This window comes from Bubalus kerabau, chromosome 21 (assembly GCF_029407905.1).
Source record: "Bubalus kerabau isolate K-KA32 ecotype Philippines breed swamp buffalo chromosome 21, PCC_UOA_SB_1v2, whole genome shotgun sequence".
NCBI lineage: Eukaryota > Metazoa > Chordata > Mammalia > Artiodactyla > Bovidae > Bubalus > Bubalus kerabau.
The window spans coordinates 53483944-53605839 of NC_073644.1; the positions used below are offsets into that span (position 1 = coordinate 53483944).

The 121896-nt window shown below is 40.6% G+C and overlaps 2 protein-coding genes across 4 annotated transcripts; both read left to right on the forward strand.

Moving 5' to 3' along the window:
* Positions 1–31750: 31750 nt before the first annotated feature.
* On the forward strand, positions 31751–91494 carry ME2 (malic enzyme 2). 2 transcript variants are annotated; one of them, XM_055558880.1, is made up of 16 exons: positions 31776–32247; positions 43334–43453; positions 50235–50368; positions 52954–53103; positions 55476–55551; positions 57183–57344; positions 57644–57747; positions 60312–60421; positions 60519–60616; positions 60913–61026; positions 63405–63519; positions 66070–66212; positions 76063–76165; positions 84827–84897; positions 85447–85545; positions 90652–91494. In XM_055558880.1, the coding sequence occupies exons 2-16, from the start codon at positions 43346–43348 to the stop codon at positions 90817–90819; spliced, it is 1755 nt and encodes a 584-aa protein (XP_055414855.1). In that variant the 5' UTR covers positions 31776–32247; positions 43334–43345; the 3' UTR covers positions 90820–91494. The 2 variants fall into 2 exon arrangements, with proteins under 2 accessions (XP_055414856.1, XP_055414855.1); XM_055558881.1 differs by lacking the exons at positions 84827–84897; positions 85447–85545; positions 90652–91494 and adding an exon at positions 77264–77403 and having other exon boundaries at positions 31751–32247.
* Positions 91495–102045: 10551 nt separating this feature from the next.
* On the forward strand, positions 102046–121502 carry ELAC1 (elaC ribonuclease Z 1). 2 transcript variants are annotated; one of them, XM_055558883.1, is made up of 4 exons: positions 102046–102163; positions 108764–108928; positions 114807–115274; positions 116898–121494. In XM_055558883.1, exons 2-4 carry the CDS (start codon positions 108772–108774, stop codon positions 117362–117364), a joined length of 1092 nt encoding a protein of 363 aa, XP_055414858.1. In that variant the 5' UTR covers positions 102046–102163; positions 108764–108771; the 3' UTR covers positions 117365–121494. The 2 variants fall into 2 exon arrangements, with proteins under 2 accessions (XP_055414858.1, XP_055414859.1); XM_055558884.1 differs by lacking the exon at positions 102046–102163 and adding an exon at positions 110218–110275 and having other exon boundaries at positions 108823–108928; positions 116898–121502.
* Positions 121503–121896: the final 394 nt, after the last annotated feature.

Below are 121896 nucleotides of genomic sequence, written 5' to 3' on the forward strand. Positions count from 1 at the left end.
TACAAAAGCACCTTTGAAAAACATGACATTGTCTTTTAGAGTAAAAAAAAAAATTTGTCACGCAGTCACTCAGTCATGTCCATCTCTTCATGACCCCATGGACTGTAGACAGCCAGGCTCCTCTGTCCATGGGATTTCCCAGGCAAGAATACTGGAGTGGGTTGCCATTTCCTTCTCCACTGTGATAGGTTTAAAGAGAGTAAACCTCTTTTACAGAGTAAACTCTGTAAAAATACTGAATCACTGTGCTCACACCTGAAACTAATATGATGTTATAAGTCAACAATGTTTCAATTAAAGAAAACAAGTAAGGTTAATTGGGCCCATCCATCCATCAGAGGGTGTTCGCATTTTTTCTGGTGCACCACCACCAGTTACCCTAACAGACAGTTGACAACTGGGCTGTTCTCGGATTCTCAAAGTGAGAATGGAACCATAACCACAGACAACCCTGAAAAATGCTTATTTACCATCAGCTTCCCTGTTACAGATCCCACATCTGCTTTCTGTGCTCTGAAAAGAGACCGAGAAACATAAACTTGGTTAAGTGTATGCATTCGGTCTAACACAGAGAGAGGCCCCATCTGCACACGCTTCAGTTCAGTTCAGTTCAGTACAGTCACCTAGTCGTGTCCAACTCTTTGTGACCCCATGGACTGCAGCACGCTAGGCTTCCCTGTCCATTGCCAACTCCTGGAGCATGCTCAAACTCATGTCCTTCGACTCGGTGATGCCATCCAGCCATCTCATCCTCTGTCGTCCCCTTCTCCTCATGCCCCCAATCCCTCCCAGCATCAGGGTCTTTTCAAATGAGTCAGGTCTTCGCATCAGGTGGCCAAAGTATTGGAGTTTCAGCTTCAGCATCAGTCCTTCCAATGAATATTCAGGACTGATTTCCTTTAGGATGGACTGGTTGGATCTCCTTGCTGTCCAAGAGACTCAAGATTCTTCTCCAACACCACAGTCTAAAAGCATCAATTCTTCAGCACTCAGCTTTCTTTATAGTGCAACTCTCACAACCATACATGACCACTGGAAAAACCATAGCTTTGATTAGATGGACCTTTGTCAGCAAAGTAATGTCTCTGCTTTTTAATATGCTGTCTAGGAATTATAAAAGACGCTTACTTCTTGGAAGAAAAGTTATGACCAACCTAGATAGCATATTCAAAAGCAGAGACATTACTTTGCCAACAAAGGTCCGTCTAGTCAAGGCTATGGTTTTTCCAGTGGTCATATATGGATGTGAGAGTTGGACTGTGAAGAAAGCTGAGCGGTGAAGAATTGATGCTTTTGAACTGTGGTGTTGGAGAAGACTCTTGAGAGTCCCTTGGACTGCAAGGAGATCCAACCAGTCCATTCTGAAGGAGATCAGCCCTGGCATTTCTTTGGAAGGAATAATGCTAAAGCTGAAACTCCAGTACTTTGGCCACCTCATGCGAAGAGTTGACTCATTGGAAAAGACTCTGATGCTGGGAGGGATTGGGGGCAGGAGGAGAAGGGGACGACAGAGGATGAGATGGCTGGTTGGCATCACTGACTCGATGGACATGAGTCTGAGTGAACTCCAGGAGTTGGTGATGGACAGGGAGGCCTGGTGTGCTGCGATTCATGGGGTTGCAAAGAGTCTGACACAACTGAGAGACTGAACTGAACTGACTGAGGATGGTCACAGCTTTTCATCCTAGGAGCAAATGTCTTTTAATTTCATGGCTGAAGTCACCATCTACAGTGATTTTGGAGCCCAAGAAAATAAAGTCTCTCACTGTTTGCATTGTTTCCCCATCTATTTTCCATGAAGTGATGGGACCAGATGCCATGATCTTCTTTTTTTGAATATTGAGTTTTAAGCCAGCTTTTTCACTCTCCTCTTTCACTTTCATCAAGACTCTTAGTTCCTCTTCACTTTCTGCCATAAGGGTGGTGTCATCTGTGTATCTGAGGTTATTGACATTTCTCCCAGCAGTCTTGATTCCAGCTTGCACTTCATCCAGCCTGGCATTTCGCATGATGTACTCTGCATATAAGTTAAATAAACAGGGTGATAATATACAGTTTTGCCCTACTCCTTTCTTGATTTGGAACCAGTCTGTTGTTCCATGACCAGTTCTAACTGTTGCTTCTTGACTGGCATACAGAATTCTCAGGAGGCAGATAAGGTGGTCTGGGATTCCCATCTCTTGAAGAATTTTCCATAGTTTGCTGTGATCTACACAGTACATGTTTCACTTGTCTCTAATTTTCAAGGCTTAATTCCAACGTCCTCCCCCTCCAGGAATTCTTCCCCACCCCTTCCAACCAGAAGCAATCTGCCCTTTTTTGAATTTCCTCAGTCTTGTTTCATACTATTTTATCTCACTTTTCAGTTTCTTCCAACTTTGTTTTTAGTATTATAGTGCTATGCTATGCAAGTTGCTCAGTTGTGTCCGATTCTGTGCGACCCCATGGACTGTAGCCCACCAGGCTCCTGTGTCCATGGAATTTTCCAGGCAAGAGTACTGGAGTGGGTTGCCATGCTCTCCTCCAGGGGACCTTCCCCATCCAGGGATCGAAACTGCATCTCTTAAGTCTCCTGCATTAGCAGGCAGGTTCTTTACCACTAGTGCTACCTGAATATTATAGTAAAAGATGTAAAAAAATCTTACTTGCTCTAGTCAATTGTAAAGTCCTTGGTGTTGAGAATAAAGTCTTTGGACTTCATGTGTAGTTAGGCACATGTAGCAGAAGATCCTACAGGAAATGGATTCTCAGTAAACTCAGGGAAGAATGAAGCAAGGGAAGAAGGAAAAAAACAAACAAACAACAACAATGAACAAACAAACCTTTAAGTCTGTAAGTTAAAGGAGAGGACTTTCTACCTGGAGAAGTCCTTTAAGGGAGTATTCAAGAGAAAGTGAAGAAGCAGAAAAGGAAAGAGAGTTGTGTTAAAAAGCCAACAGATGAGAGAAAGGGATTATGTCTAAACAAACAAGGGGCAGAGAAAGTGGGGGAGAGGGATGCAGCTGGGAACATTTTCTTTATGGAAGATACTTTGTTTCATGACCTTACCTTCTCTCCTCCTGCTTTTCCAGTCTGCTTGCTCAATGTGTTGACTTGCTACCAGAAAGAAGTTAGAGCTAGGCATGTATATGGGCTAACTGCAGACAGGCTTGCACTCTGAGAAGCCAAGTTAATTCCTTCCCTAGAATGTAAGGACTACTCCTCTGAGAGCAATCAACTGACTCACTCAGGAATTTTTCTCCATTGCCAATGAGCAGATTCATTCCTACAAGGAAATCACTGGAACATCTTGTTCAGCCAAATCATTTCTTCTTCAACAAAGTCCAAGCCAGTTTTCACAATGCCAGGCTGTCCCTTGCTCACCCGGGACTTTGTCTAGACAAATCATCTTAGCCTGGGTCAGCAGGGGGTAGGACAGAACCTTCTGTCTTAGATAGAGGCATATCACCCACATACTGCTGTGTGATCATCCTTGCCAACTCAGAGCTATATCCATTTGACACTAGCTTCATTTCAACCATTGAGCCCATCAGTTTAGGTCTGGTCTTAGAGCCAGCACCTCAGACTCAAGTGTCCAGAACAGAACCCTTCGCCTTTTCATGCATCGTTTGCTTTTCTTCCTGATTCCTCAAGCCTTGATTTAACATCACTCTCCCAAGTCAGGAAGCCTTCAGATCTATCTACTAACCAGCCCTAAAGGCTCTTTCTCTCTTGGGCCTAATAAGATATCAGGATCTCCACCCATCTCTGCTGTAAACTCCAGAGATGAAGCCAGAGTTCCCCTCCTTATGCAAAAGTTGCCACTTAAGCCAAAATTAAGTGAAAAAAAAAAGGAAAAATAAAAAAAAATCACACCTACCATATAGCACTGGGAGCTATACTCAGTGTCATATAATCTACAGTGGAAAAGTATCTGAGAAGGAATATATATATATATATATATACACACACATACATATTACCTGTCTATATATCTGAATCACTTTACTGTATACCTGAAACTAACACATTATAAATCAACTCAGTTTAGTCATTCAGTCATGTCCAACTCTTTTCAAACCCATGGACTGTAGCATACCATGCTTCCCTGTCCATCACTAACTCCCGGAGCTTGCTCAGACTCATGTCCATTGAGTCAGTGATGCCATCCAACCATCTCATCCTCTGTCGTCCCCTTCTCCTCCCACCTTCAATCTTTCCCAGCATCAGGGTCTTTTCTAAGGAGTCAGTTTTTCACATCAGGTGGCCAAAGTATTGGCGCTTCAACTTCAGCATCAATTCTACCTCAATAAAAAATTTTTTTAAAAAAGATAAGACTATTCACACCACACAAAACAAAACAAAGCTTAATCAGTTTTTCTAGGAAGAGTTTTATAGCCACTCCCTTCACAGGAACACTAGCTGTCTATAAATAAACAGTGCATAGTTTCAGTTCAGTTCAGTCGCTCAGTCATGTCCGACTCTTTGCGACCACATGAACTGCAGCATGCCAGGCCTCCCTGTCCATCACCATCTCGCGGAGTTCACTCAAACTCACGTCCATCGAGTCGGTGATGCCATCCAGCCATCTCACTCTCTGCCGTCCCCTTCTCCTCCTGCCCCCAATCCCTCCCAGCATCAGAGTCTTTTCCAATGAGTCAACTCTTCGCAGTGCACAGTTTACAGTGTTCAAAAGTCACAGCCTTAGGGAGCTCCCAGGCTCTGTTTCTAGAGGCAAAGCTCACCACCCAGCCCCTTTCTCTGGCTGGATCTTCACCCCAGGAGTCGACAGAGCTCACAGAATAGTTGAGCTGTCCTCTATCAATAAGTGGTTTGCATTTCTAAGACTCTCCTGTTCCATGTCTCTGACCAAAGAGTGATCACTTTCCATTTTCTTAGGTCTATTTTTTTTAGCTAACTAGTCTTAAAATTTAGAATCATTCCTCCATCTCCCGCAAAACTGCAAGCTCTATCCCCTATCTCTTCCTTTCCATTCCATCCCCATTGTCCTGGTTTAGGTTCTCTTAATATTAATAGGTTAACTAGTCTAGCTTATCCCTCTGCCCTCCTAACTGATCACTTGATTTCTGATATCATCCCAGAATGATATTTCTGAAGCATATTTTCATTATGTGACTACTTTCACTCCATCCAGGTATGACCTCTCCTAAAATGTTCAGCAACACCATTGCTTATAGAACAAAGACAAGATTACTGAGCAAGGCTTCCACATTTGAGCCCCAACCTGCCACTCTTACATTCTCATAGTTTACATTCTGGCTATTGGAATAAGATCTAAGATTTCAAATCTCTCTCTCTGTCTGGAATACATTTTTACTTATCAAGTCCTAGCAATCATTTACACAAAACCCTGCACATGGGTGTTCTATAGCAACTTTATTCATAACCAGGGAATCTTGGTTTGGGCCCTGGCTAGGGGGTCCTTTCTCTCCTACTAGTGGGGTTGTGAAATATTACTGGCTTTTAATCTGTTTTCCGTATATAATGAAACCTCTTCCCTCAAACTCATTATGACTCACAGCAGCTTGGTAAATTGTAACTTGGTAGGCAAAACTGAGACATTTATCTTTTCAGTGTACCCAATCCCTCCAGAAATTGGAAACTTAGGTTCCCAGCAGCCTTAAGGTGAATAAGAAAGGTCACCATCTGACAGCTGCAGGAATCTCAGGAGATTTGGGGGAAGCTGAAAAGAGATGGATTCACCCAAATCTACAGAACCTGGAGGCAAAGCCCTTGGCATGGCTTTTGAGAGGCCTTTTAAAAGTTCAGTCTGAGCAAACAAATTAATCTTAATTTGGCTATATTTGGCAAAAAATGAAGGCAATTTTAGAGAGAAAAAGATTATGTTTCAAAGGATATTAAATTCTAGTTTTCTTAGTTGGGGTCTGTATCTAAGACCCACCTCCCAGCTAATTCTTTGTTATGTTACACAATTGTAAAGTTTAATTGCATTATTAGAAGATAATTTGTTTCTGAAGCTTATCACAATGATCTATATTTGGATAAAAATCAGATGCCCCACAACCTGCAACCAGGAGATTATACATACTGGAAAGGGCATAATTTGAAGAACTGTCTCCATCCTAGCTAAAAGTACCCTTACTGGGAGAAGGAAATGGCAACCACTCCACTGTTTTTGCCTGGAGAAACCCATGGACAGAGAAGCCTGGCAGGCTACAGTCTATGGTGTCACAAAAGAGTCGGTCACGACTTAGCTACTCAACAACAACGACTGGGTACTCTTCACTAGCTTATTATGAATTCCCAGTAAGAAAGGGCCTCTGCCCTGGACTGGTCTATAGAAAGGACTGCTGACCTGAAATGACACCCGTATCAGTGGAAGAAGACAGCAGCGGTAGGGAGCTGAACCCGAAACCCAGACCAGGCCTGTAAGACCCATCCTCCCAACTCAGTTGAACTGTTTCCCAACTGTTTGTCTCCCTGTAACATTGAGTGGTATTGCTTTACTTCTAATCTTACTGTTGCCCCCAATGTTTAGGATAAAAAGAAAATTCTCTAGTCACAGAGTATGTACTACTCATGACATGAATCGCTGCTTGCTTTAAGTCCACTGCTAAAAGCCCATGTAAAATGTTTGTGTTATAATCAGGTACAATTGATAACATGCATAGCCTATAAATTAGCATACCTCTGAGCTTCTTCACAATGTCTGATTAGTTTTCCCCTAAAGTGGATAACTACACAAATGTGTAAACACACACACACACACAAAGAACCGAGCACCGAGGGACAGGATGGACACGGGAGAGGAAGTAATCACCCTGGGGTCAAGGGATAAATATTGAAAGATTTGCAAACAAAAGGGGAAATGATAGAAGAAATACTCACATTCTGAAGTATAGGGAAGTCCTTCTAATTTAACTTGAACTTAATAATGACCAGAGCAGCCTGTTTGGTGGCCCACTGATCATGCTTTGTACATCTGCTTTGGCTCTTGAGGCATTTGAAAGTCAAAATGGAGTGGCTATGGTTCAGGCATCCAAAGTGGGGCTGTGTGGCCACTGTGGGTAAGATTTTGGACACATTGTATTGCTGAGGACTTGAATTTTCTGAACGCTGTTGCACTTGGGCACACTACCAGTTGCTTTCAAGCAGTGTCCCCCGGCAGCTGGCAACTGAAATGAAACCTTATGGTCTCAAGGTCTCCTCGTATAATTATTAAATATTTTGCTTTAGATTAGATTTCAGCATAAAAATATGACATATGTGTAATGGCCATAGCTCCTGTTATGTGTATAATACCACTTCAGAAGTTAAAAGCTAGTTTAGATAAAATTAGGCAACAGACGACCTGGCTACAACAAAACTTCCCCAGAAACACCAGGTCCAGATTGAATTTCAGGCTTATTTTCCTGAATTCCTCAGGGAATGAGATCTGTTTCCCCAAGATTTATTGGAGTTTGGGTTGTCACTCTTCCTCCTAGTGTTCTTGCCTGGAGAATCCCAGGGACGGGGAAGCCTGGTGGGCTGCCGTCTCTGGGGTCGCACAGAGTCGGACACGACTGAAGCAACTTAGCAGCAGCAGCAGCAGCACTGCACCAGAATGGTTGACCAAGGTGCTCAGATCTTGACCACACATTCTGCCTGCTTGGCCTGCACAATAAACACTACTTTCCTTCACCACAACCTGGTGTCAGTCAGTTGGCTTTGCTGCACTGTGGGCAAGTGGATGCAAGTTCAATTCGGCAACAAAACTAACTGCATAACATCATAATCGTGGATACATGTTATCCATTTGCACAAACCCATAGAATGTACAACCACCAAGAGTGAGCCTTAATGTAGACTATGGACTTCAGGTGATAACGATGTACTGACTTTGGTTCATCAGTTGCAACAAATGGACCGCTCTGGGGTGGGGGATGTTGATCTTGTGTGTGCTGTGCAATGCTAGGGTCAGAACGTACGGAAACGTTGTATCCTCCTCTCTGCTTTGCTGTGAACTTGGAACTACTCTAAAATAAACAAAGTCTACTAAAAAAACAAACCTGAGCAATCCTTCAAGGCTCAGAAACAATGACGCTACTTCCCAAGCCTTCCTTGATTTTCACTACCTGAAAAGCTTTCTCCCTGCTCTGTGCTCACAGCACTTCCACACACCTTCTCCAGAGCACTCACCTGTTATTTATATCACAGTAACATGTTCACATCCTATTTCCTCTTCCAAACCACAAACTCCAAAGGCCCAAGAAAGTACTATTGATTTTTTTTTTATTTATTTGACTGCTCCAGGTCCCAGTTTCGGCAGATGGGATCCTCGTTGCCTTATGCAGGATCCTTAGTTGAGGATCAGGATCCAGGTTCCGGACCAGGGATCTAACCGGGACCCCTGCACTGGGAGCACGGAGTCCCAACTACTGGACCACCAGGGAAGTCCCTGATTTTTATGTCTTTCAACGTCTAACACATTTCCTTACATAAATTTCCTTAAACACTATTTGTTAAGTCCTTTAATACACCAATTTTGAGTTTCATCAATAACTTTGTGTGTCAATAAATAGCTTTCAGTTCAACCTACAAACACTGGGACTTTTGCCAGGAATTATGTTAATCATTTCTCATATAACTGTACTCTCAGTCCAAAGGTTAATCTATACAAAGATAAACTTAAATAATAATAAATCCAAGTATGTTCCTGATAACTGTATGCTTATCTGGCATTTTACATAAGAACTGGTTCTTTTGTATTCCCTGAGTCAGAGAAGGAAAGGAAACCAGACAGATAAGGAGCAATTTAAGGACCCAGCAAATGAAGGATGAGATTAGATTTAGAATTTTGCAGGGTTGAAGGAAAGGTTCTTGCTGAGCTCCCTGGTGTGCCAGCTGATGAAGCAGCTGACTGAAGGTGCTGATTGATAAACAAGGTGATTTGACCAGCATCTTGCACATAACGCTGAAGAAAGGTATCTGGCGGGCAGACGACTGTCCCAGCAGTGCGGTACGTTCTGGTGAGTTCCGGCCCGGCATTCAGAGGAGCTGGGTGTTAGCTGGTCCTCACCCACTGAAAGGGCTTCAGGGGACACATTTACTCACCTGTCTGAGTCTCACTGCATCTCCAGAGAATGATGATGGCAGACTGAGCATTGGATCGCTCTAATGCTGCGATCTGGAGCAATCCCTTCACTTGATCAGATATTCTGAGTGAGTGACTTTGTTGCATCTGTGGGAAGTATGAAGGGAGACTAAAACTAACACAGTTGAAAAAAATTAACAAAGTGGGGAATAGAATAGGGAAGAAACAGAATGAGCTCCACTCATGGAGAGTCTGAAGAGTTGGGCTATAAAATCTGACCTTGATAGAGGAAAGGGGAAGAGGGCAGAAAATACTGGACTTCAGACTTTTACAAAACCTCCCTTATCTCATCAGATCTTCGAAGTAAGTACCCTAAGAGTTGTGTGAGATAAAGGGACAGTAAGCAGGTTCATCTACAGGTGAATAAAGTTATTTCAGGACCCCACCCCAACAATAAAGTCCTGAACAAATCTTGACAAGCCCCCTTCTGCACCTTTGCTGCTGCTGCTGCTGGTAAGTCGCTTCAGTCGTGTCCGACTCTGTTCGACCCCATAGACGGTAGCCCACCAGGCTCCCCAGTCCCTGGGATTCTCTAGGCAAGAACACTGGAGTGGGTTGCCATTTCCTTCTCCAATGCATGAAAGTGAGAAGTGAAAGTGAAGTTGCTCAGTCGTGTCCAACTCTTAGCGACCCCACGGACTGCAGCCCACCAGGCTTCTCCATCCATGGGATTCTCCAGGCAAGAGTACTGGAGTGGGGTGCCTTAGGCTCCTGTAATTTGTACTGGCTTGTTGCTGCTGCCGGCTTTACTCTGTGACCGCCTAGATTCCAGAAAGATGAAGAATCTAAAAATAACAAATAAAATTTGCTAGACTTATGACTTGAAGTTGATTGTTTCTTCCCGCTACTCTGACATGGGGACATAATGTGACAAAAGTGTTATTTTTGAAAGATAAATTAGACAACCATTAGTGAGATGGAAGAGCTCCGGAAGAGAAGGGAGACAGAAATGTGACCAGGTAGGAGTTGTGGCAATTCCTGAAGGCTAGAGAAGGCAATATAAAGAGAAGGAATTGGGTCTTGGTGATAACTGGATTATAGGAGATGAAGGAAAAATATTCAGATTTGACTGTTATCTATTGAACATTGATTATATTTCTTGTTTTATAGTTGGGTAGGTGCTTTCACATGCCCATTTAATTTGCTCTTCAGAATGACCCTGCAGAAATAAGTTTTATAAGAGATATTGAGGAAATCACCATGGTCCATGGCTAGGAAAGGAGAGAATTTGAATCTAGATGTCTTAACTCCGAGTTCCATGTTCTTTTCAACACATTACGGATCTATGGGACTTGCCTGGTGGTCCAGTGGTCAGGCACCTGGCTGCCAGTGCAGAGGACATGGATTCTATCCCTGATCCCAGGAGATCCCACATGCCTCATGGCAACTAGGTCCGTGTGCCACAACTACGGAGCAATCTGGAGTCCACATGCCACAGCTGCTGAGCCTGTGTGCTGGGACCACTGAAACCCACACAACCTAGAGCCCATTCTCAGTAACATAAGGAGCCCACGCATCACAACTAGAGAAAGCCCTCACATGCACAGAAGAAAAGACTCAGTGCAGCCAAAAGTAAAAAACAAAAAACTTCTTATAAAAAGACATTATGGATCTAGAGAAGCAGGATTTACAGAAACAGCACAGCTGGAGGAGCGGCCCACAGAAGGGACACACACTGGGTTTGATTCTGGATCTATGAATGTGAGCCATGGTGGGACATCCTGGAGATGTTCTGTGCTGACCTGGCTCACAGCCTTGCTTTCCATCCCCATTCACTTAAACGCAGTCCCTCCCCAGAGCCCAGGCCTGCACTGCACCTCTTCCCCGGGTCACACTGGATTCAGCCATTTCAAGCAACTGCTCCACCCAGTTACCCTAGCTGCTGCCCATGACTGCCGAGCTTCCCAGGTTTGTGGTTTTCTCATTCCCATTCAGTTTAGTTCAGTTGCTCAGTCGTGTCCAACTCTTTGTGACCCCATGGACTGCAGCATGCCAGGCTTCCCTGTCCATCACCAACTCTGAGAGCTTGCTCAAACTCATGTCCATTGAGTCAGTGATGCCATCCAACCATCTCATCTTCTGTCATCCCCTTCTCCTCCTGCCCTCAATCTTTCCCAGCATTAGGATCTTTTTCTAAGGAGTCAGTTCTTTGCATCAGGTGGCCAAAGTATTGGAGTTTCAGCTTCAGCATCAGTCCTTCCAATGAATATTCAGGACTGATTTCCATTAGGATGGACTGGTTGGATCTCCTTGCAGTCCAAGGGATTCTCAAGAGTCTTCTCCAACATCACAGTTCAAAAGCATCAATTCTTTGGTGCTCAGCTTTCTTTATAGTCCAACTCTCACATCCATACATGACTACTGGAAAAACCATAGCTTTGACTAGATGGACCTTTGTCAGTAAAGTAATGTTCCATTACATATGCTTTGACTTTCTGGAAATGTTGGTACCTTGATCTTTCTAATTTATTTTTCTTTTACTTTTCTTGGTGCCTCCATCTCTTCAAATGGCCCCAGACTCCTTGGCTGATCATTTAGATCCTGCTCTTACCAGCACCTTTTATTCCCTTGCACCCTCTTCCTCTATAGCATCTCAAACAACACTTCAAGCCTGGCTCAGTGTTACAATCTGCTTTCCTGCTTACTTAATTACTAGAGAAAAATGTCTCAATCTTGCAGAGAACACTTAACAAATCCTCCAGCTTCAGCTGCACCCTCAGCAACCACCTCAATCCTTTCCCTGCCTGGTTTCCCTGTCAATTGTTGTTGTTATTTAGTCACTAAGTTGTTTCAAACTCTTTTGTGACCCATTGGACTGTAGCCCGCCAGGCTACTCTGTCCTTGGGATTTCCCAGGCAAGAATAACTGGAGTGGGTTGCGATTTCCTTCTCCAGGGGATCTTCCTGACCCAGAGATCGAACCCAAGTCTCCTGCATTGGCAGGTGGATTTTTCACCACTGAGTCACCGAGGAAGCCCCTCCTTCTCTCTTGCCTCCTGTGTTACAGAGAAAACCTTAAGAGCACCTTGCATGCTCTCCCTGTCACCCTCCCACCTAGAAATGTATCAACACCCACTCCCTTCCTTACTGCGTTTCCTCCCATGACAGAGAATGAACTGTCCCTTCTGCCCAAGGCCAGCCCCCAGCCTCCTCTGCTCCCTCACAAGCTACACGCCATCTCTCTTCCTCTGCCGGCTCCTTTCTTTCAGCTTCTAAACATGCTCCAGCTTCTCCTCCTAGACCTCCCCTGCCCTCAACATCCCCTTAGCTGTTGCCCAACTTCTCTGCTGCTCACCCAGACTGCTCGAGAGTCAGTCTCCACTTCCTCACCTCACACTTGCCCCTCACCCTGCTGCAGCCTGACTTTCACCTCCAGCCAGCTCATAAAACAACGTTCTGAACTGAGAGAGTTTTTATCTTCCTGGACCTCTCTGCTCTATTCTGTGTGTGTGTGTGGCAAAACACGCATAACATAAAAAGTACTGTCTTACCATCTTTAAGTGTAGTTCAGTAGTGTTAAGTATATGCACAGTATTGTGCAACCATCTTGTAAAACTGAAACTCTGTAACTGTGAAAAAACTCCCTATTCCCCTCAGCCTCTGGTAACCACCATTCCACTTTCTTTAAATCTGACAACTCTAGAGAACGTATATAAGTGTCTGTGTGTGTGTGTGTGTGACTTATTTCACTTAGCATAATGTTCTCAGAGTTCATCCATGCTATAGGGTGTCTCAGAATTTCCTTTCTATTTAAGGCTGAATATCATTTCATTGTGGGCTTCCCTGGTAGCTCAGACAGTAAAGAATCTGCCTGCAATCACAGGAGACCTGGGTTAAATCCCTGGGTTGGGAAGATCCCCTGGAGGAGGGCATGGCAACCCATTCCAGCATTCATGCCTGGAGAACCCCATGGACAGAGGAGCCTGGTGGGCTACAGTCCATGGGGTCGCAAAGACTTGGACATGACTGAGTGACTAAGCACAGCACAGCACACCATTTCATTGTATGAAGAGACCACATTTTCTTGATCCATTCATCTGTTGATGGACATTTCGGTTGCTTCCACCTTAGACTACTGTTTGCTGCAAACGCAGGTATGAAAATCTCTCTCTAAGACCCTGCTTTCCATTCTTTCGGATGCCCAGAGAAGCAGGGTTGCTAGATCAGATCATCTGCTCCGTGTTTAAAGCCCGTCCTTTCCTCCTTCCTAAAGCTCTCTGCTCCACTGTTTCTATGGACACCGTCCTTGTTGTCACATCCAGTTCTCTTTGTACCCCACTTTCTCCATTTCCTTTCTGGCTCTCCCTCTGCCTGCCCTCGGGGTCTGCACCCATCGGGGTCCATTCAGAAAAACAGAAACTGCCTTTCAAAGAGAGGGTCTTTGATGCAGAAAGTCGGTTATAGAATCAATGGAAAGTTGAGAGGATGTGAAGGGGGATGTCAAGGTAGCCCAGCTCAAAAGCCACAGGAAGCCACTCCCACTCCCAGAACTGGGGAACAAAGGAAGAGATGAGGTGAACCCTCATCATCATTGGGGCTCAGGGTAAGCCTCCCCAAAATTTGCCACCGTGGCATATTATTTTGAATTAAAATTACTTAAGAAACAGGCTATGGGGACGTCCCTGGAGCTCCAGTGGTTAAGATCCATGCTTCCACTGCTTGCAGGTTCTATCCCTGTTCGGGGTACTACAATCCTGCCTGTTCCAAGGTGAGGCCAAAACAAGAAAGGAACAGTCTGTAAGAAAAAGACACCCGGGCACTCCTCCCTAAAAGCAGGAAATGAATCTCCCCTGTGAAAGGTGCCCTCCTTGCACCTGGAAGAAGGACACCCTCATTGCCAGAGCTGGGAATTCAGGCAGACAGGTCTGTATCCACAAACCCTGTTACTTCTTTAATGTACTACCCCAAGCCCAAACTCTGTTTAGATTCTTCGCTAATTACATACCCAAAGTCTAGGTTTCTTTGTCCTGTCAATTCTTCACAAGTTTATCATTTATCTAAAAAGTATAAACGTGCTTTGACCATGTCTATAAGACCTCCATGCATAAATTGAACCTGTTTTGTTTTTTTTCCCCCCTCCTATTAAACTCTGTTATATCCGTTTTAATTATTGGGCCAGCCAAAAGTACACAAGAAGGGTAAGGGGGAAGTGTCCCCTCCCCCACATCCCCAAGGGGCGACTAGAAGTTCTCAGAAGGCCCCTTCCATGCAGTCCAGCTGGTACCTGGACGCTCACCCAGGGTGCTCAGTGCTGAGACTTGAGTAATAATGGTAACAATTAGAAGCAGGAAGAAACTCCATTCTGCCCCCTTCATGCTTCCCTGTCTCCCTTTAGTGGGTCTCACTGGCAGAAGCCAGCAGGAGTCCAGCTGGTAAGGGAGGCGGAGGCGGAGGCGGAGGCGGGAGCGGAACCGGAAGTCCCAGCTGCAGCCTCAGCTAGCACAGTCTAGAGGGCAGATGTGGAGCTGGAGACATTGCACAAGCGCTGAGCCTGGGCTTCTAGCCTGGGCCCACCATTCTCACTAAACACACTTGAGGGGAGGCTTTTCAATTTTCTAGGAGTAAACTCTTACGTGCTGCCATGCCAAGCTAAGTTGCTTCAGTCCTATCTGACTCTTTGCAACCCTATGAACCTGTAGCCTGCCAGGCTCCTCTGTCCATGGGATTCTCCAGGCAAGAACACTGGAGTGGGTTGCCATGCCCTCCTCCAGGGGCTCTTCCTGACCCAGGGATCGAACACGCATCTTTTAGTCTCCTGCATTGACAGGAGGGTTCTTTACCACCAGCACCACCTGGGAAGTCCCAGTAAACTCTTATGGTGACACCCAAACTTGTCTCTTTCTACTGAACTTCAGACATGTTTTTTCCTTCAATTGCCCGCTAGAAATCTCCAGTGCAGTGGCTCACAAATTGAACAGGCTACAAACTGGACTTGTCATCTTTCCTCCTCAGCCTGCTTCTAACCCTGTTCTTTGTCTCTACCAGGCCCCACCTAAGCCCATTAGCTCATCCAGAAGCCTGCAGTTTCCTCCTCTCAATAGCTTCTTTGCCTCTCAGATATCTCTTCAGATCCTCCCTCCCTTCTGCTCCATCTCTGCTCCATGGTCCAAGTTTGGGCCCCCATTCGGTTCCCCCTGGAGGATTCCATAACCTCCTCAATGTTCTGTTTCTTCTTGCCCCCCTTAAACTTACACAGTTGCCTACGTGGTCCATTCAAAACCCATGTCTCTCCCTTCCTTTAATAAACTCTTTGGGGCTTCCCTGGTGGCTCAGAGGTTAAAGCGTCTGCCTGCAATGCGGGAGACCTGGGTTCGATCCCTGGGTCGGGAAGATCCTGTGGAGAAGGAAATGGCAACACACTCCAGTATTCTTGCCTGGAGAATCTCATAGAGGGAGGAGCCTGGTAGGCTACAGTCCACAGGGTCGCAAAGAGCTGAGCTACTTCACTTTCTTTCTTTTCTTTCTTTCGGTGGGTCCCACTGTCCTTCCCTCATCTGGCCCTGCCTCTCCTCCCCAGCATCATCTCTTGCCCCTGCTCTCCTATCCTGTACTCTGCTCCGGCAATTCTGAATTGCCCAAGCTATGCTATTTCTTCGGAGAAGACAATGGCACCCCACTCCAGTACTCTTGCCTGGAAAATCCCATGGATGGAGGAGCCTGGTGGGCTACGGTCCATGGGGGTCGCTAAGAGTCGGACACAACTGAGCGACTTCACTTTCACTTTTCACTTTCATGCATTGGAGAAGGAAATGGCAACCCACTCCAGTATTCTTGCTTGGAGAATCCCAGGGACAGGGGAGCCTGGTGGGCAGCCGTCTATGGGGTCGCACAGAGTCAGACACGACTGAAGTGACTTAGCAGCAGCAGCAGCGGCATGCTATTTCTTGGGCTTCCCAGGTGGTGCTAGTGGTAAAGAACTGCATGCATGCGATTTCTCATCTTTTGTTTGCTCTGCCTGGAAAACCTTTCCTCCTCCATGGCCCCTTGGAGCTAATGCTGTGTGGCATTAGGGAGCTTAGTTTCCCAACCAGGGCCAGAACCTGTGCCCCCTGCATTGGGAGCACAGAGTCAACTGCTGGACCATTAGGGAAGTCCCTTCATGAATTTCTAAGCCAGTTTACCTCCCCATCTTAAACAATCTCTGGGACTTTGTGCTTCTCTCTTTGGAGAAAATATCTCAATTATAAAATTGTATGATTGTTTAATGTCTGTTTCTCCCACTTAGTAGCTGACAAGCTCCACAGAGGCAAGGACTAGGCTTGTCTTGGAGTCTTAGTGCCTGACTTGATAACCAGCACATAGTAGGTCCTTGCTATGGTTTGTTTCTTGCCATGGTTTGTTGAATGAATGTCAATTAATGTTTGAATTAAAATTAATGTTTTCCTTTAATTTAATCTCTATATGAGAGGATGGATGTTCATTAAACTTATTGTGGTAATCATTTCCTGATGTATGTAAGTCCAGTCCTTATGCTGAACACCTTGAGTTTACGCAATGCTGTGGGTCAATTATATCTCAGTAACACTGAAATAAAAAATAATATGACACAATTAAATGAAAGTAATGTTTCCTCACCCTTATCCCAGATGGGTTAGGTGTGTCCTCTCTGTGTCCCCATTATACATGGTTCTTGTTCAGTCGCTCAGTCATCTCCGACTCTTTGTGACCCCATGGACTGCAGCACACCAGGCTTCCGTGTCCTTCCCTGTCTCCCTTAGCTTGCTCAAACTTGTGTCCATTGAGTCTGTGATGCCATCCAACCATCTCATCCTCTGTTGTCCCTTTTTCCTCCTGCCCTCAATCTTTCCCAGCATCAGGATTTTTTCTAGTCCGTGGGATCACAGAGAGTCAGATGTGACTTAGTGACTGAACACACATGCAGGCACTCAAGAAAAATGTTTACTGAATGAATGGAGCCTCTTGAGGGGCAAAGAATAGGATCAAAAGTGGGAATTCATCGTAGGACCCAGATTTGTACATCATCTCAATGGGTTACATTTAAGATTGAACTTTTGGGGTCAACCTTCATTGAGGGGAAGGAGGGAGAGGAGATAGCAAAGGCAAGGCCAGAGATCCAGAGGGTTACTGTGCCAGGGACGTTAAAAAAAAAAAAAAAAAAAAGAGTTTCAAGAAGGAAGGACAAGTCTGCTGGGTCATACTTTGCTGAACGAATAAGGAAGTTGAGGACTCAAAAAAAAAAAAAGGGTTTAATTCCTCTAAAAAGAGGAAGTTCTGCACAGTTTTTAAAAACACTGTGGAAATGGAAGCCAGATTTTATGAAAAAGAAGAAGGGAATGGTTTCCCAGGAGAGAGCAGAGACGTGGACTGTTTCTTGAAAGGGCTTGGCAGCATGGAGGCGAGGCCAGCTCCCCTATTTGGATAAAGTAAAAGGAGCTCCAGAATACTCCCTCTCATGTTTTCTTCTCACTTCTCCTTTCTGTCCTTAGAAGTACAGAATGGGTTGAATTCATGACAGAGAGTTCAATTTCCCATTTCTTGCTGTTAGCATATTGTTTATTGAATACTATTTCCACTGCTGGCATAAAATAACATTCTCTTCCTTCCCCAAACTTACATAAGGACTCTGGTGACTTTTCATGTCTATTCAGAAATTGTGAATGAAATCTAAAAACATAGTCTTTTTTTTTTTTTCCACTAAAGGTGCTAACATACATTTTTCTACCAAGAAAAAAAAAATTGAAAATGCTTTTAAAAAATATCTTCATGGACTCTCTAAAAAACATATTCTAGAGTAATTTTACTCCAAGAGTAAGAATGTCGAGAATAAATTACTTTCTTAACATGTCTAACAGTATGTGCCTCTGGCAACAGGGAGAGACGTGAACAAATGCCTCTTAAGAAGGATCAGAAGATGACAAACAGGAGTTTTCTAAATTAAACACCTTGGAGGCTGGGAAATCTAGCCAAGTTTCAACCTGAAAGCAACCTCTGCAATGCTAGCCAGATAAATCTGCCTTTGAGTCATAAGGCTGAATCACCAGAGTGAGGGAAAGCCCAGGCAACACTGTCCCAAGCAACGCTCAACAGGTGACAATGGAGGGAAATTTACTGAAAGTCACGAAAGACCTTTTGACGGAGAATGTCTCAACGTAACTGTGAAATTGGAGCTCTGATGAAAGAAATTGCTACAGGAGGCTATTTTCCGGTAATGAGAGTTGAACTCGTAAATTGCCAACAGGTGGAACGAGGTTCCTAGCTGAACTCAGACAAAGACAGCCTTACTGGGAGTATGTGAACTCGGACTGAGAAAAGTTTATTCATTTTCAGTAAACTCTACCTGGAATTTAGCATTCTCTTCAATTATGGATGTAGGTAACAAACCACTAGGATTATAGAAACCATGAATTTTTGTACCGCCTTCCAGCTATCGCAGGAACTATGTAACATGATTTACACTCATCATTACTAGTTATTCAGCCTATCACTAGATTTTTATTTAATGCATTATAAAGTAGCATATGTATCATAATGCCAGAAATTTGAGGTTTAAAAATATTTTGTAGCTTTATTTCATTATAATTAGATCTTCAGTGACTCCATGTATTTCATTTTATGCATTAAAAAAAAAAATTCAGAGGAGTCTGTAAACTTCACCAGACTCTCAATGCTGACCATTACACACAAAAGATTAAGTACCCTGGTCTAGTACTTTATGAATAAAGCTTATGGTTCATCATTTCTAGTTTCAGACACAAAGATATGGACAAGATTTACACCATTTGGTGCCTTAATAAGTTAGAATCCAGATATAATTTTTGCAAGGTTGTGTTGTTTAGGACTGGTCATTTACTACATGTTGTTCTGTGCAACTTAATTTTGGTTCAAGTGTAATACAGGAAAGATGTTCTACCTCCCTTTGGATGCCTGTTAAAGCAGAATGCTCCCAGTTAATTGCTGGAACTGGTGTAGACCCTGACGTGAACCATCAGAATGGAATCAAATCTCCAGAGCGGTCCTGGGGTCCCCCAGACATTCCTAAGGCAATGAATGGCTATGGAAAGAACACCTAGAATGCCCAGGCCAGGAGTGCAGCTTGGTGCTGCACTCTTGGTGCTGGTGGTGATTCATTCTGGGAAGCATTTCAGAATGCTAGGAAGTCTAAGGTCAAAGAGCACTGGAGGAGAGGCACCTAGGTTTCCTTTGTGGTTAGACCACATCTTGTTGATGTTAAAAAAAAGGTGAAATATCCAACTTAACAATGTCAGAGCTGTTTTAGTTTTCTGATATTCCAGGTACCAAGCACTCACCATTTATTGCTCAGTAGGAAAACATATTGGATAATCAAACTGTTTATGAATTCAGGTTCTGTAGTTACCCTCTTGGCCAGAGAAATCTTCAACACTTTATAGAAATATGTCCCTGTACTGCCCCCAAGAGATAGAACCGCAGAGCTAGCTTTTCATCCCATGTAGTCAGAGAAACACGAAGCCTGTCTGGTCTATTAAGGACCTGTATACAGAATTATACTCACGGTACCAGGAACACTATTTGGATAATCAAGGCAAACATTCCTAAGATTTTGTTCCTAGACATCACTCAGACTTTGCATGCATCCTATTCCATGGAAACATTCCACCTGGTGCCTAGCTCATAATTACACATCTGGAGAATTAACAAAAAAATTGCACTGCTCATGATTTAAGCATTACAAATCCTCACTATGAGAAGGAAAGACTAATTGTGTTTTCCCTGGCTCAGGAAATATTTGAAGGTATACAAAGTAATACTGGCTTATTATTCTATACTTAGAAATAATAGAAAAGCTATGATAAACCTGGGCTTCCCAGGTGGCGCTAGAGTAAAGAACTCACCTGCCAATGAAGAAGATGTAATAGATGCCAGTTTGATCCCAGGTGGGGTAGATCCCCTGGAGGAGGGCATGCCAACCCACTCCAGTATACTTTGCCTGGAGAATCCCATGTTCAGAGGAGCCTGGTGGGCTACAGTCTATAGGGTCGCAAAGAGTCGACATGTCTGAAGCAACTTAGCTCGCATACATTCATGACAAACCTAGACAGTATATTAAAAAGCAGAGACATCTCTTTGCCAACAAAGATCCATATAGTCAAAGATATGGTTTTTCCAGTAGTCATGTATGGATGTGAGAGGTGGACCATAAAGAAAACTTAGCACCAAAGAATTGATGTTTTCAATTTGTGGTACTGGAGAAGAATCTTGAGAATCCCTTGTATTGCAACGAGATCAAATCAGTCAGTCCTAAAGGAAATCAACCCTGAATATTCATTTGGAAGGTCTGATGCTGGAGCTGAAGCTCCAATGCTTTGGTCACGTGATGCCAAGAGCCAACTCATCGGAAAAGCCCCTGATGATGGGAAAGATTGAAAGCAAAAGAAGAACGTGTTGGCAGAGGATGAGATGGTTAGATAGCATCACTGACTCAATGGAAGTGAATTTAAGCAAACTCCAGGCGATAGTGAAGGACAGAGGAGCCCAGCATACTACAGTCCATGAGATTACTAAGACCCCCCATTCACAGCAACATGAGTTCACAGAATCTAGGACTTCAGGAGTCTGCTGTGCTTCACAAGTGCCAATGTGCGTGGAGCCACCTGAACCTGTTCTAACAAGCTCCCAGGTGATACCAAAGTTGCTATTCCTGGAGCCCTCCCTTAAGGGTTTATAGACAATGATGGTGCCAGGACTAGGATTTAGAATAAGTAACACTTAGCAGCAGCAGCAGCAGCAACACCAAGCAGCCAGCTCAGGAAGATCTTAGGGGCAGCCTTAGCAAGACCGAATCACTTTGGATCACTTAGAAGGTATTTTCACAATGACAATGACAGTAGTAAATTTTTGCCTTACTCTTTCCAGGTTTCTTGAAAGTCCTAGAGAAAAGTCAATTGTGATGCAATATCAACCATAAGCATCAAAATGCTACTTTTCCTTGGGGGTAAAGTTTCTTCTATTATTAATAAGCCTATGATATTAACCTCTCTGTTCTTCACAAAGATTTCCAGAACTTTCCTTAAAATATTTTGGTAATGATGCTAAGTCACTTCAGTCGTGTCCAACTCTGTGCGACCCCATAAACGGCAGCCCACCAGGCTCCCCGTCCCTGGGATTCAAGACACTGCTTATTATGGTATTAGTTGACTCTTTCAGACGGTCTGCAAAGTTAGATTTATTTTAATTATGTAAGGAGTTGTTAGCACTTTTTTGGAGGTAATTATCATCATTAGCATGTCATTGTATTTTGGGAATAACAAAAACATTATTGTTTCTTAACGATAGTATTTACCTTCACCAAACGTTTTTATGTCTCACTCCCAGACTAGGCTAACAGGTTTGTTGCTACAGTGTCTAACACAAATATCTTTTGTGTTATACTGTTTACTTTCTCTTGTATTTTTAAACAGTTTGCATTTTTAATAACCCTGATTTATTGAAGGATAACTCCCAGTGCCACAGTCAGCATTCATTATTAATACTTCCTATTCTAAGGCAAATAGAGTTGTGTAAATCTAAATATAGTGATTAGGACAGTCTGTTTTTGCTATAGATAATGTGCCAACCTAAAACCAATGATGCTGCTCACATATATTCTCATTACAAAGAGACTGGCCTTCCATAATTCTCTGGAACCTCAATAATATGGATTTCCCTTATGGAAACATGGGCTTCCCTGGTGGCTCAGACAGTAAAGAATCTGCCTGCAATGAGGGAGACCCAGGCTCGATCCCTGGGTTGGGAAGGTCCCCTGGAGAAGGAAATGGTAACCCACTCTAGTACTCTTGCCTGGAGAATTCCGTGGACAGAGGAGCCTGAGAGGCTACAGTCCATGGGGTCGCAAAGAGTCAGATACGACTGAGCGACTGATACTAATGCTATGGAAACACACTGTAGTGCTGGGATGCAATCAAGCTGCTCCAGAGAACGCCCTGGCAGTCCAGGGCATTCAGTGCTGGGGCCGGGGTTCATCCCCGGTTGGGGAATAAGCCGCTTGGCATGGCCTAAAAATAAGGAAGTAAATCAAGCTGCTCTATTTCCATGGCATGTTTTTCCAAGCATTTTTCACTGATCTGGAGAAAGTGGGCAAATGTGTATCCATCTCAAGACAACTGGCTACACACCTCCTTAAACTCTGCCTTAGGAAGAGTTTTACAGCAAAGTCATGTAGCTAGGTGTACACCAGCAGCCTGCCCCTTTATAGCTCCTCCCACTTCACAGGTGAACCAGCCAAACCAAAGGCAAACCCAGAGATCCCAGCCTCTATTCCCAGCAGCACAGGACTCACACAACCATTCCCCACCCGTGTCCTTTTCTATTTGTTCTGCGATGTGGCCCAATTACCTATTTCCTCCTCCTTGTTTGCTGTTGATTTGGGCCTTGGCACCTTGTTTCACCTGATCATCTGCTTTGTGATTTATCCTTCCATGAAAAGCTTGAGCCTTCTTTCCAGGCTCAGCATCTCTTCTATTTTCTGCATGACTACTTTTTTTTTGGCTGCTCTGTAAATCTTGTGAGATCTCATTTCCCCTACCAGGGACTGAACCCAGGCCAAGGAAGTAAAAGCATGGAATCTTAACTGCTAGGCCACCAGGGAACTTCCCTGCATGGCTATTTTGACAATCCCACAAGGCCTGGTGAGCCACATTCTGGGCAGCCAAGAATGGTCCCTTCCTTTTTCTTAGTGTGTCTAGTGGAGGACAAGGAAGAAGCCTAGAAGAAAGGTATTAGATCCACAGAAGTTTCCACAGGGAATGTCTGCTCCAAAAGAAACAGCACGCATAATGCAAATAGTTTATTTTCTGATCCCCCAGAGAAGGGAATGGCTACCCACTCCAGTATTCTTGCCTGGAAAATTCCATGGACAGATGAGCCTGGTGGAATACAGTCTATGGGGTCACAAAGAGTCAGGCAGAACTGAAGGACTAACACTTTCACTTTCATTTTTTCAAACACATATTTGTTGGAGTGGATATAAAATTCGTGCAGTAAGGTGTATAAGTTATGTCATTGAAATCTGACAAATGTTTATACTTGTATACACTTGTGTAGCTCCTGTCCAGACTGTGATAAAGAATGTTCCCTTGTGTCTCTTTTCAGCCAACCCCCCTTAAACCTGTTTTACTGACTTCTATCATCAAAAATTTCTCCTTAAGGAATTCCCTGGAAGTCCAGTGGTTAGGACTCCACACTGTTCCCGCTATAGGCCCGGGTCTGATCCCCAGTTGGGGAACTAAGATCCCATAAGCTTCAAGGTGTGGCCAAAAAGATTAAAAAAAAAAATTCTCCTTAAAAGCTAATTTCTTTTTCACTCAGTCATTTCTGTACTCATAGCACCAAGTAAAGTGTCATGATTGTCTCTCACACACACTAAGTCTAGCTTTTTAAGTATTATAATAAGCAGTATTAAAGTAAAAAATTATTTGCTTAATCCCAGAAAAATCAAAATTAAGAAATACACACAGCCTTTCCCTAATTTCTTGTTCCATAAGAAGGACTGTACTTTGGGATGATACAAATGGATGAAGTGCTTGGAGCCAGCTGTGTTTCAGAATCTAGAAACTTTGGGATTTGGGAAAACATTCCAAGGAGCATACACTTTATGTTTTATAATGTCCTCAGTGGGATCTGAGGTAGCACCATAAAAATATTCATATTACTAAAGAGAAATATATGAATACTTACATCATGTTGGGGAAACAGAGACTATAGACAGATGTGACAGTTTCTTATTTGTCATCAAATAAACTCTGACACCAGCAAAGTAACACAATCCCCCCAGATGGGGAAAAAAACATTTTGGGTTCTACAATTATGGATAAGAGTTAGTGAACTTGTATGTAATATATTAAAAAACTTCTCTGCTTAAATCAAGATTCGCTCTTATGTTGCATCCTCCACCAAGCCTTCTAGGTAACATACGTTGAAGAAATAATTACTTATGGGAGTACCTCTCTGCCAGATGAGATGCTACTGGGATTCATGAATAAAGCCGATTAGATCTTCTAATTTACTGTTAAATTTTGTTTTTTTCTTAGCAGATTGGAGACAGTGATGGGCTCCAAAGTGAATTTCCAAAGGCCTTTGGAGACAAGCAAGGAGAAACATATGAACGGCACCCAAGAACTCTGAGTTCACTGTATTTTTCACCGTTTGTGAGAGCTGTTGAATGAAAACATATTTCCTAGTATAGAGGAAGCCGGGCAGCAGTGGGAGACAAGAGGCTGTGCGCAGGGTGCAATGGTTACCCTCAGAAGCTTCTCACACTAGCAGCCTCTCTCTCCCATCAAACTAAGTCAGCTCTGCATGCATGACCTCTGCCTGACCATACGGACACATGCAAGAGATCTCATGCTTGAAGATGCCTGCTCCAGAGCTTTATTGGGCTTCCCTAGTAGCTCAGAGAAGAGTCTTGAGAGTCCCTTGGACTGCAAGGAGATCCAGTCCATCCTAAAGGAGTTCAGTCCTGGGTGTTCATTGGAAGGACTCATGCTAAAGCTGAAACTCCAATACTTTGGCCACCTCATGCGAAGGGTTGACTCATTGGAAAAGACCCTGATGCTGGGAGGGATTGGGGGCAGGAGGAGAAGGGGACAACAGAGGATGAGATGGCTGAATGGCATCACTGACTCGATGGACATGAGTTTGAGTGAACTCCGGGAGATGGTGATGGACAGGGAGGCCTGGCGTACAGCGATGCATGGGGTCGCAAAGAGTTGTTCATGACTGAGCGACTGAACTGAACTGAGTAGCTCAGACAGTAAAGCATCTGCCTGCAATGCAGGAGACCAGGTTCAATCCTTGGTTCGGAAAGATTCCCTGGAGAAGGAAAGGCAACCCACTCCAGTCTTCTTGCCTGGAGAATTCCATGAACAGAGGAGTCTGGCAGGCTACAGTCCATGGGGTCGCAAAGAGTTGGACACAACTAAGCAACTAACACACACACATGCATGTGCACACACACACACACACACAGCTATATTACACAATTCCATCTAATCTGATTTAGGTGATACGATGGTAATGTTGATGAAAATAATCAATAAACAATCTATGAGAAGAACAAAAAAGAACTTCATCTGAGCCAAGCCGAAGACTATAGCCCAGAGACAGATTTGAGAGGCACTTGAGTTGTGTTCTGCCAGACTACAAAATGGGGGAGGCTTATAAAAGGCAAAGCCCACAAAACTGATTAGTTGTTTGTCAACAATTAGGATTGGAGCTGGCAAAAATTTAGTTTGCTTATTCAGCGAGGATTGGTTGGGGTTCAAAATGGTGACATAGTTATGGGGGAGGCATTGAGACCATAAAGTTGCAGCTGCTAGCAGCCATTGTTTTGAGAAAAGCTGGTGGTGTCCTTGAGTCTGATTACAGCTCCGAAAACTCAGGTTCTCAGTAACGCAGGAACGTGTCTTAAACCACATCCACAATGGCCATCAGACTTTGTTTTGAATGCCTGAACCACAGTTATCCCATTTTGAGTTTTCAAATGCATTGTTTTCTTTCATGGTTATAGCATATGTGCAATGCACGTTTAATAGGCCACAAAATAGGCTGTTCTAGGTAGCATAAGGTTTAAATTAAATCAAGTTTAAGACAAAATGACTTTCTCATACCTCAGTGTGAACATTTCTTCCATCAGTAACAAAAAGGAAATATTTTTTAAAAGCTTTTCACCGTGTTTAGATCGATGTGGAAGCACTTCTGTTTAAATTTATTATAAAAGTCTTCAGAAGGGAAGTCAAATTATAATTGCCATTGCAGAAACAAAGACTGCTGGGATTTTATATTTTGGAAAACCTAGAGAAGCAGGAAAAGAATTTTAAAATGTTCATTTTGAGTTAACATCTCAATATTTCAATTTATGAGGTCATAAATGCAATTAATGAAATAAAAGAAGTAATCACTTCTTCTGAACTACTACAATGCTTTGAGCTTATTTTTTACATGTTGCCTTTAAATTTTTTATAAGGAAATGTTGAATTATACACAAAAGTAGAGGATATAGTATAATAAGCCCCCTTAAAGACAGGACTCAGTCTTAACAAATGGTGACATTTTGCTAATCTTGTTTCAACTATCATCATTTTCCTCCCTAGAACAATGTAAAGGAAATTCATGACATCATGATTATGTCATTTCATCCATAAATACATACCTAACAACCAACTTCTCTTTGAATTCACCCATGTGAAAAAATTGTTTATCTCCATATCATAAGGTAGATTCCTTGAAGACAAGCAATTTATCTTTTTCATTCCTGTTTCCCAATTAGCTCATCTCAGAAGAAACTTTTTACATTTAATTAATTAATTTTATTTTTTGGCTGCACCAGGTCTTCACTGCTGCTCTCAGGCTTTCTCTAGTGGCAGCGAGCAGGGCCTAGTCTCTAGGTGCAGCGTGCAGGCTTCTCACTGCCGTGGCTTCTCTTGTTGCAGAGCACGGGCTCTAGAGCCTGCAGGCTTCAGTAGTCGAGATGCGCAGGTTTAGTCGCCTTGAGGCATGTGGGGTCTTCCTGGACCAGGGGTCAAACACATGTCCCCTGAACTGGCAGGTGGATTCCCAACCGCTGGACCAACAAGGAAGTCCTCACCAGAAACTTTGATATACACACAAAATAAACTACACTCTGAGGATTGCTTAATGAACACACGGCCTCAGACAGTGGTTCTTAAACTTGAGTATGTATCCAAATCAACAGAAGGACCTGGCAAAACACAGATTGCTGGTCTCCAACCATGGAGTTTCAGATTCAGTTGGGTCTAGGGTGGGGCTTGACTATCTGCATGTCTAACAAGTTCCCAGGTGATGTTATGACCATCCAGAACCACACTTTGAGAACTCTTTCATTAGAACAAAGAAGACGTCAATAGTCTAAACCCGCCCACTAATTATTCAAACATTAATCATATGTGAGGACTTAGGAGGAATACAGGGAGAAATGATTTTTATAAACCCCCACTTTCATGAAGCTTATATTGGATTAGAAGTACTTTAAAAAGAAATACATGCATGAGAACTATTAAGAAACACAGGAGCTGAAATCTCACATCAGAAGATTCTTATGTAATTGGTATAGTGACGGCAATGCATTGTTTTTAAGCTCGAAGGTAATTCCAATGTGTATTTACATACTATTACACCAGGGTTCGGGCTTCCCCGGTGACTTAGCAGTAAAAAAACCCCACCTGCAATGCAGGAGATGCAGGTTTGATCCCTGGTCGGGAAGATCCCCAGGAAGAGGGCATGGCAACCCAGTATTCTTGCCTGGAGAATCCCATGGACAGAGGAGCCTGGCGAGCTATGGTCCATAGGGTCACAGAGTCAGACACGACAGAAGAGACTGAACACGCATGCACGCACACACACCAGGACTCACTGAAGAGATCAGAATTTGAGTTATTAAAGAGATTTTAATAGTTTAAGTGAGGAGAGCCTTCCCATTTCCCAGGCTAGGGGTGGGGGTGCCATTAGTTCCAGATGTTCTTTCTGGTCTTTCCAAGACAGTGAACTGCACATAAAAATACTCAAAAGTATTCAGAGTGTACACAGCATAATTTGTTTCTCTCTTCCACTTATTAGTGGTACCCTTGGGCAAGTCAACCTGTAACTCCTTTTGTAAAATGGGGATAATAATTATACCTACATCGTAGTGTTAAGACAATTAAGTCATTTTAATATATACACAGGGAGACTCAGAGCCATGCTTAGCAGATAATAAGTGTTCATTGAATAATTATTTATTGAGCATCATCTACATGACTGGCAGAGAGCCTGAGTGAGAATGCTTCACTTGTATCTGTATTCCTTTAACTTTACAAAGCCCTTGCTTATTTTTTATCACATTTCCTCCTTTCAAGGGCCTTTGATACAGGAAGGGGGAGTTTAATTTGGTCCACCTGACAGGAAAAAGATGTTGGGTGATTTTTCAAGAGTGTGATAGATAGAATCGTGTATTCAAACCTCCCAAAGAGTACTCTTTCTTTTGCTATAAATAAGCAAACAAAACAAAACAAAAAAATTGAACTGAGGAATTTGTTCAACTCCTTTGCAGATATACCTTCCTATATACACATACATGTTCACAGGGATCTCGACTATCTTCTATTATTCCCAGATGATCTATAAATGGGATGTCTAACTATCGATAATCTATATTCTACTTGGAGTTGTATTTCTCATTCAGCTGTATTTTCAGTCAAGGACTGTCAGCTCCTAACTCCATTTTCTGAAGAGAATTCTACATTTCAGAGAGGTCCTTTCATTCTCTCAAGGAGATTCAGAAAGTGGAAAATGTAAAACAAGTTTGAGTAAGAAAGTCCTCTTCTGCAACATACCCATGCATACCGAAAGTTAATATAGCAACTAACATGTTCCTTTCATGTCACAGGTACTTGGAGATAGGTTACATAATGAAAGCATAGGAAAAAAGACAGATATAAGGAAAACATGAGTAAACATTAACAGAGACATAAAATCTAAAACCTTCCAAACTTTCTCTGATGGTTTCTATTAGCAAGGACCACCCCAAAAGACACAACTCCTGTAATACAGTGGTTGTTATTCTGTAATACACTGTAATACAGTGGTTGTTATTCTGCAACCAGTGGGGAATTTTCTGTATGATTGCAAACAAATATGTGGAAACTCATTCCAACACTTTAAACACAATTCTCTTAAGCTTTGAAAAACACTGTACTCTTTTGAATTTACCTTTTTAGCCTCTATCCAAAATTCTTGCTTGAATTGAGCTATTTCATCTGTAAGTGATGCTATTTTGATACAGTAATAATTAAAGTGAGACACCAAGATGTCTCAGTTCAAAGTTAAAAGGCTAAGTGCGATCACATACCACATCCCTAGGTCTCCAGAAATAATTTAAGCATACAAACAAATTTCAAGTATAGAATTATTTTTGAATGAATTTAAAGGGCCAGTATCTAATATAGTAGGTTAGTGGCACACAAAATCAAAGCAGTAATATTATCATTATTAATACAGTAATAAAATTTTAATATTAATACAGTAGTAAGTATTAATACAGTAGTAAAATAGCAACTTTAGATCTGGCATCCTTAATTTGACCTAATGGGAATTATGAGCTATCCTAAAGAAACAAGTATAAAATTAAAATAATATGACAAGATTTCTGTGCATTTTAACAGTAACTGTTAGATGTCATTGTTAGTCCAAACAACAGAAAATCTTATTTGAGGTGATTTATTCAAGCAGAGGTTTATTTCACAGAATAAGAAATATGGAATAAGAATCAAGGTGGAATGTGGCTCAGTAATACTATTGGGGATCCAGGTGCTTTGATCCTACCAATATACTTATAGGCCTTCATCTTCTTGATTTTCATCCTATGGGCCAATAATGGGTGCCAGGACTTCAAGCATTTCTGGTAAGAAGTAGGATGCGAAACAAAAGGTACATGCCAATTGAGTCTTTCTTAAAAAGCCTTTCCTTCTTTTAAAAAAGCCTTTTCCAAAGTTCCATCTAACAGCTTCCATATATGTGGAAGACTCCAACAGGGTCCTCTTAGACCAGCACTGTCCCACTGAAATATAACGTAAGCCACAAACTGGAGTTGTACATGCAATTTAAAATTTTATGATAGCCATGTTAAAGAAGTGAAAAGAAAGAGATAAAATTAATTTAAATAATATATTTCACTTAACCCAAAATATCTGAGATATTATTTTGACATGTGATCAATATTTTTAAAATTGACATATTTCACCTTTTTTTTTTTTGCACTGTTCTGGAACTCAGTGTGTATCTTAATTTAGAGTTGCCATATTTCAAATGCTCAATAGCCATATATCACTGTACTGGGAGGAAGCCTCAAACCATTCCCCAAAGTGACTAAGAAGTGAATTGGGATGGACCAGCAAAACAACACTGTCTGCCTCTTTGACATTAACAGATATTTCATTTACTAAGGAATGAGCTGATCTCAATTTAACCAAAAGAAATCCCATCCATGATAAGCTCTCTGCAACCCTTCAAGTTGGGATGATTCTACTATAGGATGGACTGTCTCTCAAAGACAAAATAATTTTACCTCTACTAATGAAGCATTTATAATGACACATAATTTTTAAATTTTCTGTTTTCAGCTTGAAGCATCTTGACAGTTTCTGGCAAGCAGGGTTATTTGAGGTCATGCTTATTTTTAAAATACTTTTATTTATGTATTTTTGGCTGTGCTGGATCTTCCTTGCTGTGTGCAGGCTTTCTCTAGTCGCAGAGCAGGAGCTACTCTGTTGCAGTGCACAGGCTTCTCACTGTGGTAGCTCCTCTTGTGGAACACAGGCCCTAAGCACTGGGGCTTTAGTAATTGCAGCAGGCAGGCTGAGTAGTTGTGGTCCGCAGGCTCTAGGCAATGGGCTCAGTAGCTGCGGCACACGGGCTTAGTTGCTCCAAGGCTTGTGAAATCTTCCCAGAGCAGGGACAGAACCCGTGTCCCCTGCATTGGCAGGTGGGTTCTTACCCACTGCACCAGCCAGGGAAGTCCCATGTTTTTTCTAGTCTCTCTGTTCCAGCAGTGGTTACTATAGCAGCCATAGTCACCATTTATCCTCTAACTACTAGGAAATGGCAACCCACTCCAATATTCTTGTCTGGAGAATCCCATGGACAGACAAGCCTGGCGGGCTACAGTCCAGGGGGTTGCAAAGAGTCAGACATGACTGAGCCGCTAAGCACACACTGTTTCCCCAACATGCCCCACCCTTGCATGCTCAGACAGGCACGGCTGCTCCAAATTTTACAGGATCGTCAGAGTTTAGAAGGTGAGAATCCACTTTTCTCTACTTCTGCTCAATCTTCTCTATCCTACATTTCCATCACTTCATGTTCTCATTTCATCTGCTTTGCCTCTTCTTCACCCTTTACATCTTTAAAATTTCTATTACTACACTTTAAAAGCACGCAAACTCCATTACAGCAAAGCATTTTCGGTGGCCACATTTTCTGAAATAAGGATGAAGAACTATCCTCCAATATCATAACCATGGGTGAATTACACATATATTAAGGTAGGGTCGCACTACTTCCACCATGTCCATTTAGGGTGCCAGTGCTTTTTTCTGAGAGAGAATATTCAAATAGCTACTTATGGGGATGGTGATGACAGTAAATTCCCTGCGGGTCAAAAGTTGTGTCAGCCCATGGTTGATTCATGTGAATGTATGGCAACACCCATTACAATATTGTAAAGTAATTAGCCTCCAATTAAAATAAATTAATTAATTTACAAGAAAAAAAAAAGTTGTGTCAGTAACCATGGAGAGCAGCAAAGAATTTGGCAGAAGAGCAACTCGAAGGCAGACAAAAATTGCTCAAAAACATAAAGTTGTTCCTCAAGGGCAGAAGCTTCACATTTCCCAGGCCCGCTTTCTTCTGCGTCTCCATTCTCCTGGTTGGCATCCTGGTCTTGAATCTCTGCTTTCCTCTCCCTGCCTCCACAGGCAGTCCAGGAGCGGCCCACACGCCCAGCCTTCGTCGCTTCCCGCGTTCGGGTCCTGGTACCCGCCGACAGATCCCACCCCGCCCCATCCCCGGCCTCGCCCGCGCCTGCGCAGAGCCTCTTCTCGCGCGAACGCGCGGCCATCTCCCCGGACCTACCCCACCGCCCGTCGCCGGGATGGGAGGTCTGCGGTTAGCCAGCCCCAGCTCTTTCCGTGGGGCGGCAGCTGTCCTCTGCGTGTCTGGACTCCTCCCACCCTACACGCCTGCGGGCTCACTCCTGGCGATCGGGCCCATAAGGGCACCCGCCAGGCCCCCAAACAGTTACCTCAGGCTACCAGGCAGAGGAAGGTCCTTGGAGGCTGGGACGCGGGCGCGCCGGCGGCGAAGCCCCTCCCCTTAGGGCTGGCTTCCTGCCTCCGCATTGGCCCCTGCGCCCGTCAGTCTCACCCCCTTCGTGGGGCCGCGGCGGCGGTTCTCCCCGGTCCGTCTCTTCACTGCGCGGGTGTACTGGCTGCTTCGGCTCGAGTCCAGCAGAGCCGGCTGGTCGGAGCCTGAGCTGGCGCCGGCTCCCTCCGGGAAACCTCGGGAAGGGGAGGGCCGCACTCGGCCCGAGCTGAGCATCGTCCGGGTGGCCTGCGGGGCCGCGGCCTCTCCGCCGGCAGCACCACCTGTCGCGGGGCGAGAAGCAGGGTAAGGGTTTCGCGCGGCGCGCGGCCGCGGGCCCCCGGGGCCGGGAGTTCCGGGATGCGAGCGGGCGCTGGCCTCCTCACCCCGGCGGGCGGAGCCGCGCGTTCGGCCCGCGAGGACCCGCTGGGCGGATGGGAGAGCCGGGTGGAGGGAAAGGAGCTCGCCGAGCCCGGGCTGAGAGCTCGGGGAGCGGCGACACCCTCTCTGACCGTAGACACCTCTTCCCTTGCGCACGGTTTAGGAACGCGACTTAACCGAGCGAGAATCGCTGGTCCAGGGCGCCCCCCTTCCCGACCCGGAGAAAGGCCCCGGTGGCCTCCGTAGCGCGAGCATCTTTTTTACCTTATATTCCTGCTCCCCTTAAAGACCGATTTTGTGGCTCTGTATCCCTTTGTCAAATAGTTCTCATTTTCTGCAGGGATGGATTAATGGCAGGAGTTAGACACTTGTGTGTGTGTGTATGTGTGTGTGTGTTTGGATCGTTTCCTCGCTTTAAAGGAAGTTTGTCGCAGGCTAGAAAGTTCCAAGATTGGAACGATTCTGACCATGTGAAATGACATCTGTGGACTAGCATTGGCAGGTGTTTCTTTGACGCAGGTGATATCCATTTTTGCCTGTGTGATGTTACACAGTGAGGTCCTGGATTTGACTTTCTTGATTCCGAAGATAATTCTAGAAAATTTACTTTGCCATTTGGTGAGAAGAAGCTTAATCCAAACAACGAATCTCAACAGAAGTGCTTCCTTACAGAACACGTTCTCTCGTATCTGTTTATCTTCTTAATGTTTATGGCAATCACTTCAAAACAAAGCAGTTGATAGCACTGTAATTTGTTTTAGTGTTGCAATCGATAACAATGGAAGCACGGATTAATGTGGCACCTCACTGCAGTGCTCTTGCCTGGAAAATCTCATGGACGGAGGAGCCTGGTGGGCTGCGGTCCATGGGGTCGCTAAGAGTCAGACACGACTGAGCGACTTCACTTTCACTTTTCACTTTCCTGCATTGGAGAAGGAAACGGCAACCCACTCCAGTGTTCTTGCCTGGAGAATCCCAGGGACGGGGAGCCTGGTGGGCTGACGTCCTTGGGGTCACACAGAGTCGGACACGACTGGAGCGACTTAGCAGCCTCAGCAGCAGAGGCCGGAGCGCTGTTTCCTGCAAGAATTATCTCAAAATAATGCCCTGAGATTGTTATTCTTTATTATCTCCGGTTTAGAAAGGAAGGGAAGCTGGTGGCTTAGTGGTAAAGAAGCTACATGCCGATGCAGGACCGCAGGAGACACAGGTGCCATCTCTGGGTCCAGAAGATTCCCTGGAGTAGGAAACGGTAACCCACTCCAGTATTTCTTCTTGGAGAATCCCATGGACAGAGGAGCCTGGTGGGCTCCTGTCCATGGGTCACAAAGAGTCCGACGCAACTGAACATGCATGCATTACAAAGGAGGATTAGGAAGGTTAAGTAACTTGCCCAAGATCCCAGGTTTTAAGTGGCAAAGCCTGGATTCAGATTCAGGTAGTCTAACTTAATAGCTTCAACCTCCTCTTAACCTTGTATGCTCCTTAAACATTGTTCATGTTGTAAAGCTAATTGCAGTGTTGTGCTCCTAAGTTTTGATCTTTAGTTGCCAAGCTTTCTGGATATTAAAGAAGAAACAGTCGTTTCCTTACCCCTCCCATAAACACACATATTGTAGTAGTTAAAATGCTAGGTAAATATATATTGTGTAACTACTGTAACAGTTAAGTTACATGTTACATTACATGGTTTGCAGAAATAAAGGGGAAAAGTTTAGCAGTTTTCTTCTAGTAGTGGACCTTTAAATAGTCAACTTTGAGCCCTGCTTTGTAACCTGTATCTGATTCTTTTATGGTAGCAATAAAGACTTGAAAGTTAAGCATAGAGGGAAGAAATACTGATATATCTTTAAGATATGTTAGAGAAAATGTTGGGCTGTGCTTTTGTAGAAGTTTTGCATTTTCCTGAGAATTAAAACTTCTTCCTCAATGGTAGTGGTTTAGTTGATAAGTCGTATTTGACTCTTGCAACCCTATGGATTGTAGCCTGCCAGGCTCCTTGGTCCTTGGGATTTCCCAAGCAAGAATACTGGAGTGGGTTGCCGTTTCCTTCTCCAGGAGATCTTCCCAACCCAGGGACTGAACACTGGTCTCCTACATTGCCGGAGAAGGCAATGGCACCTCACTCCAGTACTCTTGCCTGGAAAATCCCATGGGCAGAGGAGCCTGGTAGGCTGCCGTCCATGGGGTCACTGAGGGTCGGACATGACTGAGCCACTTCACTTTCACTTTTCACTTTCATGCATTGGAGAAGGAAATGGCAACCCACTCCAATGTTCTTGCCTGGAGAATCCCAGGGACGGGGGAGCCTGGTGGGCTGCCGTCTATGGGGTTGCACAGAGTCGAACACGACTGAAGCGACTTAGCAGCAGCAGTAGCAGCTCCTACATTGCAGGTGTATTCTCTACCACCTGAGCCACCAAAGAAGCCCAGTAGTTACTCTTGCTCAATGCTGCTGCTGCTACTGCTACTGCTAAGTCAATTCAGTTGTGTCCGACTCTGGGCAACCGCATGGACTGCAGCCTACCAGGCTCCTCCGCCCATGGGATTTTCCAGGCAAGAGTACTGGAGTGGGTTGCCATTGCCTTCTCTAATTCTTGCTCAATAGTTACGCCTAAAAAAGAATTGCTTATAGGTTTCACTTTTATAAGGTGTTTATGTATAATGTTTTTGTCTTTCAATATATTTGTTATGAAAACACTTTAAAATTCATAAAAGAAATTCCCATTTACCACTTGAGAATATCTTTTGTAAATTAACTCTTACTATGAAGCTGTTTGTGCATAAATTGTATTTAATTTCATATAAAAAAGTAAGCTATTTTAAACTGCATTACATTTTTATTAAAGTAAAATTATAATCTGTTTTGGTGAATTTCAGGCCAACTCAACAACCATATTTTAAAACATAAATAACACTAAAATGTGTAGTTGTTTACTAAGGATCAATATTGGAGAAAATTCATACTAAATATCAAAGTTACTCCACATTTGATTGAATGAAACGGTAATCATTTTATTAAAAGCTAACTAATTGAAAGTAACCATTTTAATTATTATACCTGCCTATTACACCTGCCCTGATCAATATATACAGATTTTTAAAGTTATGAAGAATATATTGATTATGTAGATATTGTTTAGGATAACATTTGATATTTACCTGGATCTGTATGCCATCCAGATTCTCATTCTTGACCTAATGATTTCATTTGAAATCATTTATATAAATGTTAGCCATGATTATCCTCATAGCCTCATGTTTTTAAAGTTATATAGGGGTTCTTTTTTTAGACAAATTTTTATTGAAATATCATTAATATACAAACTTTGTATGTTCTTAAAGTGGATTTCACTTTGGAAGATGATTCAGAAACAGCCTTTTAGAAGGCACCTTCTGACCTCCTTAGTTTATTACTACTAATAACAATAATACTTAAATAAAGAACATAGAGCACTTAGAGGGCACTGTGATAAGCATCTTACATGGATTATGTAATTTTAACCTTAAAATGGCCCTGTTTAATAGGTCCTGTTGTTTATCACCCCTGTTTGACTGCTACTCGAGGAGATTGAGGCTTAACTGTGGCCTAGTCAGGGTCTTGGAGCTAGTAGTGTCTCAGGGGCAAAGCTAGAATTTAAGTCCCGTGGTTTGATCATAGAGCTTACTTTCGACCACTCTTCCGGATTGCCTGGATGTGGATCTTATTGAATGAACCAAGTGAAGTAGTCAAGCTCTTTGTGATGATGATAAAGCTCTAAGGGGTTAATGCTGCCGCTGGTGTTTAGTCGCTCAGTTGTAGCTGACTCTTTGCGACCCCACGGACTGTAGCCTGCCAGGCTCCTCTGTCCATGGAGTTCTCCAGGCAAGAATACTGGAGTGGGTTGCCATTCCCTTCTCCAGGGGATCTTCCTGACCCAGGGATCGAACTTGGGTCTCCTGCACTGCAGTCAGATTCTTTACAGTCTGAGCCACCTGGGAAGCCTTGAGGACTTGATACTATATTTAAATATCATCATAACTGCACACAGCTGCTTAATAGGTTCCCTTCCCTTTCCTATTTTGTTGATGAGAAAAGTGAGACCTTCAAGTTAGGGGTTCCCAGACTTTTGGACTTCATCAGCAAGTTGAAAAAAAAAAGGAGGGGGTGTGTAGGTGGGCAATTGGGATCAGATGTAAGGTCCCCAACTTTTAATTCCGTTGACGTTAATGGACCTTTTTTAGAACTACTACAATCTACCATCCCCATCCTTTAAAAAAAAGTTGTTTTTTTTTTTTTAACCACCAAAAAGGGAGGAAGATGATAATTACAACATGAAAACAGACAATAAATTTAGTGTCGTGAAAAACTATATTGTCCTAGTTTTTCTTATTTGGTTATAGGTCAGTGAAAAATATGTTCCAGACTGATGCCAATTCAGAGACCATTTGGGAATGCTTGGGTGACACAATGATTCCAGACTGGTAATTAGCTGAGTCCAGATTCAGACTGCCGAGCTTATACTCATTGCACCTGGTCATGAGCAGGAGAGAGGGTATGCTCAATTGTGTCCACCTCTTTGCGACCGCTTGGGCCGTACCCGCCCAGGCTCCTCTGTCCGTGAAATTTTCCCGGCAAGAATACTGGAGCAGGTTGCCATTTCCTACTTAAGGGGATCTTCCTGACCCGGGGTCTCCAGCCTTGTCAAGCAAATTCTTGACCACTGCACCATGACTTCTCTCCAGTTGATGTCTCCATTTCATTGAACTTCTGCTTTCTACCCCTAGCTAGGGAGCTGGGGAGAGGAAACTTCAGCAGTCAGTGACCTAGCAGTTTCAGTCCCAGCTGGGTTTAGAAATACCACCCAGAGTGTGCACTCACTGCCCACCCCACCCCCGCCCCCTGCAAGGCAAGGTGAATGACACACCAGAGGAAGAAACCACAGGCATACCTCAACATCCAGGAAACTCGAGTAGTAAGCAGCTTGATTTTTTATATTTATTCAAAATGGGAAGCCCCACCTTCTTTTGTTTCCTGTTTTTACTTAACTCATTTTTACAGTTCTTTCATCCTGTCTTATAATATGAGGAGTTCAGGTGTGCGTTTTCCCCCTTTTATCTTGTTGCCTCCAGCTGGTATTAAGCCTGTCTGTCTGTCTGTCTCCTTAGTCCTTGGTTCTATTTTTGGCAGAAATGGTATTTTCTCCTTAAATTGTTTTTTTGACTGATGCCTACTTGTTTTAAAGACATTATTAAAGTTACTTTTATTTTTTATTTTACTCTCTATCACTTAGTAATAAAGTAATCATTTGAGTGCTATGACACCACTCTATAAGTCTTTAATACTTTTCTGCATCTGTTCTCTCGTTTGATCATTACAGTTACCTATGAGGTAGATTTGACAGGCAGTCTTTATTTTACAGAATAAATTCAGTATTTGATGGAAGCAAATTTATAGCCAGGAACTGGCTGGATGGCATCACTGACTCGATGGACTTGAGCCTGAGTGAACTCCGGGAGTTGGTGATGGACAGGGAGGCCTGGCGTGCTGTGATTCATGGGGTCGCAAAGAGTCAGACATGACTGAGCGACTGATCTGATCTGATCTGAAGATAGAAAATTTTATGTCAGAATGTTGATCTTGAGTACTGAAAGGAAAAACTTGTTTCTTCCTACTCGCAGGCTCAGTTCTTTTGGCCACCAAGTGTGTTTTTTCCCCACACCCAGTTCTCCCCTTCTAGGCAGACACTGCCTGGGTGTGCTTCAACTAAATTTTAACGCACTCTACCTGGAGATAGCTTCCAAGCCCACAAGTTAAGGACTCACTTCAGATGCCAATCAAAAGTCCCAGGTTTTGACCCATACTTCTGACCAACTGGCTGTAGATCAGGGCTTCCCACACCTGCCTCCTCAGGTTAGATAGTTTGCTCTCCTGGCTCACAGAACTCAGAGAGACACTTATTTGTAGTTACTGGTGTATTATGAAGGGATACATCACAGGAACAGATGGATGGAAAAGATACATAGGTCTGGGTATTGGGGCTGGATTCAGGAGGGCATGGCGCTTCTTTGTCCTCTGGGCTTGTCAACCCCCGATACCTAGATGTGTTCACCAACCTGAAAGCTCATCACCTCTCCTTGTTCAAAAGTCTTTATGGATCTTCATCTCTATTGGGCCCACCCCTTTTCCCTAGGGACCTGGAGTGGTACTGCAAAGTTTCCACTCTAATAATTACTTGATCTTTCTGGTGATCAGCTCTGTTCTGAGGTTATGCAGTGGGCTCATCCTAAGTGAGTTCAGTAGCATAAACTCAGGTATGGTCAAAAGGGTCTCCCTATGAATAGCAAAAGATACTTCTGTCATTTAAAATTTCAGTGGCTTTTAGGAGCTCTGTGCCAAGAACTGGAGACCAAGACCAAATATATTTTATTATATTTGTGGTATGACAAAATGCTGCTTTTTTTTTTTTTTCAGATAGTCTTTGATTTTAAAAAGTTTTTCAAACTCTATTTTAGATTTGCCTACATCACCACTAGACTACAATACTAATCTAGTCTTTTGGTACCAAAGTTTTAATTGTGATAAATAAAATGCTTTCTCTCCTGGAAAACCCATTCATTGAAACATGATCAGCACTACAGTTTCAATTTCTGTCTTTTCAAAATTTATTTTGAAATAATTTGAAAGACTTGGTTATATACATTATATTTCATTATACTTCATTAATTCTTCACTGTATTTTTAGAACAGGGATACCTCTAAATATGGTTATTGAACTCAGAAAGTTTTAAATTATACAATACTTATAAAGTTATAGTAGATTTTCCAGTTATGCCAGTTATCCCCAGTCATGTCTTTGATAGCATTTTTTGGGATCAGATTTTGCATTTAGGTGTCTTGTCTTTTTAGTCTTCTTTGAATTGCAGTTGTTACTTAGTGTTTTTCATGACATGAACATTTTTGAAGAAAACTCATCAGTTATTTTATGGTATGTCTCTTGTGATTTTTTAAATTACCTTTATTGAAATATATTTGACATAAAACACTGTGAAAGTTTAAGAGGTACAACATAGTAATCTGATACATTTATATATTGTAATTATTGCCATTGTACTGATAATTAGCACCTCTGCATGTTACTTAATTATAATTTATTTTTGGTGATTGGAATAATTAAGCTCTAGTCTCCTTGCAAGTTTGATTGTAATACAGTATTGTTGCCTGTGTTTACCAGGCATTAGATCTCTAGGACTTCTCTCTTACGACTCTTGTTGGAAGAGCCTGACGTTTGTACCTTTAAATAACATCTGTCCTCTCCCTTACCCTCATTCCCATCTCTCATGATTCTTGATCATTTAGATTGTTTGATTCTGCAGCCATATTTAGAGACCACATTTATATAAAATATCCAGAATAGGCAAACTCAACACAGAAGGCAGATTGGTGGTTGCAGGCACTGGGGTAGTGGGGCACACTACTTAATGGGTGTGGTGTTTCCTTCTGGGATGATAAAAATGTTTAGGAACTAGATAGAGGTGGTTGTGCAACATTATGGATTTTCTAAATCCCTCTGAATTGTTCATTTTATGTGATGTGAATTTCTGTTCCGTAAAAATTAACTGAAAATCCTAATGTAGATGATTTTGTTGCACCCCCATATACAGCCTGGATTTCTCCTCAAGTAGAAATTCCATTAAAAGCTGTTGCATGGAGGTTTCCCTGGTGGCTCAGTGATAAAGAATCCGCCTGCCAATGCAAGAGACACAGGTTTGATCCCTGGTCTGGGAAGATCCCACATGCCTCAGGGCAGCTCAGCCCACATGCCACAACTATTGAGCCTGTGCTGTAGAGCCCAGGAGCCGAAAGTGCGGAAGCTCGAACCCTCTAGAGCCTGTGCTTTGCAACAGGAGAAACCGCCTCAGAGAGAAAGAAGCCCGTGCACTGCAACTGGAGGGTAGCCCCTGCCCACCATAACCAGAGAGAAGTCTGTGCGGCAGTGAAGAGCAGCACAGCCAAATAAATAAAATCATGTTAAAAAGCTGTTGTATGATAATTACGATGGTTTGTGATGATTAAAGACATGAGCATTGTAAATTGATTTTTAGTGAAAGAATTAATACACAGAAGAATCCATTATATATTCTCATCAGTAAATATTTAAGATTTAATGTATTATGTAGTTTTCCATTTTGAAAAATTCCCATAATGTTTGTGATGAATGTGAAAGGACAAAAACATGTTTTCTAGCCAATTTGTGTGATTTTAAAATAGTAATAGGTTTTCTACAAACAAAAAACATGTTAGTACATTGAATGTAAATATTGACTTTATTGGTACCTTAAAATTTGAAGTCTAGATTAAGAATTGAATTCTTCCTCTGAATGTTTGTATTCCAGGCTTTTTTCTATTATTTACTTTTCTACTTTCAACCTAAACCCTCCCACACCTGTTTACATTGAAATCAGTTCAGTTCAATCGCTCAGTCATGTCCAACTCTTTGTGACCCCATGAATCACAGCACGCCAGGCCTCCCTGTCCATCACCAACTCCCGGGGTTCACTCAGACTCACATCCATCGAGTCAGTGATGCCATCCAGCCATCTCATCCTCTGTCATCCCCTTCTCCTCCTGCCCTCAATCTTTCTCAGCATCAGGGTTTTTTCCAGTGAGTCAACTCTTCTCATGAGGTGGCCAAAGTATTGGGAGTTTCAGCTTCAGCATCAGTCCTTCCAATGAACACCAGGACTGATCTCCTTTAGAGTGGACTGGTTGGATCTCGTTGCAGTCCAAGGGACCCTCAAGACTCTTCTCCAACACCACAGTTCAAAAGCATCAATTCTTCGGTGCTCAGCCCTCTTCACAGTCCAACTCTCACATCCATACATGACCACAGGAAAAACCATAGCCTTGACTAGACAGACCTTTGTTAGCAAAGTAATGTCTCTGCTTTTGAATATGCTATCTAGGTTGGTCATAACTTTCCTTCCAGGGAGTAAGTGTCTTTTAATTTCATGGCTGCAATCACCATCTGCAGTGATTTTGGAGCCCAAAAAAATAAAATCAGCCACTGTTTCCCCGTCTATTTGCCATGAAGTGATGGGACCAGATGCCATGATCCTAGTTTTCTGAATGTTGAGCTTTAAGCCAACTTTTTCACTCTCCACTTTCACTTTTATCAAGAGGCTTTTTAGTTCGTCTTCACTTTCTGCCATAAGGGTGGTGTCATCTGCATATCTGAGGTTATTTCTCCCGGCAATCTTGATTCGAGCTTGGGCTTCTTCCAGCCCAGCATTTCTCATAATGTACTCTGCATATAAGTTAAATAAGCAGGGTGACAATATACAGCCTTGACGTACTCCTTTCCATATTTGGAACCAGTCTGTTGTTCCTTGTCCGGTTCTAACTGTTGCTTTCTGACCTGCATATAGGTTTCTCAAGAGGCAGGTCAAGTGGTCTGGTATTCCCATCTCTTTCAGAATTTTCCACAGTTGATTGTGATCCACACAGTCAAAGGCTTTGGCATAGTCAATAAAGCAGAAATAGATGTTTTTCTGGAACTCTCGAGCTTTTTCCATGATCCAGTGGATGTTGGCAATTTGATCTCTGGTTCCTCTGCCTTTTCTAAAACCAGCTTGAACATCTGGAAGTTCACGGTTCATGTATTGCTGAAGCCTGGCTTGGAGAATTTTGAGCATCACTTTGCTAGCATGTGAGATGAGTGCAAGTGTGCGGTAGTTTGAGCATTCTTTGTCATTGCCTTTCTTTGGGATTGGAATGAAAACTGACCTTTTCCAGTCCTGTGGCCACTGCTGAGTTTTCCAAATTTGCTGGCATATTGAGTGCAGCATGTTCACAGCATCATCTTTCAGGATTTGGAATAGCTCAACTGGAATTCCACCACCTCCACTAGCTTTGTTCGTAGTGATGCTTTCTAAGGCCCACTTGACTTCACATTCCAGGATGTCTGGCTCTAGGTGAGTGATCAAGTGATCACACCATCGTGATTAACTTGGTCATGAAGATCTTTTTTGTACAGTTCTTCTGTGTATTCTTGCCACCTCTTCCTAATATCTTCTGCTTCTGTTAGGTCCATACCATTTCTGTCCCTTATCGAGCCCATCTTTGCATGAAATGTTCCCTTGGTATCTCTAATTTTCTTGAAGAGATCTCTAGTCTTTCCTATTCTGTTGTTTTCCTCTATTTCTTTGCATTAATCGCTGAGGAAGGATTTCTTATCTCTCCTTGCTATTCTTTGGAACTCTGCATTCAGATGCTTATATCTTTCCTTTTCTCCTTTGCTTTTCGCGTCTCTTCTTTTCACAGCTATTTGTAAGGCCTCCTCAGACAGCCATTTTGCTTTTTTGCATTTCTTTTCCATGGGGATGGTCTTGATCCCTGAACTTACTTCCATGTAAACATTCGCTGTTTAAATGTTTCATACCCTGCCACACTTGTGTGAATTACAGAAAGGGTAAATATTTGGCTAAGTGTAGTAGGTAATATCGGAGAAGGTGATGGCACCCCACTCCTGTACTCTTGCCTGGAGACTCCCATGGACAGAGGAGCCTGGTGGGCTGCAGTCCATGGAGTCGTGAAGAATCAGACACGACTGAGCAACTTCACTTTCACTTTTCACTTTCATGCATTGGAGAAGGAAATGGCAACCCACTCCAGTGTTCTTGCCCGGAGAATCCCAGGGACGGTGGGCTGCCGTCTGTGGGGTCGCGCAGAGTCAGACACGACTGAAGTGACTTAGCAGCAGCAGCAGCAGTAGGTAATATGTAAACAGTAGCAATGATTATTGTCATTGAAGGACTTCAACTGTTGTCAGAAAAAATAAATCTTTGCCTTCACACTGTTGCTTACTCTTTTATAATCCCTTCTATCTATAGAAACATAAATGTATTTTGAAAAACTTCTTCATTTGTGGAAAGTGAAGCTTTCTAAATCTGCTTTTGAAAACTTGACCCTGATATACTTACAGTTCTATGATAGGTTTCTCATTATCTTTATTTGCTTTGTTTTTCCCAGGTGAGAAAAAAGATGCTGTCCAGGTTTAAAATAGTCGCCACTCCTTGTACTCTGGCATGCCGCCATTTGCACACAAAAGAGAAAGGCAAGCCACTTATGCTGAACCCAAGAACAAACAAGGTTAGTAACATAAACACTATCATGTTTTCTCTCTTCCTGGTAAAGGTTTTATATATTTTAGACAGATATAGTATGAAAGATTTGTATTGTGTGGCTTTATACTAAAACTGTTCGGAAGTGGGTTTTTTTTTTTTTTTTTCCTGAATGAACTTTTCTCTTTTCAGGGTTGCTTTATACCTTCCAAATTTCACCATCTCAATTTCTACCACCCAGAAAGAGTTGACTTTATTTCCTAGTTCTAGCTTAAAAAAAAAATCCAAGAATAGCAGATTGGTCAAGAGTTTTGGCCAGATGCAGTAAATTTAGATTGACTTCATTTAGTCATTTTATTGCTTTTATAAATAAATGAATAAATGTTCTATAATTTCCTAATCACTGATGGATCATTCATTCACTGTACTTGGAGGGAAAGAAGTAGAAGAGGCCTTTTCTTTTCCCCCTACTATGCTTACCTGCACAATGAAGAGTCTGGTTAAGGGATTTTTATCAATATTGTGTCTGGAAGACAGAAAAGAGTAGAAGGGCAGGTGAGAGGAAGGTTGTTTCTGCTTTCAGGGCATCCGTTTTAGACTATGTCACAGTCACTTACTAACACCAGGCCAGCAAATTTAAGAATTTTATCAACTTTTATTATAAATGCTCAATACGTAAAATTATTTTTTTAATAATCATTTTGATTTCTCCTGCGCGTTATATATAAAATGGTTTTGAGTGTCCCTTAAATCTAGGGACAGATTTAAGGTAGGAGATAGGCAGTAAAACCTTGTGTGGCCAACTCATTTATCTTTAGCAATAGGATAAGCATTTTTAAATGAACTACACAGTTCATTTAAAACTACATAAAAACTCAGGGGTTTTAACCCCTTTACATTTCCCAGTCTTGAATAAAATCTTAGGAGGAGGAACATGACACACAAAAAATTTAGTGATTTGACTTTTTTTTTTTTTTTTTTCATTCTAAAGGTTCAACAATTTTATAAGGTCTTTTTCAAAGAACTAACTTTTGGTTTAATTTTTAATTTTTCAGTTATTTTTTTTCTGTTTTCTATTTATTTTCACTCTATTTATTATTTCCTTCCTTTTTGCTTCAGGTTTAGTTTGTTCTCCTCCCCCGCCACCCAGTTTCTTAAAGTGAAAGATTAAATAATTGATTTGAGATCATTCTGCTTCTTTCCGCTACATCTACAGCTACAAATTTCCCTCTTAAAATTATTTTCACTGTATCCTATAAGGTTTGGTGTGTGTGTTTTAATTCATCTTAAGGTATATTCTAATTTGCCTGTGCTTTCTTCTCTGCCCAGTTGGTTTTTTTTAGGACTGTATTAAGATTCCCCAAATATCCATTTATTTTTATTTATTTATTTTTTCCATTTATTTTTAATTTCTAATCTTGTTACATTGTGGTTGGAGATCATAATTCAGAAGACTTAAAACCTTTTAAATTTATTGAGACTTGTTGTATGGCCTGACAAAGGGTCTGTCCTGGAGAACATTCCTTGTACAGATGAAAAGAATGTATATCCTGCTTCTGATGATGGAGCATCTGCTGTGTCGAGTTGGTTTATGGTGCTCTTCTTTTTCCTTGTTAATTTTCTGTCTAGTTGTCTTCTCCATTATTGAAACTGAGATACTGACATTTTCAGCTTGTTGAATTATCTTTCTCCCTAATTCTGTCAGTTTTTGCTTCATGTATTTGGCCCTCTTTTGTTATCTAACAAAGTATGTTTATATACTTAATGGAGTGTATCTTCTTAACTGGAGTGACCCTGTCAGCAAAAGGTCCTCCTCTAGTAATGTTTGTTTCAAAGTCTGTCTTCTCTGTTACTAACGTACCTCTTCCAGCTCTGTTTTGGTTACTGTTGGCATCCTGAATCTTTTTCCATTCTTTTACTTTACACCTATTTGTATCTTTGAATCAACATGTGTCTCTTGTAGTCAGCATGTAATTGGATCATGTTATTTTATCAGTTCTGCCAGTCCTTTTAATTTTAGAATTTCATCCATCTACATTAATATAATGTCTAGTAGGGTATGATTTATGTCTGCTATTTTGCTATTTGTTTTAAAAGTCTTACGTGGTTTCTGTTCCATGTGTTAAATATTTTCCATTATACTATTTAAATTCCCTTGTCTTTTACTGCCTATTTCTGAGTTCTTTTCTCAGTGGTTTGCCCTGGGGACTACAGTTACCATCTTTATCACAGTCTAGTTCAGTTTGATACTAGTTTAATTAAATAGTTCACCAGAACTTTGCTCCTGTAGAGGTCTATCTCCTTTTGTGCTGCTTTTTCGTACAAATTATATTTTATACATTGCATGACCATCAACACAGATTTATAGTTATTATCTTATGTAATTGTCTTTTAAATTGAGTAAGAAGAAACCTACAAAAAATATATTTACACTGTTTTTTATGTTATGTAGTTATCTTACCCATGTTATTTATTTCTTTGCATGGATTTGAGTTACTGTCTCATGTCTTCCATTTAGGCCTGAAGGATCCCCTTCAGTATTTCTTGTGAGACAGGTCTGTTAACAATGGATTCTCTGTTTTTATTTATCTGGTAATGTCTTAATTTCTTCATTTTTGAAAGATAGTTTGTAGAATTGGGAAGTTCTTGGTTGACAGTTGATTTTTCCTTCAGCACTGCCTATGGCTTCCATGGTTTCTGATAAGAAATTAGCTGTTACTCTTTTTGAGAATCCCCTGTATGTGATGAGTCACTTCTCTTTGCTTTCAGATTTCTCCTTTTGTCTTTGGCTTTTGACAGTTTGAATAGGATGTGTCTGGGGTAGAGCTCTTTGTGTTTTTCTTGATTGGAGCTATTGGGCTTCTTGAATGTGTGGATTAATGCTTCTCATAAAATTTGGGAAATTTTTGGCCATTATTTTTTCAATTATTTTTTATCCTTTTCTCTCCTCACCTCTGGTACTCCTGTTATGTATGTGTTAGCACTCTTGATGGTGTCTTTCAGGTCTGTTCATATTTATTCCATATTTTTCCTTTCTCAGACTGGATTATCTCAGTTGACCCATGTTTAATGATTTTTTTTCTTCTACCACTCAAATCTGCTTGTTGAACCTCTTTAATGAAATTTTTATTTCAGTTGTATACCAATTCGAGAATTTGTTTGGTTCCTTTTTATAGCTTCTCTGCTTATCAATATTCTCTGGTTAGTGGGAGGTTATTCTCATTCTTCCCATAGTTTGTTAGACAACGGTGTTTTTTAGTTTTTTTGATGTATTTAGAGTAACTAACTTTTTTCTTTTTTTATTAGTTGAAGTATAATTGATTTACAGTGTTTCAGGTGTATAGCAAAGTAATTCATGTTATGCACACACATATATATATACTTTTTCAAACTCTTTTTCCTCATAGTTCACTGTGCTATACAGTATGTCCTTGTTGTTTATCTACTTTATATATAGTAGTGTGTTAATTCCAACTTATCCCTCCCCCAGAACAACTAATTAAAAATCTTTGTCTAGTAAGTACAATATTTGGACTTCCTCGGGGGCAATTTCAATTAACTGCCCTTTTTTCTTATATACGAGTCAGACTTCATGTGTTTTTTGTTTGTTTGCCTTTATGATTTTTTGTTGAAATAGTCATTCCTCCCAGGGTTTGTAGTGTTGCTGTTGTCTATTTTTTTTTTTTTTTTGGTCTATTTAGTATCATTTCTGAATTCTTTCTTCTTGTTATATTTGCCTACTGCAATCTCTGCTTTGTTAACTTAGTAATCAGCGAATGATTAAGCAGAAACTTAAATACCTGGAACCATTCTTTGCCAAGGAGCTCTGTGTATCTGTGCGGGTGTGCCTTTAATTTTCTTTCTTGCGTTCTCAGTTGTGTCCGACCCTCTGCGACCACATGGACTGTAGCCTTCCAGGCTTCTCTGTCTGTGGGACTTTATTAAGGCAAGGGGAGGGTACCCCAAGGAGACTCCTCCAGGGGATTTTCCCGACCCAGGGATGAAACCAGTGTCTCTTGCATCTCCTGCATTGGCAGACAGATTCTTTACCACTTGAGTGACCTGGGAAGCCTGGGGCGTGCCTTTAGTACTCAGCTAAGCAGTTACAGGGCTTCCCAGGTGGCACTGGTGGTAAAGAACTCACCTGCCAATGCAGGAGACAACCAGGTTCCATCCCTGGATTGGGAGGATCCCCTGGAAGAGGGCATGGCAACCCACTCCAATATTCTTGCCTGGAGAATCCCATGGACAGAGGAGCCTGGTGGGCTACAGTCCGTGGGGTCACAAAGAGTTGGATACCACTGAGGTGACTTCTCTGAACTGCGGTGTTGGAGAAGACTCTTGAGAGTCCCTTGGACTGCAAGGAGATCCAACCAGTCCATTCTAAAGGAGATCAGCCCTGGGTGTTCTTTGGAAGTAATGATGTTAAAGCTGAAACTCCAGTACTTTGGCCACCTCATGCGAAGAGTTGACTCATTGGAAAAGACTCTGATGCTGGGAGGGATTTGGGGGCAGGAGGAGAAGGGGACGACAGAGGATGAGATGGTTGGATGGCATCACCGACTCGATGGACATGAGTTTGAGTGAACTCCGGGAGATGGTGATGGACAGGGAGGCCTGGCGTGCTGCGATTCATGGGGTTGCAAAGAGTCGGACACAACTGAGCGATTGAACTGAACTGAACTGAACTGAGGTGACTTAGCACGGAACAGAAGCAGTTTACAACTATGTGTCAGCCTTCACTTCCTGTTTACACAGAGGCTCAAGGCTAGTCAGAGGTGTCTCAAGTCTTTCCTGAACATGCTTGCTGCTGCTGCTGCTAAGTCGCTTCAGTCGTGTCCGACTCTGTGCGACCCCATAGACGACAGCCCACCAGGCCCCGCCATCCCTAGGATTCTCCAGGCAAGAACACTGGAGTAGGTTGCCATTTCCTATGACCCTCTAGGTTCTTAAGAATATGTCTCAGCTTTTCAAAGTTCCCCCTGAACTTTTCAGTTTTCCTTTTCAGTTTTTTGGTTAACCTATTGTGTGCCCCATATGTTATCTACTGCCTTGGAGAGATGCGGTGTTAAATAATTACCTCTGATTGCTTACAACAAACTGTTCTGGGGCCTGGGGGAGAAGGCTGTTCACACTGCCTGAGCTGCAAGTCAGGTCAAATAAAGACAGCCTTGCAGATAGGGTCTTCAGGTCAAACAATGACAGTTACCTGGATCCTGGGCTTTAGAAGAATCTCTGACCCTTCCTGCCTTTCTCCAGTGACAGCCAAGCTCTAATTTTCAAAGTGACTGCTTCACAGTGTTTGCTTTTTCAAGGTTACTGTGGAGCTGGGGAGGGGAGAATAGGAAGAAGGAAAGTTAAAATGCCATGAAGCTTTCTGTTCTTACTGAAATTCAGTTTTTCTTGAATAAATGCTCTGCAATTGCTGAAACCTTTGGTTAGTTTCCAGAATTCTGAACTTTTGGCCAGGGTTCTTGTTGCTTTTATGGAGGAAAATATTTTTTTAGAAGTCACTGACATCTCTTTGATAACAAAAAATTTAACCCATAGCTGAATACCAGAAATGGAAAAAGAGTTTATTACATAGGTTAATTTTTCTTAAGTATCATTTCTTCTTCCCTCCTCCCTCTGTTCAACCTCATTCCTGTCTAGTCATGGTAGCGTCTTAGTTTGGTTTGTATTCTTTCAAACTGTTGCTTTCATTTTTAATGTGTACATGCATCTGTATATAACATGTAGTTTATGGGGGTTTTCTAAACATAATATTAGGGAGTTTGTTTTGATTTTCAAGTTAACTTTTTTTCCTAACTGTGTATCTGGCAGGTCTTTCCACTATACACTTAAAGGTATATGTTTAGCTGTATGGAAGTGTCTTAGGTTCATAATTCTTCCATAATTGATGGACTTTTAGTTTGTAATAGACAAGAGAACTAGAAACAGTGCTACAACTAATCTCTTCGTATGTACCTCTTTGTTTATGAATATTTCTCTAGAATAGGTAGAAGTAGAATTCTATATGTGCATTCAAGATAGGGAAGCAATCTCAGTGTCCATCAACAGATGAATGGATAAAGAAGATATACACACACACACACACACAATGGGATAGCACACAGCCATAAGAAAAGAATGAAATTCTGCCATTTGCAACAGTATGGATTGACCTAGAGTATTATGCTTAGTGAAGTAAGTCAGACAAAGACAAATGCTGTATGATATCACTTATGTGTGGAATCTAAACAATAAAACAAGTAAATGGATATAACAAAACAGAAACAGACTCACAGGTATTGAGGACAAATTAGTGGTTACCAGTAAGGAGAGGCAAAGGGAGAGGGACAAGGTAGGGATAGAGAATTAAGAGATATAACTACTTTGTATAAAATAAATGAGCTACAAGGATATATTGTACAGCACAGGGAAATATAGTCATTGTTTTATAATAATTTTAAATGGAGTTTAAAGAAATTGAATCACTATGTTGTATACGGGAAACTAACATATTGTAAGTCAATTATACTTCAGTTAAAAAAATAAAATATGTGCATTAAAAAAAAATCTAAGAATACTTTAAAATTGGCTTTCAAAAAGCCTAGAGCAATTTATATTCCCAGCAGTGGTATGAGAGTAATTCTTTTACTATATTCTCACCAGTACTAGATATGATCAATCTTACAAATTTTTGAAAGTCGGGGCTAAAATGTTATCTGGCTGATCTTTTTATGTTTAAATTACATTTGGTAGGTTACATTACGTTTGTTACCCCTGTAATTAATAATTTTTAATTCTTTTATCTTTTTCCTTTTTAGGGGATGGCGTTCACATTACAGGAAAGACAAATGCTTGGTCTTCAAGGACTTCTACCTCCCAAAATAGAGACACAAGATATTCAAGCCTTACGATTCCATAGAAACTTGAAAAAGTTGAATGGCCCTTTGGAAAAGTGAGAGTTGATTAGATGTTTAGTTTTTTTTAATTGATGTTTTGATCAAAAAAATTGGGAGTACTATTATGATGGCCTGAGAAATAAGTCTCATAATGAAACTTGTATTTTAGTTGATTTATTTTATAATGATTATATTTCCTTCACTTCAATGAATAATTCCCTTATTTTCACTGTAGTAAAGTTCAGCAGGAATCAGTTTTTTATAGTTAAAATCACAGAGCTTTAAGGTTTGAATTGAATGGTAGAAGCAGAGACACCCATTCTGTTCAGCTTTTATTGATCACCTACTTTGTGTGCTGTTGCCAGCCACTGAGGATATAAAGTGAGTAATAGACAGGGTGGCCATATAATATATCATCCAATCCAGGACACTTTGGGGAGTGAAAAAGAGGTAAATGAAACTGTCCCAGGCAAACTGCAATGTATGGCCACCCTGGTAACTCACAGCCTGCCTTCTAGGAGCTCATCCATACAGAGTTATGCTATGACCGTCATTGTAGCTGTACTGCAGTGTGCAGGACAGCAAGGAAGAGGGACGTGCAGAGTACATTCTGAAAGCATGAAGACGGATGCCTTCTGCAGCCTGGGAAAGCACTTCCTGGAGGAAGTGATGCTTTAGTTGAATTTGAAACAGTATGTTCCAGGGAGCAGGCAAAATGAGAAAGAAGGGCAGGGTATTTTGGGTAAAGGGATCAGTCTGACTATAGGACTGAAATATTCATTTGGTTTGTAAAGTATAGGGGATTATTGGATATTGGTGACAAGTGAGACTGGTTTCTTTGACATTATGGGGCATAATGTCAAATGAATGAGTGAGTGAGAGTGATGAGTGAGAGACTACACACATATACATACATACACACATGTGTGTGCTGTGCTTAGTCACTCAGTCATGTCCAATTCTTTGTGTGACCCCATGGACTGTAGCCCACCAGGCTCCTCTGTTCATAGGATTATCTAGGCAGGAATCCTGGAGTGGGTAGCCATTCCTTCTCCAGAGGAATCTTCCCAACCCCAGGCTCCTACATTACTGGAATCTTTACCATCCGAGCCACCGGAAAAGCGCATATACGTACGTACGTACATATGTACGTGTGTGTGTATAGTCTCTCACTCATCACAGAGGGGAAAGAAAGTCAAAAAGTGGTGTGAGGGTCACAGAGGGAGTAGGGTGTTATGGGACCTGAAAATCGGAAAATCTAAAATGTATGTATGTGTGGTGGGGGATGGGAATGACTGAAAAAGACAGCAGAGAGTGCGCCACCTCAGCTGCATTTGGAGAGCATGAGTAGAGAGGACTCTGCCTGGGTAGAGGGTGTTCCAGGCAGCAGGAGCATCGTCGTGTGCTTCAGTGCCAAGGTGAGAGTTCTGGTGCGTTTGAGAAACTGAAGCAAGTTCAGTACAAAGATGAGGCTGGAAAGTAGTCAGGGAAATCTCCTTAACTATTTTAAGAGCTTAAGGCTAATAAACTGGTGTTTGAAAGCCATTCAAGGAGAAGAGAACTGATCAGAGGTATGTTTTTAAGAGAATAGATTGGAGCAGGGGAAGTTGTTTGTATAGAGACTTGTTAGAAAGGGAGGAAACAACTGTGTGAAAGGTATTTAGCAGATACTCTCTGTAGGACCTGTGGATTTATTAGGTTGGGATTGGGGAGGGTGGGAGAGGAAGAATTCAGGAATGGACTCCAGATGGATTCCCATTTGATCAGATGGTAGCAGGAGGAGGAACAAATGAGAGGAAAAAACGAGTCTATTTTATATTTAATTCAAGGTGATAACTGATTTTTCAGCCCAACATCTCCCTATTTTCTAAACTTTATTCTTTAAAAGCTGTCATTTATAGGTTTATATGAATTAACCATTGCCTCCTTCATGCTACTTCTGTGCACTATAATAGACTTAAAATGCTTCTAAGTTTCCTGGATTATAAACTCCACGAGAATAGGGGCACTTCTTACATCTCTGGAGTTTACGATCGTGCCTGGCACATATTTAGTATTTAGTGAATATTTGAATGAATGCCACTTTATTTTGTTTTCTTGTTTACATGTCAATCACCTTGAAGATTAGCTCCTTAAGGGTGAGGTGGTGGTTTAATCGCTCAGTTGTGGCCGACTCTGCGATCCCTTAGACTGTAGCCCACCAGGCTCCTCTGTCCCTGGGATTCTCCAGGCAGGAATACTGGAGTGGGTTGCCATATCCTTCTCAAGGGGAATCTTCCCAACCCAGGGATTGAACCCAGGTCTCCTGCATTGCAGTCAGATTCTTTACCGGCTAAATTACAAGGGAAGCCCCTAAGGGTGGGGCCTCATGGTAATTTTTGCATTTCCAGTGCCTGGTTCAGAGCCTGACTCACAGTTAGGGCTCAATAAATGTTAGCTGTTGCTTCTGATTCTTTTCATCATCATCATCTACCATTTAAGTGCATTTTTATTTTTTAGTCCTGGGTATTACATAAGGATATATAGGGTTTTGTTTTCCAGGGGGAGGGGATCCTCAATTGTACATGTTTAAATTTCATTTCAAAGGCTAAAATCTTTAATGCTGTCTGATGTAGACATTATTTACTGTGCTCAATTTCAGATACATCTATATAATGGGAATACAAGAAAGAAATGAGAAATTGTTTTACAGAATACTGCAAGATGATATTGAAACTCTGATGCCAATTGTGTATACACCAACAGTTGGCCTTGCCTGCTCCCAGTATGGACACATCTTTAGAAGACCTAAGTAAGGCTTATTTTAAAAATATTTTTGCAAATTACTATTATATAGGAAAAAAATCAGCACCGATTACATTTCTATTTTTTGTGTTGCAGTCTTATCCAACCACAGTGCCCTTCCTTAAAAACTTTTCCCTTCCACAAAAACTTAATTTGGACAGAAAGGGATTCATAAAAATCTAATGTGTCATATTCTTCATTTTGTGGAAATAGCATCATTCATTCCTAACCTTCTTTAAGTTTTGATTGTTAGAGAAATTGTGCATTTTTGTACCGAAAAAAAAAGTATTCTCCATTTTGGTAGCATATTCTGCAGAATAATCATAAAACTTTTTGACAATCTGGCTGACTAACAGAGTAAATCTCATTTTTTATCAGCTTTATTTCTATTGCTTGTTCATTTTTATGATCTTACATAAATTTTAATTTCACGTAGTTCAAGCACTTCCAAATATTTTAAGTGGAAAGGATGCTGGGGTGAGCGTTGGCTCAAGCCTTTGAGTAAGTAAGTTACTTTATCCCTCTGAATCCATTTATCATAAAATAGGGATTTCAGTACCTTTAAAAGAGCTGCTGAGAAGGTCAGATGAGGAAACTGATGTGACAGTTCTTGATAAACTTTTAAGTGTTGTGTAAGTGCTATTTTTACTTAATTTGAGTTTTCTTGTCTTGTTCCTCTAACCTGTAGTCATTTCCCACCATCCTTATATCTTTCCAATGTCCTGCTTACATACTGATACAAATGTAGAAATTCAAACACCGTGTGACAGCATTTGTCCTCAGTCTCCTCTCCTCTAGTCTGGTGGCTCTCAAACTTGAACGTGCATATGGAAACATCTGTGGGACTTACTTAGTGTTGATCCTTGCCAACTTTTCCTTTCCTTCCTATTCCCAAGATTCTGATGAAACAGAGAAAGGTCTGGAGGTCCGGATTGTAATGAACACCGTCGGTGATGGTGTTGCAGGTATTCCTCGGAAGACACTTTGGAGAACACTGTCTGTTCTGTGCTATCAGTTAATGTGTCTAAACATTTCTGTGATATGGCCCAGCTCTTCAGCTCTTTTATCGTTTCATTTTCACTTAGAGTAGTAGTATTTCTCAGTTCAGACTAAAGATAAAGGGAAAACAAAAGGATCCTGATACCCTGCTCCCTTCCACCATACACACAGAGGTTCTGATTCCTTTAGTGTAGAGTTGGGCCCAGGTACTGCTGTTTCATTAAAGCTCCTGGTGTGATTTTGTTGTGCACCAGAATTAAGAACTCACATGAAACATAAAGAGCTTTTGGATGAGGGCAGATACTATGTATCATTTATACAGTGACAGTGGGTTTTTTTTTTTTTTTTACATAGGAGATGGTCGGTAAGTCTTGGTTGGTTAACTCCAGGCCAGTTAAATCAGAATCTTTGGGGTAGAACCCTGGAATTTTTAAAAAGCTCATCAGATGATTCTACTCTACTAGGTAGCTATGGTTGAGAAACTGTTTAAACTGCTTTGAGCTAGGATAGTAATGCCAGAGTTAAGATGTCAATGAGAAGAATGGATAAACAAGGTCCTACTGTATCGCCGAGGGAACTATATTTAGTATTCTGTGATAAGCCATAATGGAAAAGAATATCAAAAAGAATGTGTGTGTGTGTGTGTGTATATATATATATTTATATAACTGAATCACTGATGTACAGCAGAAATTAACACAACATTGTGAATCAGCTATACTTCAATAAAAAAAATTTTTTTAAAGATATCAATGAGAAAGTTAAATATAAGAACCTATTGGCCCTCATTTCTACTTGCCCTGTTGTCCAGAACCTATGTTTCTTTCTCTTTCCCTTCTCTCTTCCTTTTTTGAAACCTGGATTGATTATCTCAATTGGATAACAATATACTGTACAGAATAACTTTTTCCTTTTTCCTAATGCTTCAAGGATGTATTTTTTATTTGAAATTACTGTAGTTTTCTTCTCTCCCTTCCTGCTTCTTCAGATTTCAAACTCCAGTGACTTTTAACAGTAGTTTACTTAGTGGTTTCATGTTCTGTTGCATTGATGGGATGTCTTTATATTGATTTTTGGAGGTATTTTATGGAGGTATATTGAGTTTATTTGAGCAGGAGATATGGATACATTTCTTCTTGGGTAAAATGATTGCATCATTTAATAAGAATCTTTGTTGCAGCTACTGTGTGAACAATGCAATTACAGCTTCAAGTAGCTGAAAATATTTGAAAATAAACCAGTGTTACTTAGATCTGCTTGGAAACTACACTGTGTCTTGATGTTTTTATTAAAATATCTAAATATTCAAATTATGAACAAAAACTTAGAAAAAAAACAAAAACTGTCATGAAATGCAAAGGTGTTTTTGTTCTGTTGCAGGGGATTATTTATTTCAATCTCAGACAGAGGTCATGTTAGATCAATTGTGGATAACTGGCCAGAAAATCATGTTAAGGTACTAATAGCACAACCTTCCTTTCACAATGTTTTTTCTTTCTATGTAAGTTACCTCTCAATTTCCAAGAACAGTTTTTTTCATTGTTGCTCTGTTTTACTTTATACTTACATACATGCAGATTTAGTGCTCTGAGAAAATCATGATTGTCTTTACAAAAGGGGATGGTATAGAGTTTGCCGTGGGAAAGCAATTACAGTAAGGTGAGCCTGCTCACTTCAGTACCACTGGTACCTCCTGCCTTCAATTAATATTGTTCTAGGTAAAGAAAATACATTAAAATGCCCTAAAAACTTCTATTCTGGTGGGTGATGAGGAGGATTCATTATGTCTTTTTTCTTATAAATCCAAGGTAGATTTAGATCCTTAATCAATCTGGCTGTCTTTCACAAAACAAAAACTAAGGACTTATTTAAGATCTTTTGGTAGGCTTTCGTGTTTATTATAGGCAGTAATCTTGCTTGCCTTTGTTGCGTGTCTTCCTCACCAAAATAATCTTTGAATTATCATTTGTTCAAAGAGCCTAAAAAAAATTCAGTCAGATCATTAAGTTCATAGTATCATCTTAAAACTTTGTAGGTATATTTTTTATTTTACATTTTTTTCACCATTGCTGAGGTTTTTCTTGTTTGGCTTCAGTTGTTGTTTGGAGTAGCATGTGATTTCTAAACTCCAGATGGCAACGCACTCCAGTATTTTTGCCTGGAGAATCCCATGGACAGAGAAGCCTAGTGGGCTACAGTCTATCATAGAGTCACAAAGAGTCGGACACGACTGAGGACTTCACTTATTTTTCTCTTGGTATTAATCCTTATCAGAAATTTGTTCCTCCCTACCCTGTTTAGTCATTGTGAACATATTTAAGTTGATCCTCTAGTCAGGGGGCTTCCCTGGTGATTCAGACAATAAAGAATCTGCTTGCAATGCAGGATGTCCAGGTTCTTTCCTGGAGAAGGAAATGGCAAACCACTCCAGATTCTTGCCTGGAGAATTCCAAGGACAGAGGAGCCTGGTGGGCTATAGTCCATGGGGTCACATGGACACGACTGAGCGACTAATATTTAACACTTTCTAGTCAGAAGCATTCTACTCCTAAACCAAAGACAAGGAAATCAAATCTAGTTAATTCTCCTTTTTACATCTGGAGTCTAGAAATCCTAGAATTTTAAATATTCTTGGGTGGTTTATTTTGAAAGTTAGTTAAGAAACAATTTTATTTTTTAAAGTGAGAGTGAAAATATGTGAAGAAAATCTTTTTTTTAATTTCTTTTTTATTTTAATAGCTTTTCTGAGATACGATGCACAGACAATGTAATTCACCAGCTTAAAATGTAAATTCAGTAATTTGTAGTATATTTGGAGTTGTACAGCCATTATAAATTAGAAGACTTTCATCACAGTTCCCTCATCCCCACCCGCCAGAAAAGCCCTGTACCCATTAGTGGTCATTCCCTTCCCCCCAGCCCTAGACAACCACTAATGTACTTTCTTTCTCTGTAGATTTACGTATTCATGTGAATGGAATAATAGAATACGTGCTATTTTGTGATGAAGAGAGTCTTTTTTAAAAATGCTTTTGTTTAGTGCTCCATTTTGGAAAACTTTTAATTGGTATTTTTTTTGTGATTAAGGCTGTCGTGGTGACTGATGGAGAGAGAATTCTAGGTCTTGGAGATCTGGGTGTCTATGGAATGGGAATTCCAGTAGGAAAGCTTTGTTTGTATACAGCTTGTGCAGGAATACGGCCTGATAGATGTCTGCCTGTGTGTATTGACGTAGGAACTGATAATCCGGTGAGTAAAATTACTTTCCCTCTCTGATCCTTCTCCCACAGCTTTATTGCATCCCTCTTTTAAAGATAAGAAGAGAAAATTCTGTGATTAGATGTTAGCCTTTGTCTTAAACGTCTTTTAGTATCTATATGAATAACAATAGATTAATACTATTAAAAGTTTTTTAAGAAGAGCAATATAGTTATATTGTTATAATAATTACTAATTTTTTTATACTTTACAGTTTCTGTTTTACAGAATATGTTTACATTGGTTATGTAACAAAAAACTTTCACATTTATGTTTGTTCTGTTTTATAGGCCCTCTTAAAGGATCCATTTTATATGGGTTTATATCAGAAAAGAGATCGATCACAGCGTTACGATGACCTAATTGATGAGTTTATGAAGGCCATTACTGACAGGTATTTTTTCTAAAGTTTGAGTATATGAAAGCATCTTAAAAAAAAAAGAACCACTGTTTTGTTTTCCTTTATCTTTTGTGAAGATAGTGGAGATTAAACGTTTGAGAACTTTGGTTCTTTCCTGCCCAGTTTGATGTACTGATATGCGGTAGTAATGCTCTCTGCTTTGCTTTCCTCAGTTATCTGACATCCTGAGCACACTGAAATCTTGAAGTCTGCACTCACTGCTCCCAAGTAATACCTTCACTGTGCAGTTCTTTCAACCCTCAGCATCCAGGCTCACTTCACCATTCCAGTGAAATTCTTGTGCAGCTTTCATATTTTAAATTTTGGTCTTTTCTCTCCTCCTGTCTGCAGCATCTGACCAGGTTTTCCACCGCTACATCCTTGAAATTTTCTCTTCTCTTGAACTAAAAGACTTTCCTGACTTAATCTTTCTCCAGCCGTTTTTGTTTCCTTTGTCATCTCCACTGATTTTTTTCTTGTTCTCTTCTGGTAAATGCGGGTGAGTATATAGTTCTTTCCTCTTTTGAGTCATGTAGCCTGTGACTTTTATGCTTGTGACTCTCAGCCCATGAAAACCTCTCTCTGTAGTCCCACCTTCCTCTGAGGCTTGCATTTCCAATAGCTGGAATCCTCCCTCTAGAGGTTTTGTTGCTATCTCCTTCCCTTTCTAAATTGTCTGAAAGTGAAAGTGAAGTTGCTCAGTCATGTCGACTCTTTGCAACCCCATGGACAGTAGCCTACCGGGCTCTTCTGTCCATGGGATTTTCCAGGCAAGAGTACTGGACTGGGTTGCCATTTCCTTCTCCAGGGGATCTTCCCTACTCAGGGATCGAACCCAGGTCTCCCGCACTGCAGACAGACGCTTTACCTGTTGCCTATCTTTAATAAATCTAGCCTCTGTTAATAGCAGTAGCATGCACCCTCATCACCAAACCTTTGACCTTGTCTAATCTTTGACTCTTCCTTCTCTTCTGTCAAGCCCATATAGTGTCATTCAGTCCTCACATCCAGTTGGTACTACCCCGTATAAGCCTCAGAAATGCATCTTTTCTTTTCCATTGCCACAGCCTCTTTGCAGATCCTCATGTCACTTTTGGATTCTTCAGAATCTTCCTCTAGCTTCTCTCCTCTCCACCTTACCACCAGATTAGTCTTTTAAAAACATACTGTTTATTATGTCATTCTTTGGCTTAATTTCCTATTGCTGAAGGGTAAAGTCCAAACATTTTATGATCTAGCCCTGCGCTACCTTTTTTTTTTTTCCTGGCTGCCCCTGGTGGCATACAGGATCTTAGTGCCCCAGCCAGGGCTCAGACCTGTGCCCCTTGCAGTGGAAGCATGAAATCTTAAACACTGGACTGCCCAGGAAGCTTCCCTGCCCTACCTTTTTTACTGGTACATGGACAATCCTAAAAATTAACTCCTTTTCAGAGTCAAAGTTGTTGCCATATCTAAAACTAAACTTTTTATCATCCCAGACATTGCCACCTCTTCCCCTTCCCCTTTTTAGTCATCCAGGCTGCCTTGGCATTTCAGTTGCTTTTCACTCTTCCCAGGTGTGGTCCTCATCATCAAGTTCTGTTTGTTCATTCTGATGTCTCATAATTATCCCTTTCACTTCCTGTGGCTTCTGCTTCACGTCTTCTTGTTTTCGTGCCTCAGTACCTTCCTGATTATTTTCCCTTCTTTCTCATCTCTCTGTGCACTTGATATGTGCTACGCCTCACTGGCAGCTTTATCCTTCCTCCAGGGAGTCTTAGAGGAATTTTTCCCTTCTCAAGCCTTCAGTGATTCTATATCAGACACAGAAAAAAGTCCCCTTCCCCAGTTTTGCTTTCAGAATTCTCCCTTATCTGGCTCTAACCTCCCTTAACCAACTTCTCCCTTATACTTTTATATAAACTCTGAAATATGTAGCCAGATTTGAAAATTCAGGGACAGCAAAATAGACCTTGTATTTCTTCCTACCACTTTACTTTCTGTTCTTTTGGAACCCAAATAAAGTTCCACCTCCTTTCATGCCTCCCCATACTTTACCTCGCCAAGATGACTGATATCTTTTTTTGAAAGCCAGTGAACTCATACAGCAGTTTTTTTTAAACTGCTTATTTAATTTATACTTTACTGTGTTGCTGTTAACTGTGAACGTAATGAAAATTCACATATCAAATACATACTTTTTGAGACTCAGAGACAGAAATCTCTTCCTTTTTAGGAAGTTATTTGTGTATATATGTGCTGGGCACCCTCCTGAAAGTGAAAAGTGAAAGTAACTCAGTCGTGTCCAACTCTTTGCAACTGCATGGACTATACAGTCTTTGGCACTTGGGAATAGTTTGTACAGATTAGTATCCCTTTGGTCCATCATGGTGCTACATTCATTTTAACCATCCCATAAATTTTTCTGAATAATAGGTTTTTCTATATGTTGAGTCTAGTCTTTCACAGACTCTAAAAATTGTTAGTGTGGCCTTAAGTGAACTAACTTAGTATGTTATTTTAAAAATGTTTAAAAGTGGTATTTCATCACAACCATAACGGGCTTTGCTGTTTTTTAGATATGGACAGAACACACTTATTCAGTTTGAAGACTTTGGAAATCATAATGCATTCAGGTTCTTGAGAAAATACCGAGAAAAATACTGTACCTTCAATGATGATATTCAAGGTAAAGCAAAAACAAAAACTTAGGTTTTTTATTCCTGCTTAAACCTTTTTTGTAGTGTGCCCATTTTTCACTGTACCATGTTTTGCCCTTCTCACAGGGACGGCTGCGGTGGCTCTGGCCGGTCTGCTTGCCGCGCAAAAAGTCATTGGGAAACCGATCTCAGATCATAGAATCTTATTTCTTGGAGCAGGAGAAGTAAGTTTCTGTGAGCTTTTAAGTTTGAAAACCAACACTCTGCCTTAGACTGGAAAATGGGGCATAATGAACTTCTAATTTTGTTGAGATAGAGGGCATAAATTCAAGATCTCTGTTATGAAATAGGTAATTTAAAATCTTTGGAAGAATATCACAAAGAATCAAGTTTTGTGTGCTTCATAAGGGAAGAATAGACCCAGTATTTCTCATACCATATAATTCTCATATATAAAGTAACTTATAATATCGCATCACACTCTAATCTTTGTTTTTGAAATTTCTGTTTTGTTGGACAGGCTGCTCTTGGAATTGCAAATCTGATAGTTATGGCTATGGTTGAAAATGGCCTCTCAGAAGAAGAGGCACGAAAGAAAATTTGGATGGTTGACAAGTTTGGTTTATTATTTAAGGTAAGGTATTCTAAATCTTGGAGAAGCAAAAGTATGTTGTTATAATGATATTTTTAGAGTTTTCTTTTCATATTCAAATCATAATGTCTATGTTGGCACCAGATGTATTCTTTCTTGCTTTGTTTTCTGACTCCTGACTCTTTTAAACCTAGTGGCTTTTAATGGGAAGTCAGAAGTTCCTAATTAAATTGTTAACAGGACATCTGATAATTTGAACAGAAATCCTTTAACTCTTTGGAGATCACAATCTCTTGTAGCAATCTAATAGAAATTTATGGACCTTTTCCCCAGAAAAAGGCATGTATTCCTAAGGTGAAATGATGGATGATAGGTTTATCCCAGGTCAACTTGGTATCCTTTATTCTTGCCCACCTTCCTATCATTGATCGCCATTTCTAATAGCTCAAGAAATGCCTTGTATCTTATACTGTGTAACACATCAAAGAATAGGTAAACTGTTTCATAGTTGAGCTTATGCAGTACACAATGCTGTTATATTTTTGTGGTGTTTATTGATATTTATAAACTACTTGTCATTTACATCTTTGGAGCAAGCTTATATCATTTACTTTGCTCTAGTTCCTGAAATCTTTTCTTAATTAGTAACAGTATTCTATTAGTACAAAAAATGAAATAAAAAACTGAAGTATATGAATGAAAAATCTTGAATGTTTAAATTTTAAATAATTTTTTAAGTATTTAGAAAGTGTACCACACATTGTGATTAACTTATTTAACCTTTTTTTTTCCCAATCTCATTTGATCTTATCAAAAATTTTTTGAAATTTTACAAATGAGGGAAGAGGTTTAAAAAGGTCAGGTCATTTTTCCAAGCTTGTAAGTCATGGAGGTGGGATTCCACCCAAGTAGCCTGACTATGAATCCTATGCTGTTAGTCATTCAACTGTGCCTCCTCCCAAAGCTATAACTGCCATATTTACTTGTATGTCAGATGCAAGGATTATTGAGACCTTGTACCTGGAAGACCATTGGAGAGTGTATATATTTTTGCTAGTACACAATGAGTTTGGTGCTTTTGTTTGTGATGTTTGTTTTCATAAATGTTTTGGTTCTTTATCATGTTTGCAGTAATCAAGTCTAGGATGATATATGTGCATCTGCAAGTTCAGGGTATGTTTTTCCTTTAGCATGAGTTTTAGGCTTTGTATCTCTTCTTGGGACTCAAAACACTGCCCTCTCTTTTGAGACTTTGAGAGTTTCCGATTGAAGCCCTCATGGAAGAGATGTGGTCTTCTTGGGAACAAGCATGTGAAGCCACTGTTCTGAGAACTTGGATCTATTGAGGCTGTATTTCAGTCTTTTAGTTAATTCCCCAGCCAAGTGATGATGGAGTTTTGCTTTTCCAGGCCCCTGCTGGTCATCACAGACAAGCTGGGGCTTGTCTGGAACTCTGATGTAAAAAATCACCTTTGCCAAGGGAGGTCTTTTCTTTTGCTGAAATAAGGATATGAATTTGTCATCCTGGTTGGTTTTTGCGTTCAACATGTTTTTGTTTGCTTTAAACTATTGAGAAATTCATCACTGTTCTAACATGTCAGTGGTATATCTCCCACACTTGTGACACTACTAAGGAGTTTATTTTTAATGGGTTTTGACCTGGGATTTGGTGAGGAAAGCATATTACTTCATTCAGCTCTTTTAAACCAGAATTCCCCTTTCCTCTTGTTTCTGAACTCTTGGTAGTATAAGTCCATAATGTCTATCTAAAATTCTGAAGTCCGTGAGTTTTTCCTGAAATTCATTTGGTAATAAATCTGACAGACCTGAAATTACATACTAACTTTAGTAGCAAGACCAAAGATGATATTTCTAATTTTCACCTTTTGTACTTGATGTGACTATTCATAACTTCCATTCAGTTGTGGAGTGCCCACTGAGAGACTGTTTGTGATAAATTACACACCCTAGTATTCTTGCCTGGAGAATCCCATGGACAGAGGAGCTTGGTGGACTATAGTCCATGGGATCGCAGAGTCAGACATGACTGAGCAACTAGCACTTATAATATATTATCATAAGACATTTCTGAAATATGAAATTCTAAGCTCTAAAATGCAGCTAGCTCACATAAGGAATTGTATGCCTTTGTGCCCTGTTGGATTTAGGAAGACTTCACAGAGTAAATGAGTTTTTGAAAGGGATTAGAAATTTTTGGTTATAATGGAATTTGATGCATGTTTTATTTTTGGGTTTATGGGCAGTATGAAGAAAGAATTGGAAGATAATGAGTTGAAGAGAAATGTAAATGAAAAAGAAACATTCTTACTGTAGTAACAATATGTGACTTATAATGATGTCTTCTCAACTAATCCTCAATAAACATTTACTAAAAAATTGTATTTTATCTGAAAATTCAGGGGCGGAAAGCTAAAATAGAAAGTCATCAGGAACCATTTGCTCACTCAGCTCCAGAGAGCCTACCTGATACTTTTGAAGAGGCAGTAAATATACTTAAGCCTTCAGCTATAATTGGTGAGTAAAGTTGTTGCCAAGTCATTCTGTTACTTACCTGTATAATGCCAGGCCTAACTTGGATGCAGGATTACTAAAAGTGAAATGACATATTTTACCTAGCTTTCAGCATATATGTTTCTGTGATAGCTTTGTTTTTAAATTGATCTTTATTGGAGTATAGTCGCTTTACAATGATGCATTGGCTTCTGCTGTTACAGCAAAGTGAATCAGCTATATGTATGCCTATATTCCCCCTCTTTTTGGATTTCCTTCCCATTTAGGTCACTATAGATGTGATAGCTTTTTTTTTTAACTGAAGTATACTTGATGTGCAATATCATATAAGTGACAGCTGTACAGTGTAGTGATTCACAAATTTTAAAGGTTGTACTCCATTCATAGTTATTAAAAATGTTGGTTGTGTTCCCTGTGTTGTATGTGATAGCTTTTAGGTACAGTGTATACAGTTCTATTAACAGATGTTGCTTGTACTTTTAACTTCTAGAAGCTGTGTGATTGCTCATGCTTTGCTTTTAGAGTTGGTATGACTGGTGGGCTCAAAACCTGAAAAAGACCAAGGTTATTTGACAGACTGTACCAAGAAAATCCCATGCAGAGTCAAAGATTTTCATTGACAACAAAGCTGAAAGCTTTTGGTATGTTTTAAGAGTCAGGCATTTAATAACTGTCATCAGACTGTGTAACATAGCATTAACAGAAAATGTAAAGAGTATTTAAAAGAGGGACTATTTCATTTCCTATACAGCTATAAGATTTGTATATATATATCATTATATATCATATATATATACACATATATATATCATATATATATACATGCACATATATATATCATATATATACACATATATATATCATATATATATACATGCACATATATATATCATATATATATATATACACACACACACACATATATATGTATCATTTTTCTTGTATTTTACCAATTTCTTGGAGGAGCCCAATGGAATTTTAAATAGTAAACTGTTTGAAGTCACCAACAGTTTTTATGGTTAGGAAAAGGATATCTGTATTAGGTTCTTTACTGATTGAAACTCACAATTTTTTAGAGTGGGAAGTAATCTTTAAGATTGTGAGTGCATTTCTCTCAGAACTCAATTTTTTGTTGTTTAGTTGCTATGTCCGATTCTTTTGTGACCCCCACAAGACTATAGCTCACCAGGCTCCTCTGTCTATAGGATTTCCCAGGCAAGAATACTGGGGTGGGTTGACTCAATATGGAAACCTAAGAATCTGTCCATTGACTCTGGCCCTGGAGAATGAAGGAAATGAGAAAAAAAATGTTTCATTCTTTTAGAACTCATGGATTCCTAAGAATATGTCCACATACCTCATGTGACCACATGGGAAAACACTGAGTATACATTCCTTTTTTACATGAGAAAAACAAGCACAGAGTTATTAAACAACTTGCCTGAGATTTTGTGAGTATTTCATATAGCCAGGAGTGACAGAGGAAGCACTAAAATTCTAGTCTCCAGATCAGTATTTCCCTTTATTACATGTCAGTTTATAAAATGGAATTTAAAATTTCTTTGACTGTTGAATGTAAGTCTTTTCATTGGATGAACTACGTAAGCGTTCAGCTGAGGCGTTCCTTATCATCCCAGTTCCCACTCTGGGCTGAGTTCTTCTTTCAGCCATGCCTCTGTACGCTGCACACTGAGCGCCTGGGACTGGTCTTCTGGTTTTCTCTTTACTCTGTTGTTTTCTCTCTCAACTCATAAGCTGCCTGCATTATACTCACTTTTATATCCCAGTGACCTACATACAGTGTCTGAGACATTGTCAGAGCTTACTAAAAGTTCATTAAACTGATCTCTATCAAGAAAGTGGATGACTATAGTCAAGAAGATCTTTTTTTCCCTTCTAAACTCCTATTATTTTATAATGAGTACCACAGAGTTTAACAAGTTAACATTTAGAGATGTAACTTTTTCATTTAAAAAAGAATTTTAATTGTGGTAAAATATATATAACTTAAAATTTGCCCTCATACCCATTTAAAAGTATACAATGAGGTAGTGTTAAATGCATTCACATTGTACAGCCAGTTTGCGGAACTCTTCCCCTTTTAAAACTGAAGCTCTGTGCTTATTAGACAACAATTACGTTGTGGAAGTAGTCTTTTTTTTCTTTTCCCTGTTGCACCATATAGCATGCAGAATCTTAGTTCCCTGACCAGGGATCAAACCTGTGCCCCCTGCATTGGGAGCATAGAATCCTAACCACTGGACTGTCAGGGAATTCCCTGGAGGTTGTCTTATACTCTTTTTTTTTTTTTGCTCACAATTTACTATGTCTGGGGTAGATAATAAATATTTAAGTAGAAATTTTAGTGTTTTTATTGTTTCTCTTTTCAGATGTAAGATTGGAATTATCTTAGCAATGCAAAATCTTATCTTTGTAATGGGAGTTTACCTGTGCTTTTGTTATGTTAAACCTATTGTAGAAATGCTGTTGATGGGAATGCTATATTTTACTTGTAATGAAGTTGCTTTTTTTTCCCCCCTTTATTTATGATAGGAGTTGCAGGAGCTGGCCGACTTTTCACTCCTGCTGTAATCAAAGCAATGGCTGAAATCAATGAAAGGCCTATAATATTTGCATTAAGTAATCCTACGGCGCAGGCTGAGTGCACAGCTGAAGAAGCATACACACTTACAGAGGTATTAATAAGAATATGAAATGGTTATGTCTATTATTTTCCCTCTATTAAGGAGAGTTTAAATTTTAGTTCTTTTGAATTCTTTGCCACTGCCACTGGTTTATATTCCAGTTATAAATATCTGCTTATATACCATTGGAACAGTTGGATTTTCCCCTCCTATTCCACAGGGATATAGTTGTAATCTCCACAATGTAATCCCTTTCTGTATTGTTCTTGCAAGTGACCTTTAAGAGGCTCTAGGAAGTAGGTTTTTTCTTTTTAATTTGGGTACAATATTGTGTTGGTTTCAAGTATACAGCAAAGTGATTTGGGTTTTTTTTTTTTTTTCTTTTTTCAGTTTTTTGTATTCTTTTCCATTTTAGGTTTTTACAAAATATCAAATGTCGTTCCCTTTGCTATACAGTAAATCCTTACTGTTCAGGAAGTGATTTTTAAAACCTTGTTTAACAGTGATATATAGCAGTAATTATTGAGTCATGCCCTTAAGAATAATTCATATGTCTTAATTTTTAGTGTTCTGTCTCTATTAAAAGTTGTTTTATTATGGAAAATTTGAGGTATATACAAAAGTCGAAAGAATGATATAATTTAACTCCCGTGTACCAATGTTTTTGTTATTTAGTTGCTAAGTCATATCTAAATCCTTTGTGACCCCATGAACTGTAGACAGCCAGGCTCCTCTGTCCATGGGATTTTTCCAGGCAAGAATACTGGAGTGGGTTCCCTTCTCCAGGGGATCTTGCCAACCCAGGGATTGAACCCAGGTCTCCTGCATTGTAGGTGGATTCTTTACCGGTGAACCACTGGGGAATCCCATCATGTACCAATATTCTGCTTCAGAAGTGGTCAGCTTATTGCCAGTCTTGTTTCTTTGACATCCTACTCACCTTAGATTAGGAAGCCAGCCTCAGGTGTATCATTTTATTATTAATATTACAGTATATCTCTCAAAAGTTAAGAATTCTTTTAAAAAATATAATCACAGTATCATCATCACACCTCACAAGTTTTTTTATTTATTTATTTTTAATTGTGATTATTTCTTTATTTTTGGTTGTGTTGGGTCTTCATTGCAGCTCATGGGCTTTCTCTGGTTGCGGCAATTGGGAGCTACTTGCGGTGTGCGGGCTTCTCATTGCTGTGGCCTCTCTTGAGGAGTACAGGCTCTAGGTGCATGGCCTATCACACTTCACAGTTTTAACAATTTTTAAATGTTTATTTGATGCTTTTGTATAGCTCTTGGTTCTCTACTAAAATTTTGTCTTGTCATTTAATTTCTTGAATACATGAATTATAATTAAAGTAAGTATCTGATAGTAACAAATATCTTGCTCTCTATCAATCCATTTCTATTATGTGTTTTGTTTTCTTCTTGGTTATCCAGTTCTTGTCTTCGTAAGCCGACTTTTGCTTTTCACTTCTTTGTTGACTGCTAGGTAGTGCAGATAAAGAATTGTAGCAATAATTTGAGGCTCAAGATGAAGTTAGCTTCCTCCACAGGGACTTTACCTATCCTTCTGGAGACTGGGATGGTGGTGATTGGTGGTTTAGTCACTAAGTCATGTCCGGTTCTTTGTGACCCCCTGGGCTGTGGCCTACCAGGCTCCTCTGTCCATGGGATTCTCCAGGCAAGAGTACCAGAGTGGGTAGCCATTTCCTTCTCCAGGAGATCTTCCTGAACCAGAAAGTGAACATGTTTCTCCTGTGTCTCCTGCTTGGCAGGCAGATTCTTTACCACCAAGTCACCTGGGAAGCCCTCTTTTCTGGGGTAATCCCCCGTAAGTTCATCAGGATGTAGTCCATGAGAGGCCTCATCTGTGTTCACAGTTAATCTTTTCTCTGGAGTATAAGTCAAAAACCCTGGAGTATTTATTGGCACCTCACCCCCACCCCTAGTGGTCTATAAACTTTACCTTTTTTCTATCATCATGGGACTCATGACACTTTTGCTGTTCAGGCTCTCAGCCACAGATTTTCCTTTTGAAATCACTCACCTGAAGGAGAGCTTCAAATGCTGAGTTCGAATGTCTTGTTCTCCTCATTTTTGAATCTTGACCATCTGTACCTCCAAGCCCTCCCTGTCTAGGTTGCACTCCTATTTCCTTGAAATATATGTTTAATATATTTTATAGAGTTTTTCTCACTGTTACCAAAGGGAAAATTGGTGTGAAGCAACCTAGAATACTATTCCCAAAGTAGAACTCTGTCTCAGAACTTTCTGAACTTCATATTCATGCTCTTGATATATTTAGCATTATTTTTCTCATTGTTATAAAATTTATTTTGACACATATATTCTCTCAAAATTCCTTCTGAGTCTATATTGCCATTTTAGTTCAGTTCAGTTCATTTCCTCAGTTCAGTTCAGTTCAGTCGCTCAGTCGTGTCCGACTCTTTGCGACCCCATGAATCGCAGCACGCCAGGTCTCCCTGTCCATCACCAACTCCCGGAGTTCACTCGGACTCACGTCCATCGAGTCGGTGATGCCATCCAGCCATCTCCTTCTCTGTCATTCCCTTCTCCTCCTGCCCCCAATCCCTCCCAGCATCAGAGTCTTTTCCAATGAGTCAACTCTTCGCATGAGGTGGCCAAAGTACTGGACTTTCAGCTTTAGCATCATTCCTTCCAAAGAAATGCCAGGGCTGATCTCCTTCAGAATGGACTGGTTGGATCTCCTTGCAGTCCAAGGGACTCTCAAGAGTCTTCAACACCACAGTTCAAAAGCATCAATTCTTTGGCGCTCAGCTTTCTTCACAGTCCAACTCTCACATCCATACATGACCACTGGTTTGCTCAGTCATGTCCAACTCTTTGTGACCCCATGGACTGCAGTATGCCAGGCTTCCCTGTCCATCACCAACTCCCAGAGTTTACCCAAACTCACGTCCATCAAGTGATGGACATTCAACCGTCTTATCCTTTGTCATCTCCTTCTCCTCCTGCCTTCAATCTTTCCCAGTTATCAGGGTCTTTTCCAATGAGTCAGCTCTTTGCATCAGGTGGCCAAAGTATTGGAGTTTCAGCTTCAGCATCAGTCCTTCCAATGAACACCCAGGACTGATCTCCTTTAGGATGGACTGGTTGGATCTCCTCGTAGTCCAAGGGACTCTCAAGAGTCTTCTCCAACACCACAATTCAAAAGCATCAATTCTTTGGCACTCAGCTTTCTTTATAGTCCAACTCTCACATCCATACATGACTACTGGAAAAATCATAGCCTTGACTAGACGGACCTTTGTTGGCAAAGTAATGTCTCTGCTTTTTCTAGATTGGTCGTAACTTTTCTTCCAAGCAGCAAGCGTCTTTTAATTTCATGGCTCCAGTCACCATCTGCAGTGATTTTGGAGCCCCCCAAAATGAAGCCTGTCACTGTTTCCATTGTTCCCCCATCTATTTGCCATGAAGTGATGGGACCAGATGCCATGATCTTCGTTTTTTGAATGTTGACTTTTAAGCCAGCTTTTTACTCTCCTGTTTCACTTTAATCAAAACTAAAGGTTATCATCCCCCAAATTATCAATTAGTCTTATACAATGCCTATTTGATATGTATACTACATGTATTATGGGCCTTGGCATTTCCAAAATATAAAAAACTTAAATGTTTTGGGAGATATCAGTAGAAGACTGTTCAAACATTTAAGAATTTTATTTTTTAAGATGTACACTGAATGAGTGACAACTCCCCAAGGAGACTGGTTTGATATACTCTATTCCCTTAGTTCTCAGTTGCAAATTTTTATATTAATTTTTCCTTAGTGTTACATAAAATAATGCTATAAATATATATATTTGTCAGTTCAGTTCAGTCGCTCAGTCATGTCCGACTCTTTGCGACCACATGAATCGCAGCATGCCAGGCCTCCCTGTCCATCACCAACTCCCGGAGTTCACCCAGACTCACGTCCATTGAGTCAGTGATGCCATCCAGCCATCTCATCCTCTGTCGTCCCCTTCTCCTCCTGCCCCCAATCCCTCCCAGCATCAGAGTCTTTTCCAATGAGTCAACTCTTCGCATGAGGTGGCCAAAGTACTGGAGTTTCAGCTTTAGCATCATTCCTTCTAAAGAAATGCCAGGGCTGATCTCCTTCAGAATGGACTGGTTGGATCTCCTTACAGTCCACGGGGTTCTCAAGAGTCTTCTCCAACACCACAGTTCAAAAGCATCAATTCTTCGGCGCTCAGCCTTCTTCACAGTCCACATCCATACATGACCACAGGAAAAACCATAGCCTTGACTAGACAAACCTTTGTTGGCAAAGTAATGTCTCTGCTTTTGAATATGCTGTCTAGGTTGGTTATAACTTTCCTTCCAAGGAGTAAGCATCTTTTAATTTCATGGCTCCAGTCACCATCTGCAGTGATTTTGGAGCCCAGAAAAATAAAGTCTGACACTGTTTCCACTGTTTCCCCATCTATTTCCCATGAAGTGATGGGACCGGATGCCATGATTTTTGTTTTCTGAATGTTGAGTGTTTGTTTGTTTTTTTTTAATTTTATTTTATTTTTAAACTTGACAATATTGTATTAGTTTTGCCAAATATCGAAATGAATCTGCCACAGGTATACCTGTGTTCCCCATCCTGAACCCTCTTCCCTCCTCCCTCCCCATACCCTCCCTCTGGGTCATCCCAGTGCACCAGCCCCAAGCATCCAGTATCGTGCATCGAACCTGGACTGGCGACTCGTTTCATACATGATATTATACAGGTTTCAATGCCATTCTCCCAAATCTCCCCACCCTCTCCCTCTCCCACAGAGTCCATAAGACTGATCTATACATCAGTGTCTCTTTTGCTGTCTCGTACACAGGGTTATTGTTACCATCTTTCTAAATTCCATATATATGCGTTAGTATACTGTATTGGTGTTTTTCTTTCTGGCTTACTTCACCCTGTATAATAGGCTCCAGTTTCCTCCACCTCATTAGAACTGATTCAAATGTATTCTTTGTAATGGCTGAGTAATACTCCATTGTGTATATGTACCACAGCTTTCTTATCCATTCATCTGCTGATGGGCATCTAGGTTGCTTCCATGTCCTGGCTATTATAAACAGTGCTGCGATGAACATTGGGGTACACGTGTCTCTTTCCCTTCTGGTTTCCTCAGTGTGTATGCCCAGCAGTGGCATTGCTGGATCATAAGGCAGTTCTATTTCCAGTTTTTTGAGCAATCTCCACACTGTTCTCCATAGTGGCTGTACTAGTTTGCATTCCCACCAACAGTGTAAGAGGGTTCCCTTTCCTCCACACCCTCTCCAGCATTTATTGCTTGTAGACTTTTGGATCGCAGCCATTCTGACTGGCGTGAAATGGTACCTCATAGTGGTTTTGATTTGCATTTCTCTGATGATGAGTGATGTTGAGCATCTTTTCATGTGTTTGTTAGCCATCTGTATGTCTTCTTTGGAGAAATGTCTATTTAGTTCTTTAGCCCATTTTTTGATTGGGTCATTTATTTTTCTGGAGTTGAGCTGTATGAGTTGCTTGTATATTTTTGAGATTAGTTGTTTTTCAGTTGCTTCATTTGCTATTATTTTCTCCCATTCTGAAGGCTGCCTTTTCACCTTGCTAATAGTTTCCTTTGTTGTGCAGAAGCTTTTAAGGTTAATTAGGTCCCATTTGTTTATTTTTGCTTTTATTTCCAATATTCTGGGAGGTGGGTCATAGAGGATCCGGCTGTGATGTATGTCGGAGAGTGTTTTGTGAATGTTGAGCTTTAAGCCAGCTTTTTCACTCTCCACTTTCACTTTCATCAAGAGGCTTTTTAGTTCCTCTTCACTTTCTGCCATAAGGGTGGTGTCATCTGCATATCTGACGTTACTGATATTTCTCCGGGCAATCTTGATTCCAGCTTGTGTTTCTTCCAGTCCAGCGTTTCTCATGATGTACTCTGCATATAAGTTAAATAAGCAGGGTGACAATATACAGCCTTGACGTGCTCCTTTTCCTATTTGGAACCAGTCTGTTGTTCCATGTCCAGTTCTAACTGTTGCTTCCTGACCTGCATACAAATTTCTCAAGAGGCAGATCAGGTGGTCTGGTATTCCCAGCTCTTTCAGAATTTTCCACAGTTTATTGCGATCCACACAGTCAAAGGCTTTGGCATAGTCAATAAAGCATAAATAGATGTTTTTCTGGAACTCTCTTGCTTTTTCCATGATCCAGCGGATGTTGGCAATTTGATCTCTGGTTCCTCTGCCTTTTCTAAAACCAGCTTGAACATCAGTAAGTTCACGGTTCACATATTGCTGAAGCCTGGCTTGGGGAATTTTGAGCATTACTTTACTAGCTTGTGAGATGAGTGCAATTGTGCGGTCGTTTGAGCATTCTTTGGCATTGCCTTTCTTTGGGATTGGAATGAAAACTGACCTTTTCTAGTCCTGTGGCCACTGCTGAGTTTTCCAAATTTGCTGGCATATTGAGTGCAGCACTTTCACAGCATCATCTTTCAGGATTTGGAATAGCTCAACTGGAATTCCATCACCTCCACTAGCTTTGTTCATAGTGGTGCTTTCTAAGGCCCATTTGACTTCACATTTCAGGTTGTCTGGCTCTAGGTCAGTGATCACACCATCGTGATTAACTTGGTCATGAAGATCTTTTTTGTACAGTTCTTCTGTGTATTCTTGCCATCTCTTCTTAATATCTTCTGCTTCTGTTAGGTCCATACCATTTCTGTCCTTTATCGAGCCCATCTTTGCATGAAATGTTCCCTTGGTATCTCTGATTTTCTTGAAGAGATCTCTAGTCTTTCCCATTCTGTTGTTTTCCTCTATTTCTTTGCATTGATCTCTGAGGAAGGCTTTCTTATCTCTTCTTGCTATTCTTTGGAACCCTGCATTCAGATGCTTATATCTTTCCTTTTCTCCTTTGCTTTTCACTTCTCTTCTTTTCACAGGCTATTTGTAAGGCCTCCCCAGACAGCCATTTTGCTTTTTTGCATTTCTTTTCCATGGGGATGGTCTTGATCCCTGTCTCCTGTACAGTGTCACAAACCTCGTTCCATAGTTCATCAGGCACTCTTATCTATCAGATCTAGGCCCTTAAATCTATTTCTCACTTCCATTGTATAATCATAAGGGATTTGATTTAGGTCATACCTGAATGGTCTAGTGGTTTTCCCTACTTTCTTCAATTTAAGTCTGAATTTGGCAATAAGGAATTCATGATCTGAGCCACAGTCAGCTCCTGGTCTTGTTTTTGCTGACTGTATAGAGCTTCTCCATCTTTGGCTGCAAAGATGTTTTTTTGTTTTTGGTGGAGGGATGTTTTGGTGTTACTCTAACTCCCTCTGCTGCTGAGTGAGAAAAATTCTTAAAAATTTTTTTTTCATATTTTATTGGTTAGTTAGTTGCTCCTAGAACAAAGAACTTCTACTGAACATGGACTTCTGAATGAGAATTCTGTTAATAAGTTCTTGCCACTATAGGTTGATTATGAAAGAAGAATTTTAAAAGGATGGCCTGGAGAAGGTGAACTGCAGTTGAATCTTGCCATTCTAGAGAAGATGCCCAAGATCTTTCTAAATCTCCAAATTTACTGATGCCATGAGGACATAACATTTTTCCCATCAAGAGCTATATTGTATAGCCCACTTTATAAATCTATTAAAATTAATGGTGGCACAAAGATAACCTATATTACACACATTATGGTAACACACATGGCATTAGCCATGAAGTAACCCTTAATCTGGCTTCCCTGTGGCTCAGCTGGTAAAGGATCCACCTGCAATGTGGGAGACCTGGGTTCCATCGCTGGGTTAGGAAGATGCCCTGGAGAAGGGAAAAGCTACCCACTCCAGTATTCTGGCCTGGAGAATTCCATAGACTGTATAGTCCATGGGGTCACAAACAGTCAGACACAACTGAGCCACTTTCACTTTCACAACCTAAATCTTCAAAGAAAAAATTTTTTGTCACAAATTAAGCTGTGCTTAGAACAGGTAGAGAATGGGACTGGCTATAGCTGTCTGGATTTGTAAGTCCAAGACAGTCACCTGGGCCCACCACTGGCACAGTTGACTTGTTTCTGTACCTAAACCTAAGATCATTTTGAAACTGCAAGTATGTCTTGTAAAAGTAATAATTACTATAATAGTAGATCTTCAGAGTGTCCAAAGGGTCAAATTCTTGAGTACTAAATCCACTAGGGTCTACTATCTTTCAAAGGACACTCACTCTTGGTATAATACACATGTTTGCATGTGCTCGTGCTCAGTCATGTCCGACTCTTTGCAACTCCGTGGACTGTAGCCCACTAGGCCCCTCTGTCCATGGAATTTCCCAGCCAAGAATATTGGAATGGGTTGCCATTCCCTCCTCCAGGGAAATCGTCCCAACCCAGGGGTTCAACCCACGTCTCTTGCACCTCTTGCATTGGCAGGTGGATTCTTTACCACTGTGCTACCTGGGAATCCCAATGCACATCTTTTGATATAGGGAGAAGCAGACAAAGCGTTATCTAAACACTTAACGTATTATGGACTTCCCTGGTGGCTCAGTCGGTAAAGCATCTGCCTACAATGTGGGAGACCCAGGTTCGATCCCTGGATCGGGAAGATTCCTTGGAGAAGGAAATGGCAACCCACTCCAGTATTCTTGCCTGGAAAATCCCATGGACAGAGGAGTCTGGTAGGCTATAGTCCATGAGGTCACAAAGAGTTGGACATGACTGAACAACTTCACTTTCACTTTTAATATATTACATGACATTTCACAGCACAGTACTAAAATTGATGGATACAACAATTTTGGAGACTTCCTTTTCTTTAGAAGACAAATGCCATATATTTTCGGAGTGACTGGTTACACCATATGCCTTTTTTATAAACTGGGGGGCATTGTAGCATAATAGAAAAACCATGCGTTTTTTAGAGTTATGAAAACCTAGGTTCAATTCAAGTTTAATGGCTACAGTTGTGATACGTGACTTTTTACAAAGTATTTGGAAATATTTAAGCCTTAGCTTTCTGAGATTTTTTAAAAAATACATATTAGTGAAATGAGATGATGATAATCTTATAAGCCCTTTGTGTGGGTTAAATTAACTGAGTTAACACATACAATGGAGAAGGCAATGGCAACCCACTCCAGTACTCTTGCCTGGAAAATCCTATGGATGGAGGAGCCTGGTAGGCTGCAGTCCATGGGGTCGCTAGGAGTCGGACATGACTGAGTGACTTCACTTTCACTTCTCACTTTCATGCACTGGAGAAGGAAATAGCAACCCACTCCAGTGTTCTTGCCTGGAGAATCCCAGGGATGGGGGAGCCTGGTGGGCTGCCATCTATGGGGTTGCACAGAATCGGACACGACTGAAGCGACTTAGCAGCAGCAGCAGCAGCAACACATATAAAGCACCTGGTACAGAGCCAAAAACAGCAGATGTGCAGTAAATGGTAGTGATATAATTTTTGATGTTTCCCCCTCATTCACAGATGTTTATAGTAGTCCTCATTTATTATTAGGGATGATATTTTCTTACCATCTACATTTTTAAAGTTTTAAAGGAAAGAGGAGTGTCAGGTTTTGAATTTATTAATGGACATTTTTCAACTTTATTTGAATGTATGATGTGCATATAACAAACCTCATTCTAATAAGGATTTTAATAAAAGGATGGGGAACACATGTATACCTGTGGCGGATTCATTTTGATATATGGCAAAACTAATACAATATTTTAAAGTTTAAAAATAAAATTAAATTTAAAAAAAAAAGTAAATTGTGCCTTTTGCAGGTAATATGTTGATCTACTACAGATTTTAATTTTGTTTTCATTCACCTCAATTGTCTAGTCTACATAAAGTGACAATATTGAGATTATTTCATTTCTCAACAGGGAAGGTGTTTGTTTGCCAGTGGCAGTCCTTTTGAGCCAGTGAAACTCAGTGATGGGCAAGTCTTTACACCAGGCCAAGGAAACAATGTATATATTTTTCCAGGTAAGTGCCATCATTATGTTAGAGTAATCATTAGTTACAGTAAAATTCTTCTTGAAATTCTTTAGAAATTAATATTTGAAAAGCAATAGTATTTATAGGATTTTGCTACAAATGTACAGGAAAAGTCAAGGAATTAAGCAAATCCGTTGTGCTCTATTTCCCCTGAAAATTTATTTAATCATACTGTTCATTAAATTTGTTTTTATTACAGAAATAAAATAGTACATGGTTCATAAAAATGCAAAAGGAACAGAATGTTAAAAAATCAATTAACCCTCTTTATCTCCCCTTGGTACCTCCTTATCATACTTACAAGCTATAACTACTGTGGTTTCCTTTGAGTCTTTGTGGTGGTTACAGTCATGACTGGCACACATATCTCCCCTTATCTTGATTCTTCTAACTCTAGACTGATACATGTGAACTTCCAACTATGACATCTAAGTAACAGTCCACACATACCTCCTATTACCTTCCTTTGTCTCTACTCTCAATTTCTGTTACTACTTTTAGTTTTCCTAGTAGTCAGCTTTATCTCTACATAATGAACTTAAAAGAGCTTTTGTAAGCAATTTAAGATAGTTTTATTAGCTTGCCACAGTGAAAAATGAAAAAAAAAATCTGGTATTTAGCTTCCTTATCTCTTATTTCATCTCTCAGCTATAGTTAGTTAATATTTCTGTTGTAGAGAAATTCTTGAAATTTACACTGTATTTTGTTGTTTTCCATGTTTTGTCTTTGGATTGATTCTGAAATTAACTGATTATATGTTATTCATGTCTAAACAAGAGTGTGGTTTGATAAATACAGTAGAACATGCAGTTCTATCACAAAATTTTTGACATTCAAAGTCTTTTAAGTGTCAGGTGTAATGAATCCTCCTTTAATTTCTTGCTTGCTTTCTTCATTTCATCTAATCCTACCCCACAGTAAATCATTTCTGTGGTGGTTCTCTTGCCCATGTACACTATTCCTTTCTATTCCTTTGCTGATGTTAGCCTGAGCTATTTAAATTCCACTTGGTTTTCTTTTAAATTCCTTTGTTGTTGTTCAGTTGCTAATTTGTGTCCTACTCTTTTGTGATCCCATGGACTGTAGCCTACCAGGCTCCTCTGTCCATGGAGTTTCCCAGACGAGAATACTGGAGTGGATTGCCATTTTCTCCCCTATGGAATACATCTTTGAATAAGTTTTTGTTTTTGTTTTTAATAAAGCATGGATGAAAACTGAGTTTTTATGTATATGAAATGTCTTTATTTTTTCTCTGTTGGTTGGGTAAAGATTTGCAGATTCAAAGTCTTCTTCTTTTTAGTTGTGCCGTGTGGCTAGCTGGGTCTTAGTTTACTTCCCCGACCAGGGATCGAACCCAGGGCCCCAGCAGTGAGAGCACTGACTACTAACCACTGGACTACCAGGAAATTCCCTCAAAGTCATTTTATCAGACCTTTGAAAACATTTCTCCATTCACTTTTAGTGGCCAGTGTTGCTGACAGAACATCTGGTGTTGATGAGATTCTCATTCCATTATACATACTAGCTTTGTGTCCCTGAAAATGTTTCAGTGTTCTGTGTATCTTTAGGATTTCTGAAAGATTGGTAAAATGCATTCAGGTTTGGGCTTTATTTCCATTTATCATGCATGTCTGCAAGTGGGCCAATTTACGATATCTTCTTTTCCAAAGGATTTTTTTTTTCCTGTTTTTATTTTCCATCATTAATTTCCTTCCATTATTTCTGTTTTTTTCCTTATGGAACTTGGGTTAGACGACCATGGTCAAATCCCTCTGTTGTCCTTGACTTGTAAATTTTATTCATGTTTTTGCCTCTTATCCTTTTTGTTCTGTAATATGGGAGATTTCTGTGGTGTTCATTCATTCATCTGTATCTATTTTCGTTTTTAGCACTTCTAGTATATGTTTTGTTTCAACAGTCTTCTTTCTTTTTATTATGGAAAATTTCAAGCATATACAAAAGTAGAGGGAAGAATGAAGTCCTGTGTTGCCTTCTCCCACCTTTTGGCAGTTATCAACTGGTAGCTGATATATTGGAGAAGGCAATGGCACCCCACTCCAGTACTCTTGCCTGGAAAATCCCATGGATGGAGGAGCCTGGTAGGCTGCAGTCCACGGGGTCGCTAGGAGTCGGACACGACTGAGCGACTTCACTTTCACTTTTCACTTTCATGTATTGCAGAAGGAAATGGCAACCCACTCCAGTGTTCTTGCCTGGAGAATCCCAGGGATGGGGGAGCCTGGTGGGCTGCCGTCTCTGGGGTCACAGAGAGTCAGACACGACTGAAGCTACTTAGCAGCAGCAGCAGCTGATATATTTAATCCATATTCCCACCCATTCCACCTTCACTGGGTTATTTTAAAGCAAATCAGAGACATCATATAATTTCATTAATAAGTACTTCTGTATGTGTCACTAAAAAAGTGAAAACATTTTTTTACTTAAATATAACCATAGTACTGGTATCACATCAAAGAAAATAAACAATAATTGCTTAATATCATATCAACTCAGTAGGGTCAAATATTATTTTTTTTTATTCCCAGTAACCTTTTATTCATAGAATAACTCTTTAATGGCCACTTTTCTTTTTAAAGCTAGCAGTGTCCTTTCAGCTCTCTTCCTAGAGTTAGTAAGACTCTTTTAAATATTTCTTCCTTTGTGTTGTTTTATTTTCCAGCAATTTCTGGTGATCCTTCATTTATTTGTTTTAATGAAAGAATCACGTATAGTAAAATAGTGGCTTGGCATGAGTTTCCTTTGTACTTGTGTCTTTCTCCTTGTGGGCCTCTCCCTGAGCAACCGCAGCCAGCTGTAAGATTTTATGACAGGTAGAGCTATAGCATGCAAAGGCTGGCATCAAGGCAGCATGTTATTATAACTCTTGTTAAAATAAAGATTTGGGACCTGTGAATATCCTGGTGCTCTTTCCTCCTTTTCAGCCATGTAGTTGTGGTTGTCTTAGAGTTCCACTCTGCTTGTCTCTTGAGAGATAGCATCTGTAACAGAAATTCTCCCATCATTGACTATCTCTTTCTAGAACTTGATAATGTTCAAAATCAGTCTGTCCCATCCAACATTATTTCTCTAGCATAAAGCCTTAAAAACATGAATACTTTTCTGTTGACTTACCAAAGCCATTTTTAATATTTCATTTGACCAATAGAGCACTTGACAGTTGATTACTTTTATATAACACTTCCCTGTCCTAACTTAGCAATAATAGTTATTAGGACTATAAATATAGACATAAAAATGACTTGGTAGCAGAGGTTAAAATGGATTTAAAAACAATATTGGCCAAAAGAATGTTCTTGAAGCAAGTAAAAACTGAAGGCTCTGTTTGAATTGTGTGCTGTAGTAGTTATAATTGGATGAACAACAGAAATAAAACCTGAAAAGGGACTGAGGTTTCCTAATGAGGAAAAAGTGGCCAAGAGGTAAAGCTGTGCTTCTCAGCGAGCGAGGACAAGAGGTGGAGTCTGGCGCCTGTGGAGGGTGGGCTGCTAGTGAACCATCTCCTCCTCTAGGCTGAAACCCTGAAGGACTGTACTTTGGAGTGTGGGGATAGTTTACCCTTGAAGTTAACTGTAAAACCTCAAGCGTTTGTTTTGGCCTGCCAGTGCCCAGAAGTGCTCAGCAGAAACAGACAGAAATCTTCTCTGGTACAAGACAACAGTATCCTGCTCCTCAAGTTACTCTCACAAATAAATCTTCAAATTCAACCCCAGTTAAGAAATAAAAAAGAAATGAGGCACATGAAGAGACAAGACAAACATAAGCCAAAAGTAACAGATACAATAACAAATAACCCTCTGGAACTCTAGATATCAGACAAATGCTCTGAAACAAATAACTTATTATGTTTGAGATAAAAGCATTCAGCCAAGTAACACTAAATTCTAGAATTGAAAAATACAATAAGTTAACTCAGTTAATGAGGCTTATAGAGATTAGACCAAAGAAAATTAATAAACTGGAAGATAGACCAGAAGAAACAATCAAGAGACAAAAAAAAAGATATATTAATAATTATATTAATTAACATATTAATTGAGGTACATTTAATTGAGGTCCAGAGGAAGCTGAGAGTAAGAATGAAGAAGAGGCAATATTTACAGGCTTCATGGCTGAGAATTTCTTAGACCTGACAAAGGACATCAATACACAATATTCAGGAAGCTCGGTGAAATCCACATCTAGGGACATCATCAGGAGGCTTCAGAAAATGACAACAAAGAGAAGACTATGCATGCAGCCGGAACAAAAAGGTTTCCTTCAAAGGAACAATTGTTAGACCAACAACTGACTCCTCAACAGCAGCAAGATGCCAGAGGGCAGTGGAGTGATCTGTGTAAGTGGCTTTTACAAAATACTTGTTAAGCTTAACTTGTTACGCAGTGTAAAGGTCTTTCAAGAATGAAAACAATGAAGATTTTTTAGAAGGGAAAAAAAAAAGTTTTCACCATCTATCTGCAGACATATAAAAATGTAGAATAAATTCTAAAGAGTATTCCTTAGACAAAGGAAATATAATTCCAGCTAGAAATGCAGAGATTTAGGAAGGAATGAAGAGTAAAAAAGCTGTGATTATTTGAGTTAAACAAAAGGAATGTCATATATATAGGGGAAAGCAATAATGATATATGGGATTTTGAAAAATACATAGACAAAATACACAATACTAAGAGCTTATTGGTTACACAGAGTTAAACTGTTAAGGAGATACTTCCATTGCCTGGCAGGAGGGTAAATTAAAAATTAGCATGAAACTTTTAATCAGGATGTATGTTACAAATTTGAGGATAACCACTAGAAAGCTAGGAGAAACTTCCAAGCTATGATAAGAGAATATGAGGGAAGAAAGTAAAATGATTTTTTTTTTTAATTCCAAAGGCAAGAAAGAGGAAAGGGAACATGAAACAGACAAAACAATATAAGAAGACAACAGATCTTGCCCCCAAGAAATTTCAAGGAGAGAAAAGAAAAAAGGAGGGAAGGAAATTATCGAAGACTGTTAACATTTCCCCAGATCCAGATTTCCAGATGGAAAGGGCCCACTTACCACATGCCAGATATGGTGGGTGAGAGTAACATACCTCAAGGCACATCATTGAGAAATTACAGAACATTAGATACAAAAGAGAAAAAAAAAAAAAGATCCTACGTCATTCCAGAGATGCAAAAAAAAAAAAAGATAATCACAGGAAGAGTATCTGGAATCACATTGTCACCAGACTTATCAACAACAATGCTGGAAGCTGGAAAGTATTGAAATAATGTGTCACAATTCTGAAGGAAAATTACTTCCAAACTAGAATTCTAAACCCAGACAAACTATCAAATAAGTGGAAGGTAGTAAAAGTGTGCGTGTTCATGTGTGTTGAGGCCCAGTGGGAGCTCTTCAAAAATGCAAGATTTAAAAAAATGTATCTCCCATGTACTGTTCTTTAGAAAACACTGGAGAGTATAGCCTACAAAAAAAAAAAGAGAGGAACAAAAATACTAGGAAGAAGTGAGTTTTAGGAAATGGACTCAATTTAGAAGCAAAGGGAATCTGTATGAGGGTGAAGAGTTTCCAGGAATAGCTCCATATCTAGGATGGAGAGCAACGAGGCTAGATTGGAGCTTCAGCAGATTTATTCTGGGGGTGAAACGAGAGAAATGTGAGGTTGTTGAAATTGCTAGATGATTGAGACAACTAAATGAATGTCTCAGCATGAAATAATTTTAAGTACTCAAAAATCAAAGGAAAAGCAAAAAGATAGTAACTTCGAGAGAAATAAAGTTATGCAGAAGAGGAAAAGTTAAGATACAGTGTTAATACACTGTTAATAGCACTTAAGAAGGAAGTCATGATAATATAAACACTAAATATTGATTCAACCAAAATTATGCTCTAACTCTATTGGGAAGAAGGCTGGAAATGTGCCAGAAAGCTAAATATTTGTTTGCTACAGGAATGAGTCCGTGATCTCCAAAACTAAAAGTCAATCAGAAGAAATAGAGGCAAGCTTTGTGAGAGAGAAATGTTACTAGGTTAGCGAGAAAGCAATTGTGGTTTCGGACCATGGATTTTAAGTCATTGTAACTAGGTTCATCATGACTTCCCTGATGGCTCAGCAGTAAATTATCCTCCTGCAGTTCAGCAGACACAGGTTCAAGCCCTGGGTCAGGAAGATCCCCTGGAGAAGGAAATGAACCCACTCCAGTGTTCTCGCCTAGAGAAGAATCCCATGGACAAAGGAGCCTGGCGGGTCACAAAGAGCCGGACACGACTGAGTGCACATGCACATAACTAGGTTCAAATACATATTTATTAATCAAAATAGAAACCACTACAATGAACACATTTTTGCCAATGAGAAGTTTGTTTATTCTTGTAGCATAAAAATCCGTGCTTTCAGATTTGACGAACTCTCAGAAAGCATTTTCTGCCTCCTGCTGATTATGGAAGCTGGTTTTCTCTGCAAAAAGTTGTTGAGATGCTTGAAGAAGTGGTAGTCAGTTGAGAAGAGGTAGGAGAATATGGTGGATGAGGCAAAACTTTATAGTCCAATTCATTCAATTTTCAAAGCATTGTCTGTATGATGTGCAGTTGGGCATTATGAGAAAAATTGGGCCCTTTCTGTTGACCAAGGCTGGTTGCAGACGTTGCAGTTTTCGGTGCATCTCATTGATTTGTTGAGCATACTTTTCAGATGTAATGGTTTCACCAGGATTTAGAACCCTATAGTGGATAATAGGGGCAGCAAACCACCAAACACTGACCATAACCTTTTTTTGGTGCAAGTTTGGCTTTGGGAAATGCTTTGGAGCTTCTTCTCTATCCAAGCACGGAGCTGGTCATCACCTGTTGTATCAGTTCAGTTCAGTTGCTCAGTCATGTCCTACTCTTTGAAACCCCATGAACCACAGCACGCCAGGCCTCCCTGTCCATCACCAACTCCCGGAGTTTACCCAAACTCACATCCATTGAGTAGGTGAGGCCATCCAACCATCTCATCTCTGTCGTCCCCTTGTCCTCCTGCCCTCAATCTTTCCCAACAGCAGGGCCTTTTCCAATGAGTCAGCTCTTTGCATCAGGTGGCCAAAATATTGGAGTTTTTCAGCTTCAACATCAGTCTTTCCAATGAACACCCAGGACTGATCTCCTTTAGGATGGACTGGTTGGATCTCCTTGAAGTCCAAGGGACTCTCAAGAGTCTTCTCCAACACCACAATTCAAAAGCATCAATTCTTCAGTGCTCAGCTTTCTTTATAGTCCAGCTCTCACGTCCATACATGACCACTGGAAAAACCATAGCCTTGACTAGACGAACCTTCATTGGCAAAGTATTGTCTCTGCTTTTTAATATGTTGTCTAAGTTGGTCATAACTTTCCTTCCAAGGAGTAAGCGTCTTTTAATTTCACAGCTGCAATCACCATCTGCAGTGATTTTGGAGCCCCCCAAAATAAAGTCAGTCACTGTTTCCACTGTTTCCCCATCTATTTGCCAGGAAGTGATGGGACCAGATGCCATGATCTTTGTTTTCTGAATGTTGAGCTTTAAGCCAACTTTTTCACTTTCATCAAGAGGCTCTTTAGTTCTTCTTCACTTTCTGCCATAAAATCTACTTTTTGTGACATGTCACAATCCAATCGAGAAATGGTTTGTTGTTGTTGCGTAGAATAAGAGAAAGTGACACTTCCAAATGACTATTTTTTTTTCATTTTTAGTCAGCTCAGGAGGAACCCACTTACTGAGCTGTGTTCACCTGTCCAATTTGCTTCAAATGCTAAACAACCATAGAATGGTCGATGTTCTTCAGCAACTTCTTGTGTAGTTGTGAGAGGATCACCTTCGATGATTGCTCTCAGTTGGTTGTTGTCGACTTCTGGTGGCTGGCCACTATGCTTCTCATCTTCAAGGCTCTTGTCTCCTTTGCAAAATTTCTTGAACTGCCACTACACTGTACATTCGTTAGCAGTTCCTGGGCCAAATGTATTGTTGATGTTGTGAGTTGTCTCTACTGCTTTACAACCCATTTTGAACTCGAATAAAAAATCGCTTGAATTTGCTTTTTGTATAATATCATTTCTGTAGTTTGAAATAAATATAAAATAAACAGCAAGTAATAAGTCATTAGCAAAAAAAAAAAAGCAAAAAATGTACATTAAAACTATATATAACATGACCACATTTACTTAAGAATGTATTCCAATATCAAATGGCAAAATTCAACAATGCAAAACTGCAGTTATTTTTGCACCAAACTAATAAAATAATCAGCTAAGAGAATTAAAAACAGTCACCTCTGTAGAGCAAGAAATAGAGGATTAGAAATGGACTGGGAATTAATGTTTTTGTAACAACTGTTGATGAATTATATACATTTATAAATTTGATAAATGTGAAAACTAAATTGCGAAAAGCCATTTGATATTTCTAAAATTATTTTTTCTAGTAAATGAGAATTGTAATAGTTAAAGATCATTTGATTTTAGTACTCAGATTTCTGTTTTCTCTTGGCTGCTTTGTTTTTTCAGATAGGTTGTTTGGGGGAGGGATGCCTTACCATTAATTTGGTTTAAATCTAGGAATTTTATTTCACTCCTTCATAATTTGAAGTGACCTTACTAAAAAAACTATTTTAAATGTATTCCAGGTGTGGCTTTAGCTGTTATTCTCTGTAACACCCGGCATATTAGTGACCATGTGTTCCTGGAAGCTGCAAAGGTTAAGTGTTTTAAATATTGTTTGGTTATTTTATAAAGGATGAATTATAAAAATGAATTTATCTTAAAAACAGAGAATGAGTTAAATCTGCCTTATGAATGAAAAGGAAATGACTCATCCATTGTTTTTTTGATATACCTTCTTCTTCTACATAAAATTAATTTACCATGATTTTTCCAGTGTTTAATTGCAAGCTGTGAATCCTTTCGTATATACTCTACCTGTATTATACATATCTGAAGGTTACATAATTGTGATAGCACAGATAAAATGTCTCTAAATATGATAAAAAGTCTTTGCTGCTGCTGCTGCTGCTAAGTCGCTTCAGTCGTGTCCAACTCTGTGTGACCCCATAGACGGCAGCAAAATCTAAATATTTACTGTTTAGTGGAAAGCAGTTTTAATTTCTGCAGTGGATTAAGTGTATTCCTGCTAGAAACAAGAATAACAGAATTATTCTCTGTTCCCCCAACCCTTTTCCCATTTCATTTGTCCTTATTACTCTGTTATTTAAGCAAACAAAAATGAAATTCTTTTCTTTCTCTTCAGGCTCTGACAAGTCAGTTGACAGATAAAGAGCTGGCTCAGGGGAGACTTTACCCACCACTTTCTAATATTCAGGAAGTTTCTATTAACATTGCTATTAAAGTAAGTAATAATTTATACCTCTTCACAGAAATTTTAGTGGTGTTTTTACACAACTAACACAAGTTCAAGAAAAATTGGGAACATTTAGAGAGTGCAAACAAGAAATTTTAGGTTGCTCATATTCTTACTCCCAGAATGTAACTCTCCTTTGATGCCTTCTAGTCTTTTTTTTTTTCCCACAAACATATAAAATGCACACATGTGTAGTCACCTGTGCCTGTTTTTAAAACTGGTTTCTCACTGCTTTTTTTCCACTTAATATATTGTAAGTATAGTATGTGAATCAATAATAATTCTTAGGAGCACTAATATTTGTGGAATTCTCTTTGTTGTTAGATCATAATTTGTTTAACCATTTCTCTGTTTTGGGGGACATTTAAGCATCTTCTGTTTCACTAGAAATAATATTATAGTGAATATCCTTAGATAATATTATAGTGAACATTCTCAGATAATATTACAGTGAACATCCTCAGGTAATATTATAGTGAACATCCTTAGATAATATTACAATGAACATCCTTAAATAAGTCTTTATATGCATTTGTGATCATTTTTTCTTAAGGTAAATTTCTCATCATAAGAACAAAAGGATTGACATGTTAAGGCTTCTGATAAACATTGCTAAATGATTTTTCAGAAAAAAAGTATTGATTTATACTGCCCTGTTAGATAGGAATGTATTCTGCCAATACTTAGAATTACTTTTTTAATTGCACGTTATTTTCATTTAAAGCATTTACTTTATTAAATTGAATATTTTTGTTTTTATTGAACAATAGTATTCCTTCTGTATTTGTCTTCTACTTTCTAACAGTAGGCTCTTTAAACAGTAAGGGTAATGATCCTTCTGTTTTCTGTGCTGTAGGTATTTTCCCCTTTGTCATTTATTTTAACTTAGTGCCATTTTTCACACTTTTTTTAATGGAATGATCCGTTTATGGATTGTTTTCTTACTTCCTGTGGATGTTGATGCTTTCTCCCTCTCCAAAGTCATAAACGTCTACCTGTATTTTCTAATAACATAAAACTTTTTAATCCCTCTGAGATTTTAGTGTATGATATGAGATAGAGAAACATTCTTTCCTGAAAAGTTAACCAATTGTCTCAGCACCAACTGACTGGGAATGCTACTCTTGTTAACATAAAAACAAACATTGGTTCCTTTACTAGGAGTCTGTTGTGACCATATTTACCTATTATTAGGCACTGTTTTCGTTTAATAATATTTGCTGTTTGATACTATACATTATACATATGAAACCATCATTATGGTTTTTTCAGGATTTTCTTTCTATTCTGACCTTTTTATTCTTTTGGATGAATTTTTGAGTCAGTTTTTTAAATTCAAAACCCTTCAAACTGTGAGACTATGTCATATTTATAAATTGGTGAAATTGAGTCTGTCTGTATTGACTCTTCCCTATTCGATATCTCTCTCTCCATTTACTAAGGTTTTTCTCTAAGTTTTTCAATATAATTTTGTTGTTTTCTTCATTGAAATGTGGCATGTTTCCTATTACCTATTTTCATAGATATTCAAAATTTTTGTTATCCTTTAAAATAACATTTTTCCTTTCCATATATATTTCCTCACTGGTCATGTCTAATATATAAGGAAGGTATTTATTTGATACAGGGTTCTTTGTTGAACTAAGTTAATTATTTTGGAATTGTTGAGTTGTGAATTATCTGAAAATGACTGTTTTTTAATGTATATAACTCACTTTTTCCCTATTTTACTAAGTCACTTGCTATGTAAGAGCAGTTTTAAACAATTGAGTTGATAAGGGCACACATCCTTGTATTTTAATAAGGATTGAAATAAGTACTTCTAAAATCTTTTTGAAGAAGTAGGCTTATGTTCCTACTATTTACTAAGATTTTCTTTTTTATTTTTGGCTGCTCTGCATGGCTTGTGGGATCTCAGCATCCCAACCAGGGAGTGAACCCAGGCCTCTGTTCCACTAGGCCACCGGGAAGCTCCCAAGATTTTCATAAATACCAGGATTAGATGTAGAATTTATCAATTGCACTTTCAACTTAAATGCTGATGATCATAAGATTTTACCCCTTTGAGTATTAATGTTATTGTTGCATTATAGTAATACTCATAAAATAAGCAAAGATTGGAAATTGATAAAGAATGATATGCCTAGGAAATAATCAATTCAGTTGACCTGGAGTCTAGAATATAGATAGGAAAAAGGCGTTAGGTAAGATTTGAAATTAAGACTGGCTGTACAGATGCACAGATGCCAGATTTAGGACTCTGAATACTATTGTAAAACAACTGAAGAACTTAGAGCCCAGCATTTAGATGAATAGAGTTCAACTTTAGAGTGTTATAGGTGGGACAGATTTTGGAAGATACCAGTCAATTAGATTACTAGTATGTGCCCATGAAACGTAATATATAAGGAAAAAGAAGATCTGTGCTTGGGGGTGGTATGGGAGCAGAGCCCCCAGGATTGTGTCTCTTCCCCCTCTTCCTCCTTCTGTGTCCTAAGGTTTTCCTTTTATGGAGCCAGGGTATCAGGAGAGTAGACAGTGCTTTGTGTCTATCCCCCAACACTACCCACAGCCACCGGGCAGCTCCACATAGCCACTGGTCACCTGCTGGATATCTGTGCAACCTCCTTGGCCCTGCCCCTAGTCTTTCCTGTGAATACAGACGTGTTTCCTACAAAAGACTAGACAATACAGGTGACCCTTGAACAATGCAAAAGTTAGCTGCTGACTCTCAGCGCAGCTGAAAATCTACATATTACCTTACTGTTGGTCCTCAGGGTCTGAGGTTCTGCATCCACAAATTCAACCAACTGGGAATCACGTGGTATATGTTTAGTAAAAGAAATTCACATGTAAGTGGACCTGTGCAGTTCAAACCCTTGTTGTTTGAGGGTCAATGGAATTTGACACATTTTCCATCACAAAATATCATGAGAGTGAGCTCCTAAGACCAAGTTCAGTTCAGTTCAGTTCAGTAGCTCAGTCATGTTTGACTCTTTGCGACCCCATGAATCGCAGCATGCCGGGCCTCCCTGTCCATCACCAACTCCCAGAGTTCACTCAGACTCACGTCCATCGAGTCAGTCATGCCATCCAGCCATCTCATCCTCTGTCGTCCCCTTCTCCTCCTGCCCCCAATCCCTCCCAGCATCAGAGTCTTTTCCAATGAGTCAACTCTTCACATGAGGTGGCCAAAGTACTGGAGTTTCAGCTTTAGCATCATTCCTTCCAAAGAAATCCCAGGGCTGATCTCCTTCAGAATGGACTGGTTGGATCTCCTTGCAGTCCAAGGGACTCTCAAGAGTCTTCTCCAACACCACAGTTCAAAAGCATCAATTCTTAAGCATCATCCTAAGACCAAGGATTACCTTTAATAACCATCATTTTTCCTTAAATATTTCTTTTAGAAAACTGAAAGAACTAATAGTAATCGTCATTTAGAATGAAAATTAGAGGAGGAGACATAATTGTTTGAAAAAAAAATTTTTTTCTCTATCATGTATCACTACGTTCTTTTTAAAGTTAGACCATAACTTCAGAACTTAACTATATGATAGACACTGTGCTACCCTGTGAGGAAGCTTTTTCATTCTGCCTCATTTTACAACATAAGTAAGACTCAGAGGGTTTATCTTTACCACCAGTCATGGTGTGTGGCTTGCTACAAAGATCAGAAATTCATTCAAGCCAGTTTAGGTAGGAAGTACCTAACTTAACTTTTTAGGGTGGTCTGCGGTCTAGTCTCAGAATGCTGTGGGCTTGAAACATATTTCTCACTTTAAATACCTTGGGCAAGTTACTTAAACTCCTCAGACTTTGTTGTTCTCATGTATAAAATGAGAATAATAATAACAGTGGAAACAGTGTCAGACTTTATTTTTTTGGGCTCCAGAATCACTGCAGATGGTGATTGCTGCCATGAAATTAAAAGACGCTTACTCCTTGGAAGGAAAGTTATGACCAACCTAGACAGCATATTCAAAAGCAGAGACGTTACTTTGCCAACAAAGGTTCGTCTAGTCAAGGCTATGGTTTTTCCTGTGGTCATGTATGGATGTGAAAGTTGGACTGTGAAGAAGGCTGAGCGCTGAAGAATTGATGCTTTTGAACTGTGGTGTTGGAGAAGACTCTTGAGGGTCCCTTGGACTGCAAGGAGATCCAACCAGTCCATTCTGAAGGAGATCAGCCCTGGGATTTCTTTGGAAGGAATGATGCTAAAGCTGAAACTCTAGTAATTTGGCCACCTCATGTGAAGAGTTGACTCATTGGAAAAGACTCTGATGCTGGGAGGAATTGGGGGCAGGAGGAGAAGGGGACGACAGAGGATGAGATGGCTGGATGGCATGACTGACTCGATGGACGTGAGTCTGAGTGAACTCTGGGAGTTGGTGATGGACAGGGAGGCCTGGCGTGCTGCGATTCATGGGGTCACAAAGAGTCGGACACAACTGAGCGACTGAACTGAACTGAACTGATAGGGTTCTTGGGAGGGTTAAATGAGATACCCATGGAAAGCACATAAAAACATGCCTGACACTCAGTGATGGTGGTGCTGAGTTATTACCATGTACAGGTTCCAGTCCTTACTTTACTTGACCTTATAGTTCTAGTGTCCAACACCTGGTTTGTAATAATTTCTGTGTCCTTTCATCGAAATTGTAGAGCAAAAACACCTGGCTCACTTGGGTTAGATTTTCACCCTAGCCCCGTCAGCTGTGACCAGGAAGTCGAGTCTCCCACACACATCTCAGCAGGGCTGTGGGAAAGGACACAGGCAGGGCAGGCTACCCAAGCAGGTCTGCTGGACCCGTACACGGTAAAGCGGAAGGTTACTGCAGTGTCAAGGAAATGTTGATATTTCAGGGCAAGGGGAACTTTAAAGTCACTTTAAAGCATATCAAACTTATGGTGAGAGTGCAAATATTTTTAATCTTCTAATAGTTTCTGAATGTTTTGAAGTGAGTCCAAGTAATGTTATTTTTTCTTTTGAAAAAAACACCATCCTTCCAAATTCATTACTTTGTGATTTAATAATACCTTTTCTTTTAAATAGGTTAATACTCAGAGCCATACAGTAATCTTATTATTTTTCAGGTTACAGAATACCTGTATGCTAATAAAATGGCTTTCCGATACCCAGAACCTGAGGACAAGGCCAAATACATTAGAGAAAGAATATGGCGAAGCGAGTACGATTCCCTGCTGCCCGATGTGTATGAGTGGCCAGAGGCTGCGGCGCACCCTCCCCCCATAACAGAATAGAAGCACACCACTGATACTTTCCATGCATCAGGGAGCTCCTTTTTTTCAGACAGAAAGAGAGAATGTTCTTAAATTCATGCTTTTTTCTGTTTAACCCCTCCTCCACTTTATTTTTGCCCATGAATCCACACTTCTGTACCAGGGTGAATGTGTTGACTACTCTGCCCACCTGCACCCTGCAATCAAATGACCATAATGCTTTTATTCTCGTTTGTAGCTCACGTCATATCAGAGATATTAAAAATGTTCTTGTGAATGTCTTCACTTGTGCTCTTGTTCACTCTTAGCAAAATATTTGCTAGTTACTACTACAGCTAAAAATCCCTTGTCCAGTTCTTGTAGGGCTACTAAAATAGAAATTTACTTCTGTGGTTATGAGTACAGAATTTTGAGAAGAAGCCAAATTTAACCAAATTCTAAGGACAAGTTGTCAGCATCTAAAAATATCCTTTTATATCTGCTTTATTTGACCTTCATCCTCTGAAATGCCTTTCCAGTAGACAGATACAGAAAAATCTACCCTATTATTTATTTTCTGGGACTAAACTGAAGCTTAATTATAAAGTGAAACAAGAGCTATTGCTGCCTTTAGACAAATTAAATAGTCATTGTTTTCAACAGTGTGTGAAAATCACAGTGTAATTTTGTAAAATAAAGGTAATATCTTAAATTTAATTGCTTTAATTATGCTATTTTTATTGCATAACTAGAAATTTAGATTTGCTTATTATGAAGAACACATTTTCATTTTCTCCTGGATGATTCTAAAGAACGGGGTCTAGGTAGACTTCATAAATTATGATTTTTGACAAGTGATTTTTAACAAATTGACCATGTGTTTCCCATCTAAATGAGTCACATTTAGACTCATCTGTGTGAATCTATACCCTTATTCCAGTAGTGATGGTCTTTATTGAGATAATTTTGGAATGTTCCTATGATACATTCCTTTAAATATCATTAGTAGTAATAACTAACTCCTTCTCCATTGAAGATGGATTTAATTTTTTGAAATCACCAAAATTAATTTAGGTCTAAGTGGGAGTGAATAGGTGTTTAGACCAGTAAATGTCATTTTTAGTCCCAGTAACATGGGTAATAACTACCTAGTCAAATCGATTTTCTTATGTGGCTTATACATTGGAGAGTTCTAAAGGAAAATCCCAAACATTTTGAGAAGTAGTCTTGCTATATATAACCCTAACAGAGTTGCTTTGGGGCAAAAAAAACACAAAACTTTAAAATGCCCATTTTACAAGATAAACTATAAAAAATTATTCATGGCTGCAATCAATGTGCACATTGTTTGAAGTTTCCCTCCACAGTCCTTGATACGTTAGATGTGATATTCTGGAGGGTGATAAAAGGGCTTCATTTTTATGTTCCTGTTTCCTTTTACCTAATAGGTAGAGATTAATTGAGTCATAGTAATTGTGAATGTAATTCAGTGTTTTAAGAATGCCATGTTTTAAACATTTAAGAATGTTTTAAAATGGCAATGCCATTTTGAGCATGGAAAAATGCAGTTGGTTAAATATACCTAACAGATGAGTAAAATCAGGTATGTTTTATCTGTTTGGTAAAATAAATAATCAGATCACTGTTTCCCTCAATTAAAGATGAAAGGCTTATGGTTTTCATGCTACCTTGGTCAAAATCATCCACAAAAATACTCTCTGTGAAATCTTGATTTTAGTTTAACATTACAAGTAAAATAATTACAGACCTGTTTTTTCAATCAATTCTTCTTGAAGACAGGAAAATGCAAAATTAAAGTAATTTTACTCAGATGTTTGCTTATTCAAATGTGTCTAATACAGTATACATGGAAATATTTTAAGGAAAAAGCAAGGCTAAATGGCATATAGCCTGCTTATTTAAATAAGACAGAATAAAAGCTGCCTACTCTCATTATGTGTTATTTACCAACCAGAATTTCAACACATAACAATTTTTGGATGTAAATTAAAATGTTCTATTATTTAAGCCAAGAATACAGGCAGGAACTATCATGGTGGTAGGGGGAGGGGTGGCATCATGGCAACAAATTGGAAAAGAAACAACATTTGAACCTAATAGAAATGGACAGTTATTTTCGTTCTTTTGAAGAAATTCTGTAGATCAGGCTGTCAAATTATTTAGTAGGGAAAAGTGAGAATGCATGTTTTCAAATCTGGAATGACCTATCACCTGTACTGTGAAACAAATTTGATAGCGAGTGAGGGTAAAGGTTTATTGACTATAATGGGAAAATGTCAAAGATTTTAGTTAAAAAATTTTTTAAGGGATGGATTCTTAACCAGGAGTGGCCACCAAATTACTGTGAAGTTTTAAAATGCAGATGCCTCTGGCCCCTCCTCTAAGGGCCCTACACCACCAGCACCAGGAGCTGGGTGGTCGCGGGGAGCTAACCGACCCTCCTGCTCACGCAGTGGGCCTGAGATGGGGCCTGAGATTCTGCACTTCAGATACTCTCCCAGGGGTGCCCATGCTGCTGTGCAGAGGACATGTGTGTGACACTGCTCTGGAGTCCTGAGTGTAGTGTGTGTTTAAGTGCTCAGATAGTATATGCTCTCTCTGGAAAAGAAAACTGAAATTCTGTTCTTAGACCAAATTTGTTTCATCTGCTTTTGTTATGTATAACCTATATAGGATGTTCATAAGAACAAAAATAAAAAACTTTTAAACAGCTGCTTCTGAAAATACGTAATTAGAACATTGTTCAGTTCTTAATTAGATTAATATACTTTGTTAAGTAAAACCTAGCAATTAGTTTTTCACTTATAAAAGATTATCAAGTAGATATTTGTTCTATTATTATTTGTTTTATGATATAACTTACCCTATCTTTTGTCTTTTCTTTCTCTAAATTATCAGCCTCTGGAGAAATAAGATTCCACATTTTCCTTTGCAAAGGAGTTGCTAATGAATTAAGACCAAAGCATAATAGTTATTGAGGGGCATGGAGCATTATTTACTCTCAGATTACTGAAAAAGCCCAAGGGGGATGGCAGGGTAGTGGGAAAACTCTTGCCTTAGGAAAAGCACTTCATCTGGATGCTGCTGTTGCTTTTCCCAAGCCCATTCAGTATCCCTCAAAAATAACCTCTTCAAGCCCAGAACAGCTCCAGGGTTCTGTTAAATTGACCGAATCAGAATCAGCTCTGCTGAGCATACAGAATACTGGAGAACATTAATATAAAGCTCAAAGCTCTCTACTGGGATTCCACTTAAAGGGACTGTCCTAATGAAGTAGCACCAATATATTTCCAGCCAAGATAGGTACACGTGTATTGCTGACTTTATAGAAAACGGCAGAGATACTCCTTGTCTACTTCGGCTCTCAACCGATGTATGACTGGCATTTCGATGTTCATCCAGATTTTAAAAATATCAGTCCTCCACAGACAAGCTAAATAAGAGTAACATACATAATATTTAAAATGATCAAGACAGTTTTACTACAGAAACCTTACCCCTCATCTGAAATCAAGATGTTTTAATAGAAGTGGAGAAAAAGCTCAATGCTTTGTTCTGAATTTTATAAATTCAACTGGGCCTAATTAGGACACGATTCTTATTGCATAATTCCCTTAATCCTTGCCAGGAGTTACTCAGATAAACCAGTGATTAGATTTTAAAACAATAATTATTTTCCTTACATGGATACGGAAGACAGTGCCTCTCAAGGAGAAAAAGGTCTGGAAATGTGTGCATAGTTCAGTGACATAAAATACACAAATTTAAGTCACATGACTTGGATGCTTTGCATCTTTCTGTAACAGCTTTTTGCCAGTAAACTGACTCTTTCTTTGATGTGGCTATTTAATCAAGCCTGTTTTTCCCAAATAAAGATGTATTTGCTACTTTGCTTTATGGGAAATTACCCCTACAATCAGCACACTTAAAAGTTTTAAGACAAAGGGGAAATTAATGGGTATTTATTCCCCAGTTTTCAGTATGTCCTTGTATGTTCTGGGAAAACTGTTCTCCTTGACTTTCCTAATTTTAAGTGTCATTCTAGCAAATCATTGATTCCTACATAGTCACTGAATTATCACCAACACATCAGGTATGTTCAGTTAGCAGATGATGATAAACTAAATTTTATGGATAGCACCTAGTCTGCTGGGCATTGTTCTAAGCGTCTTACGTGAGGCAACATACTTAATCCTTATGACCACCTTCTGTCATTAGCCTCTCTCAGAGAAGGACACAGATGCACAGAGAGATTAAAAGATTTGCCCAAGTTATCTGCTGGTAAGAGGCAGAGCTATGCCTCACCTCAGTCCTTAGTGGGGAAAAGGGGCCTCTGTGACAGGCGATTTTATCTGGATCTTAAATACCTTACTTTTAGGAACTTATTTCAAGTGAAAAATTTTCACCTATTTTCGTAAGATTAGTCTTAGGTCCTTTTTCATGTGGTTTACTGGTTCATGTGATTTTTTTTTAACTTTGTTCCCATTTATAATTCAAATACAGTATAAACCTATTTAATCCATTAGTCTTAAGCATTTTAAGTACTGAATGTAAACAATAGATCTGGTTTTGAATTTGGTAAATTACACTAAAACTTCCAGATCACTAACATCTTTTGATTTGGTAATCTTCAAAAATTACCACAAAAGGGCTTCCTTTGTAGCTCAGCTGTTAAAGAAATCTAACCTCTATGCAGGAGACCTGGGTTTGATCCCTGGGTTGGGAAGATCCCCTGGAGAAGGGAATGGCTCCAGTATTCTGGCCCGAAGAATTCCATGGACTGTATAGCTCATGGGGTTGCAAAGAGTCATACAGGACTGAGTGACTCATTTTCACTCACATTTTCAGCTGCCAATCTTCAAAAAACCACCAACCGCTATCACTGTTTCAGTAGCACTTAAACACTTTGTATCTTGTTTTAACTTTCTTTTTTAAATTATAGTTGCTTAACAATGTTGTGTTGGTTTCTGCTGTACTACACTTTGTATCTTGACATCTGCCAATGTCAACGTGAATTGGGAATTGTAAGATGTATTTTTAATGATATCTATTATATGCATGTCTATAACTTCTTCCATTAAACTGTCATAATGGAAGATATTGATAGTAGCATCAAATGTATGCGGAATAAGGAATTTAGGAATTTCTGAAGCCTATTTTAGTTAAATATTTGACACTATAACATTTCTGCCTAATGTTTTATTAAACTTTGTCTAATCACCTTTAAAATTAACTGAAATTAAAACTGTTTTTGCAATTGATATTGTATTTCCTTTGGTAACATGTGAAGCATTCATTATTGACTTGAAGGGAGTTGCAGGTAGCAAAAGTCATTACCCTTTCTCACCTTTGTATTTAGAATAAGTAGTGTTGTGGTAATAGCCTACGGAAATACCAGTTTAAGGGGAAAGCCTTGTGTAGAGTGTATTATACCAGACTGACATATTCCAGATGCTTCCAAGAGTCAGTCTAAAAACTTCCTAATGGTATGAACTATTTTTTCTCATTTGTGATATATAAGTTCTACTGAAATGTGTGTATTTTCTTTTTTTAATGGAAGTATATAGTTCATTACAACATTGTGTTAGTTTCAGGTGTACAGCACAATGATTCAGTTACAAATAAATATATATATTCTTTTTCAGATTCTTTTCCCTTAGAGGTTATGACAAGATATTGAATATAGTTCCCTGTGCTATACAGTAGGTCCTTGTTGGTTATCTATTTTACATATAGCAGTGTGTATACATTAATCTAAAACTCTGAGATGTGTGTATTTTCTAAATAAATTTTTGCTATGTATCAAAAATGTGTTATGATCTTGTTTTTAAAGGCAGCTGTAAGGTATTATCTTGGTATTATCTTAAAACACACGCACTTGGTATTAAACCTTAAACGCACACCAAAATACTTGATCCCCTGAGAATATGCTGTTAGACTGAAGTTCACTGTAGACCTAGTGATTCTGCTCATCTTTTCATTTTCTTCTGTTTGTTTCCTTACCCTCTTTCTCTCCTTATTTTGTTTAATCAGAGGAGTAAAGGAATGATTTCTCACCTCTTCCCCCACCACATACACCTTCCCAGACCTTAGTGTTAGAATACTAAAGCCGAAAGACTGTATGTTGATTCTGTGATTAAGGGAGAAGATGGCATTAGAGCTCATGCTTACTGAGTGCTTCTTCAAGCCAGGCCCTATCCTAAGTACCTGATACTTTTTTACTCATTCAAGCATCACAACGAACTTCTGAAGTGTTGATATTTCCCCCATTTTACAGATGTAGGATCTGAGGGGGTCACATAGCTACTAAAATGCAAAGCCACGATTCAGAGCTCTTGTGACATGTTTGTGACAGAAACTTCAGTCCCGTTTAGACTCTCCTTCTCTTAAGCACAGCCCACCCTGCACAACAGGGCAGCTGAACATCATGGTCCTGCTGTCTTACTGAGTCAGAATCACTAACTCCAAGACAGCCTCAATGCTCCTGGCGAATCCCGGTCTGGTAACTCCGGTACCTTCCCTGCTGTCAGATCCCTGATGTTCTCCTGCATCCTAGCTCTCAAGACAGCCTTACTTCAATCTCACAGAGAAATGGGACGATCAGAAGAAGGTGTCCCCAAGCTCCCCTTCTCCTCATCTCTCCAGGAACCTTGAGAAAGTGAAAAGCAGTAGCTCCCGACTTCCAGGAGCTGACCTGATACTAGGAACTCACGGCTGAGCTCTCCTGTTGAATGGGATACACTCACTGACACCCAGAGTTCCCCCCGTGAGCTGTCCCTGCGGCAGTGAGTGATGGATATCTCACAGGACATTGACAAGGCGACTGTGACCACAATGGATTAAGACAAAAACAAGGTCACTCCAACATCACGTCTTGTTTAGTCACTCAGTTGTGTACAACTCTTTGTGACCCCATGAACTGCAGTATGTCAAGCCTCCCTGTCCATCACTAACTCCCAGAGTTACCCAAACTCATGTCCATTGAGTCGGTGATGCCATCCAACCATCTCATTCTCTGTTGTCCCCTTCTCCTCTTGCCCTCAATCTCTCCCAGCATCAGGGTCTTTTCCAATGAGTCGGTTCTTCGCATCAGGTGGCCAAAGTATTGGAGGTTCAGCTTCAGCACCAGTCCTTCCAATGAATATTCAAGGTTGATTTCCTTTAGGATGGACTGGTTTGATGTCCTTGTAGTCCAAGGGACTCTCAAGAGTCTTCAACACCACAGTTCAAAAGCATCAATTCTTCAGTGCTCAGCCTTCCTTATGGTCCAACTCACAACCATACATGACTATTGGGAAAATCAGCATTGACAATACGGACTTCTGTTGGCAAAATGATGTCTCTGCTTTTTAACACACTGTCTAGGTTTGTCATAGCTTGTCTTCCAAGGAGCAAGTGTCTTTTACCTTTGTGGCTGCAGTCACCATCTGCGTTGATTTTGGAGCCCAAGAGAATGAAATCTGACACCATGTAGACCGTCACGTCTACACACGGGCAAAACCTGAGTATCATCCAAACCACAGAAATGACCTCCCTTTGCACCCAGAGTGATCCTTTTGTTAAAAACTAATAAACAGGGGCTTCTCTGGTGGTCCAGTGGTTAAGACTTCAAGCTCCCATTTCAGGAGGCCCTGGTCTGACCCCTGGTCTGGGAACTAGACCTCGCATGCCACAACTAAGACCTGGCACAGCTAAAGAAATAAGTAAGAAAAAGTATATATATTTAAAAAAACACATTGAGGTATCATATTTTAGAATTTGTTGTTCGGTCACTAAGTCATATCCAACTCTTTGTGACCCCATGGACTGCAGCATGCCAGGCTCCTGTGTCCTCTACTATCTTTGCTCAAATTCAAGTCCCGTGAGTTGGTGATACTATCTAACCATCTCACCCTCTCCCACCCTCTTCTCCTTTTGTTTTCAATCTTTCCCAGCATCAGGGTCTTTTCCAATGAGTCAGCTCTTTGCATCAGGTGGCTGAAGTATTGGAGCTTTCAGCTTCAGTATCAGTCCTCCCATGAATGTTCAGGGTTGATTTCCTTTAGGATGGACTGGTTTGATGTCCTTGCAGTCCAAGGGACTCTCAAGAGTCTTCTCCAGCACCACAATTTGAAAGCATCAGCTCTTCAATGCTCAGCCTTCTCTATAGTCCAACACTTTATCAACAGCCATTTTTCACCTTTCAGAACAGCTATCATCAAAAAAATCTCAAACAACAAATGTTAGCAACAGTGTAGAGAAAAAGGAACCCTCCTACACTGTTGGTGGGAATGTAAGTTAGTGCAGCCACTGTGGAAAACACTAAGAAATGTTGTGAGAAAATAGAGTTTTCTCAAAAAACTAAAGAAAGAACTACCATACGATGCATCAATTCCACTCCTGGTATTGATCCAAAGAAAACTAAAATGTTAATTAAAAATATACATGTATTTCTTCAATTAAAAAATAAATTAAAAAAAAAGACACATGTACTTGTGTTCACAGTAGTACTGAGAAATCTCCATATTGCTTTCCACAGTGGCTGTATCAATTTACAATTGCCAAGATATGTAAGCAACCTACATGTCCATCAACAGATGAACATACAGAGAAGATGCAGTATCTATATGATGGAATATTTGTTGTTGTTTAGTTTCTGACTCTTGTGACCCCATGGGCTGCAGCCTGCCAGGCTCTTATGTCCATAGGATTTCCCAGGTAAGTATACTGGAATGGGTTGTGATTTCCTTCTTCAAGAGATCTTCCTGACCCCAGGTTCGAACCTGCATCTCCTGTATTGGCCAGCGGATTCTTAACCACGGAGCTACCAGGGAAGTGCCACTCAACCATAAAAAGAGACGAAATTTTGTGTTTGCAACATGGACAGACTTGGAGGGCATCATGGTAAGTGAAAATATCAGAAAAGACAACTAATGTATGATATCACATGTTGAATGTAAAAAAATAAACTAATGAATATGACAAAGAAGAAACAGAACTCACATATATAGAAAACTATTAGTTACCAATAGAGAGAGGGGATAGAGAAGGAGTGAGATAGGGTTAACAGATTAAGATAACTATGTATAAAATAAATAAGTTACAAGGATATATTGTATAATACAGGGAACAAAGCCAGTATTTTATAATAACTGTAAATGGTTAATTAAGGGCTAGGTTATATTTGCAGGAGCAGGGTTCTAGGTGAAAAAAACTGGACATAATAACTATTGAAGATGAATGATGATTCTATATAGAGGTTCATTAAATGTTTTCTCAATTTTTGTGTATGTTAAAAATTTCCCATAAAGTTTTTTAAATGAACAGAAAGCACTGTCTAGAATTCTCTAAAGCTATAATAACCTCTGAGAAAAGCGGTTGTAAGAAATCTTGATTGGGGTGGGCATAGGGGATGGTAGGTTTAAGCCCGGAACCTCTGGAATGGGCAGATCTATTGGGGGCACCGCTACAGGGAACCCCTAGCCGAGTTGTGGTCAAGACCTAGTTGTAGAATGTGTCTTCCTGAGCATTTCTCAGCCAGGCACGTGTCCGAATAAACAACGTTCAAGGTCCTGTTTTTAAAATGTTGATAAACCAGTTCCCGCTTGAACAAATCCACCTTATTTCCTTATTTTTCCATTTCCAGGAGATTAATCCAAGTCTCAACCTTCCCACAAGACCCAGCTCAAGTCTAACCACCCCCTGCTTTATTTTTTTGCAAGGCAGTGGGGTCTTAGTTCCCTGCCAGGGATTGAACCGACCCCTGGCAGTGTAAGTGCAGAGTCTTAATCACTGGACTCCCAGGGAATTCCCTAACCCTTCCTTAATTTAATGATCTCCCTATTTTTGTCACTCTCTTTGTTTTCTCCTTTGCTCCCTCATTTTGTTAGTGACTCTCTGCTACTTCTTTTTCCAACCTTGGCGTATGCTCCTAAAACCAGGAACCATGACATATATTAAAAATTCATTATCAAAGTCGGATTCTCTCTCCACAAAGGCGGAGCTTAAGTAACGCTTGCATAAATAAAAGCTTTGAACAGGCCCAAAAGTAAATGATCCCACTCTCCAGGTAGTGTTTAAAACCCTCCATCCACAGCACTTCTAACCTTGTTATGAAGCTGCTGGATACTTTGACCACCTCCAGCATGTAAGCAAAAATCAGTACATCTGACACTACACAAGAGTGTGAAGCTTTGAAAGCTGGAGTTTGACCTGAATCCGTTTTTCCACCTGGGCCACGTGCAGTTTCGGCCGGGGCTCTCACCCCACGTGTGCAGGAGGCGATGCTGTGGCTGTGCGCTCCTCTCAGCAAGTGAAAACACCGGCGACCCTGCTGCGGGCACAGCACCCGCAGCTGCGAATTTTTCAGGAGACATTCCGCGGTATCCCTGGAAGTGCAAAGTGGAATCGAAAGAAGACTTGGGATCTAGAGTAGGTTCTACTATGAACTTTGATTCCAAGGCACCGCACGCTTCCGTTTTTAGTGCTTCAGATAGATTCATCGCCATAAAATCACAGACTTTACACAAATATGCCAGAGCAAAGCATCTGGGAGAACGCTCTTGTTTGAAAACGTTCAGTTCAGTTCAGTCACTCAGTCGTGTCCTACTGAGCACGCCATGGACTGCAGCACGTCAGGCCTCCCTGTCCATCACCAACTCCCAGGGTTGACCCCAACTCATGTCCATTGAGTCAGTGATGCCATCCAACCATCTCATCCTCTATTATCCCCTTCTCCTCCCACCTTAAAACTGCCCCAGCATCAGGGTTTTTTTAAATGAGTCAGCTCTTCGTATCAGGTGGCCAAAGTATTGGAGTTTCAGCTTCAACATCAGTCCTTCCAATGAACACTCAGGGCTGATCTCCTTTAGGATGGACTGGTTGGATCTCCTTGCTGTCCAAGGGACTTACAAAAGTCTCCAGCACCACAGTTCAAAAGCATCAACGTTACATGGCAAAAAAAAAAAAGCCATACAGTAGGGACTTCTCTGGCGGTCCAAGTGGTTAAGTAAGACCTTGGGCTTCAAGGGCAGGGGGTGAGGGTCTGATCGCTGGTTGCAGAACTAAGATCCCACATGCCCCCAAGCAGTGGCCAAAAAATAAAAATAAAAAAGCAACCCACACAGCAGACATTTTTCACCTCAGGCGCTCTGGTCTTCCCGGGATACCGCAGCCCTCTTAGGGGCAGTCCCACTCGCCGCGGGACAGAGCGGCGGACCCACAGCCCAGCCTCACGCCGGGGTCGCGCTCCGCGAAGAACCACCGAGCGCGGACCTCCGGCGCCTCCTAGAGCGGTGGGTCGCGGACTCGGCCGGCGGCGCACTTCCGCCCGCGCGCGTCGCCGCCCCGCGGACGGCCGGGCCTCGCCGCGGGCCTCGGGGAGTGGGTGAGTGGGGCAGGGCGCGCCCGAGGTTGGGGGCGGGCCGGGGTCTGCGCCACCGAGGCCTCCCCCGCGCCCGCCAAACCTGTCGAGCGCTCGGGCGACCCGCGGAGTCGCGGGTTGGGCCGGAAGCCGAGGACCCAAGCCGGGGAGCTAGGACGCGCCTTGTCCACCCACCGCCCCTCATCGCGCCTGCTTACCCCGACCTGCGGGCCGAGGACACCCTGCCCCGCGCCTCTGCCGCCTCCCACCCTCCTTTTGCTCGATAGGCGTGGAGGAGCTGCTGGGCCGGCCGGCGGTCGGAGACCCGGCCTCTGGCCACAGCTGGCTAGGCCTTGGCCTCGCAAAGGCCACTCTCTGTGCAGAGGGCCTCGGCCCTTGCATCTCTGAAATGGAGGATGACAGGACCTGCCCTGCCTGCACCGCTTGGGTGGATTGCAGGCTTGGCACCGCCTCTGCCTGAAAACTCCTTCGGAGCCCGACAGTCTTTAGAATCTCCCGGGGAGCTTCCCCAGTGCTGAGAACCCCAGAACCACCGGGCGATTGTAGTTTGCAGCCAGGACTGAGAACCACTAGCCCAGAGTGTCAAGTGACCCTACCGAGCTCGATCGTGTGTTGTATTCTCGCTAGGAATGTGTACTATCAGAAAACAAACGGCTGAGTTTTGTTTTGTTTTGTTGTCCAAGTAGACAAGACCCAAAACCTGGTTTGCTTATTTATTTCCTAGTGGTGCATAACGCGCACCAGTGATTAAATTTCTGGTTACTTCCCAACCTAGTGGAAGAGTTTTGGTTATTTGGCTTGCTTTTAAGCTTTTTATTATGGAAACTTTTCAAATCTATACAAAAACAGAATTGTGTACAGAATGTACCAACTCATGTACTAATCGCTAATTGATCTAGTTTCATCTGGCACCCTCACCCCCACTGGATTATTTTAAAGCAAATCAAAATGTACCATTTCATCCATTAAATACTGGCTTATGTTTATACAACACAGTAACTCCTTGAACATAACAGCATTATCAGTCTCATAAGTCTCTTGTTACTCTCTGGTGAAGTTTGCATTTCCCCTGTTCTCTCATTTTTTTTCCCCCTCCCATCATCTGGTGGTCCAAATCAGGATTCAAACAAGCTAGACATGTTACGTTTGTTTGATGGCTCACATCTCTTTGTCTCCTCTCTCTTGATTATTATTTTTCCTAGTATTTAGGTTGTTGAAGAAGTCAAGCCATTTGTCCTGTACTGTTTCTTACACACTGAATTTTGCTTTTTCCTTCCCTGTGGTGTGCTCTAATAAACGTGTTTAGAAGACAGCCTTTTCCAGATACAGGTTATATTTTTTGGCAAGAAAAACCTCATCGGTTACTGTGTGCTTCATATTGCATCACGTCAGGAGTTGGATTAGGTCGTGTCTCTGTGGTGTTAAGATTGATCACTGGCTCTTTTCCATACAAATTGTATTGCAGGGTGACTGATTGATCAGGGAATTACAGAAGGATACTAATAACTACAGAAGGAATGAGAGAATATCACCTTTTGACAACCCCTAATGAAATAATGGTTCCTGGAAAGGATCACTAATGGTTGCCAACATCAGAAAAAGAGAGACAGCCAGACAGCGAGTGCTCCCTGGTGGAACTTCCCAATACCACTTGTTACATATTCTTAGGTGGTGGATGGGGGATAAAGAGGAAACAGAATTGACCTTGAGTTGATAATTGTTGAAGCTCAGTGTGACAGTACGTTATACTAATCTCTCTCCTTTTGTATGTTTGAAATTTTGCATAACAAAAGTTTTTTTTTTTTTTTTTAATTGACTTGTTGACTAGTGAGTTCAGGTCAGCCTGATCCATCCATTATAGTTCTCCACTAGCCTTTCACTAACTGGTTCTCAAAACTGACTGCATGTTAGGATCACAAGGGAAGAATTTTTCTTATTCAGTTCTAAAACACATGTCTCTTGTGGAATTTCCTGTTGATTCTGGGATGGAGCCCAGTGGTTGATGTTTTAAAAGATCTCCAGGTGATGAGTACTTCAGGATTCTGTACCACTGGCTTAGATCTACTATCAGTTACACATGCAAAGTGTTTATATTCTATTACACCTTCTGCATTTATTACCTTAAATTTTTGACTTTCTGTATTCTCTTTACTCTTCTGGCTCTTGCAAACTGCAGTTCAATCAGAAAGCCTTTGCAAATTAAACTATAGCGGTATCAGAGGAAGTCTTGATCTTGGAAGTGAAAATGTTTAGTAAGGCATGGAAAGGTCACTAGCAATAACCTAAAGACTCATGTGTGGGGTGGAGAGATGTACCACCCACCTGCTGTGTGAGGTGTGGGGTGGGAAAAGGGAGCAGACTATACCCCCAATGGAAAGGGAGATCATAGTCAGAAGAGCATGTTTAGCTTTATGACACATTTTTTTTTAAGTCATGAAGTAAATTAAATGCAAAATAAAGTCAAATAGGTAAATGCTTCTTATTGCAACTAAAAACAATTCAAGGATTTTTTTAAAAAGTTAATCTCCACCACCATCATTTTAATCACCCCCGAGATAACCATTGTAGCAGTATGGTGTATACTGTTCCTCACCAGACTGTCTCTGTCTTGCATAACATAGATGTTTGGGCATTGTTATAAAAATGAGATTATGCCATAGCCATCTGTAACTTTTCTCATTGTCATCCCTTCGGTGCAGGAGTCACAGACCTGGCTGAACTGTAGAACAGATGGTTCATAATATGAATGTATAATAAAATACTCAGTTGTTTCCATATTGATATTTCTATCTATATATTCAGATGGTTTCCAAATTTTAGCCACCTTAAAAGTTTCACAGTAAATATCATTGTACATAGATCCTTTATTTCTGTAAGGTAGATTCCCAATAATGGGATTGCTGGATTAAAGTACGTTGCTATTAGCAGCCTCATTATTATTGGTAATATGTATTGCCAGATTACTCTCCCAAAACATAATAGCAGTTCATGCTTCTACCCCTAGTAAAATGTAGGTACCCATTTTTCCTTGTCTGGGTTAACACTGGATAGCATTAATATTTGCCAGCCGATGTGTGGCAAATAATGGCTCTTTTTTCTTTAATTTGCATTTCCTCTCACTACTGGAGGACTGAGAGTTTTCATGCTTATTGGCCCTTTGGATTTCTTTTGTGAATTTTCTGTGTGTGTTCATTGTTTTAGTTTTCTATTCTGTACTTTTCTTTTTTAATGCATTTGCTTGAACCATTTCTTAGGGCCATTATCAAACAGTACAGTTTTTTCCAGATTCTTTTTTTTTTTTTGGCAGGGGGAGGTCCTTTGACATTAAGAGTCTTTTGATATATGAAAATTTTTATGTAGTAAAAATGCCTTTTTAAAAGCTTTGTTTCATGTCTTGCCAGTAAGGGATTTTCATCCCCAAATTTGTATACATATTCTCCTAATTTTTTTTAACACTTTTCTTTGGACCTGAAAGGTCCACATTTAAATGTGAAACATTTAAATTTCTAAACCATGTGGAATGTATTTTTATATATGATGCAAGATAATCTTGCTTCACTTTTTCTGCAAAAATAACCAATTATGTCAGTGTCATTCATTTTAAAAAGCCACCCTTTTTACATTTCTGTTTTATATTGATTTCTGTGTGTGCCTGGGTTTATTTCCAGACTATCCCTTCTCTTACAACTTTATGTTTGTGGCCAACAATATATCTTTACATTGTGCGTGATTAGTGTCATGTTACTACCTAGAAAAGTAAATCACTACTCACTACTCTGTATGCTTTTCTTGCCCATTCTAGACGTACTTTTTTTCTTTCATGTGATCTTTGGGTTACGTTTGTTCCAAGACGAATTGCACTGGAAATCTGATAGAATTTGCATTAAATATACATGCATTAGTTATGGAAAGATAGGCATTTCTGTGATAGTAAATCTCCTATCAGAGAAGCTAATGTATTTCTCTCTTTGAGTCTTTTAGGGCCTGTTCCTTTTTCGTTAACTTTATTTCTAGCTATAAGACTTTTTTTTTCCTCTTGTGACTGAGGGTTTTTTCCATTTTTGCAAGGACTGAGAAAAGTTTCTGATAGGTTTCTTTCCCCCTGTAGATAGTATATTTATCCAGCTCCCTGTCAAGTTTTCCTGTTTTAGTAGTTTTTCTTAAACTTACATGTTTGTTTCCTTCCTTGCCATCCATGTGGATAATCTGTAATTGGTTATATATAACTTTGGCAAATAGATGGGGAAACAGTGGAAGCTGACTTTATTTTTTGGGTTCCAAAGTCACTGCAGATAGTGACTACAGCCATGAAATTAAAAGAGACTTACTCCTTGGAAGGAAAGTTATGACCAACCTAGATAGCATATTGAAAAGCAGAGACATTACTTTGCCAACAAAGGTTCGTCTAGTCAAGGCTGTGGTTTTTCCTGTGGTCATGTATGGATGTGAGAGTTGGACTGTGAAGAAGGCTGAGTGCCGAAGAATTGATGCTTTTGAACTGTGGTGTTGGAGAAGACTCTTGAGAGCCCCTTGGACAGCAAGGAGATCCAACCAGTCCATCCTAAAGGAGATAAGTCCTGAGTGTTCATTGGAAGGACTGGTGTTGAAGCTGAAACTCCAATACTTTGGCCACCTGATGTGAAGAACTGATTCATGCGAAAAGACCCTGATGCTGGGAAAGATTGAAGGCAGGAGGAGAAGGGGACGACAGAGGATGAGATGATTGGATGGCACCACCGACTCAATGGACATGAGTTTTACTAAACTCTGGGAGTGGGTGATGGACAGGGAGGCCTGGCGTGCTACAGTCCATGGGGTTGTGCGGAGTCGGACACAACTGAGCGACTGAACCGAACTGAACTGAAGTTTGAGTTTATTTTACTTGATGCATATCTCCTGTCACAGAACTGTATCAGAGGGGTTTCCCTGGTGGTCCAGTAGTTAGGAATCTGCCTTGCAGTGCATGGGGCACTGCAGTGAGAAGCCTGCACACCAAATGAAGAGTGGCCCCCACTTGCTGCAACTAGAGAAAGCCTGAGTACAGCAGTGAAGACCTACTGCAGCCAAAAAGCAAATCAATAAATCTTTTAAAAAAGGAACCGTATCAGAGATAGATATGCCCAAAAATAGTGAAAGGAAAAAGAGATATCGGGAGTTGGCAGAAATCTACACACTCCACAGGTTGTCACTTATCACTTGTGAGAGCAGAAGTCCAAGCGCTAACCCCTCATGGACCCTCTTATCAGGGGAGTGAGACAGTCCCTCAGCGTTCCTGTGTGTTATTCACATTGCTGTCGAGTGTTGTAGTGTTTTGTTGTGGTTTCTGATGGTTCAGAGAAAGGGCTGCTCACCATGAGCAGCTCACCAGAGAGAGATCACTTAGTGAGCATAATTAAGTTCTCTGTCCTGCCCAGAACCTCACTAGAGCTGTTTATTATTAGAAGGATTTTCAAAAAAATTAATCAGCAGGAAGTACAGAGTCCTTATATACCCACTCCCCACCCCCCCCCCCCCATCAGATTCCCCTGGTGCTGACATCTTACGTTAGTGTGGTTCAACGGTGATGAGCCAGTATTGACCCACAGTTTACATTAGGGCTCATTCACGTTTTGTGTTGTATATACTATGGGTTTTGACCAATGTATGATGACATGTGTCTGTCTTTACTGTATCATACAGAATAGTTTTACTGCCCTAAAAACCCCATCCCTCCCTCCCATCCCCCCCAAACCACTGTCTTTTTACTAGCCCCATAGTTTTGCCTTTTCCAGAATGTCGTATGGTTGGAATTCAACTACAGTTTGGTTTTTTTTATATATATATAATTTTTTGTATTTATTTATTTTATTTTGGGTTGCACTGGGTCTTCGTTGCTGCACAGGCCTTTCTCTAGTTGAAGCGAGCAGTTCTAGTTGCTGTGCACAAGCTTCTCATTCTGATGGCTTCTCCTTTTTTCCGTTCCCAGGCTCTATAATACAGTCTCGATAGCTGTGGTGCACAAGCTTAGCTGCTCCACAGCATGTGGGATCTTCCCAGATCAGGGACTGAACCTGTGTCTCCTGCGTTGGCAAGTGGATTCTTTACTATTGAGCCACCAGGGAGGGCTTCCCAAGTGGCTCAGATGGTAAAGAATCCGCCTCAGTGCAGGAGACCTGGGTTCTATCCCTGGGTCAGGAAGATCCCCTGGAGAAGGGCATAGCAACCCACTCCAGTATTCTTGCCTAAAGAATTCCATGGACAGAGGAGCCTAGCGGGTTATGGTCTATGGGGTCACAAAGAGATGGACACAGCTGAGTGACTAACACTTTCAGTTTCACCAGGGAAGCCCTCAACTGTAGTTTTTAATTATCTGAGTTTGGCTTTTTTTTTTTAATTTATTTTTATTTGTGTGAGCAGTCATACAAGGTTTGGTAATTTGTAGCTTTAACTGGTTAAGAGTTACTAAAATCTTTCTTTAGATTTCTGTGGAAAACTATTAGAGAACAGGAATCCACACTGCTCTCAATGTATAGAAGTTGGATAACTGTGAAACTCACAAGAACCTGTTTTTGGTGATTTTGAGCAGTGATGTGTGATAATCCCTAAGTGACCTTCTCGTTGCAGGGTGGAAGATGTCTATGGATGTGACATTTCTGGGGACAGGCGCAGCATACCCGTCCCCGACCCGGGGTGCCTCCGCGCTGGTCCTTCGGTGTGAAGGCGAGTGCTGGCTCTTTGACTGTGGGGAGGGAACCCAGACACAGCTTATGAAGAGCCAACTTAAAGCAGGTGAGTGTACATTCTCCTTTCTAATTAGGGCTGTCTCTTGCTCGTCTTCATTTTCTTGGCTGTCCTTGGGCCTTCTACTCAGAAGCAACCCCAGCAGTTGTACCCCATTTCAGGGCTGGAGCCCTGGCAAGACTTGGAAGGCATTCAGGCATCTGGCCACACCCAGATGCCTAGATGAACTAGCTGAATGACTACCCAACTTACTTCCTCCTTCTCCTTCCTTCCCTTCAGTCCTTCACTTTTCATTCTTCCTGTAAATTGAAGAGGAAGGATGTACATAGGCTTAGGGCATGGAGAATGGAGTCGGATACATCGGACATGTTAAAAAGACACGGCTCAAGCACAGGAACATACTTACTTCCCCCAGGAGGTGGGTGTAAGTATCAAAAGAGGGCAGTAGGTGTTCTGAGGAGTGAGTTGTTCTTTTCTGCTTGGGGTCATCAGCGAAGACATCTGAGAGGGGGTGATATGTGAGTTGTTGAAGGAGGAGGAAGGGCCTCCTGGGCTGGAGAAGAAGGGCATTCTGGCCAGAGGGAACCTAGCGAGCCTCGCCCCAGGCCCACCGAAGGGTCCAGTGTTCACAGAGCCTTGGCCCAGAGTCGGGTAGACCAGGATTCCAGTCCCAGTTGTGTCTCTGCTATCACCTTAGCAGATCAGCAAGCTTGAGTTTTTCTTTTCTCATCTTTAAAATGGGGTTAAAACCCCCCTATCAGGGCTTTCCTGATGGCTCAGCTGGTAAAGAATCTGCCTGCAATGCAGGAGACCCCGGTTCAATTCCTGGGTTGGGAAGATCCCTTGGAGAAGAGATAGGCTACCCACTCCAGTATTCTTGGGCTTCCCTTCTGGCTCAGCTGGTAGAGAATCTGCTTGCAATGCAAGAGACCTGAGTTCAATCCCTGGGTTGGGAAGATCCCCTGGAGAAGGGAAAGGCTGCCCACTCCAGTATTCTGGCCTAGAGAATTCCATGGACTGTATAGTCCATGGGGTTGCAAAGAGTTGGCACGACTGAGTGACTCACTTCACTTAAACCCTCCACTTAAAAGGGGTGATGTAAGAATTGTATACAGTAATCCCTTCTCTGTGTGGTTGTCTACTTCTCATCAGTTAAATCTCAACCCAAATGTTGTCTCCTCAAAGGCTTTCCCCAAACCTCTTGGGTTAAGTAATTTCCCCCTCACCCCAGGCATTCTCCTGCTTTGTGCTGTTTCTACTGACTTTTTAGCATCATCAGTGTCTAAAATTGTGTTACTCAGGTAGTTGTTTCTGTGTTCACTGTGTGTTCCCTGTAGGACTAGACTCGCTGAGCATGTGCGCACCTAGTGGATGCCTGGTGATATCTGTTAATGCGTGAGTAAGATGTTCATCGCTGAGTACCAGGCCTCTCACTTGTTAGATCTTGATAAATGGTAGTTACTGAAATTATTCCTATGGCTCATCACAGCACCTGGCATTTAATGACTAAAAGAAAGATAGCTGTAGCATCCAAGGATCCCTTGGTCTAGTGGTGGAGACTGACATGCAGACAGTCATGGTGAGATGTGATAAGTAAGAATAAAGACGTGTTTTCTAGCTACTTTTGAAGCACAAAGGAGGAGGACACTAACTGTATCTGTGTGTTCAGAGAAAGCGACTCAGAGATAGTAACAGTCGAGCGAGGATATAAGAGATGAATAGAAGTTTCTCTGGGAAGAGAAGCAGGGATGGATATTTAGGGAACAGATGACAGAGTGAGCAGGAAGTAAGGGAGTTTCCAGAGACATGACGTGTTTGGGGAATCCTAAGCCATCCAGCACTCTGAGTACTTGACTACAGAGATGAGAGACAGGAATGCTTAAAGTGAGGGCCGGCTGTGAAGACTTCTGCGGTATTCTAAGGTATCTGGGCCTTATTATTTAGTCTGTTGTCAACAAGAAATAAATACATTTTAATCCAAGAAATGACATGGTCTGATTTGTGTTTTAGGACAGTTTTCCAATAGCAAATGTATTGGGAGAGAGAGTGGCATCAGGCCCAAGGCAGTTGCATTCACCTGGTGAGAAAGAGATGAAGATGCTGGAGCAGAAAGTAGGAATAAGGATGAATTTGAGAGACTCAAAGAGATATGTGTAGAGCCAGCAGGAGACGTGACTGAGTGAATGTCTTAGGATGTGAAGAAGTACAGAATTACTCCAGGTTGTAGGTGGTGATGTCCCAGACCTAGATAGAGGGTTAGGAAGAGAACTGTTGGAGGAAGGAACCAGGCGTATCACTTGGGACAGGTGTACACAGTTCAACCCCAATCACATACTGTCTTATGTTGAAACCCTGTGGTCAGAGCAGTGTTATGCTTTACTTCCCTGGGATCACACAGGGGTTCCTTTCACGAGACCTGGCAGGGTAGGCACACGCCAGAGTGGTGGCTGTAATATTTAGAGAACAGGGGTTGGGGTGGCAGGGTGATTAAAATAGAAACAAGTGACTGTTGTATTAAGAGGTGTGGGTTTAGGGATAAGTCTCCAGTTTTCACTCAGTACCTGTGTCAGTTATCTAATTCTGCACAACGGATTAAAAATTTAGTGGGTTGCTTGCATTTATTATCTCATAGTTTCTGTGGGTCAGGGACTTCAGGCCAGGCTTAGCTGGTTCTCTGTTCCAGGGTCTCAGCAGGCTGCATCCCAGGTCTTGGCCAGTGCTGGGGTCTCATATCAGAGCTCACTCAGGTTGTTGGCAGAACCTTCTAGGTGTTGAACAAAGGCTGCCTGCGGCAACCTGAGGCCTGCTGTCGGTCCTGGTCATGGGGGTTTTTGCTGCAGGCTAGCCTGCTTCTTTTTACTGCCTGGAAGGGAGAAGGAGACTTAAGAGCAAGTCTGCCAGCAAGATGGACTCTTAGAACATAATCGCATTGCATCCCTGTGCCGTGTTTCACTGGTTAGAAGCAAGCCCCCAGTCCCACCCACACTCAAGGGGAAGGAATTATAGAGGGATGTGGACAGGTGGAGGCAGGAGCCACGGGTACCGCCTTAACTCTTTTTGCCGTAATATCTTTCTCTCATGTTTTATATTTTACAGTTATTTTTCAACAGATCACAAAGCTCAAGCTTTTTAAAATAAAAGTTTGGCCGAAAAATAGTAATACTAAAATAAAATCTAAAGGGAACTTTTAGCTTATTAAATTTTTATTGATTTAAAAAAAGAATTCCTGGCCTCAGGGAGGAGATGATATGGTAATCCCTGAACATCAGCTAAGACACTCTAGCACTTCTAAAGCCCCAGTCTCAACCTGGAATCCTCAGTACATCTTGGTTTCTCTCAGTAACCAAATATGGACCCATCACTGTTGGAGTGTTTGAAAGTTTTTTAGCTTATACTACCTCCTGGGGTAATAATATTTTATGGGTTTCATAAAGAAGTACTTTCTGTCTGTCTAAATATACTTCTTTCAACTTTCCATGGTCCTGATATCCAAGCATCTGATTAAAAAGTGTGGGTTTGTCATATCTATTTTTTTTCATAATTTTAAAGGTGAGCTTAAGCTTTTTTTCCCCCTCAAAAATGATTACAAAAAAGTATTATACAAGTATAATTTTAAAATGATTATAATAAGTATACATGCTCATTGTAAAAGTTTAAACAAAGCAGAAAAATATAAATAAGAATATCCCAAATCTCTCTCTCTGGTCAGTGAATTTTCTATACATATAGTTATGGTAATGGTGCAGGTATATTTGTGTGTGTGTTTGTATATAATTTTGCATAAATGCAATCAAACTATTTGGTATGACTTTTTTTTTTTTCCAACTGAATATAGTATGTATCAATAATGTAGACATTTTCCTACAGCAGTAAATATCAGTGCATCATTCCTTTGGGCATAGAGGATGCTTAGTCTTCTACTCCTATATGGATGACATTTTCCCTGGTAATTTTCGTGTTCTTAAGTGAAAGGGAACTCAGGCATTTTTCTTTTTTCATTTGGTAGCTTCCTCTTACCTTTGATAATTGTGGTTGCCATTCCTTCTCCCACTGAAATCAAGTTTCTTAAAAAATGAAATGTTTGTCTTCCATGAAACTGTGATAACTGTGGAAAGTTACTTTTTCTTACCTAACGTGTCTCACTTGCTTTGAGTTCACTGATTGTTTGGTATTCAGCTTTGGCTGTGCTTTGCAGTAAATAGGGAGAGGCCCGGAAAGTCTGACTTGGCAGTTTTGAGGTCAGTGTGAGACCAGGACTCAACAACTGATGTAGTTCTTTTGTCTGCTGATTCTTTAGGTCCCACTTGGGAGGGTGGGGGGCTGTTGGCAGCCCAGACAGCAGAAAGGGGGAAATGAAAGGGTTCCAGAAGTAAAAAAACAGCAAAAACAAAGACTAAACACCAAGACAACAAAAAGGAGCATGTTGGGGAAACTTTTAGTGTGCCTCCTGGAGATTCTCAAGGTTCAAGATCAGCCCCTACCTGGTCCATTGTTCTCTGGCTTGATGTATTAACACTGAGAAGACTCGCTTGGAGCACACTGTTACCTGGATGTCACAGGACAGATCCCATCACAATAAACTAAATAGGCGGGCCATGAGCTCGGACTGGAAGCAGCTGTTGTATTAAAAATATGTTAATTGTGATTGTTACTTTCAAAAGGCTTTGTGGTGCATCTCTGAAAAATGTTGATGTGGCATCCTGCCACGTACCAGGAGTAAATTCAGTTTGTTGTTCTGTCACTCAGTCGTGTCTGACTTTTTTGCGACCCCCATGGACTGCAGCCCAGAGGGTGTTTCAGTCCATGGGATTCTCCAGGCAAGAATACCAGAGTGGGTTGCCATGCCCTCCCCCAGGGGATATTCCCGACCTAGGAATCGAACCTGCATCTCCTGTTTTGGCAGGCAGATTTTTTACCTCTGAGCCACCAGGAAAACCCATACAGTTTACCGTTGGCTAAATCAAGTTACAGCCTAAGTCAACATGCACTGGAAGAGCTGCTCTAGTAGTTCAGCCCGAAAGGAAGGGATGGACCACGTGCCCTTACATAACACTATGGGGGGTTTACCCTCGGATATGCGCTCCAGCATCTGTTGCCTCCTCCTCCTTGGTCCTTCACCTCACTCCCTTTCTCCCTACCTCCTTCTCCCTCCTCCCTGTCCTCCCCTCCTTCATCCCCCTTGCTTTTTCCTCCTTCTCCTTCTGTCTCATCCAGGCAAGCAGGCTCTGGCTTGGTTAGTTAGTCTTTGGCCAGTGTGGAGTCCTTAAAAGGCAGTTTTGGTTTCAGGCACTGGTCCAGTCTGTTGGAGCCAAAGGAACTTTTGTTAGCATGCTGGGAGTACATACTTGCTGTTCTGAGAGGGAGCAGCAGGGGGCAGTGTAACTGCCAGATACTTTCGCACTTGAGGCCTAGCTGATTACTGAAGTGAATCATTTTGGTACACATTTTCCTTTTCTCTTTTTTCCAGTGAGAGGACTTCCCTGGTGGCTCAGATGGTAAAGCATCTGTCTACAATGTGAGGGACCTGGGTTCGATCCCTGGGTTGGGAAGATTCCCTGGAGAAGGAAATGGCAACCCACTCCAGTACTCTTGCCTTGAAAATCCCATGGACAGAGGAGCTTGGTGCAGTCTACTATCCATGGGGTCCCAAAGAGTCGGGCACGACTGAGCCACTTCACTTCACTTCTTTCCTTTTCTCATTTTTTCAGTAAGAGGATGTATAGGAAAATACTCTTAAAACTGTAACAGTTTAATTTGAAGATGTTTTATGAAAAAAGTTGTATCTTATTAAAACCTTCCAGTGAAATAATACTTGTCTTTCTTGCTTCTGGAATCATGTAGAAAAATACATTCATGTTTCAAGCAGCTTTGTGTGGGTTTTATTTCTGAAAAATTCAAAAATTTGTTTCTCTGCTTCAATCAAAAGGGAGAATTACCAAGATCTTCATCACGCATCTTCATGGAGACCATTTCTTTGGCCTTCCTGGCCTCCTCTGCACAATCAGCCTGCAGAGTGGGTCCATGGTCACCAAACAGCCCATCGAAATCTATGGCCCTGTGGGGCTTCGGGACTTTATCTGGCGAACCATGGAGCTCTCTCACACGGAGCTGGTCTTCCCTTATGTGGTCCATGAGCTGGTGCCTACAGCGGATCAGTGTCCTACAGAAGAACTGCAAGAATCTGTGCGGGTGGATAAAACAGACAACCCCCCCAAAGAGGGAGAAGGACGAACTATCCTGTTAGACTCAGAAGAAAACTCGTACCTCCTGGTTGATGACGAACAGTTTGTTGTGAAAGCGTTTCGCCTCTTTCATCGAATACCCTCCTTTGGGTTTTCAGTCGTGGAGAAGAAACGCCCAGGTAAACTCAACGCACAGAAACTGAAAGATCTGGGTGAGTGTTTGTTTGTTTTCTCCTTTCTCCTCAGTTGAGTTGTTGTGAGCTGAAACAGTTAGAAGTGTCATAGAAACCTTCCTTTCTTGCTTCCCAGGCCTAACACTTAAACATTTTCTCCACTTACTTCCTTTTCCCGAAGTTTGTTTATTAAGGGAAATCTGTAGGGCCAGAAGATGCTATTCAGAGCAAAAATGAAGTATATATTTGAAGTCTCTCTTCAGCTCTCTAGAGGCACATTCTTGATCTGCCTTGTCTTCAGCTTTTCCTATCTTGGTTGGTGGGGTGATGGTGGATGTCTCAGGTCTGGGCTTTTATTTTCTCATGTCATCTTTTTGAAGTATGTTTGAGTGGCATCTTTGGTCAGATACTTTTCACCATAGTTCTCAACCATGCAACTGCAACCAGCTGCTTTCTGAGTTTTCCTTCTTTATTGACTTGGCCTAGTCAGTCAACTTTGATTAGGTTATTAGTAATTTGGTGTTTGGAACACTGCCTCAACCAGTTTTATTTATTTATTTATTTTTTGACTGCGCCAGGTCTTAGTTGTAGCACGTGAGGTCTAGTTTCCTGGGGAACGAACCCAGGCCTCCTGCATTGGGAGCATGGTGTCTTAGCCACTGAACCACCGAGAACGTCCCTCAACCAGCCTTATGTACCTGGGTTCATCACACTTGGAAGCAAGCATTCAAAGATTGGCCTGGGGCCCAGCCAAGGCCTCGTGCCTTCTCCGTGCTAGGCCATCACACTCCCGGTCCTTCAGCACCTCTCCCAGAGCGCCAGGCGCATCAGCCCGCTAGTGTCACCGCCTTCCTTGCCATGCCGACGACAGGAGCTGTGAAAAGCATGGCAGTGCTTTTTCATGTGTTCTTTATCTTTATTTACACAATCTCTTCTTTCTTCCCCAACTAAAACAAAGCACTAAGTAATGAGGAAAACTGCCTTAGACCAAAGATATTTTTAATATCTACAAACCTGTGAAAATACCAGTGTGTTGGGAAACTGTAAACATGATCCATGTTGGAATTAGTGAACATACGCTGTTTGCATGTATTGCCCAGAGTGATCATCAGGTGTTATTCTCGATTAATATGAGATTTAAGCCCAGTTCGGTAAGCATGGAACTGCCTCTGTTTAAAACGAAGATTGATTATGTGTAACTACCTGAAATTCTCCTTGATGTTGTGATCCAAACAGTCCCCTCTAACAATTTTTTTATTACGTTAATCAGTTTGTTGGTAACTTGTCATTAAAATTTTACCTGAAGATGAGCTTATTAAATGCAGCACACAAAAACTTATTCCCATGCACAGCAGAGGATCCCAGCTGTTACCTTGACTATAATAAGGTTTTAGGGGGACTTAAGAGCTTAAACTTATCTGAAATGTGTGCTTGGAAATGTTTTCAGTACTTGGACATTGCTAATATCAATAGCCAACAATGAACTTTTAAAAAATGTATAAATATCCCAGTTTCCCACAAGTAATAAAATATTTATAACAATTACGAAAAGAATTGGATGCCTTTTCCATTTGCTATTTGCAGTGCTGTTGAAACAGATACTCTTTAACAAGTCATAAATTCCATTCCCGTGATGTTTTGGTATCTGCCTCCATCTTTTAGGTGTTCCACCAGGTCCTGCCTATGGGAAGCTGAAAAACGGAATTTCTGTTGTTCTGGAAAATGGAGTTACAATTTCTCCCCAAGATGTCTTAAAGAAGCCTATTGTTGGAAGAAAAATCTGTATTTTGGGTGACTGTTCTGGGGTTGTGGATGATGCAGGAGTAAAGCTGTGCTTTGAAGCAGACCTGTTGATCCATGAAGCGACCCTGGATGACACCCAGATGGACAAAGCAAAGGAGCATGGCCACAGCACGCCACAGATGGCGGCAACATTCGCAAAGCTGTGCCAAGCAAAGAGGCTGGTTCTGACTCACTTCAGTCAGAGGTACAAACCAGTTGCCTTGGCCAGAGAAGGAGAAGCAGATGGGATTGTAGAACTTAAAAAGCAAGCTGAATCAGTGTTAGACCTCCAAGAAGTGACTCTCGCAGAAGATTTCATGGTGATCAGCATTCCGATCAAGAAGTGAAACCAGTATTCCTGAATGCATTCTGATGTGTCTGTAAATATGTTATTGAACCAACAGTCACATTTGGTTTTTTTGTTGTGGTGGTGGTGGTGGTCATTGTCATTTTGGTCTAAAATTATTTGAGTCCTCATAATCCTGAAAAGGATGGAGCTGCATTGCTGAACTAACTCAGCATTGAGAGGGAGCAAGCTTTTTGATAATAAATCACTTTAAAAAGAATGAAACCAGCATCCTTCTTAAAGTCCACATTTGACAAAATGATAGGCTATTCAGGTATACATGCTTTGTGGCTGCTGCTTCAGAGATTAGTCAATGCACCATGCAATCCTGGGCTTAGCTTCTATCTAGCTTTATTGCTGTTGTTGGCAAAGTATGCAGGACTCGGCCTTCCTGGCTAAAAATGGTATTTTGGCAGTTTGTGTTGAATCTGTTCATGTTATTAATAAAAGAGAAATGTAATGAGATATTGGATATGCAGAATTGAAGCTGGCACGTTAAATCTTGAATTCTTTGCTAGAAGACTGAAGGCAGGGTCAGGATAGGTATTTAGCCTTCAGTTAATATTTTATTAAACTTTGCAGTTTGCTCTAAACCCAGAGTTCTCGGAGGTGATACTGCTCCCTTAGATGGAAGTTTGAAGTTGTGGGATGTTTCTTGTCAAAACTAGAAGGGGTTACTACCAGCAGTTAGTCAGTACAGGGCAGGGTGCTGGATCGTAGGGAATTCTGGTCAGTCCTAAACAATGAAGAATTATCTCATCCCACAATGCATATGGCAGGTCTGCTGAAATACACATCAGGTTAAAACTTACACTCCTACTGTGAACATACTTTATAAAAATTCAATGACATAGGAGTTCAGGTGTTTTGGGGGCATGAACCACCAGTCTCCTTGCATGGTCCTGCAATAAACCTTTCTCTGCTCAAAAAGAAAAAAAAGAAATAGTGATGTAATGAGTTGAACTACGAGGTAAGTCAAATTCTGCAACAAATCCTAAAAAGCTAGCTAAGTGAATGAATATATTGGAATGTCACATCAAACATTATTTGTCAGAAATGAGCTGGGAGCTGGAGCTTGTGAATCTGGAGGTTAAAAAAATGACTGTCTGTCCAACTTGGGTTTAATTTATGTGTTCTGATAAATAATTCTTTGAGCACCATTTTAGTAAAATGTTCTTTCTAGAATAGCTTTTCCTGCTGAGTTGCCTTCCACATCCCTTCTGTCTGTCATGGGGTATCTCGGACTCATTTGCCCACAGTATTTCTCAAAATGTATTACATGGAAAGGTAGTCTCAAGTACTGATTCAGTCAAAAAGGTTCCCTAATCAAACTGGTTTGGGGACTGCTGTATACTGTGGGTCCCTCTGGCAGAGCTGTAATGCCCACCAGTGTATTCACAACAGCACCGCTTCAGTGATCACCAGGGCCAGTCTGTGATGCCAGAAAGACCTGAGTCCAGAGTCCCATTCTGCACCTCATGACGGTCCCTGTGTGCTCTGAAGCAGGGTCCTTAGATCTGCTGATCTTTAGCTTGCTCATCTCTAAAAGTGAGGAAAATAATAGTAAGACCTACCTCTAGAAGTGCTGTAAAGATTAAATAAAGACAGTGTATAAAAGGAGCATAGCACGTTGCTTCAAGGCACGAAGTCCTAAAGTACAGAGGCTTGTCAACTGAACCCCTTTCTAAAGTCCTATTTCACCATATACTGTCCGTTAACATCTTAAGAAGCTAGAGAGTTTTATAGTATACTTATTCAGAAATACTGTCATGGTGTATAGTACACTATTGGATTCCTCTGGTCCTGGGGCTTTTCAAATTGACTCCCGGAGGGGTCTGGAATCCCTTAAGTAGTGATGGTCTAGCTACTCAAGATCTCAGTCATTCTGAAGCAGCCTCCAGAATGGGCTGATTCAGCCCTGCTTTAGGCTCCTGGCCTGCCAGAGTACCAAAGTGGACCAGAACTAATGCATATCTTGATTTCTGAACTCAAGTCAAACCAGCATTTATTAACCTACTGTGTGCCTAATGGGCTTCCGCGGTGGCTGAGAAGTGAAGAATCCGCCGCGGGAGATATGAATTCAATCCCTGGGGTTGGGAAGATGCCCTGGAGGAGGGCATAGCAACCCCCTCCAGTATTCTTGCCTAGAGAATCCCATGGACAGAGGAGGCTGGCAAGCCATAGTCCACAGGGCCACAAAGAGTTGGGCATGACTGAAGCGATTTAGCACACAGGCACTCAACGTGTGCCCAAACCTGTACAAGAGGGAATGGCTAGTATTAGTACCTCTAATGCCTGGAGCTCTGGTCTGTAAAGATTGTAGTTTGGTCACCTCTACATTCTTGGAAATACCCACCCATACTATGCCCTCAGAAATGTATATTGAATGAAACGAGATCACAAGATTTAAGACCTAAAGTTTAGAACCTGTGCCTAGCCCATTTTACTGCTGGGTTTGTCCAAAACTGTAACTGCCTGATTGGTGGTATTCCATTTACTGTGTTGGGAGTAAATGAATACAAGACAAAATTTCAAGCTCGCTGTCTCAGTGGTAGAGACTAACAGGAAAACTCAAAGTGAATATGCAGTTCTTTCAGATCTTTCTGATCTTACAGCCTGTCACTCAGTTTTGCAGTTCCTGAGCATTATTTGATAGCTGACATGAGCTGTGCTGTTAGAATCTGGCTCTATTAATATATGTGGGCTAAGCCCTCAGAGAACACGGGAATGTGGAACAAATTGATGTGTTGGATTAAGTGTGGGGTATCAGTTCATGGCGAGAATTCTTTCTTGGACCCTCTTCTGGCCTAGAATTTGTTCTTAATGATAGGACACATTCTAAGAATTTGTGGAGCTAGAATTGAGTGAATTTTTTTTTTCCCCCTGTTAGGCTGGGCCATGCAGCTTGAGGGATCGTAGTTCCCCACTCAGGGATTGAGCCAGAGCCATGGCAGTGAAAATGCCAAGTCCTAACCACTGGCGTGCCAGGGAGTTCCCGAGTGAACCTTAAATTGGACTTCCCAGAGCCTATAATTTGTTCATGGTTATATGACTCTCTAGATTAGAATATGTGTTGTGCCCCAAACTTATTTGATCACTGAATCCTCTTTTGCCAAGGAGCATCTTATAACACGGAGAAATGGTGTTCCTTAATACTATTGAAAGTATTAACAGTCACCAACTATGTCTATCACCGACTTGATGGACATGAGTTCGAGCAGGCTATGGGAGTTGGTGATGGACAGGGAAGCCTGGCGTGCTGCAGTCCATGGGGTCGCAAAGAGTCGGACACGACTGAGTGACTGAACCGAATACTGTTGAAAAGCATTTTATTTATATTTTTTACCTGCAACTTTATTGAGGTAGTAAATTCCATGTCTACACCAAATATAGTATTTTCTTTGTCTTAAGCCAACTTTCCAATTGTCAGAAATTCATACTCCTGCTTATTTAGATAAAAAATAGGCACTTTTCTGTTTCTCAAAAGGTATTTAGACTTGCCCACATAGACCCCAAATCATCTGTTTTCAAATACTCATGCTTCATTAGTATACTTTTAATAAACTTTTAAAAGCAGCATATGCCCAGTGATTTAAAAAAAAGATTTCAAGAGAATAAGATGACTACTCATAATTCTGCAGGGGGCTTCCCAGGTGTTGCAGTTGGCAGGAGATGCAAGAGATGTGGGTTCCATCCCTGGATCAGGAAGATCCCCTGGAGAAGGAAATGGCAACACACTCCAGTATTCTTGCCTGGAGAATCCCATGGACAGAGGAGCCTGGCGGGCTACAGTCTATGGGGTCGGAAGAGTCAGACACAACTGAGCGACTGAGCATGCTCACACTCATAGTTCCACCAATTCAGAGAGTGATCCTGAAACTGAAATGTGAGTCAGCATCACTCAAGGTGGTACACAGGTGGACAAGTGTGCATAGGTAGACACAGATCCTTGGGTTCTAATTCCAAAGACTAATTCAGTATGTCTGGGATAGACCCCAAGAATCTGCATTTTTAATAAACCCCCCTAGGTGATTCTGAAGTATGTGAGTGGTAGGCCACATGCGGAGAAAAAGCTGTATTTAGGCACTTAGAAAAACTGAGGTGTACATAAATATATTTTATGTATTTACACATGCTTATAGATGAATGTATATTACACACACGCATATTTTTACATGTAGGTTGACCTCAACTGTTTTTCTCATTTAACATGAGCATTTTCCCACAGCATTAACTGTTCTTTGAGAGCATGAATTTAATGATTTTAGATTATCCCATTCTATAGATGTAATATATGTTTTCATACTTTTGAGGCATTTGAGGTTGTTTTCCATTGTTATAAATAATACTGTCGTGAATATTCTGAGGCATAAATCTTTGTTTCTCTGAGTATTTCCTTAGCATTGATTTCTCTGGAGGTCAAAACATCTAACTTATTTTTCTGGACTCTGGTCAAGAATCTCTCACTTGTTTTCTAGCTCACACTGCGCAGCTGCAGGAGAGAGACCTGTTTTGCTGCTCCATTGATAGATG

What these genes read in the sequence shown, in the direction of transcription:
- ME2 (XM_055558880.1), top strand. Translation starts at nt 43,346, where the DNA reads ATGCTGTCCAGGTTTAAAATAGTCGCCACTCCTTGTACTCTGGCATGC. An exon ending in GGCCAGAAAATCATGTTAAG is followed by an intron (nt 55,552 to 57,182) that starts GTACTAATAGCA and finishes TTTGTGATTAAG; the next exon opens with GCTGTCGTGGTGACTGATGG. An exon ending in AAGCATACACACTTACAGAG is followed by an intron (nt 66,213 to 76,062) that starts GTATTAATAAGA and finishes ATTTCTCAACAG; the next exon opens with GGAAGGTGTTTGTTTGCCAG.
- ELAC1 (XM_055558883.1), top strand. Translation starts at nt 108,772, where the DNA reads ATGTCTATGGATGTGACATTTCTGGGGACAGGCGCAGCATACCCGTCC. An exon ending in GAAGAGCCAACTTAAAGCAG is followed by an intron (nt 108,929 to 114,806) that starts GTGAGTGTACAT and finishes TTCAATCAAAAG; the next exon opens with GGAGAATTACCAAGATCTTC. An exon ending in ACAGAAACTGAAAGATCTGG is followed by an intron (nt 115,275 to 116,897) that starts GTGAGTGTTTGT and finishes TCCATCTTTTAG; the next exon opens with GTGTTCCACCAGGTCCTGCC.